This window comes from Patella vulgata, chromosome 7, assembly GCF_932274485.2.
Source record: "Patella vulgata chromosome 7, xgPatVulg1.2, whole genome shotgun sequence".
In the NCBI taxonomy this organism is placed as follows: Eukaryota; Metazoa; Mollusca; class Gastropoda; family Patellidae; genus Patella; species Patella vulgata.
The window spans coordinates 61093152-61237330 of NC_065885.2; the positions used below are offsets into that span (position 1 = coordinate 61093152).

A 144179-nucleotide genomic window follows, 5' to 3' on the forward strand; every position below is an offset into this window, starting at 1 on the left:
AGTATTCTTTCTACATTCTGATTTTCGAACAAGAATTAATATATGAAAGTGGCCACTGCGCATGTATCTGACTCTCAACTTCCCAGACGAGAGTCGCCGTAAAAGCCAGAGCGACAAAAAGGTCACTGAAAAAAGGCGCCGATATCGTTACGTTAAGTTGACAGGCTTGACATGGCGTGCACGTTAAATAATCCTTGACGAGCCACTAGCTAGCGGGGGGGGGGGGGCGTCCACTGGAAAGGGCGCCAAAGGCGTCCATTGGGGAACTGATTCTTTCCCCAACGGGCAAAGGCACCATTGGGTGCGCCGATATTTTCCAGGGGAGACTGCTGTCCCTCTTGCCCCCACCCCTCCATCCCGATTGCTACGGGCCTGCTTGATAGTTGGAATTCGATGAATTTTTTCCCATGGCATCTCACGTGGAATAATTCCGTCGCCATTATAGCTCTGTTGATGCAGGAAAATAGTACGATAAACTCCATTTCAATTACGGGGGTTGGATGGCCGAATGGTTAGCACATGCGCGCTGTATCATAAGGCCTGTCACTGAGTCAACCGAACTGACATGGTTTCGAATCCCCGGTTGTACGTGACAAGGAGTAGGGTCGCCTGTCCAACCTCGTGGGTTTTCTCCAGGTCCTCCGGTTTTCTCCCACTGCTAAAGACCCCTACGCGCAAGCAACTTATTGAAATAAAATTAAACCATATGTTAGTCCCGAAATGACCTAGTTTGTGTCAAGTGGACGTTAAACCCCATCTCTCTCTCTCTCTCTCTCTCTTCTCTCTCTCTCTCTCTCTCTCTCTCTCTCTGTCATTAATGTAGACAATCAACCAGTAGGCTAGCACACAGCAGTGTGTTGTATACTGCTTGCTGATTTCTACATCTTAAATACAAGTATTGATCTGCTCCTACCTGTGTGTGTCACTGGTCGACATAGCTGCGTGATAGAATCTGGGTTACTGGAATACACAACCAGGGAATATACACATAACCACTGGTTAATATACTGTGGTGTATATCTGTATATCTACCAGCGATTATCAATAATATATACCTGGGATTATCTATCTGTACAGGTAAGACATATGTTTATTATATTATCAACAGGTATATTGATATCAGCAGGGTTGTTTTACCTTTTAAGACGAATCCGATAGGTAAATAATATTAATAAGCAAAACGGAAAGCAAGAATTATTCCAGTAAAAATAACGTGGGTGTGATACCATACTAATGTATACCACATACACTGATTGTCGGGTTTCAAAGCTGTGAATTGATTTTAAATTTGCTCATTTAATTATGGTGACCATATATATATATATATATATATATATATAGAGAGAGAGAGAGAGAGAGAGAGAGAGAGAAATGGGGTTTAACGTCCACTCGATACAAACTAGGTCATTTCGGGACTAACACATCGTTCAATTTTATTTCAATAATTGGCTTCTGCGTAGGGGTCTTTAGCAGTGGGGGGAAACCGGAGGACCTGGAGAAAACCCACCAGGTTGGACAGGTGACCACCCTACTCCATGTCACGTGTACAACCGGGGAATCGAAACCACGCCAGTTGACTCAATGAAAGACCTTATGATTCGGGAAGCACGTGCTAACCATTCGACCATCCAAACCCCGGCGACCATATATGTTGCTATGTTTAATTATTGTGACACGATTTAAAGAAAAATCTGGAAGTTCACGATCAAAATGTAAGGGGTTCTTCTAGGCTAAATGGTCTAAAACATTGTCCCCATTACTTATTGGTATGTTATCAACTATGTACACGGTTGGTGCTAAATGATAAGGCCAGCTCAGTTTTTCGTCATTGGTCAAATGTAAACAGTACTAGCGCTAATCCCAACCCTAACCCTAACCCTGGACCTAGCCTCAATGCTTACCCTTACCCTAACCTACAATCCCACCAACAATCACGTGCCCTAACCTTATTTACATCTCAGCGACCTTGACAAAAATTGAGCTGGCCTTAAGAAAATGATTTAGCCCAACGAACACCGTGAGAACGTAATTATGTGTGATAAGTTATAAGAAAAGCCTTCTGAAACGATGTTTGCTATCTCCGTCGGCAATACTGCACTGCATTGTGTAAATTATACCTAAGCCAATTGGAATGTTTCTTTAAACGTCAAGGAATTGTATAAAAACTATTTATAGACTATTACAGTGCATTGCAGGAAGCTAACAAACGTCATTTATGACACGAGACATAAGGGAGGCAATCCAGATTTTAAAATATGAGACAGACCACCATTAAATTTCACCATCTCGTCTATTTATAGCAAATCTTTCTCTGTGTCTTTTGTCCCCTTTTGCATGCCCATTGTACTTGATTTTTTGGTCTGGAATGGACGAAGAGGGTTTGAATTAACATTTTCCGTCAGGTTTTGGTAAATATTCATGATTTTGAGGCGGAATGATTAAGGGATTATCAGGTTGGTTACGGTGATATGTATAGCAACTAGTTACATGTCTTTAGTATGTCTCTTTAAGTTTGTGTATCTCAAAATTTTGGTGGTCAACCTCATACAAATTTTAGTGCAACGACATGAACATGTGTTAGTCTGTTTGTGGGGAAAAGTTGGAGGTGGGCAAAGAGGCCAGAATTAACATTGAAGTCAATGGGTAAATTATTGGTGGTCTGACTCCAAAAGGACCGACGTGTTCGTCTATTTATAGCAATTCTATTCTGCCAATATGTTACTATTCTTCCTTGCTGCATTGACATTTCTGTTGATATTTTGGTCTGGAATCGAATAATTAAAGGGTTGCGTGTACAGTGTCTGTCGAATTCTGAAAGTAAATAGACTGGAATTAAGGAAGTCATTACAAATTTACATCACAGCGTATAAATTCCTTTGAAATTAGGGGAGTTGGATGGCCGAATGGTCACTGAGTTATCTGTCGTGGTTTCGATTCCCCGTTGTACGTGACAAGGAATATTGTCGCCTATCCAACCTCGTGGATTTTCTCCGTGTGCTCTGGATTCCTCCCACGCGCAAGCGAATTATTGAAATAAAATTGAATAATATGTTGGTTCTGAAATGATCTAGTTTGTGTCGAGTGGACGTTAAACCCCATTTATCTCTCTCTCTCTCTCTCTCTCTCTCCCTCTCTCTCCCTCTCTTCCCCTTTGACCTCACATCGAGTTCACGAGGCATTCTCAGATTTGAGTTGAGGATTTTATTTAACTTATGAGAAATAAGTTTGGTCCAGAATCACAAAACTTTTCTCATAGTTTCTTATTGGTGTATTTGAAACATTCAAACAAAATAAGTTTTATAGCGGGCTATATTTTATTTAAGATAATGTGAACAATTTTGTGTAAATCCTTAAACATACATTATGCAAGAGCTAAATCTGTCTATTGCAGGTCTTTTTTTAGGCCTGAAATGTTATCTAAATTATTAATTAGACATTAATTAACTTATCCAGACCATAATCAACTCTAGATGGCATCGCTAGCCTGCGATCTTAAGTGGATTGTGAGCCGATTTACTGCATAACTTTCCTTCTCGATTCAACGATTAAATAGATAATTGAGACTATGCTGTTTATCGTACTGACTTTAATAATGATGACCGAGGCTAGGCAGAAATTTCAATCGCTTAGTTTTCGGTTCATAGTGGATCAATTTGAATGAAATTTTCAGCAAATTGCCTTTACGTTATCTAGTTTTTAACTATTATATTGAGAACTACTAACTCGTTATCGAATCTCCCATAATGTATCTTTAAGTCTGAGAATGAATTGTGATCTCGGGGCCAGGTGTAGTAAAACAATTAAGACGGCCAACTCCGTTCAATATTTTTATCAGATGAGTGTAACGTGTTGGGATCATGTGCTTTTAAAGATTAAGATCATCGGAATGTTCAAAGTATCGTTATAGGCCTATGAATAGCATGGAATTAACATTGAAGTCTACGGGGAGAGAATTACCATAACAACCCGATTAAAATACAGATTTATATTTCGTTTCGTTTTTTTTTTATACTTTCGATGACCTACACTACCACTCGGCAAACCTCGGCAGATTCCGGTACCCTACATCTAACCTCGGCTGTATGATAGTAATTGATATGTACCTACGCCCATACATTTGCGATGCGGCTACCGGTTTACTTTAACAGGAAAACGTGCCGCTTTTACAAAAAAGTCCCAAAATGGCGTCTTTTGTCGAGTGTATATAACTAAACGAGCAAATTCCCCAAACCCAATGCCAAACTTGACGTTTGTTGATATAATACACTCTCCACAGAAATCTCATGGGCGCAGCCATTTTTCATCCGGGACCTTTAAAATAGTTCCAATATGGCGGAATTCGTCATACAGCCGAGATTAGATGCGTAGAATCTGTCGAGGTTTGCCGAGTGCTACACTACATGAAGATCTGGCCGATTGCAGTGATAGGTCACGTCAGAGGTCATACGAGCGGCTTTTGACCTTTTGATGTCAGGCATTGATTAATCTACCAGCGTTGACGTTTCTAGTGGTTTAAGCACAGTACGTCAAGAACTCGCCGTAACAGATCGTGCAGAACGCGGTTTATAAAACAACTCTTCCAGATACTTGTGTAGGAAAGACAAGTAAAACAAAATTTTGAACTATAAAAAACGAAACGAAATAGGATCTGTCTTTTAACCAGATTGGATCTTAAACTCCATTTCATTTCATGTAATGTAATGTGTGATATGTTATAATATGTTTATGAAGTTATTGTAATGTGTGATATGTTATAATATGTTTATGAAGTTATTGTAATGTGTTTTAATCAGATTGAATCCAAAAAGGTAAATGTTAAACTCTTGATATCGTAGATGTTTTAGAAATATTCTTTAATATCTCGCGAGCTTGTTACGAGATGTATCCTGGAGCATTTTTAACGAACCGAAACAGTGTTTAATGGTTTGCATCCATAACACCAGGGAAATGTTTATCCTTTCGGAGAATTTACCTAGAAAATAATGCCCAGTCTAATAAAAATCAGGTCACCCTAAAGGTCCAAGAACGCGCTTAAGGGGTGCGTGTTCTTGTAGATACCTAGTGTTCGTTTCTATTATTAACCATTTGTCTACCTCGTCTGACGTCACCATTTACGATGCATGGCAAAGGTGCTAGTTAGAAGATCACGATCGACCACGTCAGTCATAGTCTCGGTCACCCAGAAACTCCTAGTCTTCAACGTACGGAGAATATTTATCTGGATGATAGAGACTACGTCAGCCAGGGGATATCGTTAGATCAGCATCCAGCGCATGCCAATAAAATCATAAAAAGCGTAAAAGAAATACAAATATAATTCTCGTTGTAATCTCACAGGTGTTCGGAGAACCGATTATTAAACTGGGAAAATGAAACCGGGATAAACGTATAACAGTGTGCTATGAGAAGAGAATTTTGCTCGGGCCGTTATAGCATAATGCAGTGTTATGTGTCGCTGGTTAGTTGTGTAAAGTCAACATGCCAAAACTCCCCACATCCAACGTGTGACGCATACACTCTTCTCTAATATAGATTATTAATTAGACATTAATTGACTTATCCATACCATAATCAACTCTCGATGTCGTCGCTAGGCTGCGATATTTACTGGATTCGAATCGGATTTGCTGCTCAAAGCTCATTGGATGATTTAATCCAAAAATGGATAACCGAGACTATGTATTTTATCGTACCGACTTTAGTAATGATGATCGAGGCTAGGCCTAAAATTCAAAAGCTAACATCTCGATTCAGGGTGGACCACTCTGACTGAAATTTTCTGCAAATACCTTTTACATTATCTAGTTTTTAAGAGTGTATCCGCGAGAAGACCATGCAAAAATCGCAAAAAGTGCTAAGATGGGGGGGTCGAAAGTTTTTGATCAAACTTATGGTATGACACCCCCTAGGGGCAAGAGGTAACATGCTGAAGTGGTTACAGTCTGATGTCGCTCTAAAGGACTGTACAGGAATTATTCATTTTATGGGTAAAATTGCGGTTTTCACATGTGTATTTATCACCTTTTTTAAGCACAGACTGCATTCTATGGTGGAATAGCAACCTTCTAATTTTGACCCTGTCTGATAAAGCGGGTGGTCAACTTCTACCCCAGCACTAATTTGAAAAAAAAATCAGTACATACTAATTTTGTGTGGACTTGTTCTAGGGTACCATATTCACATTGTCCTTATAGTGCAGAAAACGATACACTGTAACTTTTTCTTTCATACTTATTGAAAAGTGCTAAAAATAAGCTTTTGTGATACATTTTTTTGCAAATTTAATTAGAGAAATAAATTTTTTGACTTTTATACGTTTTCATCATATCCATAGCCATTATTTGTACCATGTTGTATTCTATATAAGTGTGTATTTGTATTTATTGTATATTTGGTATTGTCGTATTGTCCCTTTAACATATTTGTTGTATTGTCTCTTTAAGATTTCATTTTCAAACAAGTTACCGAAAATGGCTACAAAATGTTTAATTTCAGAGCATGTTTCCACTATTCATTTTGGGACACATCCACTGATTTCTACAATACAGAAATGTGGAAGCTTAAATATTAACGGCAACGAAGCCTAATTGCGTCGAAGTGGGTGACATAGAACAGTGTAGTAAGGTAGCTACAGCTCTCGGGCACCGTCAGCTGCACCTTCAGAGCCGGATTTAGAATAAGAGAGGCCCTAGGCAAACCCCCTGAACAGGGCCCACGACATGGACCTTGGGGCCCTGGGACAAGCAACTCCGTGAGAGGGTGGGTCGGGGGAAGTCATGCGGTTGGTGGTTCGAATCTCACTTTTAGGGGAATTTTACATTTTCGTTGGATTTTTTTATTTAAAATAATGTCTATTTGAGAGTAATGGATATGTTTGTTAAGATTGAGCACGTCGTGGAAGGTCGTGGACAACTGCAGAAGTCAATTCCCGTTGACGCCAGATGAGCCATGAACGATTACAGGCCTTTGAAAGTATTTTTTTTTTCAAGATATTTTTATAAAACAGATACTAATGTATTTTAGGGCTGGTAGTAAACACCATATGAATGAAAAGGAAAATAAATTGTTAGGTTTTTTTTATCTACTACGGTTAATTATCTCCAAAATAGGGAAATTACAGGTTCATTTCATGGGTTATTGTTTCCTTTACCTAGTTTTTGTCAAGTCGATTCCGGTCATTTTTATTTTTTGTATCAAATGTTGGGAGGTTGCTTGTTCACGTGAGCATAAATTTTTTAAACCCACCCCATGAAAGAAGTAGCTATAGGGCGTCAAACTTTGGGTGACGAAAAATGGGGAATTTAGACAGGCTTTGATACCCAGTCCGTAAACAGATCTCGTTCGCCAGAATCGTCTAAAGTTAATATTGTGGTAACAGCACTGAGTCATCGATAAACTGTGTGAGTTTGGTCTTTCTGCTACGTATAGTAAAGGTGTAAGGACTTGCCAAAGTTGGTATTTGAGAAAAGACAGATTTTGGCAATTTCACCATATGAAAAATGTTTTTTCAATTTTCTCATACAGGAATTGAAAGATTTATCTAATATTGCACATTTATGTGTTTTGGGACTATCCCAACTTATAAACCAAATTTGGTCAAAATCTGTGATTGAAGCCTTAGCACCTTCTGCATGGTTTTCTCGCGGACACGCTCTTAACTATTATAGTGAGAAGTACCAGCTTATTATCTGATCTCCCATAATGTATCTTTAATTCATTTCTAATTTCCGTGGGTTATGTTTGTTAGCAAATTAACACAGTATTCTAGAAATGGTACTGAACTGTTGAAATTGTTAATTTTTTTCGTGTTAAGTTAGTTAGTGCAGAAAAGTAGGACATTGATATTTATGGAATCAGTCATTCACATTTGGGAGCCACGTTGGCTAAGTTGGTAAGACGCTAGCTCGCAAGCCTAGAGGTGGCGTGTTAGATCCCTGCATTGGCCAAGAAAGTTCATCGGGATTTTCCGACGTGGTTTCACCTTGTCAGTGAGGATGGACGGCCTGACAAAGACAGCTGTCTAGTCGTTCGGACGGAAAGAAAAACCGAGGTCCCATGTATACATTGGCGCGCACGTAAAAGATCCCATGGCAGTTGGAATTCGATACAAGAGTAGGCTATAGTGCCGCTAACCCGGGCAAAATGTCCCTCTTACCAAACTGTATGGCGTATGTCTGTCTTCATTAACCCAGTTATGTAGTAGAACATTTACGAAGCGAAACGGAAGAAAGGATAAATATTTAAGGAAGACAACTATATTTACCATTGCTATCAATATATGAACAGAACACCTGCCTCTACCAGGTAACAATAATAAATGTTAAGTATGTATATAGTGTAATTGTAAACTACAACAGGTGTGATAAATATAAAGGTGAGCGTTGTAAACTGTTTGTAGTTTTTATATGATGATTTATATAACTGTACTATATTACTATTAAGTTTCAATATAAACAAATCGCTGTGTAGTTAACAGAATTTCTCACTTGCCCCCTACCACCTCCGGATTTCTAGTAGGACAAAAATAACACGAAACGTATGTTTTTAACCTTTGATAGGAGAGGAGTGACGTTTAGCGGAGAGGGAGAAAAGATGGTTTAACGTCCACTCGAGACAAACTAGGTCATTTCGTGACTAACATATTGTTCAATTTTATTTCTATAATTCGCTTGGGCCTAGGGGTTTTTAGCAGTGGGAGGAAACCGGAGGACCCTGAGAAAACCCACGAGTTTAGACAGGCGACCGTACTCCTTGTCACGTACAACCGGGGAACAAAACCACGCCAGTTGACTCAATGACAGACCTTATGATACAACGCACAGGCGCTAACCATTCGGCTATCCAACCCCTTTGACATTTAGCGCCTGGTTGGCCCAAGTAATACTTTAATTTTTAACAAGATGTTTTGTACAGTTTCATTTTGGTGGTGGTGGGGGTGGGGGTATCTGACATCTCATCTCAATCTGTTTCACAGTGTATTACGAAAGTCGTCTAATATCTCTGTAAAAGATGACTCTCTTCAACACATGACGTCATATCACGCGGCGTCAATCATCGGCTCAATGGCGAGTGCATTGTTTACATAAGACGTTACTGATTCGAGCAGAATGGCGCCTTTTACTCATTTTAATAAGCATTTACAATAAAATAGAAAATAATTTTTACCTACAAATACTTCAAACGTCTTTATTTATTTTTCTAATACATAAAAAAAATGTTTTAGAATTTAATTTGTCGGGGGGAAAAAGTTAATATTTATGGCTTATTAAGTCGCATCGATATCATCCTTATCAGTGATTGTCGAGGCCTAGCGAATATATACTGCGGATCAGTTTGGTCGGGAGTAGAAAGAACAGTATCGTAGAAGTAATGTTATTGTTGAAGTGTTGATGTGTCGATGTACCACATGTTTGCTTGTTGTAGGATTCAAGCTTCTAGTTTATTGATCTGTATAAAAAATATATTCTACGTTAAAAATAATTCATTGTATTTATCCACACAGTCAACAGTTTGCTTTGTTCGTTGTATGGATGATTTGTGTAGTTTCAACATAGGCCATGAGTTCATTATTATTACCATTCATTAACGGATAAATCATAATTTCTGTGACGAATCTGCATACGAAGACAGTATGTGAGAGATTTGATTTTAATTATGTGCAGTGGTAAGTTATTTTAGTTTGACTGTGTGTTTCCCCTTGTAGTGATGCAGGACGGAGGGCCCTGACAAGGACAGCTGTCTAGTCGTTCGGAAGAGACGAAAAACCGAGGTCCCGTGTATACATTTGTGTGCACGTAAAAGTTCCCTTGGTAGTTGGAATTTGATATAAGAGCAGGTTCCGCTGTCCGGGCAAAATTTCTCTCATAGCACACTGTATGGCGTATGCCTGTATTCATTAGCCCAGTCGGGGCAGAACAGTAGGACGTTAAACCCCATTTCATTTCATCTTGTGTTTAATTTCTTGTGCTATTCTGGTTTTTGCTGAATTAGTATACTTTTTTCCATTCTTTTCTTTTGTTTAATGTTTATCTGTTGTGCTGTTCTGTATTTGGTTTATTTTTACCTTTTGTACGGCTCTGTTTTTTGTTTGTTTTGTGTGGGTTTATTTTTGTTTATGTTTAGCTTTTGTGCTATTTTATTTGTATATTTAGTGCTGTTCTGTTTCTTATTTAATTTGTATATGTTGTAGTGTTCTGTTTCGTGTTGTTCTGTTTTTTGTTTTATTTGTGTTTGCTGTGCTCTTCTGTTTCTTGTTTAGTTGGTATTTGTTGACCCCCTCGATGTTTAATAGATAACGCGATCTCCAATCCGACAATGCTTAATAGATAACGCGATCTCCACCCCTCCAATGTTTAATAGATAACGCGATCTCCACCCCCCCAATATTTAATAGATAACGCGATCTCCACCCCGACAATGTTTAATAGATAACGCGAACTCCACTGTTTAATAGATAACGCGAACTCCACCCCTCCAATGTTTAATAGATAACGCGATCTCCACCCCTCCAGTATTTAATAGATAACGCGATCTCCACCCCGACAATGTTTAATAGATAACGCGAACTCCACTGTTTAATAGATAACGCGATCTCCACCCCTCCAATGTTTAATAGATAACGCGATCTCCACCCCTCCAATGTTTAAAAGACACTGTTATATTTAACGCAGTGAACAGCAAAAGTAAGATATTGAGTAAAAACTTGATTCGTGAGATATTGATCAAATGAATTCCAGAAATTCTTTTGGTATCGATCTGACGGACAGGTAAACGTTCGAGTCCAACTATATTTATATACGCATACATAACATATATAACAACAGGTAAAGGGTATAGTGTCGAGTAGAAGCTAAGCTCTCTCTCTCTCTCTCTCTCTCTCTCTCTCTTTCGGTGTAAGGAGAGATAGAGAGAGAGAGAGAGAGAGAGAGAGAGAGAGAGAGAGACATGAGGTTTAACGTCCATTCGACACAAACTAGGTCATTTCGGGACTAACATATGGTTTAATATATTTATTTCAATAAAGCGCTTGCACGTACAGGTCTTTACCAGTGGGAGGAAACCGAAGGACCCGGAGAAACCCCACGAGGTTGGACAGGCGACCCTACTCCTTGTCACGTTCGGTGAATAGGACGTTGGCTCGATCCCTACGTTGACCGAGAAAATTCATCGGTTTTTTCGGCGTGCCCCCCCCCCTTTTCAGTGGTGCGTGGTGCAGGACGGAGGGCCCCTTAAGGGACAACTATAGTCATTCCGTTCGGATGAGACGAAAAACCGAGGTATCGTGTACACATTGGCTTGTACGTAAAACAACCCTTGATAGATGGAATACGAAAAAGTTTAGGCCGTATTACGAGTTATGTACCGTTTTATGGAAAAGGTAATATTTCACCGAGGGCGACCCAAGGCGCTCTGCTAATAAGTCGAACTAAATGAGACGGGTGACGTTCTACAGTAGAAGGAACTGGCGTGGGGCCAGCTCGCCTCGGCTTCTACAGTCAAGAGAACATTAGACTACATTATACGCAGTTATCTCTCTTGGATGTGTTGTCAATCATTACTAGATTAACATACATTACTTGCTCACTGTGAGTATACCGGAGCACCCGGAAATCCTACGCACAAGATAGAAACCACGAGCCACAAAGATAGAAAACACGACTTACAACGATTGGAAACCACGAGCCACAACGATATGAAAACACGACCCACAGAGATAGAAAACACGGCCATTTGCATCGTTGACAAACAAAATCCAAATTTTAACTGGAAGGTATAAGATATATATAAATATGTAAATAATTATTTTACTATGTAAGTAAGAAGGTACTTACTGGGATAAGAATATTAGCTTGTGTATAATATTGTAGACTTCTGCATCATAAGTATGAATACTGTTTGAACTAGGGGATCACGTGGCTAAGTGGGTAAGACGCTAGCTCGCTAGCCTGGAGGTCGGGTGTTCGATCCCTGCATTGGCCGAGAAAGTTCATCCAGATTTTCCGGCGTGGTTCTCCCTTGTCAGTGATGCAGGACGGAGGGGCTGACAAGGAAAGCTGTCTAGTCGTTCGGATGGGACGAAAAACCGAGGCCCCGTGTACACATTGGCGTGCACGTAAAAGATCCCTTGGCAGTTGGAATTCGATATAAGAGTAGGCCGTAGTGCCGCTGTCTGGGCAAAATTTCCCTCATAACACACTGTATGGCGTATGCCCGTCTTCATTAGCCCAGTTTAGGAGCAGAACAGTAGGACGTTAAACCCCATTTCATTTCATTTCATTTCATTTCTGTTTGAACTAATGTATATCAGAGCGAGTACGTGTGATTTAGCTTAGATTTCATCTACAGGCATGGGGGGGGGGGGGGGTCGATGGCTGAATGGTTAGCGTGTGCTCGCTCTATCATAAGGTCTGTCATTAAGTCAACTGGCGTGGTTTCGATTCCCCGGTTGTACGTGACAAGGAGCAGGGTCCCCTGTCCAACCTCGTGGGTTTTCACCGGGTCCTCCGGTTTCCTCCCACTGCTAAAGACCCCTATTCGCAAGCGAATTATTGAAATAAAAATTTTAAAAAAACATATGTTAGTCCCGGAATGACCTAGTTTGTGTCGAGTGGACGTTAAACCCGAGTTTCTCTCTCTCTCTCTGTTTGAACTAATGTATGGAAGAGCGAGTACGTGTGATTTAGCTTTGATTTCATCTATAGGCATTTCATTAATGTGTTTGTTTAACACATGTTAGACTTGCCTTTGTTGTTTATCTCTGAATAGACTTGAATAGTCCATTACATTTTGTATATTAAAAGGCACGACACTGCCCTTATAATCAAGGTGGTGGAGGTGACGAGTGGTCTTCCTCACCCACCCATCCCCGGCTAAATCTATTTGTTAAGGTCAGCTCAATTTCCGTCAAGGTCGCCGAGATGTAAATAACGTTAAGGCACGTGATTGTTGGTGAGATTGTAGGTTAGGGTAAGCATTTGGAATGAATGAATGAATGAAATGGGGTTTAACGTCCTACTGTTCTGCTCCTAACCTGGGCTAATGAAGACGGGCATACGCCATACAGTGTGTTATGAGGGAAATTTTGCCCGGGCAGCGGCGCTACGGCCTACTCTTATATCGAATTCCAACTGCAAAGGGGTCTTTTACGTGCACGCCAATAGGTACACGGGACAGCTGTCCTTGTCAGGCCCTCCGTCCTGCATCACTGACAAAGGGAAACCACGCCGGAAAATCGGGATGAACAGCCGACCTCCGGGCTAGCGAGCAAGCGTCTTACCCACTTAGCCACGTGATCCCGTAAGCATTTGGGCTAGCTCTGTTTACATCTGGTGACTTTTGACCAAACTTGAAGTTGATCTGGCCTTATCAAATAGATCTAACTACCCATCCCCACCTTATGCCGAACTAGCCGCACAATACTAGATCTTTGTACGATCTGGAAAATATATCTTTCCCTGTTTATACCCACAATTCTAACCCTAACCCTTCAGAATAGTTTTACCTACAATCCAGCTTCAATTTGTACGTTTGACATGTGATTTGTAAACCTAACCCGAACCCTAACCCTAGAGAAAGATATTTTCCAGAGCCTCTTAAGCACGTCTGGCACTTCCGGCAAGTTACCCAGGAAACATGAATCTACTATAACACCCTCGGTAGTGCGAATGAACGGCATATTTGACATGTAGCCCGGTATGGTTAAAGATACATTATGGGAGATTCGATAACGCTATAATAGTTAAAAACTTGAAAATGGAAAGGCAATTTGATGAAAATTTCAGTCAAATTGATCCACTATGAACCGAGATTTTAGCGATTGAATATCGGAGATAGCCTCGATCATCATTACTAGAGTCGGTAGGATAAAAAGCATACTCTCGATTATACATTTTTTGATTTAATTATGAATTGAAGTCGAACAGCAAATCGGTACGTAATCCAATAAACATCGCGAACTTGCGATGCCATCGAGAGTTGATTATGGTCTGGATAAGTTAATTAATGTCTAATTAATAATTTAGATGAAATTTCAGGCCTAATGAAAGACCTGCAAAAGGCAGATTTAGCTCTTGCATAATGTATGTTGAATACATGTAATTCGATCTTATTATAAATTGAATGGAAATAGGAATATGTGTAGATTTATTATATTGATCCATGCATGTAATAACAATGGTACAACCTGTTACCACCCTCTTTTGTTACGGTCTTGTGTACATGTCACAGCCTTAAAAGGCGTTCGCCCATTTAGTTAAATGGGAGCAAGTGTGAGGATTTACATGGACGAATGGTTCAGAAGGTTGTCATTTAGTCAAGTGGCGTGGTTTCGATTCCCGTGACAAGGAGTAGGGTCTCCTGTCCGACCTCCTGGGTTTCTCCGGGTCCTCCGGCTGCCTTCCACTGCTAAAGATTCCTACGCACAAGCGAATAATTGAAATAAATCCGAACCATATGTTAGTCGCGAAGTGACATAGTATGTGTCGATTGGACGTTAAACTCTCTCTCTCTCTGAGGGGTTGGGTGGCTAAATGGTTAGCGTGCTCGCGCTGTACCATAAAGTCTGTCATTGAGTCGACTGGCGTGGTTTCGAATTCCCGGTTGTACGTGACAAGGAGTAGGGTCGCCTGTCCAGCCTCGTGGGTTTTCTCCGGGTCCTCCGGTTTCCTCCCACTGCTAAAGACCCCTACGCGCAAGCGAATTATTGAAATAAAATTAAACCATATGTTAGTCCCGGAATGACCTAGTTTGTGTCGAGTGGACGTTAAACCCCATTTCTCTCTCTCTCTCTCTTCTCTCTCTCTCGTATTATGTTTTATATTTAAACAAGGTGTACCCTTTATTATGAGAGCGCGCTAATGTGTAATAATAAAAATCAATGGATAGGTCTTGTTTCAAATATAACATTAACTAGGTCGCCCTTAACTTTTAAATACTAGGAAGGAAACTAGACAAGACGTTTTTAATCATAAAGATAATTTTATTCTTTGTGAAAAGCAAGCAGGAAGGCGAGTAGGCTAGAGGTCTTTAATTGTTAAGATAAGTGTATTCATTGTGAAGAGCAAGGGAGAAGGTGATTAATCAACATATGTTTGGTGATACAGTTAGTATCTTTGTTAAGATATATAGTCAGCTTTAACTCAGTCTGTTGGTTTCTTTGTTCAACAGCTGAATCAGAGTAAGACAATTTATTTCATTAAATATCGTTGATTTTTTGTTTGCTATCAGAGAGAGAGGGATAGAGAGAGAGAGAGAGAGAGAGAGAGGGAGAGGGGGGAGAGAGTTTAACGTCAACTGGACACAAGATAGGTCATTTCGGGGCTAACCTATTTTTCAATTTATTTTAATAATTCGCTTGCGCGTAGTGGTCTTTAGCATTGGGGGGAAACCGGATAATCCGGAGAAAACCCACGATGTTAAATAGACGACTCTACTCCTTGTCACGTACAACCGGGGAATCGAAACCACGCCAGTTGACTCAATGACAGACCTTATGTTCACCCGAGGCCCAAATTCGATGTGGGAGGAGGGGGGGGGGGGTGAATGCGGCGACAAAACGTGATTCGCCCAGGACCCAGGCACAATTCGCTGGTTAATTTGATAATTGGGGATAGAACGCTGCGACGAATCGTGATGGGCAAACATACATACATACATCTTTGTTTTTATATAGATAATTTAAAATAACAATGATCGAGTGGATTGAAACATTTCATTCATTTTTCATTCATGTATATACATGTACATGTACACCTTTACGCATTTGTATTAACTGTGTATATATACAGTAATTACCATTTGTATTAATAGTGTATATATACAGCAAATACCATATGGTTATTCTTCCAGGGTAGGGTTTTTTTCGCCATAAGAGAGAGAGGGAGAGAGAAATGGGGTTTAACGTCCACTCGACACAAACTAGGTCATTTCGGGACTAACATATGGTTTAATTTTATTTCAATAATTCGCTTGCGCGTAGGGGTCTTTAGCAGTGGGAGGAAACCGGAGGACCCGGAGAAAACCCACGAGGCTGGACAGGCGACCCCACTCCTTGTCACGTACAACCGGGGATTCGAAACCATTTCGCCATAAGAAAACATGATATAAGGAATTCCGCGATATTCTCATTTCACGTATATGTAAACATAAACGGTTTATAAGCAAGATAAAGTCCTCGACTTCGGTTATGCTCGGGAAGAAAGACTTCAGAAAAAATCCTCGAAAGAAATACCTCGGCCTCGTGCTTTATCCTACACATAATATTGTTTAAAAAACGTTGTTTTATAGGAGAAGTAGAAACGAAATAAAATGAAATGAAATGGGGTTTAACGTCTTACTGTTCTGCTCCGAACTGGGCCTTTTTTTACGTGCACGCCAATGTGTACACGCGACCTCGGTTTCCGTCCGATCCGAAAGATTAGATAGCTGTCCCTGCCAGGCCCTCTGTCCTGCATCACTGACATGGGGGGAAGCACGCCGAAAAATCTGGATGAACTTTCTCGGACAATGCAGGGATTGAACATCCTACCTCCAGACTAGCGAGCCAGCGCTTTACCCACAAAGAGCCTCAGAAGTAGAAACAATCAATAAAAATGTTCTAAGTTAGGTCAGGCAGGAGAGACGTGTAATTATATTATCTGTTATCTCAATTAATATCAAATCTCATTATTATATTGGACAGTTCCAGTGATAAACTATCGAGAATAGTTTCCTTATAATTAATTAATAAGCAGTAAATGAAATGAAATGAAATGAGGTTTAACGTCTTACTGTTCTGCTCCTAACCTGGGCTAATGAAGACGGGCATACGCCATACAGTGTGCTATGAGGGATATTTTGCCCGGGCATCGGCGCTACGGCCTAAGCAGTAATTGTATTCCATAGAATTGTGACCTGTATACTCTAGTTTTAATTACTAAATGCCATTGAATCATTTTAATTAATAGTAGTCTTTCTGTGTTAAATGGGGAGTGTCTGAGTGAGTAGGAAGCTGGTTCGCTAGTCTGGTGGTTCCGGGTTCGATCCCTGTGTTGGCCGAGAAGGTTCATCGTCAGTGGTGCACGACGGTGGGTCTGACAAGGACAGCTGTCTAGTCGTTCGGATGTGACGAAAAACCGAGTTCCCGCGTACATATTGGCGTGCACGTAAAATATCTCTTGGCAATTGGAATTCGATATTAGAGTAGGCAGTAGCGCTGCTGTCCTGGAAAAACTTCTCGTATGCCCGTCTTCATTAGTATAGTTGGAGCTGAACAGTAGGACGTTAAACCCCATTTTATTTCATTTCTGTGTTGAATGATGACATTGGGAGGAAAGGCCGATAGCGTTTGTGTCACGCTGGTCAGTCGTGTGGTCAAAAGATAGTCAACTACTGTCTGAGTCTTTCTCCAACTAGACAATACGTTTAAAGCAGATCCACTCTAAGGCATGTCTGCCTATTGCGGGTTATTCTTTAGGCATTAAATGTTATCTAAATAATTAAATATACATGAATTAACTAATCCAGACCATAATCAACTCTCGATCTCATCGCTAGTCTGCCATATTTACTGGATTGGAATCCGATCTGCTGCTCAACACTCATTGATGATTGAATCAAAAAAAGGATAATCGAGACTATGGTTTTTTTTTATCGTACCGACTTTAGTAATGATGATTGAAGCTAGGCTTAAAATACAATCGCTAAATTCTCGGTTCAGAGTGGATCAATTTGACTGAAATTTTCAGAGAATTCCCTTTACATTATCTAGTTTTTAACTATCTGATCTTCCATAATGTATCTTTAAGCTCCTTTTAGATACTTGACGTAAGTGGTAAATCGGCCTATTGCAGGTTTTTATTTTAACTATTATTTAGGCATTTATTCACATGACAAGACCATAATCTACTCTCTAGACCGCGAGATTTAAAAAAATAACGTTTTAGTGGATAATAAACCCTTAGTCTCGTTTGTCCAGTCCCATTGCTACGATAATAAACAATCTAAGCTACATCTTCCAACACTCATAACTTCACTCAGAATAAAGTAATTGGAATGCAGTTTTCAATGTATTGATTTTGCATGATGTATTTTTGAGCTACACGTGTATTATGGTCAGACTAGTCAACTCTTTATCTAAATCTTACATAATGTATCTTTAAAAGAAATTGCCCTTAAACACCCACCTGGGATGGAACGGAGACGTTCTTAAGAGAATCATTTACATTTCTAACGCATTTTATTTTTATTATTGACATTACTCCTTGTCACATACAACCGGGGATTCAAAACCACGCCAGTTGAACTCAATGACAGATCTTATGATACAACGAACATGCGCTAACCGTTGCCCCCCCCCCCCCCATCCGCCTCCTGTAATCCCGGGGAACTTTCTCATGCATCACCGGATCAAAATCAGGACCTATTGGTAGGTTATCCAGACGTATAATCACCGAGGTACCGGGGTCGAAATCAGGCCCTACTGGTAGATTATCCTGTCGTTTAATCAACAAGGCCCCGTGGCTCATAATTGATATGTATGCTGCGGTATGATAGACTCGGTTGTCATTTATGCCCTGATTTCTGTCATGCTTCAAAGAGATTTAATTCTTTGATTCGATTTAATTTAGAGATACGGAAAATTGATTACTGTGGTTTAAGAGAAATGCGTGCCCAACATCAATAAAAGTTGTCAGCCATCGGAAAATACCAATAATTGAAAACTGCAATATAGTGTTTACTGCAGGCAAGTTGAGTAATATTTGAGTAAATAAACCAGTGACGTATTATCGATAATCTTGTTTGAGATATAAATTAATGCGAAATGCGTTATTACTAAATAGTTGCATGCTGGCGACTCTGCTAGTAGCTACTGTCAAATCTTTCCAAACTTTTAGACTGGATATCCTGCTCTAAATGGTGTTAGACTTTTTCTTACTTTACCATAGAAATTTATGTGACGTAAGAGAGAGTCTGACGTAGTAGCGTCGAATATCCAGTCTTGCCATACTTTGTGCTACTTGATTTCGCTCCACTGAACTATACGCTGTGCGTGCTTTGATTTTTTCTAAAACACTCAATGTCACTTCTTAAAGTAAACAATGTCTACCTACCAAGTAACTCTGCTAATCCAGGATGAGACGGCCTTACTTTTCATGGATTTTAATTTTAATTTTTTTTTCAGGTTGTGTTTCGAACTCATGTCTAAATAGTTACTCTTTATAATGGATTATTATAACGTCAGTGTTCTGCACGTGCCTAGCTGAAAATCGATATGGGTGCGAACTTTTCTTGTGGATTATTGCCGGCGGATGACTTCAACAATAAACCGTATTACATCATTGAACCTAAAGATGGCAAGGTTGAAGGTAAGAACGAACTAGTTTCATTTGTAATACACGACCGCCACCATGACAACGACAAGTAACACATCCATAAAATAGTTTATAAAGCCTAACAACTGCAACCACAATTTATTTTCTACGGCATCATTCGGAGTAGAAGGGGGTGCTAACCTCTATTCTACTACTAGTACTACTACTACCAGTATGACAACCAAAACACCCATTATTACAACCACGGACACAATCTAGTATATCAACCAAAACACATATTATTATTACAAGCACGTACACGAGGAACCTTCTACTACTAGTACTACTACTACAACTACTACAACACAATCTAGTGTATCAACCAAAACACCCATTATTACTACAAGCACGTACACGAGGAACCTACTACTACTAGTACTACTACTACAACTACTACAACACAATCTAGTATTACAACCAAAACACCCATTATTACTACAATGTACAAGCGCGTACACGAGGAACCTACTACTACTACTAGTACTAGTATTACAACCAGGGGCCTGTTTCACGAAATTCTAACTAAGATAAAATCCAAATTTTAGTAATTTGATTGGATAATATTAGATTGATTTTATTCCGTAGCCAATCAAAATTGAAGTATCTACTAAAATTTAGATTGTATCTTTAGTTAAGATTTCGTGAAACAGGCCCCAGGTCTTATCTAAGGATACCCTGTGAAATCTTGGACTACACATTTAATTAAATATACTTGCACGTATCTTATACATACCGTGTACAAACATTTCATTTATATTATCTAAAACCCTTTTCAAAATACAGAACAACTGTCTAGTGGTTCTGATGGCACAAAAGACCGAGGTCCCGTGTACACATTGGCGTGCACGAACAAGATCCCTTGGCAGTTTTTTACAATAACATTTTGTAACAGTGTTGGATATTAAACTGGGAAATGGATTTTCGGAAATAGCAATTTTTAAATTAATTTCATGGGCGTCGAAGTCTTGTTTTAGGAGCAGTTACCTCCCTTAGACTTTGTTCATGATAATGTAAGAGGCTGGATAATCTAGCCGATGACTGATTATTCTCAAACAACCCGTGTTCGTAGAATATTTGTCTGGGCGATAGAGACTACTTATCCATTAGATTAAGATCTGAAAATAGCAAAAACAATTCGTTGAGATCAAAATATCTAAAACATGTTACTAAAATAATATGTTTATTAAAAAACCGGTGGTTATATGTTTCCCAGATGTCGGAGCAGTCGCGATGAAGGGTGTGTTCTGTTAAAAACACAGTACATGGTTTTTATTTGGTTTATTTATCTTTTAACAGATATTTGATCCATTTCCTTACACTACAGATTTTCACTTTTCCTCCCCTTTTAACGACATTGCCTTTTGTACAAACATTTCAGCACAAACGAAAATAGGATTTAATTTTAATTAAACCAAGAAACTTGATTTAGGCTGAATAAAATTCAACAAAGGTAATATTAAATAAAGATAATGAAATTAAGACGATCGTTTACTCGAATAGTGGAGGGTTGGGTGACCGAATGGTTAGCACGTGTGTGCTGTATCATACGGAATGTCATTGAGTCAACTGGCGTGGTTTCGAATCCCCGGTTGTACGTGACAAGGAGTAGGGTCGCCTGTCCAACCTCGTGGGTTTTCTCCGGGTCCTCCGGTTTCCTCCCACTGCTAAAGACCCCTACGCGCAAGCGAATTATTGATATAAAATTAAAAACCATATGTTAGTCCTGAAATGACCTAGTTTGTGTCGAGTGGACGTTAAACCCCATTTCTCTCTCTTACTCGAATAGCATTTACCAAACAATATTTTGTTTCAAAATAAATTAAACATGCATTGTGCAAGAACTGCCTATTGCAGGTCTTTCTTTAGACCTGAAATGTTATCTAAATTATTCATTAGCCATTGATTAACTTATCCAGACAATAATCAACTCTCGATGTCATCGCTAGCCTACGATATTTACCGGATTAGAATCTGATCTGATGCTCAACGTTAACTGATGATTAAATCAATAAATGGATGATCGAGATTCTGTTTTTTTATCGTACCGACTTTAGTAATGATGATCGAGGCTAGGCCTAAAATTCAATCGCTAATATCTTGGTTCAGAGTCGAGTTATTTGACTGAAATTTTCAGCATATTCACTTTATATTATCTAGATTTTAACTATTATAGTGAGAGCTGTCAACTTTTTATCTAATCATCAATAACGTATCTTTAACCAAACACAGTTTTTATGGGAAACAATCACTAGTTTTATTCTAAAAGCACAACGTTTCAACAAGCATCCTCTTATCGTTACCGTTAATACACAGAAATTATAAACGAAATATCCCGGAAATATTAAATGATGTCATGAATATTTCATAAAAAGTCTGATATCCCGCAGCAACGGTGGCTCTCCAAGTCAGTGGTGCAGAATGAGGGAGGGGGGGGTGGCAAGCGACAGCGTATAGTCGTTCGGATGGGACGGAAGTCCGAAAACCGAGGTCCCGTGTACTCATTGACAGTTTAATTCGATATAAGGGTAGGCCGTAGTGCCGCAGCTCGGGCAAATTTCCCTCATAGCACACTGTATGTTGTATACCCGTCATCAGTAGCCCAGTCGCTACAGAGCATTAAACCCTATTGCATTCTGATATCCTAAAGATGAGGGGAGGTTGGATGGCCGAATGGTTAGCGTGTGCGCGCTGCATCATAAAGTCTGTCATTGAATAGGGTCGCCTGTCTTACCTCGTGGGTTTTCTCCGAGTCCTCCGGTTTCCTCCCACTGCTAAAGACCCCTACGCGCAAGCGAATTATTGAAATAAAATTGAACCATATCTTGGTGCCGAAATGACCTAGTTTGTGTCGAGTGGACCTTAAACCCCGTTCTCTCTCTCCCTCTCTCTCTGAAGATTGGATTTTCTAGCAAGATGGCGTAGGTCAATAAGTCAGAGTTCAAGAATCAACCTTGTATTGATTTTCTCATTGGATGTTAGTCTATTAATGGGGTGACTCTTGGCCAGCTGCACCACAACACGTGGAATATTATAGCATTATTTAATTATAAATCCATGACGACACATGTGTTATATCAGATACTATTATTATACCACATAAAACTAATCTAATTTGTATCTGTAATGATAGCTTAGTCATAGTATAGTGGCATATAAGTGAACTAGTAATAAGACAAGGGAATACAAATTCTGTACGCAATGAATCCTATCCTATGCTGTAATCATGATCATGCAAACGAAAGGTGATTTAAGGTCCTACTTTTCCGCATCAGGCTAATGAAGGAGGCGTACGCTACGCAGTGTACTATACAGTGCATTATCCAGGCCGTTTTGTTCATACAGTGTGCAATGGAGTGCACTATGTAGTGTGCTATGCAGGACGTTTTGTCCATACAGTGTGCGATGTATAGGACGTTTTGTCCATGCAGTGCACATTGCAGGACGTTTTGTCCATACAGTGTCATGTGCAGGACGTTTAGTGCATACAGTGTGCTATGCAGCACTTTTTGTCCATACAGTGTGCTATGCAATGCACAATGCAGAACGTTTGGTCCCTACAGTGTGCAATGCAGAACATTTTGTCCATACATTGTGCTACGCAGTGTCAAATGCAGGACGTTTTGTCCATACAGTGTGCTATGCAGGGTGTTGTGTCTATGCAGTGTGCTATGCAGGACATGTCCATACAGTGGCGCTGCGTTTCCCATTACTCTTCACCCGTTTACAGGAAGACCGGAATCGAACCCCTGACACTGCATAAACCATAGTTTGCTATGAGGGATATTTTGTCCGGACAGCACCTCTATTGTCTACTGTTATTTCCCTTTGCAACTGTCGGGTGATCTTAAACATCCTGTCAATCGTTTTCACAGGACTTGGTTTCTCGTCTTAGTAGCCCCCGGCTTCTGAAATGCGAGACCAAACCATTGCCAAATTTATTTTGATTGGAATTTCAAGGCAACAATATCAACAGTTTCAAATCTCTTTAATTTGTGTTAAAGGTAGTCTAGTCTCTATCACGTAAATTATGATGAACACCGCTACGCTTTGGACACATTCATACTCTTGACAATCTGGTTAAAACACAGATCCTATTTCGTTTCGTTATTTTAAAGTTCAAAATTTCGTTTTATTTGTCTTTACTACACTAGGGTCTGGAAGAGTTGTTATATAACCCACGTTTCTATTGATGTGAGGGATTAGCCAATGAAAGGGCCTGTTACTTCGAATTTTTGGAACTGTGGGTAACCCACTAGAAACATCAACGTTGATTGATTAATCAAATATCTAACGTCAAAGGGTCAAAAGCCGCTCGTATGACCTCTGACGCGACCTCCCGTTACAACTTGTCAGATCTTCATGTAGTAGAGGCCATCGAAAGTATAAAGAAACGAAACGAAATAAGATCTGTATTTTAATCAGATTGTAATCTGGACACATTTTTTACATTGAAACGTGGAAGTTGACCCGCCAATCATGTTTTACTTCAGTAATAATCAATCAGAAAAGCAAACTTATGTTCGACACTTTGTCGCACAGCAAATATATACTTGGTTTTTTTTGTTTTTGTTTTTGTTTTTTGTTTGTTTTTTTTTGTTGTTGTTTTTTTTTAACCGAAAAGTTGTATGTAACAATCGTTCATGAAAAATATATACCCTAAACGATAAAATGTCACTGGCTGTTTACGCCTGCGCCTCGAAACAATATGTTTCCTATTTTGCTATCAATAAGGGTTAGAGCTAAATGATAAGGCCAGCGCAATTTTTCGTCATAGGTCACGAGTTGTAAACAGGGCTAACGCTAATCCCAACCCTAACCCTTGTCCTGGACCTAGCCCCAATGCTTACCCTAATGTTTCCGGCTGTTTTCGAACACGTGCTCACCAACTATGAAGTTCGACTCAACGATCGGGTTTTCCAATTGTTTTCAGTTTGTAGTGTTCAGTCCAGTTCATATCAATGATACGGTTCGACTCAATGATCGGGTCTATATGGAAGTGGGCGTTAACCTTGACCCCAGTTTGTTTTCCCATTGTAAATACTTATTACCTACAACAGCCCGATCTTAACATTCCTAGTATCTACATGTGTTGATATCTGTCTCAAGAACTACTTCAGTATGGCTGAAATGTCAGCCAAGCGTTAAAACTACTTTACATTTTTCATGAGTTCACACAGCTAACAGACTTTTGATCATAAAAATACAATAGAAAATGGTAGGCTTGCGGAGTGTCTCGGTGCCTAAGGCCCTGGTTCAATATCACTAACCACAGGATCTCGGTTCGACTCGGGTGTTTCCGACATGACTTCCCTTTGTCAGTGGTGCAGGACATAGGGCCTGACAAGGACAGCTGTCTAGTCGTTCGGATGGGTCGAAAACCCGAGGTCCCGTGTACACATTGGCAGTTGGAATTCGATATAAGAGTAGGCCATAGCGCCGCTGTCCTGGCAAACTTTGCCTCAGAGCACGTATGGCGTATGCCCGTCTCCATTCGCCCAGTCGGAGCAGAACAGTAGGACGTTAAACCTCATTTCATTTCGTTTCGATTCGGGTGTTGACCGTAATACTTCCTTGCGACTATCCAATCTTGTTTTCAACATGCCAGTGAGGTAGGAAAAATACAGTAACTATGGTGGTTCTAGTGGATTAAAAGTGGAGTCCCGTGTAGACGTTGGCGAACACGTAAGAGAGCGCCTAAGAATTCAAATTCGACGATAAATAGGCGCCTTTGCTGTGCTGCCTAGTTGGGTTTTTTTTTTACTGGATCTTTGGGGTGCTGTGCTGTTCGGGGAAAATCCCCACCTAAACGTATGTCCGTCTTCATCCCCACGTTGATAAATACAAGTAGGACGTTAAATCCCATTTCATAACGGTACGCGATAACCGAGTATTTCTTAAATCGTCTCGTTTTACCAGTGGGTTTCAATCTATTTATTATTAACTTATACAATCGAGACATTTGGGGGGGGGGGGGATCATCGACAAACGATCAAATGTACAATTGGATTATGGTAAAAGGGATTTTAGATCTTTTAAAAAAACAAAACAACGTGTTTATTTAATACATATTTGAACGAGAATTCTAGAACACAATAAGCCAATGGGCGACTCTGTTCCTGGATTTTTAGAACCTAGACACGATTGTGTGAGAGATGAAAATTGTCGCGTAATGTTTGATCTATTTCTGTAAGTTCGCCAATGGATTCGGGCGTCTTTTATTTTTGTTTACATAGATAACGTATTCGATGCCTGGATCACCGAGACGATCTATTCCATGATAATTGATATCGATTCCATTGCAGAGACTGGACACAAGGGGCTATAGGTCATTAACGTTAACCCGAAGAGTACTTTGAGAGGAGGGAGGGTTTATTGATTTCTGGGGATCGATTATTACTAGGAGTTAACTCAGTGTAATCTGTCGATAGAGAGAGAGGTCACATGTTATTTTGGCGCGAGACGGTAAATGTCGTCTGACTGTGTGACGTTTATATGATGGATTTATTAGCTGGTTACGGACTTTATTAGAGGGAAGGAGAAACAACAAATCTTTGAAGAGAGGCAGAAGTAAAGGAATTTATTAGTCGGAAGATCCTCATGGTTTATAATGGTGTTAAAAGGAATCGAGTTTGTTTATCAGATATTGGGTAAGAATTAAACACGATGCGGATTTAGAGTTATTTAAACACGTGACCGTAGTTTACAGTCTTGACGTGACGGGGGATTATATGTTATGTCGGCCATTAGTGTCGAAATTAATTATATGTGTTTTCATATTATATCTTAGAAGTTATTCTTGGTGTCGATTATTATAAGTTCTGTCGGCCATTAGTTATTATTTGTTGAATTAAACGAAACGTGTTTTTGCATCAGGTTTTTAGACTGTATGTTCTGTCGGTCATTAGTGTCGAAATTAATGAGATGTGTCCATATTATATTTTAGACCTAATTCTTATTGTGGATTATGATAAGTTATGTCGGACACCAGTTATGATTGATCAATTTAATGAAACGTGTTTTTGCATCAAGTTTTTAGACTATCTATGTTCTGTCGGTCATTAGTGTTGAAATTAATTAGATGTGTTTTCATATTTATGTCTTAGACATTATTCTTGGTGTGGATTATAACTTATGTCGGACACCAGTTATTATTTGTTGAATTAAACGAAATATGTTTTCTCATCAAGTTTTTAGACCATCTATGTTCTGTCGGTCATTAGTGTTGAAATTAATTATATGTGTTTTCATATTATATTTTAGAAGTTATTCTTGGTGTGGATTATAAGTTCTGTCGGCCATTAGTTATTATTTGTTGAATTAAACGAAACGTATTATCATACATGTATCTTAGAGTTCGTGTTATTTTCTGACGTTCAATAGTTAGTATTTGTTCAATTTAATGAATGAAATGTGTTTTATATTATATTTTATAGTTTGTGCGTTCCTTCGGTCATTAATTATTATTGTTGAATTTAAATAAACGTGTTTTCGTATCGTATAGTTAATTTTAATGTGTATTGTGTATGTTTGGGCATTAGTTATTATAGAGTTTATACTGTATGTGTTCTGATGGTCATAATTAGTTAACGGGGTTGGATGGCCGAATAGTGCGCGCTGTATCTTAAAGTCCACCAGTTTCCTCCCACTGCTAAAGACCCCTACGCGCAAGCGAATTATTGAAATAAAAACGAACCATGTGTTAGTCCCGCAATGACCTAGTTTGTGTCGAGTGGACGTTACCCCCCCCCCCCCTCTCTCTCTCTCTCTCTCTCATAATTAGTTAGTGGTTATTATTATTAATCGTAATATTCAATTTGGTTGTTCATTCATCAGTTATCGTGTAAGAGACGTCATATAATGCAACACTGACAAATAGGAGTATTTAGACATGTTATTTTCTACCCTATAATTCCGAGGTTCATTCATATATTCCGTCTTTTTTAGCTAGGTGGGTAAGATGCAGGCATTTTCCGGCGTGGTTTCCCCTTGTAAGTGTTGCTGGACGGAGAGCCTGACAAGGGCAGCTGTCTAGTCGTTCGAGTGGGAGGAAAAACCAAGGTCCCGTGTACACATTAACGTGCACGTAAAAGATCCCTTAGCAGTTGGAATTCGATATAAGAGTAGGCCTTAGCTCCGCAGTCCAAGCAAAATTCCCCTCATATTACACTGTATGGCGTATGCCCGTCTTCATTAGCCCAGTTCGGAGCAGTAGGACGTTAAACCCCATTTCATTTCATTTTCGTTAGCTCGGTCTTTGCAGAAAAGGGTGGACGTTAAACCTCATTCGATGTGATTCATATAGTTTAAACTGATTTACATTCAACCGTTTCTGTTTTTACTGTAATTTCTAATCAGTTATGTTCGGCGAAATACGCCAGAAGTCTCAATTGAATGGCAATATTTAGCGTCTGGTTATTCCAGTCTACACCGATGATATTTATTGCGCATGCTCTCCAGATAAGAATATAGCGTCACCATTTGACATGACTTTTGGAACATGTCTAGCCGCGTCCTTTGAGTCCCTTGTTCCAAATGGCGCTGAAACGCATTATGGTACATGATTCGTGTACCAATGGTAAAATGTTTATTTTGTCTTGAATATTGGATATCAGAAGCCCATCTTTTCCCTATAAGATCACAAGACCAATGTTGATTTGAATTGACAAATAAATCGTGTTTTCAATGTCGAAAATTTTGGATGATATTGAGTTAGAGACTTAGCTACTTTAAATAAGAGGATTATTTAGTCGGCTAGTTATTATTGAGTATAATTAATTACGTTTACAGAATTATGGGAGAGCGATATTTGGCCTGCCAGTGATTGTTATTATTTGCCTGTCGTATCGTAATGAAAACCACAGGACGAAATTCTAATCTGCTTTTAATTAGAACGGTGGGGGAGATCCATATAATATGGTTTCTGAATTACAGACTGAATTTGACTTTTGTATTGAAATTATGTTGGGGAAAAAACACGGAACGAAATTGTAATCTGCTTTTAATTGCATTGGAGGGGATATCCATATGGCCTCTGAATTTGATTAGTGACCCTACAGAGTTCGGCTATTGTGTGGAGAAATATGTCTCAAAAACGCAATACTTCTGTCGTTGTGAGACAAAAATAGGTTAATTTTTAGGGTTACATTTGCAATATGGAGTAAGAGGATTTTGTCCGGACCGTGGCGTTTCCGCCCGCTCTTCTTCGATTTCCAACAGTCAAGGTTTCGTTATCGCGAGTTTTTATCCCTTCCAAAGGAGTAGACACACTTTCCATGTCAGTTTTATCACAAACTTTGAAAGGTGAAGTCCGGGCTTGAGCCATCCCGAAGGTTTGTCTCCGAACCCGCAACCTTCTAGTTGAGAATCCAGCACTATAGTCATTCGATCACCACAGTCCCGTATCAATTTTGAGGCCTTTTCTGTGAAAAATTACTAATTGAGATACGTTTTCGTATTGTTTAAGTTGTCTGTATTGTATTGTGCAGATGTGGAACTCGCGGTGGCTCAGTGGGTTAGGCCCCGGGTTGGCTCCCGGTGCAGGCCGTTCGTGTGGGCGCTATCGGGACAAAATGTACCCGTCTTCATCAGACCGGTTGGAGCAAAAATGTCGGGCATTAAACTCCATTTCATTTCATTTCTTATTTGGGGATCACGGTGGCTAAATGGGTAAGACGCGGGCTCGGTAGCCTGGAGGTCGGGTGTTCGACCCCTGCATTGGCCGAGAAAGTTCATCCAGCGTGGTTCCCCCTTGTCAGTGATACAGGACGAAGGGCCTGACAAGGACAGCTGTCTAGTCGTTCGGACGGGACGAAAAACAGAGGTCCTGTGTACACATTGGCGTGCACGTAAAAGATCCCTTGGCAGTTGGAATTTGATATAAGAGTAGGCCGTAGTGCCGCTGCCCGGGCAAAATTTCCCTCATAGCACACTGTATGGCGTATGCCTGTCTTTTTTAGCCCAGTATAGGAGCAGAACAGTAGGATGTTAAACCCCGTTTCATTTCATTTCATGCTCTTATCCTTATTTGTCTATTTTTAGTTCCATGTAACATTTCATTGTGTAACGCAATGTGAATAACGTGTGGAATGTTAAACTCGTCTAACGTCTTATCACTGTGCAGGAAATACTGCTGCTTGTTGCTGTGTCTTTTCCCAACAAATTCCTGTACAAATCGATATTTTTATGTGAAATTTGATTTGAGGCCAACTGTTGAAGTGGTAATGGCCATGTTTTATGACTGATCATATCCCCAGTTTTTAAACGTGATTCACTCATCTTCCTAAATGGGTCGATATTTGGTCCCAGTTGGAGACTTTTCTGCGCTAATCAGGCCAATGAAGACGTGCATGCATGTGCCATGTCATTTTTTTCAAGGGTTGCTTCACGTGCACGCTAACGAGCACACGCGTGGACTTGGGTTTTGTGTCCAAACCGAACCTGGGTCTTCCTGGTTAATGACTAATGACCCCCCGCAACAATTTTTCGTTTTTTTGACCTCATCGTGCTCTAAATATTGTGAGAATTCTTTCTCCTATTTCGGTAATGAGTAGGCACAAACGACGCTTTCCACATAAATAACCCATCTTTATTAATTCGATTGGTACAGAAAAAAAGTAGGATATTAAACCCGATTTCTGTTCATTTCGACCCCTAGAACTCCATAGAAATCCTTTAGAACTGGGCGGGGGGGGGGCGAATAGTTAAAGCGTGCGCGCTGGATCAGGCGGTCTGCCATTGAGTCAAGTTGCGTGGTTTCGATTCCCCTCTTGTACGTGAAAAGGAGTAGGGTTGCCTTTCCAACCTTGTGGGTTTTCTCCGGGTGCTCCGGTTTCCTCCCAGTGCTAAAGACCCCTATGCGCAAGCGAATTATTGAAATAAAATTGAACCATATGTCAGTCCCGAAATGACCTAGTTTGTGTCGAGTGAACGTTAAGCCCCATCTCTCTCTCCCCCTCTCTCTCTCTCTCTCTCTCTCTTTCTCTCTAGAACTGTAAACAATTTTGTAACAACAGCAAGTCGTTCAGATGGAACGATAAACCGTGGTCCCGTGTACACATTGGCGTAAAAGATCCCTTGGTAGTTGGAATTTGATATAAGCGTAGGCCGCATCGCCGCTGTCCTTGCACAATTTTCCTCATAACACACTGTATGGCGTATGCCTGTCTTTATTAGCCCAGCCGGGGGCGAACAGTAGGAACTTAAACCCCATTTCAGAGTTCAAAACAAAGACAGATATAATAAGGGGGGGGGGGGTCCAGAAATTTGTGCAGGAGGGGGTTAGCCAGGTTCCTGAGAAAATGATTCCCCCCCCCCCCTGGATCCGCCCCTGATAACACAATGTCATTAGATACATTTTGACGGGATATAAATTTGGCGAGAGGGAAATCCCCACAATATTTAACATAAACATCCCTGAAACAACTGTTGATGTTGACATTACACTGTACAGATTTATCAACATTTGTTTTCTCACGACCTTGTCAGGTGGTTTGGATATCAAGGTAGGGGATTAAAGGATTAATGAGATTATGGGATCAGTGGGGTGTATAGCTGTGGTTTATACCGAGGTCAAATTTATCTGCGATATCAGGTGGAAGAGGACGTTAAACCCGATATCAAGTCACCTCAAATGAGGTCAAATATATGAAATGAAATGGTGCCGATCCTACATTTCATCATCAACCGGGATAATGAAGGTGAAGGTCAGATATAAAATATATTTCAGTTGAATACTAAAGTCTACTGGTACTCGTCGGTGTGCACGTACAGAAACCCTTCAATTCCATAATCAGTAGAGGAATTAATGTACGTGCAAAGTTTCCCGCATACATGTAGTACACTCTATGGAGTAAGCCCGTCTTAATTAGCCCAGTTGGTGCAAGGGGTTGGAAGGCCGAATGGTTAGTGCGTGCGCGCTGTATCTTAAGTTCTGTCATTGAGTCAACTGGCGTGGTTTCGATTCCCCGATTGTAAGTGACAAGGAGTAGGATTGCCTGTCCAACTTTGTGGGTTTTGCCCGGGTCCTCCGGTTTCATCTCTTACCGCAAACGAATTATTGAAATAAAAGTGAACCATATGTTGGTCTCGAAGTGTCATCGAGTGGACGTTAAACCCCATTTCTCTCTTTCTCCAGTTGGTGCAGAAAAGTAGGCCTAGGACGTTAAACCCCGTTTCATTACGTTTCTTTTTTTCCATTTCTTTGTCGCAGCTGAAATAATAAACATTTCGAGAGATATTTTCACAAGAAATTAAAGGATTACTACAGCTTTTACTTGTTACTAAATATAAACAGATGACGTCACAGGATTAACGGATTAATTATAGTGCAAGTAAGGCTAATCTGGGTCGAGATTATTGAACAAAAAAACAACAACATATATTTGTCCCGAAACGAAACGAATTAAACTGGGGATTAACGTCCTACTTTTCTGCCCCACCCGGGTTGTCCAGAAACGACATTGGTAATGTTAAAAGGATTTTGAACAAACACACAGCTTACAATTTTGTCTCATTATATTTAAAGAACCAAAATCGCTAAAATCTGGGATCAAGAAACTGACACAAATGGGTCACAACGCATATAATAATGTAATCTGAATGTACATAAACTGATTTACATTCAATCGTTTCCGTTTCAGTTATATTCGGCCAAATACGCCAGAAGTGTCAATCGAATGGCAATCTCTAGCGTCTGGTTATTCCAGTCTACACCGATAGTATTTAATGCGCATGCTCTCCAGATAAGAATACGGCGTCATCGTTTGGCATGACTTGTGGAATATGTCTAGCCGCGTTCTTGGAGTCCCTTGTTACAAATGGCGCTGAAACGCATTATGGTACATGATTCGTATACCAATTGTAAAATGTTTATTTTGTCTTAAATATTGGATATCAGAAGCCCATCTTTTCCCGGTAAGATCACAACATCAATGTTGACATGAATTGACAAATAATTTGTGTTTTCAATGTCAAAGACTTTGGATGATACTGAGTTAGAGACTTTGATACTTTAAAAGAATTGGTGGATGTTTGCTGGTAGCCATTGTATTAGAAGTATTGGAGACATGTGGAACTAGACGTTAACCTCATTAATTGCTTCATTTTCGTATTTCATACCAATCTGTTTCACAGGAGTATTGGGAAAGGCTTTTAATACATATGTAAAAGATGACTACATTCAACAGGTGACGTCACACTACGTGGCGTCAATCATGGCTCAATGGTACGCGCATTATTTACATAAGATGTTACTGGTCCGGACAGAATGATGCCTTTTACTCATTTTACATAATCCATTTATCCTAAATAGGAAATATTTTTACCTACATATACTCCAAACACCTTTATTTATTTTTCTAATGCTTAAAAAAATGTTCTAGAATTTAATTTGCAGAAGGGGAAAAGTTAATATTGAGGGCTCATTAAGCCGCGCACCGATGTTAACCCTCTCGGTGATTGTAGAGGCCTAGCGAATATTCCCTGCTGTCAGTTTGATTACTTGTCATTTTGGGACTAACATACGGTGGTTTTCATGACTATCAATAAGTGGACAATGTCACAGGGGGGATTTTGTCCTGGCAGTGGTATTTCCGTCAACGCTGTTGTTTTTTTCATGCTACCGCTGAATATGAAGTAGTATATCTTTATTTGTCAGTGTAAATTTTCTCACTGGTGAAAAGGTCGCCATGATTTATAAAGGGAGATCAATTTACATTTTAGAAAAAAACTTAAACTTATTCTAATATCATAGGTCAAAGGTTAAATCGTGAATGGCTGTAAGAGAGAGAGAGAGAGAGAGAAAGAAAGAGAGGGTGGGATTTAACGTCCGCTCGATACAAACTAAGTCATTTCGGGACTAACATATGGTTTAATTTTATTTCAATATTTCGCTTGCGCGTAGGGGTCTTTAGCAGTGGGAGGAAACCGGAGGACCTGAGAAAAAAAAACACGAGGATGGAGTCGACACCACGCCAGCGGACTCAATGACAGACCTTATCATACAACGCGCTAACCATTCGGCATATGGTGGGTATCTAAAATGTTGGAAACAGTTTCTCTGGGTTTTCTGGCGTGGTTTTTCCCTTGTCGGTAGGTTGGGATGGGACGAAAAATCGAGATCCCGTGTACACATTGGCGTGCACGATATAAGAGAAGGCCATAGTGGCGCTGCCCGGGCAAAATCGCTAGTCTGGACGTCGGGTGTTCGATCCCTGCATTGGCCGAGAAAGTTCATCCAGATTTTCCGGCGTGGTTTCCCCTTGTCAGTGATACAGGACGGAGGGCCTGACAAGGACAGCTGTCTAGTCGTTCGGATGGGACGAAAAAACCGAGGTCCTGTGTACATATTGGCGTGCACGTAAAAGACCCCTTGGCAGTTGGAATTCGATATAAGAGTAGGGCGAAGCGCCGCTGCCCGGGCAAAATTTCCCTCATAGCACACTGTATGGTGTATGCCCGTCTTCATTAGCCCAGTATAGGAGCAGAACAGTAGGACGTTAAACCCCATTTCATTTCATTTCATTTATTTGATATTGAACTACGCTGTAGTATATAGCTGTGTATAGATGTACCGAGATGAACTTATTATATCTTATTATATACACCCATGTAATATACATAATAGTGTCGACTCGCTCACACACTCTTCGTAGATTCAGTCATGCGCTATATGATAATAATGAAAATATCAAATCTTCAGTAAACTACCGCATTCAGTTCATAATATTATAAAAACAAATTATTAGTAGACTCGGACATTTAGGTCAAGATAATGAAAATAAACCGTAAGACGTTTATTTTGTTAGTCGAGATTAATAATAGTCCACATTCATTAAAACAATAGACCGCTACAAAATAGCAGTAGCCACAATCATGTAGGTAATAAAATTCAATCGAATACACTTATTATATAGTAGACTCGGTCAATAAAAACAAATTACTAACAAAATAATTACCAGACCATTTCAAATATAAAGCGATAAATAAAACTGCGTAGTCTCTGTCATTTAGTCTTTAATACAATATAATTGGTTTATTTTTTCTAGTAGTCTCGATTAATAATATAAATTACCCCGCAAAAAGTTATCAGACCATCACAAATATGTAGACTAAGTTAACTGGGTCTTGAAGCCGGTGACATGAAATCAGTGTACGCGTGATTGTTATGGATACTTACTGGTAAAAACCTAGACATGAAATCGGTGTAAACGGGAGTTTTATAGATGCTTAATATATCTGCTAAAAGCCTAGAATGTTTGCATTACAGGGTAAGACGTACAGAATTATCTTTATCTCAACTGTCATTCAAGTAATCGTGTAGTTTCGTATTTCTAAACACTGCAACATGTGGGCGAATTGTTATAATTGAATACGTCTTCGAGGTTTTTTTTCTATTGGCCTCTGTTCCTTTCAAGTTATGGTTGAGTTTCGTCTTTTGTAAACATTGTCTCTGTTCCCTGCGTTGTATGGCATGGTCGTATTTTGAAACATTTTTTTTTATTTTAAACTTTTATTCAAGTTATGGTTGAGTTTCGTGTTTCTAAACATTGCCTCTGTTCCCTGCATTGTGTGGTATGGCCGTATTTTGTAATATTTTTATTTTATTTTAAACTGCCATTCAAGTAATGGCTGAGTTTCGTGTTTCTAAACACTGCTACATGTGGATGAAATTGTTACAAATGAATACGTCTTCGAGTTTTTTCAATTGGCCGCTGTTCCCCTACAGTGTATGGCATTTCGTATTTTAGACTTTCATTCATATAATGGTGCAGTTTCGTATTCTAAACAGTGTACCGAGTTTTTTTAATTGGCCTCTGTTCCCTGCAGTGTTTGGTTTGGTCGTATTTCGTATTTCATACGTTCATTCAAGTTATGGTTGAGATTCGTGATTTTAAACAGTGCTCCATGTGGATTAATTTGTTACAACTGGATACGCCTTCGAGGTTTTTTTTTTACCCTGTTCCCTACAGTGTATGGTATATATTATTTCGTATTTTAAAGTTTCATTCAAGTAATGGCTGGGTTTCGTGTTTCTTAGCAGTGCAACATGTGGATGAAATGGTTTAAACGGGATACGCCTTTAAGATTTTAAATTGGCCTCAGTTGCCTACAGTGTATGATATGGCCGTATTTTGTAATATTTTTTATTTTAAATTTCGATTTAATTCAGTTTCTATGGCGTGTTTCTAACCACAGTGCAGCATGTCCTTCAATGTTCCCTTCCGTATAGGATGTTGTATTTTATTTAAACCTGCATTCAGTTAAAGAGAGAGAGAGAGAGAGAGAGAGAGAGAGAGATGGGTTTTAACGTCCACTCGACACAAACTATGTCATTTCGGGGCTAACATATGGTTCATTTTATTTCAATAATTCGCTTGCCACGTACAACCGGGGAATCGAAACCACGCCAGTTGAATCAATGACAGACCTTATGATACAGCACGCACGCTAACCATTCGCCCCCCCCCCTCCATTCAATTAATTAATTAGTTTCTGTCTCTAAATTGTTAATACGCCTTGGATGTTTTAACTGTCCTCTGTTCCCTTCAGTTTATAGTATGGACGTATTTTGTAATATTTTCTATTTTTAACATCCATTCAAATAACGTTTCTATATCGTGTTTCTAAACTTTACAACAACTGGACACGCCTTTAATGTTTTGACTGGCCTCTGTTCCTTTCAGTGTAGGATGTTTTATTTTATTTCAAACTTGCATTCAATTAAAGTTTTTTTGTGTCGTGTTTTATTTCAAACTTGCATTCAATTAAAGTTTCCTGTGTCATGTTTTATTCCAAACTTGTTTTCAATTAAAGTTTTCTGTGTCGTGTCTTTAGACAGTTATACATGTGTTTTGTGGGTGTATGGTCGTATGGGTAGATATAACGTTACGATAGAGTAAACCTTCTACATTAGTTTGACGATACATCCGTGTGCAGACATAATGTTTTAATGAGCTATTGTGGGGAATGTTTTGAACTATGTGAATATTACTGTGTGTTTTGTGAATAGGTGTAGATATAAGATATACATCTCTTGTTAAACATGGAATATAAGATATACACCTCTTATTGTAAATATATATAGGATATAGATCACTTTTTGTTTGGTAAGTAGTCGATAATCCATTCAGTGTCTTGTGTATTCTTATGTAAGGTTATATAGACCTGTGTATACTCTGGTGGTTATAATATAGATGGTAGGGTCATTCTGGTATAGTGGTTCTCACTTGTCAATGATGCAGGACGAAGGGTCTGACAGGGACAGCTGTCTAGTCGTTCGGATGGGACGAAAAACAGAGGTCCCGTGTACACGTTGGCGTGCACGTAAAATATCCCTTGACAGTTGGAATTCGGAATAAGAGTAGGCCGTAGTGCTGCTGCCCGGGCAAAATTTCCCTCAAAGCACACTGTATGGCGTATGCCCGTCTTCATTAGCCCAGTCGGAGCAGAACAGTAGGGCGTTAAACCTCATTTCATTTCATTCTGGTATAATATGATGTCCCCAGGTCCGCAGTCAAGTGAGGGGTGGGTAAGGACACCATGCTAGATATGGAGGGTATCAAACCCTGTAAGATTGGGTGGATATTGGCACCATGTGACTTTGGGCGGGTATTGATACCATGTGATTTAGGGTAGGGTATCTACAACACGTGAATTGGGTGGGTATTGATACCGTGTGAGATTGGGTGAGTATTGACACTATGTGTCTTTGGGTTGGTATTGATACCATGTGACTTAGGGTAGGGTATCTACAACACGTGAAGTGGGTGGGTATTGATACCGTGTGAGATTGGGTGGGTATTGACACCATGTGAGATTGGGTAGGGTATTGGCACGATATGATATTGGGTGAGGTATTTATACCATGTTAGATAGGGTGGGTATTGACACCACGTGAGATTGGGTACGGTATTGACACGATGTGAGATTGTGTGAGGTATTTACACCATGTAATATTGGGTGAGATATTTATACCATGTTAGATAGGGTGGGTATTGGCACCATATGAGATTTAGTGGGTGTTGACACCATATGAGAATTGGTGGATATTGACACCATATGAGAATTGGGTGGGTATTGACACCACGTGCGTTAGGGTGGGTATTGACAACATATGAGATAGGGTGGGGTATTTATACCATATTAGATAGGGTGGATATTGTTAATAATAATAGTTATACAGAACCTATTGTTCGTTGTGTATAACATAACTTGTATAAATAGATCTATGTTCATGTAGGGTTAAATATAGATCTAATATAATGATGATATAATTATCCCTGTAGAGACCTCTGTCGCTCGAATTAATCCGGCAATAACTTAGGACTTTAGTAAATATGTATTTCTAGGAAACTAGATATTTATGTATATGTGGAAGTCGTTTTTTAGGGGGCGGGGGGTCATCGCGGGACATCTTTCTGTTATTTTTTGTATCTTTATCGTTGTGAATACTGATTATGTTGTATATAGGTATTGTTTACTACGTGTTTTGTTAATAGTAGGTAGTCTATATAAGCAGGTATTTTATTATGATATCCGTCCATTATATATTGTATATGAGGAGTATGTGTATGTGGGTATATATGTTTAGTGATAGATCACGGGTCTTACTATTTACTGCCTGTTTTGTTGACAGAAAGTCTGAGAAATGGGGTTTAACGTCCACTCGAAACAAACTAGGTCATTTCGGGACTAATATATGGTTCAATTTTATTTCAATAATTCGCTTGTGCGTAGGGGTCTTTAGCAGTGGGAGGAAGCCGGATCACCCGGAGAAAACCCACGAGGTTAGACAGGCGACCCTACTCCTTGTCACGTACAACCGGGAATCGAAACCACGCCAGTTGATTCAATGACAGACCTTCTGATACACCTAGCCCCCCGAAAGTCCAAGCAGGTAGTTGATTATGAAATGTCTTGTTCTATTTTGCTATTATATATTATATATGTGGGTATATGTCTATTGATAGACCACAGGTCTTGCTATTTACCATCTGTTTTGTTGATAGAAAGTCAAAGCAGGTAGTTGATAATGTATATGTCTGGTTCTATTTTAATATCCGTCTATGCTATAATGTATATATGAGGAGTGTATATATGATAGATCACAGTGACATTAGTCTTACTATAGTATACTAGTATTGTTATAAACTGTAATCACCGGTGTGAAAAGGGTGGTTTTCAAACTCTCTCATAATTGTAACAATAATACAATCTTTTATGAAACATAACTTTTCGACCCGTTTAACCCTAGAAACAATAATACAATCATATTCTTTATGTAACATAACTTTTCGCCCCGTTTAACACTAGAAACTTTACGAACCGTAATAAAGGCCATTAAAGGATATTTTTTAAATACTGTTTTAAACAATACTGTTCAGAATTACAATAATAATAGCATTATTTTCTTCTAAACTTCAGATTTGTTTAAAAATTACTATTGAAAGGAAAACATGTACAAATTTAGAATTTAGCAAATTTACGTCCTGGGAACCCGTCTTCGATATGTTTAAATTAGAATTAATGAAATGGGGTTTAACGTCCTGTTTTTAAGCTGTTTAAATTAGCGATTAACTGTTATTTTAAAAATAGACTTTCCGCCGGATACAAGGAATAGCTGTGGTAACAATTGAATAACGACCAATGAAATGTTGATTAGTAAATGGTTTATAGGATTGTATGGGATGGCCTGGTCGTTATGACGTATACTATTAACACCAGACAATAATTATAGCCAGACTGATTCTAATACAAAAAAAAGTTAATCGAATGTACTAATAAACATTGATTCCTCGAATGGAATGAAATGGGGTTTAGCGTCCTATTTTCTGTACCAGCTTGGGTAATGAAAACCGCAAACGTCATTCAGTGTGCTATGTTGCCCGGGCAACTGCGTTTCGTCTAATCTTCTTCAAATTATAACGGTAAGGGTTTCTCTTGTGTGGACACAATATTTTGTCCCATTCGTACGACTAGACACGAGTACGTGGGTGGATGTACAGTGTGGCTTGCTCTTTCCATCCTGTATCACTGACAAGAGAACACGAGACTAGGTAATCCCGACAAGCTTCTTCTCATACTAAACTTATGCTGTCTGTCTACAGTTAGCTCCGCTTGAGAACAGACACTAAGCTAGTTGACCGACATTTCGACTTTAGTCGAAAACACTAAGTATTTTTCGATCATTTGGAGAAGTATTTATTCTACTTTCATTTTAATAAAATTGTAAAGTTTAATTAGTCTTTTTGTGTACAACAGATGTGAACCGGAGTAGGACCGCATTACAAAACAGTATATTGAATTTTAGATATGGCGGCCATTTAGGACAGAGATCTATTCTCGAAGTAGAGTTGATAATTTTCTGTGTGTAGGCTTATCCTGGGATCTCCAGGTTACTGCACCACTAATTGAACCACAGTGCCTGGCTCCCCTCTGGAGTTGAAAAGACATGAGTGAATTGGCCGTAAATCATTTTCATCACATCTCATGTGATTATTTGCTATGAAACGAAACGTGATCTGTTTTCTTTCTACAAAACTTCTGCAGATTAGGTCAATGTTAGGGTATACAGTTTCTTACAGAGGTCAACAGTGGTTCTCGATCAAGTTTTCAACTATTGTTATTTTTTAACCTTCATACCTTTCGTAATCCTATAATTTTCTTTAGGCATTGTAAACAATACTAATCTCACAGAGGATTATTGGATTAACTCTGTGAATCTAGATTGATCCAAGTTTTGAACGATGTCGTCTCTAACCACCCTGTCAAAGATAGGCTATAGTATAGAAAATCATGGGTAAAAACAGGTGTCCCATTTCCTGTTGGTCGTCTTATTCATTATGTTTTCGTACACGCCTAATCATGTAATAGGAGTAAGACTTCTGATGAGAGAGAGAGAGAGAGAGAGAGAGAGAGAGAGATGAGTGTAACGTCCACTCAACACAAACTAATTCATTTCTGAACTATGGTTCAATTTAATTTAAATAATTCATTTGGACTTTGGAGTCTTTAGCAGTGGGAGGAAACCGGGGGACCTGGAGAAAACCCACGATGTTGGATAGGCGACCCTACTCCTTGTCACGTACAACCGGCGAATCGAAACTACGTTCTCCCCCCCCCCCCGATTCTCATATCTCACGCCATCTGTCCCCTCTCTCCCTTTTCCCCTCTCCATTTTCACCCCCTCTCTCTCTCTCTCTCTCCCTCTCTCTCTCTCTTCCCCTCTCTCTCTCTCTCTCTCTCTCTCTGTGTTTTATCTAAGTTGTATCCTGTCGTTTTTGTAGCCTTGGATATTAAATGAGTCAGAAGTAAGTTAACTGTGTAACACGGGTTTTTCGTCTAATTGTTGCTTGTTGACCTTTACAGATGAGCACAAACCCACCATTAACTATCCAATATCTGTTACAAGTGGTCTGAAACCTGTCTCTCGTTTTAAAAGTCGGCACCACAACTATAATCATATGTTGTTTAAATGGCATTAAGAAATTGACACGCATGAATAAATAAAATACTCAATGCTTTACACAATTAACGACTGGTACGAATACAGGAATGGTTAGGGCGGGAGGTCTCGGAAAGTAAGACGTGGGGAGGTGGGGCGGGGCAAACAGGGGGAATCGGGGATCTTTTGCTGTTTGTCAAACTTATATCTGATGTCAGCTTAACAAATGTGTTAATTTAACGTCAAAAAAACAAACCAAAAAACAAGCCCAAACTAATGTATGCTATTGCGTGTTGTCTTTTTAAAATTGTTATTAGACGTGATAGTATCAGCACATTGTAAAGTTGTCATGCATTAAGTAAAGACTACGGTATGTATAGGTTTTATACATGAGGACGGCGTGTGTAATTATATCGGCCGATAAAATTCCCCGGGATTTGCTCAGTGAGTGCGGTGTAACTGGGCATCAAAACCCTCTAAGTCGAAAATCTTAATCTTTCAGGAATTAAAACTTCATAAGTCGAAAATCTCCACCTATCAGGAATTAAAACCCTATAAGTCGCTGTAATTCGAATCCACCTATCAGGAATTAAAACCCTATAAGTCGCTGTAATGATTCGAATCCACCTATCAGGAATTAAAACCCTGTAAGTCGCTGTAATTCGAAAATCTTCACCTTTCAGGAGCGACAAGAAACTGTACAAGTTTGCTAAAGATATCCATTATATAACCAGTATCGGTATGGAAGATCTAGTTGGCATGTCGGATAACACTTAAAGGCTCAACACCACTCTTGTTGTAACTGAATAATATGTCCCAATCTTTATTCTGGTCAACAAATTGTACTATTTTACAATATTCCAATTAATTGGTCATATAAATTTCATCTTAACACACCTTATTTTAAAAATTGGAAAAATTCAACTAAATGATTTGAAAAGCCTGACGTAAAGTTTTTCAAATGTGACTTGGATTTTAAAATATTTTTGAACCCTCTGGACAAGTAAAATAGGATTTAATGGATAATTTACACAACAGGTAGGATACTAATACATCTAGTACTTAGAATAAGGCTATTTTTATTTTCTGGAGCTGTCAAGCCAGCCAGAGTGTTATTGTCCCTTTAAAGTTACATTATGGGAGATTAGATAAAGAGCTGGCAGTTCTCACTATAATAGTTGAAAACTACATAATGTAAAGGGAATTTGCTGAAAATTTCAGTCAAATTGATTCACTCTGAACCGAGATTTTATCGATTGAATTTTCGGCCTAGCCTTGATTATCATTACTATATTAATTTATAAATGGAAGTCGAACAGCATATCTGAACCTAATCCAATAAATATCGCAGGCTAGCGATGCCACCGAGAATTGATTATGGTCTGGATAAGTTAATTAATGTCTAATTAATAATTTAGATAACATTTCAGGCCTTAAGAAAGACCTGCAATAGGCAGATTTAGCTCTTGCATAATGCATGTTTAATGTATCTTTAGTTTAGAATTCTTCTGTTAAAGGCTCAATATCACTCTTGTTGTAAATGAATAATATGTCCCAATCTTTATTCTAGTCAACAAATTGTACTATTTTACAATATTCCAATTAACTGATGATACAAATTTCATCTTAACACACCTAATATAAAAGATTGGACAAATTCAACTAAATGATTTGAAACGTAAACCTTTTCAAATGAAACTTCGATTTAAAAATATTTTCGAACCCTCTGGACAAGTAAAATAGGATGTAATGGATAATTTACACAACAGGTAGGACACTTAAACATCTAGTACTTAGATAGAGATATTAATTATTTTTATGAGCTTTCAAGCTAGCAAGAGTGTTATTGTCCCTTTAAGGCGTGATAATCTTGCCTCGTTTCACACACTTCCATGCTACTGAGCTACCGAGTTTCAAAGAGAGGCAGTGTCTAGTCGTTCGGATGGGACGAAAAACAGTTGGAATTCGAAATAAAGTAGACCGTAGTGCCACCGTCGGTGCAAATTGTAATAGCACACCGCATGGCGTATGTCCGTCTTCGTTAGTTCGGTAAGCGACAAAAAGTAGGCTGTTAAACACCATTTCATTTAATATCACGTATATATTTGTAGGGCTAATTTTAGTTTTGAAGTGAATAGCCGACGTAGTTTAACGGCATCTCTCTAAGTGGGTAAGGCGCTGGCTCGCTAGCCTGGAGGTCAGGTGTTCAACCCCTGCATTGGCCGAGAAAGTTCATCCAGATTTTCCGGCGTGGTTCCCCCTTGTCAGTGATGCAGGACGGAGGGCCTGACAAGGACAGCTATCTAGTCATTCGGATGAGACGAAAAACCAAGGTCCCGTGTACACATTGGCGTGCACGTAAAAGATCCCTTGACAGTTGGAATTCGATGTAAGAGTAGGCCGTAGTGCCGCTGTCCGGGCAAAATTTCCCTCATAGCACACTGTATGGTGTATGCCCGTCTTCATTAGCCCAGTTCGGAGCAAAACAGTAGGACGTTAAACCCCATTTCATTTCATTTCATTTAACGGCATCTCTAATAATGATAAGGATATCTAACTTAGGGCAGTAAATTAAGACAACTGATTTATATTGACTAAATGGGTAGTTTATTTCCATCCAATCTAAAGGAATCACATCTTTCTAAATGGGTAGTTACGATTGATGGTCGATAAAAAATATTATCCAGTTCAACAATTTCCCTTGATAGTTATTGATCCAATAGAACTGAATTACGACTTTATTTAGTTACCAGTAGTGGTCGGTGTTTTCAATTTGATTAAAATACAGATTTATATTTCGTTTCGTTTTTTATACTTGCGATGGCCTACACTACATGAATATCTGACCAATTGTTTTGAGATGTCGCGTCAGAGGGGATACGAGCGGCTTTTGACCCTATGATGTCAGACATTTGATTAACCAATCAGCATTTAAACCCATTTCTCTCTCTCTCCTCTCCCCCCCCCTCTCTCTCCCCCTCTCTCTCTCCCCCCCTCTCTCTCTCTCTCTCTCTGTAAATCTAGATCATGTCATGGGACATGTCGTGTAACATGTGAAAGCTGTTGTTTAATCAATGTATTTCTCACACTAAATTAAGTTATATTATCACCCGGAGATCACTAGAGTATCTGTAGTGTTTGACACACCACTCCCTATATACAACATCAATCTGCTTCTGGTTTATTTTAAAGTCTGTGATTGCCAGGAATATGAACCACATGTTCCTATGACACTCCTCCCTATACACCCTACCATTATAACTTAGTATATTTCAAATACACACAGCTGGTCGTGTTGTCTAGTTGTAACTCTGAACTTAGAGTGTGGATGTTATAAGGTATTTCAGTTTATTTAATCGTGTTTTCTGCGATTGGCATTGTGGTAATTGTGTCCGTTATACTTACTAATTTAATTTATTTAATTTTGACTGGTAAAATGAAACATTATAGATTCGGTATTATAGATTATTAATCTTAAAAAAACACAATGTAATTGATTTACTACTTCTAAGCATGTATCGTTTGAATACGCCTACGTTACTTGATAAAGTTACTCGTCAGATAATTGAAACGTTGCATAAGATAAGTAATGACCTAGTTTGTGTCGAGTGGACGTTACCCCCCCCCCCTCTCTCTTGGTTTTTGTACATTATTGTAAATAGTTCAATTTTATTTCAATAATTCGCTTCTGGCTAGGGGTCTTGAGCAGTGGAAGGAAACCGAAGGACCTGGAGAAAACCCACGATATTGGACAGGCGACCATACTCCTTGCCACGTACACCCGGAGAATCGAAACCACACTCAATGACAGACCTTATGATACAACGTGTATGCGCTGATTGCTTTCAGTAATATTATTAGTTACTGTTGTCAGCAGATAAAATTAAATAGCCATTATCTGGTTTGATTTTATGAAACGAGCTATGTGTGTAGGACTGTATTGACGACTCGCGATGTTGACGTATTAGGGGCCAAGTTGAAGTAGTGGGGGTCGAGTTGGGCTATGAGAGGGTCATTTGAAGTATGGTGGGGTCAAGTTGAAGTATGACGAGTTATCTGTAAGTATCCTAGTCGTTGACACATTAGCAGAGGAAGTGTATGGTTTCAAGTATTAGGGGCCAAGTTGAAGTGTAAAGGGCCATGTTGAAGTATTAAGGACCAAGTTGAAGTATGAGGAGTTATCTTTAAGTATCAGTCGTTGAAATATAAGATGGTAAAGTGTTTGGTTATCGGGACCAAGTTGATGTATACTCGTATGTCTTTGAGGAGACATGTTGAAGTATTAGGATCCATGTTGAGGTAATGATTGTATCGTTATGTTAGGGACCCTTGGACGTATTGAATGTATTGTTGAAGTGTTAGGGGTCTCGCTGAAGTATTAGATATAACACTGGGGCAATAGGTGTCTCGTTGAAGTGTTGTGGACCCTTTGACGTATTGGGTATGGCGTTGGGGTATGGAGAGTCAAGCGGGAGTAGTAGGGATCACGTTGGAGTATTAGTGATCGCTTTAAATTAACGAAGGTCACTTTGGGCTGTTAGGGACCACGTCGATGTAATAGGGGTCAAGTTGAAGTATAAGGGTGTCACGTTGTGGCAGTAGAGATCACGTTGGAGTATTAGGGGCCATGTTGAAGTATTAGGGAGCTCGTTGAAGTTTTAGGGGCTTTGTTGAAGTATTTGACGTCTAGTGGGCGTGTTAGGGGTCATGTTGAAGTATACGATGTCTAGTTAAAGTATTAGGGGCCATGTTGAAGTATACAATGTCTAGTTGACATATTAGGGGTCATGTTGAAGTAGGGACCATGTTGGCGTATTGGATGTCTATAGTTGAAGTTTTAGGGTCCATGTTGAAGTATACGACGTGTTAAACCACGTTTCTGGGTTATTATAAACTTCGTATATATTTTATGTCTTTTTTTATTTTTATTTCTAGGTCATATATATAAAGTGTCTAAATAAACAGCAGTTGACATTATACTGACGAGTGTTGAGAGATAACATTATCTTAAAACGATATCTCTATTTAAATTAAACTGTCGTCGTTAAGGAGTCAACACAAGGTGGTCAGGCGACCATATGCGACTCCATAGAGCATTGCTTTAAGAAAAACCAAAGCAATAGCCAGGATATAGACGATTTTGAAGTGTGAATGCGTGAATTATTAAATACGGATTAGAACTAACGGGTCGATAATATTAATCCGTGATTATTTAGCGACCACGGATGAAGGACACGGAATATTTAAAGGAAAATCATTTCATTTTTTAAGACTTTATTTCGTTTGGGTTATTGAGGTTTTTGATAACGGAATGATAAAGCACAGTGTATACATTTAGTATGGTATGACTTTATAATTTGAAACTTGATTATGATGTGGATACGTTATATTGGATATGTTACACCGAGAATCAGTTAAAATGAAATCAGATATTTCCACTAATGATATTTGTAACGTGTGTTATTATTGGAGAAGTAAAATAGCGAGATTTTAAAATCTGTCGTATTTAACGGTATTTTATTGTGAAATATATGCAGCTAGTAAATAGCGAGATTTTAAAATCAGCTGAATTTAACGGTATTTTATCATTGTGAAATTTATGCAGCTAGATTTAAAATCAGTCAAATATAACCGTATGTTATCATCGTGAAGCGAGATTTAAATTCTGTCGTATTTAACCGTATTTTATCATCGTGATGCGAGATTCTAAATCCGTCATATCTAAAGACTATGGTGACATTTAAACGGTGCCATATGTTAGGGACACTGTGAGTTATAGTCAGATTTCAAACCTGTCATATATAAAGACTACAGAGAGAGGAGTTAATGGTGCTAGATTCTACCAGCCAAGCGAGGCAACAGAGCGATTTGAAAGTGTTTCGTTAGTGCTAGATTTTACCGACCATGCTAGGCAACAGAGCGATCTGAACGTGTTTCGTTAGTGCTAGATTTTACCGACCATGCGAGCAACAGAACGATTTGAAAGTGTTTTGTAATGGAACATTGAGATTTAGTTAATGATAGATTTTTTACCGGTCATGCGAGGCAACAAAACGATTTGAAATTGTTTTGTAAGGCAACAGTGAGATTTAGATATTGCTAGATTTTACAGGGCATGTGAGTAATATCAATATTTGAAATCCGTCAATAATCTATATTTGAAATCAATGTTGGTTAGGATTATAATGAAACTTAGATTTAACTGACAAATTGAGAAATATCTGGATTTGAAATCCGTCAGATCTAACCGTGGGTTTGTCTATAGTGAGACTGCCCTAAATGTTGTTTGATTTACTGACAATTTGAGAAGTAGGACTATCTGGATTTGAGATCGGTCGGATCTAACCGTGGGTTTGGCTATAGTGAGATTGCCCTAACGGACAATGCGAGTTACATCTGGATTTGAAATCCGTCAGATCTAACCGTGGGTTTGTCTATAGTGAGACTGCTCTAAATGTTATTTGATTTACTGACAATGCGAGTTATATCTGGATTTGAAAGGTGATTATAAAATAATAATACAATATAAAATAAATCTATTGTGTCGTGGTAAACTCGTTCCAGTTGTTAAAACACAATCGTCCGTTTGTTCTGAACAAAACAGACAAAAATAACCCACCAAATTCTGGGAACATTTTACTGGCTATTATCAATCAGAATTCAATAATATTCTCCAGAAAATAAACGCTAATTCAAACGGATTAACTGATTTATATTAAAGGACTACGCCATAAGAAGGATATAAGAAAAAGTTAAAATGTTTTGCGGGTGTGGATTAAGCCAAAGGCGAGGTAAGGATCTTTGTTTTTATAATTACATGTACATAAGAAGAATCGCGGGATGCGGGATAAACTTTGATGCTGTTACCACCACCACCACCCCTTCTCACTTTCTGGATTAATCGTTTTATACAGTATTGTCATTCAATATCAACACTTTAACATAAAACACTAAAACGTTATGGGCTATGATTGATTACTGAATGCAATCGAAATGAAATGATATGAAATGGGGTTTAACGTCCTACTGTTCTGCTCCGAATGGGCTAATGAAGACGGGCATACGCCATACAGTGTGATATGAGGGAATTCCAACTGCCAATTGATCTTTTACGTCACGCCAATGTGTAAACACGGGACCTCGGTTTCTTGTCCCACCCGAAAGACTAGACAGTTGTCTTTGTCAGGCCCTCCGTTCTGCGCCACTGACAAGGGGTAAACCACGTCGGAAAATCCCGATCAAACCCGCGACATCCAGACTAGCGAGCCAGCGTCTTACCCACTTAGCCACCGCGATCCCCAGTTTATTTAAAAGTTAGTGCAGGAGGACCGCACCACACACAAAAACCAAAACCCACAAGACAACCCCCGAGGACATGACACACAAACCACATACACGTTATAGACACAGAGATCAACAAACAACAAACTTCTATATGTCAAGTGAAGTGCATGGATCCTAGGGCTAGACGTAAGCGTCAACTGTGCAGTACAGCCTCGGAGCGGTCATGATCAATTACATTATATGTCACCTAACCAATTCATTAAATATACATAATGCAGGAACTAAATCTGCCTATTGCAGGTATTTCTTCAGTCCTGAAATATCTAAATTATTAAGCATACATTATGCAAGAGCTAAATCTGCCTATTGCAGGTCTTTATTTAGGCCTGAAATGTTATCTAAATTATTAATTGGACATTAATTAACTTATATAGACTATAACCAACCCTCGATGGCATCGCTAGCCTGCGATATTTAGTGGATTATGATTCCATTTGCTGTTTTTTTTTTATCCTACCGACTTCAGTAATGATCAGCGAGGCTAGGCCGAAAATTCAATCGCTAACATCTCGGTTCATAGTGGATCAATTTGACTGAAATTTCCAGCAAATTCCCTTTACAGTATCTAGTTTTTAACTATTATAGTGAGAACTGCCAGCTCTTTATCTAATCTCCCATAATTTATCTTTAAAACACTTTATCGTTTTCCAATATAACTACTGATCGTCATTTGAGGGATGTTGAAAGCGGCCTTGCAAACTACAATATTGTGAAAGTTAAATCTCTAAACGAATACCAGTCCAAAAATACTTCAATTTCGTCCAATATTTACAAAGAGAGAGAGAGAGAGAGAGAGACAGAGAGAGAGAGAGAGAGATGGTATATAACGTCCACTCGACACAAACTAGGTCATTTCGGGAATAACATATGGATTAATTTTATTTCAATAATTCGCGTGCGCATAGGGGTCTTGAGCAGTGGGAGAAAACCCACGAGGTTAGACAGGCGACCCTACTCCTTGTCACGTACAACCGGGGATTCGAAATCAAAGATCTAATGAATTGAAAATTCGGCATTTTCAGCAGACGATATACATAAAACAACGTCAGCTAAATTCTGTTGATGGGCCTCGATTTTATCCGGTTGGATCCGGACAGGACGATTATCGATTGTTGATATTTGGATTTTGTTTTAGTTAAACATACATTATGGCGTCACATTAATAATGATGTCATTGCATTAATCATATTAAACATACATTATGCAAGAGCTAAATTTGCCTATTGCAGGTCTTTCTTTAGGCCTTAAATGTTATATAAATTATTAATTAGACATTTATTAACAAAAAAAGACTATAATCGACTCTCGATGTCATCGGATACTCTGGATTTTAACTAGATTAGAACGGTTCGCCATTTAAAAATTTAATTTATTAATGGGACAGCGAGGCTAAGTCTCAAATACACCAGTGCCCTGGTTACCACAATGCACACATCTTGTCAAAACTTCAAACAGTGATACCGTGGCTCAGAATGAAGTAATTTGAATGAAATTTTCAATATTTTCATGTTACCTTATCTATTTTTTTAGCTATTATAGCAAGAATGGTCAGCTCTTTATCTAAATCTTACATAATGTATCTTTAATTAAATATTAAAAAATTAATTTGCGTGGATTAAACTGGGATCAATTTAATATTTTTAGCGGATCAACATTGTTTTATTAAATTTGAAATTAATAACTCATTTTATCACCAGATGATTAAACAATTTATATTCATATGTCACGTGACGTGACGGACAGATTATATTCAAATTTGAATAGATAGGCTTTATCCGTTGTGAATAGGAAATTTTAATATTACCGACACGAACTGTGTAACGTGACATGTCAATGAATGCATCGTAATTTGAAAAATTATAATTCTAATAATAATAATAATCGTCTTACATAGCGCTGGAATTCCAACCTACTGGCGGCTTAATGGCGCAAATTATTGTGTCATTAAAGTCATTAACAAAATGGCTGTCGGAATACGTCTGTTTTTAATATAATGGTCTCTATATGTTACTTGCAGGCCATTCTCGGTATCCCCAATGGCACCATTCCGTTCTGGGGATACCGCGCATGCTCTCGGTGATGCAAATAACACATCTACTGGTTTGAGCTAGGAGGTCGGGTATGGGTGTGCATACACCGTGATTCGACCCGGAACATTTAGGTTCAGGTTATTAACTGATCGTAGGTTGGATATCGTATTTAGACTAGCTCTATATATTTATTCAGTAAGAGTCCAATATAACAACCATTCAAGGGCACATAACTCTACCAGGCTTATTACCAAGACTGTTACATGATAACACACCATATACTATTTACACAATGGAATATATTGTAAACTAAATCCACACTGACAAAATTCATTAATTGAACTGTTATTCGTTATTATTGGCCTTGCTATATAAAATCGGTGTATTCCAAGAGGTTTGCACAATGAATGACGTCATAAGTTCATATTTTCCCACGGTAAAAATATCAATGAACAATGAATTGAAAGCTGATATTTTACTATTACAGTGCGTGCTTTATGTTCTACTTACTAGGGAATAGTTCAACCGATTAATTCAGTGTACCATGTTGAATTATCTGTGCTGTATTCAATTTATGTAGGGTTTGTTAAGCTGTTATCACTTATTGTCGATTGTAAAAGCCCACACAATGTAATCGCATATAAATAAAGAGAGAGGGAGAGAGAGAGAGAGAGAGAGAGAGAGAGAGGGAGAGAGAGAGAGAGATGGGTTTTAACGTCCACTCGACGCAGAATATGTCATTTCGGGACTAGCATATAAATAAAAAATAAATATAGAATAGATTCGAACCGGTCACGTGGAATCATATTCCCAGGGAAATGAAATGGGGTTTAACGTCCTACTGTTCTGCTCCGACTGGGCTAATGAAGACGGACATACGCCATACAGTGTGCTATGACGGAAATTTTGCCCAGGCAGCGGCACTATGGCCTGCTCTTATATCGAATGTCACGCCAATGTATACACGGGACCTCGTTTTTATTTTTTGCTTTTTTTCGTCACATCCGAACTCCTAAACAGCTGTCCTTGTCAGATTCCCTGTCCCGCATCAATGACAGGGGGAAACCACGTCGGAAAATCTGGATGAACTTTTCTCGGCCAATTCAGGGATCGAACACGCGACCTCCAGGCTAGCGAGCCAGCCCTTTTGTATTAAGGGCTTTTAATATAAAATTAAGCAGTTTTAATTTCAAAAATAAAACCGAGATTAACCCTGTAAGGTACTGCGAACACTTTTGAGTAAATTCTTAACTTAAAGATACATTCCCGCGTACAAACTGGGTGATTTGATGATATATTTGGACTAAAAACACATTCAAACTAATTAATTTATCATAATTGTGCTTCAAATCCTTCTCAAAATATTGCAAAATCGACCAAAAGAGGTCATGTTTGTGTCACGTGACTTACCTCTCTCAGTACCTAGCAACGGGGGCGAAGTCGGTGGAAAATTCATTGCATACACGAGACGATGTTGTCTTTAATCGCTAATTATTTATTACAAATATGGAAGCCTGATTGAATTCTCGGATTACCCACTGCCCAAGTTTTTTTTCCGTGGTTTTTAACTCAGAAACTGATGTACGTCTAACTCTTCATAAAGTTTATCAACATGTACCTCAAGGGGTCTATCTCCGCGTGCGACCTTTGACGTCACGCGTGCAGACACTCCTAATCGTCGGGCTGTAGATTAGGGAAATCCTTACAGTTTTGTCCATGAGTGTTTTACCGGGCATCCAGTATTTTTCTATTAAGATTGGATATTTCTACTTTCCATATATACCAAAATTGCCATACTTTTATTGGAAATAACCACCCGATAAATACTTTTCTGGGAACCTATCTTTAAGTCTGTGAATGCTTTCTTAACTTGGGGCCTGGCCTTCGTCTACACATGATTTAGATGGTAATGTAAATGTTGGCTTGCTCGTTGTTCGTTGTATACGTCCACATATAAAGACATCTCGACTCATTGACATTGAAAACAAACATCCTCAATTATACATCAATATTGACTGGACCAATATTAAGTTCGTTAAAGAGAGAGAGAGAGAGCGAGAGCGGGGGGGGGGGTAACACCGGGTTACAAATATTCACTGAGCCATCGGATATTACCCTCCCCCTCTCTCTCTCTCTCTCTCTCGCTCCCCCTCTCCTTAACGATCTGAATATTGGTCCAGTCAATAGAGAGTGAGAGAGAGAGATAGAGAGGGGCCAACACCGGGTTACAAATATTCACTGAGCCATCGGATATTACCCTACCCCCCCCTCCCCCTCTCCCCCCCCCCCTCTCTCTCTCTCTCTCTCTCACATATTTCTGTTAATACCTCATCCCTTCAGTCTTTACTTGTAGAACCTTTTCATAATTATCCCTCGAACTCCGGAGAAATCGATCCCTTTTACGTCCAATTCCAATTTGTACAAGAGATCCGGGCAACGGATTTTTTCAGGTCACAAATAAAATTGTTTCGAATTTTAAGACCACAATACCTCCCATGAACCTTTGTAACAATATTTAAAATCTTTAAATATAGGCCGTAATCTGAAATGATTATACAAAACAGTGTATTTTGTTTACGATTTTAAGTTTGTTTACGTCTGCCTTATGTTTACCGAGCATGTCTGTGTTTTGTGAGTAGTTTACCAAGTGACGTCATACTTAATAAAAAATTCAAGCCAAAGAAAACTGTCTCTCCGCGTGTAGTTTATACGTAATAAATGGGTGGATTGGGTTAGATCTATTTTACATGAGCACCTGCAGATTTCGTCACGGGGTTTCATTCGGTTAACCAGTTCATTTCCAAAGGTCAAAAATAGTTCGACTGTCCGGGTAGAATAAATGAAATGAAATGAAATGGAGTTTAACGTCTTACTGTTCTCCTCCGACTGGCCTAATGAAGACGGGCATACACCATATAGTGTCCTATGACGGTAATTGTGTCCGAGCAGCGGCACTATGGCCTAATCTTATATCGAATTCCCACTGCCAAGGGATATTTTACGTGCACGCCAATGTGTACACGGGACCTCGGTTTTTCGTCCCATCTGAACGACTAGACAACTGTCCTTATCAGAGCCTCGTTCCTGCCCGTGGGAAACCACGTCGAAAAATTGCGATGACCTTTCTCGGCCAATGCAGGGATCGAACACGCGACCCCCAGGCTAGCGAGTCAGCGTCTTACCCACTTAGCCACCGTGACCCCCTGTAAACAACAAGTCCTAAAAGATGGCCATTCATTTATTGGTATACCATTTCCAGTCATCCACCTGCGCATTATTGCCAGTGGTGTAAGTATGGAATAGGTTTTATTCGGCTAACCAATTCATGTTCATTTCAAACGATCAAAAATAGTTCGCTTGTCCGGGTTTCCTCGTACATTTTTCAGTAGTAAATAACATCTGCTTATGTTTAACACACGTTTAGAAATGGTGTGCAGCATGACTGTATATCTGGTGACACCCAGGACTAGTAACGTCGCAACTCAGTCAGCAGACGGCTGTCCCTCGAGACAGTCTACATTTCCTATTTGCTTTGTTTTGTTTTTGTTTTTGTGACGGATGGAACATGTACCCTATATGTATTGAATACTGAAGCGTTTATTGATTGAATTTAGAGTTTAGACTACTTTTTTATACATTTCACCGATGTGGTTACTTGTATAGTTGAATTTTACTACATATGCTTACATTCGTATTTCGTGTAGCATATAGCAGATCATGACTTATGCTGGCATTACACAATGGGTTCTTTGGGTTGTATTCCTAATTGTTTTCAAATTTGAGTGAAGTCTGTGTCACTATATCAAATTCCAAGGGATCTTTTACGTGCATTCCAATGTATACACAGGACCTCGGTTTTTCGTCTCATCCGAAGGACTAGACAGCTGTCCTTGTCAGGCCCTCCGTCCTGCATCACTGACAAGGGGGAACCACGCCGGAAAATATGGATGAACTTTCTCGGCCAATGCAGGGATCGAACACCCGACCTCCAGGCTACCGAGCCAGCACCTTACCCACTTAGCCACGTGATCCCCATATATGTATGTAATAACAAATGTCTGACGTCATAGGGCCAAAAGCTGCTCTATGACCTCTGACGCGACCTCTCGCTACAACTGGTCAGATATTCATGTAGTAGGGGCTATCAAAAGTATGAAAAAAAACGAAACGAAATATAGATGTGTATTTTAGTCAGATTAGGTCTTTCTTGTCAATGTCTCGTGGGGAATTCCTTTTAAATCAGCGCCAAGTTCACTGGGCTGCTGTGGTTCCCTGATGTCAAGTTCAGGATTGAGACCAACAAAGCTTCTCGAAAAAAACTATTATTGTCCAGTACACCTATTAGCTCATTGTTTGTAAACAACAAGTCCTAATAGATAGCCATAATGACCCCTACAACTAGAATGGAATGCGTCGCCCCCGACAAATGAGAACCGGGATTGAAAAGGTTCTTGTCGCCTAGTCGAGATTCCATTGCCCCCCCCCCCCCCCGCCCAGATAATATTATATACTATTTTGGTTTTGGTTTTTTAAAATGGAACCATATGTTAGTCCCGATATATCCTAGTTTGGGTTGAGTGGACGTTAAACATCATTTCTGTCCCTCTTTGTCTTTGGTTTGATTCATTGTAAATGTATTTAATTCAGATAATTGAATATGGCGGCCATGGTCTCAAGAAAACTGCAAAACAAGCAAACACTTAATGAATCAAATCATTCATTCAGCTCAGTTCTATTGTTTTATTGACTTAACGCACGTTTTATTGATCCACCCCAAACAAGTAAATCAGAGTTACGTGCCCTTATCACATCACTAGTTTAAATGTCAGACTCTGTTGATTTGACCCCGTTGACCTTAGAATACGTTCTTCCTTCCCATCTTACGCGTCTGTTTAATCCGTGTGTTAAAGTTTGTGAAAACAGATTCGACATCCTCGTTATGCGAAGAAGTTGAACAGGACACGACTGTGTATATTTCAATAAGACTTAGTAAGTACTTAGGCAAATAATGTAAATTATTACAAAAACTCGGGATAATTTATACGAAACGAAATACCCGTAAGTATATCTTTATATATTATCAAATAAGATAAACTGTGACAAAAAATGAATGAATGAAATGGGGTTTAACTTCCACGGCGGAAACTACCGAGGAACTTGTGCGGCTAACACCAGGATCCAACAGGGGATTTGCAGGTTATTCACTGAGATAAACATATTAGGAATTGAGTTTGGGGTCGAACTTTATTAAAATGTAAGTTATCAAATTTATGATTAAGTTTAGAAGCGAATAGAACAAAATGTCTTAAAGATAATAACTGAATGATATATATGCTATAGTCTGTGATCATCACTTACCGTAGCCAAGTCTCTAACTCAATATCATCCAAAGTCTTCGACATTGAAAACATGATTTATTTGTCAATTTAAAGTAGCTAAGTCTCTAACTCAATATCATCCAAAGTCTTACACGTTGAAAACACGAATTATTTGTCAATTTAAATCAACATTGATGTTGTGGTCTTGCCGGGAAAAGATGGGCTTCCGATATCCAATATTTCAGACAAAATAAACATTTTACCATTGGTACACGAATCGTGTACCATAATGCGTATCAGCGCCTTTGGTACAAGGGAATCGAAGAACGAGGCTAGACATATTCCACAAGTCATGTCAAACAGTGACGACATATTCTTATTTGTTCGTTCGTTCGTTCCTAGAGTTTTACGTCCACTTCCACCGTGGGTGATATCGTAGACAGGATTTCTTATTTGGAGTGCATGCGCAATAAATACTATCGGTGTAGACTGGAATAACCAGACGCTATAGATTGCCATTCGATTGAGACTTCTGGCGTATTTCGCCGAATATAACTGACTAGAAATTACAATAAAAACAAATATGATTGATTGTAAATCAATTTATATACATTCATATTACATTTATATATGCGTTGCGACCCATTTGTGTCAATTTCTAGGTCTCAAATATTAGCGATTTAGCCCTTTATGAGATTTAGAATCTCTTGCAAACTACAATATTGTGAAAGTTGTATCCGTAAATGTAATATCATTTCAAACACAGTTCCGTTCCGTTCAGTATTTGCAAGGATGTGATCAATCGAAGCATTGTCAACATTCGGTATCCACTGCAGACTAAATAAACAATCCAATACCACCTATAAGAGTTTGGTCAAATCATTCAATCGACCTGGTTTTAATCCGATTTAATCTAAGTTCAGAGATCTTTTTTTAAAAATTTTTCCCTAAATGTTAAAGCGAGAATTTCATATTTTTAAGTTATATTTTTAAAATGTATTAAAATAAAGCCTTAAAATAGATGGTATCTATAAACAGTCCTACCTTGTTAAAGAATAATCCTATTAATTCCATAATTCACTATTGCCAGTTGAGAAATTTGCAAAAATAGCATTTTCAACTTCAAATTCAAACGTTTGAAGATAGCTAATCCATGTTTGGGGGGGGGGGGGATAGAAAAACAAGGGAGGTAATTGTGTTATTATTTCCGGTGTGAATGATTTTATAAGTGTGATAATGAACAGAAGAGTTGAGTATTGCTTACTTTCTTTACGGCCGAGAGAGAGATGGGGTTTAATGTCCACTTGACAAATTTCGGGACTAACATATAGTTCATATTTATTTCAATAATTCCCTTGCGCGTAGGGATCTTAAGCAGTGGGAGAAAACCGGAGGACCCGGAGAAAACCCACGAGGTTGGACAGACGACCCTATACTCCTTGTCACGTTGACCCCATGAAAGTCCTTATGATACAGCGCGCACGCGCTAACCATTCGTCCATTCCCCCCTCCTAAATTCATCAAGATTATTGTTTATAAATGTTGTGCATCTACTTGTAAATGTCATTTAAGTAAATTATGCATGTATCTTTAAAAGTCTATGTAGTATGTGACATTTGGAACACGATTTAAAGTATGGCGGTGATTAGGTCTGGGTATAAATTAGATATGCACGTGACTATATAAGGTTATTACTTTGCAACTGAAAACCTATGTTAATGCGGTATGTGAACTCTGAAATGACAAGTGTTGTCGGGGCTAAATCTATTTGTTAAGGCCAGCTCCATTTTTTTCAAGATCGTTCAGATGTAAATAATGAAATGAAATGGGGTTTAACGTCCCTCTGTTCAGCTCCTATACTAGGCTAATGAAGACGGGCATACGCCATACAGTGTGCTATGAGGGAAATTTTGCCCGGGCAGCGGCACTATCGCCTACTCTTATATCGAATTCCAACTGCCAGGGGATCTTTTACGTGCATCCCAATATATACACGGGACCTTGGTTTTTCGTCTCATCCGAAGGACTAGACAGGTGTCCTTGTCAGATGTAAATAAGGTTAGGGCACGTGATTGTTGGCGAGATTGTAGGTTAGGGTTAGTGTAAGCATTGGGGCTAGGTCCAGGGTTAGGTTTAAGAATTTAGGGGAGAGGATAAGTCTTCACATAAGCACTGACCTAGGATGATGAAAATTTGGTTCGTGATACTTCCTCGTTTTATTTTAAAAAATATATGCAATACATTAGATTAATATACAAAGTTGATTTCGCTGGGGTTTTTTTGGTGTTGGTGGCGCTGATGGTCTTCCTTCGGTGTCGCTTGTGGTATTCTGGTATGTTGGTTTCTGAAGAAAAAAGAATAAATTTGAGGCTCTCGGTTGAAAGCCACATTAGTATGTTTCCTACTAAGTTTTTCACTATCCATGGGGTTATTGCTAGGGATTCTTATAATTAGTTGATTTTATTTACCAAGGGTTAGGGCTAGGGTTTGATAAATCCTTTGCTTTGGGTTAGGCTGAGGGCTGGTGTTATTTAGACTAATTTACTGTGCACTAGGATGTTGTTCAGATTTTTATTTTTAGAATATGCAATTATGAAGATTTTCGGGTGATTTTCTTGGAGATCAGTATAGTGTTTTCTGATGATTTTGGATGCACTTGCTGCTGTTGTCGGTTTTCTACAACGTTCGCGACATCAACCGTTAAACTACCCAATAACACGCGGATTAATATCTAATTTAACTTTAACTTTAAAGTAATGCCAGTGGACTAGTCAAACTAGGAATTGCACTACAGAGAAATTAGAATAAATTGCTAACCATGCTGTTTCTATGACGTCATGAATCATTTTCAAGATGTCCGCCAAGATAACTCGGATTGTGTTTAAATCTTAGGCGTCTATATTATATCGGTCAAGTGACATAGGCGGATTTACGCAATTAGTTCTAATTTACCCTGTTAATGTCCGTGTTACCTCAAAGGATGATACGTTGGCAATCCCTTTGTTCTGCTGGAATTTTGCTGATCGTTTATTTTATATAAAGGCCAAAGGAGTAAAAACGTTCTCAAAGAATCCCCGATTGTATCAATATTGATAATGTAAGAGATTTAAATATATGTAACATATGACACTTCCTGTTATTGGGTATATATAAACACGCACCTGCTATATATATATACATACTGTATTATATGTATATAATAGGATATTAATTGTATATATACATATAATTATAATATATTACCGTTAATGCGTTCAGGGAATATACTATCATATTATCAAGGGTTCTAGAGAATCCTTGGCAGTTGGAATTCGTGATTATACCATCATATCATCATCAAGATTTCAAGAGAACCCTTGGCAGTTGAAATATCCGATAGATTAAAATCTAATGTTACTTATTTCAAAATTAAATGAGATAGAGAGAGAGAGAGAGAGAGAGATGGGGTTTAACATCCACTCATGAGAGAGAGAGGGGGTTTGACGTCCACTCGACACAAACTAGGTCATTTCGGGACAACTATATAGTTCAATTTTATTTCAATAATTCGCTTGCGCATAGGGGCCTTTAGCAGTGGGAGAAAACCCACTAGGTTGGACAGGCGTCCCTACTCCTTGCCATTTACAACCGGGGAATCGAAACCACACCAGTTGACCCAATGACAGACCTTATGATACAACGCGCACGCGCTAACCATTCGCTCCCCCCCCCAATATTTACTAATGGTAAATCCTTATTTCAATGATTCGCTTGCCCCTAGGTTGGACAGGCGCCCCTACTCCCTGTCACGTACAACCGAAACCACGCCAGTTGACTTTAGGTAATATGATATCTGTATACAACATAATATAACTAAGTGGTTATAATTAGTTTATTTAATACGTTCAAATAAGTGTGTTATATTTAAACGAGCTTGCTCTACCCTAGTTAATTGTTAGTCATAAAGATTGTGTTTTATTTAGGGACAGCGACGTTCCGGTCTGTTCTGGTTTGTTGTGGTTTTACGGGGACATATCAGGGTGTAGTTATTTACCGTTTTAATTGAATTTGATTATTTTGTTGACGTTGAAATCCATTGTATAAATTGTTAGATCGTTACAATCATGGAAGAAATAGATTCGGATAAATTTGATATCGATCTGGATTTTGGGATTTATGAGACAATCGCAGATCCATTTGAAGAGAAAGGTAAAGTTATTTCTGTTTTCATGGTTATTTGAGAGGGCTACTAATTATGTACAAGTTTCCATAGAGACAATACCAGAACTTATGGCATGTTTACTTCCGTTCCCACTGAAAAAGATCATTCTAGCAGACAATGGACAATTAGGGCTGCTATACTACTCCTTTCGCGTTTTGTAAACCTGGATCCGCCCCTGAAGCGGGTGTAGCCGCAATTATCCAGGGAATCTTTTGTTTGGTATTTGTTTTGAAAAAATGCCTTGATAATTAATGCTTTTATTGGTAACATAAGAAAGATGTAATATATTGAAATCTAGGGCGATATCACGCTCTGTTATTTCTGTCTGAAACCAGTAGCAAAATATACCGAGGTTAACAAATTAGGTCGGCTCTCAGACAAGAGTCACGTACTAGTCACGTACAACCGAGGAATCGAAACCACGCCAGTTGACTAAATGACAGACCTTATGATACAGCGCGTACGTGCTAACCATTCCCCCCCCCCCCCCGACTCTTGAGACAAACCCAAAAATAGATTGATAGTAATAAATAAAGATATTGGGTTTGACTTTCTGCATCAAGCAGGTAAATGAATTTTCACAACTGAATTCCAACTGCCAAGGGAGGGGGGGAGAGCCACGGTGGTTAAGTGAGGAAGACGCTGGCTCGCTAGTCTGAAGGTCGCGTGTTTGATCCTTGCATTGGCCGAGAAAGTTCATCGTTATTTTCCAACGTGGTTTCCCCCTTGTCAGTGGTGCAGGACGAAGGGCCTGACAAGGACAGCTGTCTATTCATTCGAATGATACGAACAACATTTTGCGTGCACGTAAAAGATTCCTTGGCAGTTGGAATTCGATATAAAGTATGCCATATTGCCGCTGCCCGGGCCGGGCAAAATATCCCTTATAGCACACTGTATGGCGTATACCCGTCTTCATTAGCCCAGTCAGAGCAGAACAGTAAAACGTTAAACCCCATTTCATTTCATTTTTCTGCCAGGGGGGGGGGGGGTACATAGGATCCAGTAAAGCACTGAGCACTATTCCTGCAGTAACCATCATGGCGTACCGACTTGGTTCGTATTATTATTATTATAAGTATTTTATGTACAAGTGTTTACATCCTCGTCTGCTACTTCATACATCTAATTAGTCATAATTAGGAGTCGAGCAAAATAATTAGATAGGGTTGAATTGCCATCTTGGGTTTCTCCAAGGTCCACTTAGTACACCAAGTCGTTTCTAAACTACTGGCTGGTTAGCATCGATTAGGGGGAACCACTGTGGCTCAGTGAGTATGTCGCTAGCTCCCTGGTAAAGAGGGCTTGGCTTTGATTTCCGGTGATGACCGTGAAATTTTCTTGAGGATTTTCCAGCATGATTTCCCCTTGGCATTGGTGAAGAGCGGCGGTTCTGGCTTGGACAGGTGTTAAGCGAGACTAACATATTGTTCAAGGTCCCTTGTAGATTTCGTCATAGGTCACGAGATGTAATAGGGGTTAGGGCACAGGCTAACCCTAACACTAACACACAATCTCGTAACCCGATTTACATCTCGTGACCTATGGCGAAATCTGCAACGGTTGTTAGCTTTTAGCCTTTACCCTCAGTAAGCACGGATAATGATTTTGTATGAAGGGGGACAACTACGCGGTAACTACATGACATATCCACACAGGACACAATTGTTGAAGAGAGAGAGAGAGAGAGAGATCGAGAGAGAGAGAGAAATCGGGTTTAACGTCCACTCGACACAAACTGGGTCATTTCGGGACTAACACATGGTTCAATTTTATTTCAATAATTAGCTTGCGCGTAGGGATCTTTAGCAGTGGGAGGAAACCGGAGGACCCGGAGAAAATAAACGAAGTTGGACAAACGACCCTACTCCTTGTCACGTACAACCGGGGAATCGAAACCACGTTAGTTTACTCAATGACAGACCTTATGATACAGCACGCACGTGCTAACCATTCGGCCATCCAATCCCCCCGATATGACTAGAGACCAGCGAATAAAGAACATTCTAAGTGAAGGGAGGGGCTCTCGGATACTCTGTTTTCTTTTTGATCAATTATTTACAATCTTGATTTGCTATCTGAACATGTACAAACTGGCCATTAACCTCCGATAAACGATCGACATCAAATTGGCCCAACTGTTTCATGTTCGTTAGCCATTAAACAAAGGCATCACGTGCTTAACTCAAGCGTTCTCTAACGTGACAAGACGCCACATCGATTGACAAAGTTATCTCATCCGCGAGAATTCCAGCACAGCCATCTTGGGAAACAATCCGGTCAATAACTTGTTCAATCTAAACCTCGTTACGTGACAGGAGCCTGGTATTGATAGTGCGCGTGCATTGCGTGTTTGATAGAAATTACAAGGTTTAGAAACAATTATAGGTTTTTTTAACTGTCAATCACGTGATCTGAGATTGATATTAACCACACCACACGTGACCTATTAATCTCGACACTGTTAGCTGGAAGCCATATTTGTTCTTGATATTGTTACTTTTAGACATGTCGGTAATTGATCGACTTGAAACCTTTAGAAAAAGATGAAAACATTTTTAAATAAGTGCATTGTAAATGTATTTCTCAAGTAGAAGGCGGCCATTTGCTCGAAAAGCTGTATTTAGACATGTGGCACATTCCTGAAGCAATGGCCGCGTAATTTTATGTAAACATATTTGCAGCTCTATTTAAACAGATATTATTACGCAGTTAGGTATTGGTTGTTTATCGGACTATTGACCAGTCATAATTTGGAACAAAAAAAATGCTTTTATTACAGCAGTGTTTGAGAGGGATTAGGTCTAATCAAACGAAACATTGTGAGGAGTATAGACATATGGGTAATTGATCGACTTGAAGCCCTTTGAAGATGAAATCATTCTTAAATAACTGCATGATATTTTTCAAGTCCTGATCTTACCCCAAGGCGACCATTTGCTCGAAACCCTGTATTTAATTACATACTCTAATCGACACACCCTGTTTAAAATAAATGTACTTGAAATATAGATTTTCTATCCTTCATTGTTTTCGACTTATTATAACATATTAGTTTTATGGATATTTTTGAAATGAAATACCTTGTATCCTTATTAAAAAAATGAAATGAAATGGGGTTTAACGTCCTACTGTTCTGCTCCGACCGGGCTAATGAAGCCTGGCATCCACAATACAGTGTGCTATGAGGGAAATTTTGCCCGGGCAGCGACACGATGGGCGTTATTAATAATTTATCACCCAATTAACACATTCTACAGTAGATATCGCTTGTGTGATAACTTTCATAATCTACTGAATTTGATACGTCAATGAAAAAGGAACTACTTTTTTTTATTAAAAAGGGACTACTTTGTGGACCCAGTAATAGTGTTGGAGAAAATGTCTCAATTACCATAAACAATTACAATAATCCCCATAAACATCCAAGAATTACAGTAACACTGATTCGTTTGTTTATTCAATCAAGGGAACACCGGGTCAATATATGGGACTTTGCAACAGGTGACTTGCTGTCAAAAAAATGATGTATCACTACGCCATAATGTAATCAGGTTCAGTCAAATTATATCTATACCAAAGAGTTATATCTTTATTTGTGCGCGTAAGAAAGGGTTGGGTGATACATAAAATATCCTACTCGAAAGGAATTCTCTATATATCACCGTAAATGGGAAATGTGCTGGTATAATAACATGAATGGTGACTGGGCATTATTAATTATATATCACGATAAATGGAATAAACAGGGAATGGTATAATAACATGTGTTTATATGATTGTCACTGGGCGTTATTAATAATATATCATGGTAAATGGAATAAACGGGAAATGTGATGGTAAAATAACGTGTTTATATGTATGGTGACTGAGCATTATTAATTATATATCACGGTAAATGGAATAAACGGGAAATATGATGGTATAATAACATGTGTTGTGACTGGGTGTTATTAATTATATATCACGGGAAATGTGCTGGTATAAGGTGATATTTAGCTTTTATAGACTATTGGTAATTAGACCCTGGAGGACGAGTCGACCTGTATAGCTACCATTTATAGAACTATGACTCACAATGTGACTTTTATATCAACTAATTCAGATGGGATATTTCACCTACTCTGTCTTCGGCAGATGTAGAAGACTATCCTCCACGAAAGACATTATCGAGTTCATTTTGTTCAAATTCTAGTGGGTTGGATGGCCAAATGGTTAGCGTTTATCGCGCTGTATCATAGGGTCTGTCATTGACTCAACGGGCGTGGTTTCGATTCTCCGGTTGTACGTGACCAGGAGTAGGGTCGCCTGCTCAACCTCGTGGGTTTTCTCCGGGTCCTCCGGTTTCCTCCCACTGCTAAAGACTTATTGAAATAAAATTGAACCATGTGTTAGTCCCGAACTGAACTAGTCTGTGTCGAGTGGACGTTAAACCCCATTTCTCTCTCTTTGTTCAAATTCCCTATCGAAATGCAATGATTGAATAGTTTATGGTTTAAACATTAACTATGTGTTAAACAAAATATCTTAATTTGTAAGAAAGCCATCGCCTCAAGATGAGATATGAAATGAAGTCTACACCAACCGGTATAATAAAGGTGCCAGATGCCACGCAGTGTGTTACATTTGGCCAGACAGCACCGTTGCTGCATATCCCTCATCTTATAGAGAGAGATAGAGACAGGGAGAGAGACAGAGAGGGGGGGGGGGGTTAACGTCCACTCGACACAAAATTGGTCATTTCGGGACTAACATATGGTTTAATTTTATTTCAATAATTCGCTTGCGCGTAAGGGGCTTTAGCAGTGGGAGGAAACGAGGGGGTTTAACGTCCACTCGACACAAACTAGGTCATTTCGGGACGTTAAACTCTCTCTCTCTCTCTCTCTTCTCTCTCTCTCTCTCGCTCACCTACGACAGTCTACTTCCTTTGCCGGGGAGAGAGAGATAGAGAGAGAGCGAGAGAAATGAGTTTAACGTCCACTCGACACAAACTAATTCATTTCGGAACTATGGTTCAATTTAATTTCAATAATTCGCTTGCGCGTAGGGGTTTTTAGCAGTGGAAGGTAACCGGAGGACCCGGAGTAAACTCACGAGATTGGATAGGCGACCCTACTCCTTGTCTTATAGAGGGTTATATGATCTGTATACCAACGAGTATGCGAATGGACCTCGGTTTTTCATACCATCCGAACGACTAGACATTTTATCCTTACCAGAACCTCCGCCCTGCACCTCAGACAATGGGTACACAGGTTGTGTACCTCTCCCAGCCAACTCCGAGATTGGTCTCCCAATCTTCTGGTCAGTGAGCCAGCGATATATTATTCAATAATGGCTCCTGCGATCAAATCACCGCAGAACACACACGATTTTCTTATATAGAATTGACGAATCCAAATATATTATAGAACTTTAACTATTGATTGTAATGCTCGATACAGAAGAGGACATGGCAAACTTGAATTAACATCGACCCATACAGTAGTATTCACGATACATGAATCGTCATCCGTAATCAGGGGCGGCGGATCTACTAGCAAGCTAATCGGATTAAAATACAGATCTGTATTTCGTTTCGGTTTTTTTTTATACTTTCGATGGCCTACACTACATGAAAATCTGACAAAGTTGTACTCGATGATCATGTCAGGGGTCGTACGAGCGGCTTTTGACCCTATGACGTCAGACATTGATTAATGAATCAGTGTTGGCGTTTCTAGTGGTTTACCAACAGTCCCGTGCGTGGCACGCCCAGAAGTCGCCTTAAGTTACGGCCCGTAACAGACCATTTCATTGGCTTGTCCCTCACTTTAACCAAAATACCGGTAACAATTCTTCCAGATCCTAGTGTAGTAAAGACAAAATAGGATCTGTGTTTTAATCAGATTGGATCTGCGGGGTTCCTGGTCCCAGAGGGGCTCCAGAAAGGACTTTAGTCAACGTTGCATACACTTTCTAGGACTACAGTAGTGGAGGGATATTTATGGATGAATAACTACACTATTAAACAACCAATTGTGTTGCTTGTGGTCTTTCCCATCTTCCATTTCTTCATTTAGATTGCAACTATATAGTTGATACTCGATTGAACGTTCCGGAATTAAATTTTCTTAATTCCAAAAATAGTGTTAATCGAGTTAAAAGGAGAATTTCGGAGCACAATACATGTGCCAACTGCATAAAAAGTATCTCAACCAATCATGGCAACTGAAACATATTTGTCACTTAAAATACGTCACGATTTTACACACACCACCTCAGCTGTTGGGATTGACATAACTGTGACAGGACTAAATTCCGTATCACTTGATTGCAAATCGGTCAATTCGAGACGTTCCGGACTGACAATCGAAAACCTTTAGCGGGAATGGATGGCCGAATGGTTACCACGTGTGCGCTGTATCATAAGGTCTGTCATTAAGTCAACTGGCGTGGTTTCGAATCCCCATTTGTACGTGACAAGCAGTAGGGTCGCCTGTCCTACCTCGTGGGTTTTCTCCGGGTCCTCCGGTTTCCTCCCACTGATAAAGACCCCCTACACGTAAGCGAATTATTGAAATAAAATTGAACCATATGTTAGTCCCGAAATGACCTAGTTTGTGTCGAGTGGACGGTAAACTCCATTTCTCTCTTTCTCTCTCTGGTCGTTCGGATGGGACGTAAAACCGAGGTCCGGTGTACACATTGGCGTGCACGTAAAAGATCCCTTGGCAGTTGGAATTCGATGTTATAAGAGTAGCCTAGGCATTAGTGCCGCTGTCCGGGCAAAATTCCCCCCATAGCACACTGTATGACGTATGTCCATCTTCATAAGCCCTGTCGGAGCAGAACAGTAGGACGTTAGACCCCATTTCATTTCATTTTACTGTCCATAACAGCTTAAGCTGCTTTAGACCCAAAAATTGCAGATCCGCCATTGAATGTAATGAAGATCAAGATGACACGAAGACGCTATAGAATGAATAGAATGAAGATCACGTGACATTAGAGTTAAAGAGATTGATTAACCGGTGTAAAGTGGATATATCCCATCTAATACAATGACTCATCATTTCTCTTTGTTATACACTTGATTTAATCACCTGTGTACAGAGAGAAAGAGAGAGAGACCGAGAGAGAGACAGAGAGAGAGAGAGGGGGGAGGGGGAGACCGAGAGAGCGGGGGGGAGAGAGGGGGAGGGAGAGAGAAGAGATAGGGGGAGGTGGAGGAGTGGGTGGACAGAGAGGGTGGACAGAGAGGGAGAGAGAGAGATAATGGGGAGGGAGAGAGGTGGGGGAGAGAGAGAGAGATGGTGGAGAGAGGTGGAGGGGGGAAGAGATAGGGGGAGAGGTTGGATAGAGAGGGGAAAGAAAGAGATGGAGAGGCGGGGAGATGGAATGAGAGGGAGAGATGGGGTGAGAGAGAGAAAGAGAGAGAGGGGGGGGGGTGTTAATAGCTTCAAGGTGCATACATGTATATAGACTCAAGAATCCAAGATTTTCAACTAAGCTGTCACTTTACAAAGACCATACGGCGTGGAGGGGGAAATAGGGGTTTTAATGTCCAATTTTTCTTTACCTAACGAGCTAATGAAGACGGGAATATGTCATGCGATGTGATATAACCATTATCCCCGAGTGCGTCATTTCCGCCTACCCATCATCTATCAATGTTTCGTTGACTTGATGCCATTTCCTTGCTAGGTTCTCCGCCCTGTACCACTAACAAGGGGAAATGGCAACACCTAGTAACTCACGTTTTTCTTATTTTGAGAAAACAGGCGAAAACGTAATGCTAGGTTGTGTCTTGGGTTTCACTGCTTACAAATTCAAAAGATTGGAACATCTAGTACAACAACAGGAAGCACATACCCTAGAAACTACAAATTTGGTCCTAGTTCAATTTTGATAAAAAAAAAAAAGTGAGTTACTAGGTTTTGACTTTTGACGGGAGAGTTGGGTTAACAACCTATCTGAAGGGTGGGCGGGGGTGTGTGGTGTAACCGGAAATTAGGACATTTCATTTGTCGTTTAAATTTAGCATTGATACTGTTTAGTTTTTGAGACACTTGCATGTGAAATAGCTTAAACAGTCAGGCATCAGCAGTGTTATAAGGAGTTAGAGAGAAATGGGGTTTAACGTCCACTCGACACAAACTAGGTCATTTCGGGACTAACATATGGTTTTAATTTTATTTCAATAATTCGCATGCGCGTAGAGGGTTCTTTAGCAGTGGGGGGGGGGGACCAGAGGACCCGGAGAAAACCCACGAGGTTGGACAGGCGACCCTACTCCTTGTCACGTACAACCGGGGGCTCTCTCACTCCCTCTCTCTCGCTCTCTCTCTCTCTCTCTCTAAACACGTGTTTTATGACCGCAGGAACTGTTGTGTCGAGCTGCATAGAACAATCCTGTTCATAATTATTTCCGAAAATTAATGTCATAGCTCTGGTTGATAATAGAAGGAACTGTAACAATAGAAACAGCCAACTCTACTAAAACCATAATAGCTACAAAGATTGTGACACACCTAGTTAAACAACCTTAAAAGATTACACAAACTCCGCCATCATGCGCGCAGCTTGAGTTTGTCACGTTGAAACATGACGTCATCGGTATGAGTCGACAAATGGATTAAGCCCACTAGAAACTTTATATAGAAGATGTTTTTTTGGATAAGACAGGGAAAGATGTTTGTTTGTGGTGATGGATTAACTAGGATTAATTCGATTTGGTGTTTATTGATTTTTGATGAGTGAATGTAAGTTGACAAGTATCTGGTTTTCTTCATCCATTGTGTCTCTCGTCGTTGTATTCAGAGTGTGTATACATGTTTAATACGTCATACTATGAGTTAATATTTTACTTCAGAAAATCTGTGAAAATGAAATGAAATGGGGTTTAACGTCCTACTGTTCTGCTCCGAACTGGATTAATGAAGACGGGCATACGCCATACAGTGTGCTATGACTGAAATTTTGCCCGGACAGCGGCACTCCGGCGTACTCTTATAACGAATTTCAACTGTTAAGGGATCTTTTACGTGCACGCCAATGTGTACACGGGACCTCGGTTTGTCGTCCTATCCGAACAACTAGACAGCTGCCCTTGTCGGGCTCTCAAGTAGAATAACATCGTAGAATAATTTACTGGAAATTCTACGAAGAATAAATCTTACAATTATGAAATTTCCTATATCAACTCTATAGCCGACTTGATCTTTATTACTGTAACTACTCTGTCAAACCTCGTGGGTTTTCTCCGGGTCTTCCGGTTTCCTCCCACTGCTAAAGACCCCTACGCGCAAGGAATTATTGAAATACAATTGAACCATGTGGTGGTCCCGAAATGACTTAGTTTGTGTCGAGTGGACGTTAAACCTCATTTGTCTAGCTAATATCTTAGTGGAGTACCGATTATAAGTTAAGCGTTATGGAGTGATATTTGGTATTCTATAAAAAGTAAGTATACCCTTCTCGTGCACGGCACTTGTCAGTATTTTTACCCGTCTATATAGGTAACAATATGAAATTTTGTATAAAAAATATAGCTTAACTTCAGTTTACTGTAACTGCAGGGCACTTAAACATGCATTATGCAAGAGCTAAATCTGCCTATTTCAGGTCTTTCTTTTAGGCCTGAAATGTTATCTGAATTATTAATTAGGCATTAATTAACGTACCAAGACCATAATCAACCCTCGGTGCCATCGGATGCCTGCGATATGTAGTGAATAATGGACACTTTGTTTATTGTCGAAACAGAGGTAGTAATGACGATCGAGGCTAGCCTAAACTGAATCGCTAATATCTAGGTTCAGAGTTAAGTAATTTGACTGAAATTTTAAGCATATTCTCTTTTCTTTATCTATTTTTTAACTATTATAGCGAGAACTGTCAGCTCTTTATCTAATCTTACATAATGCACCTTTAATATGAGTAGTAGATCGATTAGTATTCTAGATTTGTAGAGAAATTTGGTATTGTTTAGATAGTAAGTATACACTTCTCGTGCACGACACCTGTTACCCGTTCTTGCTATAGGTACACGAAGCAGCATATTGGGTTTTAGAAGTTTCAGAATGTTGCCATTACTATATATTTTACCTATATTTCTAAATGATGTGAAACAATTATTCGCCCCATATATGGCGAGTTATTTTCCTACAGTACTTGAATCGTTTTCAATGAAAGAGGGGGTTTGGGTGGCCGAATGGTTAGCACGTGCGCACTGTATCATAAGGTCTGTCACTGAGTCAACTGGCGAAGTTTCGATTCCCCGGTTGCACGTACGTAATAAGGAGTAGAGTCGCCTGTCCAACCTCGTGGGTTTCCTCCTAGTTCTCCGGTTTCCTTCCACTGCTAAAGACCCCTACGCGCAAGCGATTTATTGAAATAAAATTGAACCATATGTTAGCCCCGAAATGACCTAGTTTGTGTCGAAATGAAAGAATCGTGAGACAAACGTATTTGGTTGAAGGTAGTTTGGGTGGTACTTGTAGGAGTGGTTTTGGCGTATACATAAGTATAAATGGCAATTGGGTTGGGGCGTTGGGGGGAGGCGGGGGGCGGGGGTATTAAGTTTTTAAAGGAATCTTGAACGTTTGCTTGAACGATACAAAAACATTTTGTTTGCCCGCTTGTTATGATGTCGTCTCATTCACTCTTAATGATTGACTTGTCTTGGTGAAAGTCATATATTTGTTGCCAGTTGGGGGAAGGGGGGGGGGAATTAAGTAATTAAAGAAATCTTGAACGTTTGCTTGAACGATACAAAAACATTTTGGTTGCAAGCTTGTTATGATGTCATTTCATTCATTCTTAATGATTGACTTGTCGTGGTGAAAGTGTTCTATTTGTTGTCAGTGACAATGTAAATCTCTGTGGTACTTTCATCTACCCAGAATTCATCTTAAATCGATATCAATCACATTCACTGAGTTGATTTTCTCGATATTCAACCACCTTGATCGCCATATAGCACGCGCTGAAACTCTCTCCTGCTCGCTCGTAGTCCTTGCTATACCAGTAATAGTCATTATATACAATGCTATATGTACATAATGAATTAGGTAGTCGCGATTCTAAGGACATGTAGAATAATCGATGCCAGGGAAGTAAAAGACAGTTCGTTAAAAGTAAAGAATTCCAGGAACCAAGATGAGTGTCTGTTCGATTCTGGTGAACGTAGAGAGATATTTATGTTCCCGACCGTGGGAGAAGGATAGTCAACATTATTCAGACCCATGTGACGTAGAACCTATAAGTTTAGAAATAGGTAGGGAGAGTTATTGTTGTCTTATTGTCTGTTTATTATATTATTTATGACGTGGGTATCTAGGAATCGATACTGCACGTGAATCTATCTGTAATAGCTGACAATATAACTCTTTCAGTATATTTCGCTATAAAAGATGATGTGTGCTTACTAATTCATATTTAGAACACCCGATGTCACTTGTATTATTTTCCGACGTGATTTCCCCTTGTCAGTGGTGCAGAACGGAGGGCCTGACAAGGACGTGATTTCCCCTTGTCAGTGGTGCAGAACGGAGGGCCTGACAAGGACAGCTGTCTAGTCCTTCGGATGAGACTAAAAACCGAGGTCCCATGTATACATTGGAATGCACGTAAAAGATCTCTTGGCAGTTGGAATTCGATATAAGAGTAGGCGATAGTGCCGCTGCCCGGGCAAAATTTCCCTCATAGCTCACTGTATGGCGCATGCCCGTCTTCATTAGCCCAGTATAGGAGCAGAACAGTAGGACGTTAAACCCCATTTCATTTCATTTCATTTCACTTCATATTTAGAACACCTGATGTCACTTGTATTAATTTATGTTGTATTATTATTCATGACGTATGTGTTTAAAGATCGATGCTACAAGCGAATCTAACAAACTGTCCCCGCATTTCGCTATGAAAGATGATGTGTGCTTAATACTTCATTTTAGAACACCCGATGTCACTTGTATGTTATTTATGATATTATTTATGACGTGTTTGTCGAAAGATCGATACCGCACGTGAATCTGTCTGTTATAGCTTCCAATATAAACCTTTCGGTATAACAAACTGTCCCTTCATTTCGCTATGGACGATAATGGGGTTAGTGTAAGGGGTAGGATGTGCTTGGTATTTCATTATTTATGACGTGTGTGTCTAAAGATCGGTACTGCATGATACAGGATGAAAGATGGATACTGCACGTGAATGGTGCAGGATGGAGGGACTGGCAATGACAGTGTCTAGTCGTTCGGATGGGATGAAAAATCGGGGACCCGTGTACACATTGGTGTGCACGTAAAAGATCCCTTGGCAGTTGGAATTCGATATAAGAGTAGGCCGTAGCGCCGCTGTACGGACAAAATTTCCCTCATAGCAGAACTGTATGGCGTATGCTCGTCCTCATTAGCCCAGTCGGTGCAGAACAGTAGGACGTTAAACCCCATTTCATTTCATTTAAATTTAGTTTTAACTTCGTGCAGAGGTTGGTGTGGTTGACTATTATGAGTATGGCGGTTTGCCAACTATTCAGGATGTCATGGAGTTTGATTCTTGAGAGTGTTGTGACGCAGGAAGGTGGATCTACTCTGTTTGGAAAGGCCTGAAAAGTAGGAATTTAAACCCATTTCATTTCCATGGCGGTCAACATTGGGTGATATTAAGGACATGAATATAACGGTAATGTCGGCCATAAGAGCAATAAACCTGTCAAAGGATATCTTATTTACATGATTGATTGTTCGTGTCAATTGTTTGGTAAATAAACACGGGTTCCTTGTAAACCAATATTACCAGGAAAATAGTCTACTAATTGATTCCGATAATCAACCAGGTAAACCAATATCTTATACCAGGAAAATTGATTTAGATAACCCACCATGTAAACCAATATCTTATATAATCAGGAAAATGGTCTAGTAATTGAATTCGATATTACATATATAACTACCATGTAAACCAATATTTTGTATTATATATCTTATTGATATCATAACAACGTCAGGAGTCACGGTGGCTAAGTGGGTACGACGCTGGTTCGCTAGCCTGGAGGTCGGGTGTTCGATCCCTGCATTGGCCGAGAAAGTTCATCTTGGTTTTCCGGCGTGGTTTCCCCGTTGTCAGTGGTGAAGGACGGAGGGTCTGACAAGGACAGCTGTCTAGTCGTTCGGATGGGACGGAAAATCGAGGTCCCTTGTATATATTGATGTGCACGTAAAAGATCCCATGGTAGTTGGAATTCGATATAAGAGTAGGCCATAGTGCCGCTGCCCGGGCAAAATTCCCCTCATGTCACTCTGTATGGCGTATGCTCGTCCTCATTAGCCCAGTCGGAACAGGACAGTAGGACGTTAAACCCCATTTCATTTCATTTGTTAACAACGTGAGGAGTTAAGTTGCTGACAGATCTGGATTTAATTATTACTATACTCGTTCATTGTGAAGGGTTTTGAAGGTTTAATCAGTGCTGGGTTAAAGGGGGCGGGGTGTTGATTGGGCTGCCGCCAGGGGGCCCAATATTAGAAATGGATGTGGTTGACTATTATGAGTATGGCGGTTTGCCAACTAATCAGGATGACCTGGAGTTTGATTCTTTTGCGTGTTATTCTGGATTTCCAGCATGTCGTACCCTTGCCAGTGACGCCGGACGGAGGATCTAGTTGTTTGAAAAGGCCTAAACATTAAGATCAGGTGTATACGTTGGCGTGCACATTAAAGACCCCCCGTCAAGTGAAATTCGATGAAGGATGGTCAGTAAAATTCCCCACATAGCACTGTTGTCATTAACCTGACGAAAATAAGGCACTAAACACTACTTCGTTTCGCTAAATTGTTTGATTGGCATCTAGTAATTGAACTGGAAGACACAGCGTACAATTCTATACAATACAGTTACAGTTTATTACTGATATAGAGAAGACTGATTGTGACCCGGGTGTTCATTTCGCTACTTTAAAAGGCAACAAGGAAAGTAATCAGCATGTTAAATAGTCGATTATTAAAGCCAGTCGTATATTAGCAGTTGGTATAAACTAAAAGAACACGTAAACAATATTAAACTCGGTAGTAGAGAAGACATATCATAATATAGTAATATTAGACATATCACAAAATATTAGACAAGCATAAATTAATATTAGACATATCATAAAAAAAAATAATATTAGACATATAATAAAATATTAGACAATCATAAATTATTAATATTAGACATATAATAAAATATTAATATTAGATCATAAAATATTAATATTAAATCATAAAATATTAATATTAGACAATCAATAATTATTAATATTAGACATATAATAAAATATTAATATTAGACATATAATAAAATATTAGACAATCATAAATTATCAATATTAGACATATCATAAAATATTAATATTAGACATTTAACTCAGTAGTATATTAGACGTATCATAAAATTGATATTAAAGTCGGTGGTATGTTAGACGTATCAACTTGGTAGTATATTAGATATATCATAAAATATCAACTTGGTTATAGTATATAATTAGACATATCATAGAATATGAACTTATAGAATATGAACTTGGTGGTATATTAGAATATCAACTTGGTAGTATATTAGACATAGAATATCAACTTGGTGGTATATTAGACATAGAATATCAACTTGGTGGTATATTAGACATAGAATATGAACTTGGTAGTATTTTAGACATAGAATAAAATATCAACTTGGTGGTATATTAGACATAGAATATGAACTTGGTGGTATATTAGACATAGAATGTGAACTTGGTAGTATATTAGACATAGAATAAAATATCAACTTGGTAGTATATTAGACATAGAATATGAACTTGGTGGTATATTAGACATAGAATATGAACTTGGTAGTATATTAGACATAAAATAAAATATCAACTTGGTGGTATATTAGACATAGAATATGAACTTGGTAGTATATTAGACATGTGAACTTGGTAGTATATCAGCAGTTGGTATTATACATATCATAGACCCAAAATATTTAAGCTGGCTAACATTAATTGACTTAATTAGTAATTATATAAATATGTAAACTATTATAATGATCAGAGAATACCAGGACATAAAGAATGGTTCTGCGTAATTATCAGGGAATGTCAGGCCATAGAGAATGGTTCTGGGTGGAGCAGGTATTATTAATCTAATTTGGTTGCCTGTGATTTAATTGACGATGTTTTTGGTTCCTATAGTTTAGTAAGTGCGCTCTTATTAAAGAGATGTTTATCGGCTGTATCAATATTGGTATGTATATATTGTTGATGTAGGGAGAGAAAAATGGGGTTTAACGTCCACTCGGTACTAACATATGGTTCAATTTTATTTCAATGATTCGCTTGCGCGAAGGGGTCTTTAGCAGTGGGAGGAAACCGGGGGACCTGGGGGAAAACCCACGAGGTCGGACAGGCGACTCTACTTCTTGTCACGTACAACTGGGGAATCGAAACCACGCCAGTTGACTCAATGACAGACCTTATGATACAGCGGGTATGTACTAACCACTCGTCCGTCCCCACCCCCGTTATTATCAATTAACAGGGATGATCTAAACAAAATACAAAAACAGTAGTTTAAAAGTGGTACCAGATGTTTCGAATCAATATAAATAGCCATGAATTATTAACATAGTGTGTTTTATTTAGGAAGTAATTTGTATGAGAAATTTACCTGGAGTTTGCACAGTAATTTATCAGATTCATCAGACAATTAACCACCTGTTTACCACCTGTTTACCTGTTAATCACCTGTTTAATACCTGTTACATACCTTAGACTACAGAAATAACCATATGGAACGGATTAAAATCTCCTAATACCCACACTCTTCATTACATAGTTCGCGGCTTCATTAACCGAGGCGGTGTAGAACTGTAGGACGTTAAACCCCATCTTACTTTATTTCATTCCAATGCTTAGTCAGTGTCCGGGTTGGTGATTAGACTTCGGGATAGAGTTTTGTTTCGTGTTAAAGAAATGTCTGCCCTGCATCTAGAGCGAGCTTCTATTTGTATTTCTTTGGTTGAAAGAGACTGTGAGTATAATTATATAGTTCCAAGGGATTTTCCAGTGTGGTTTTCCAGCTACATCTATTTGTTAAGGCCAGGTCCGGAGTTCACAAAGCATTCTCAGACTTAAGTTAAGAATTTACTCAAAATTGTTTGCCTTATAAATTTGCCATATAATGTATTAATACATCAATAAGAAACTATGTGCAAAGTTTTGTGCTTTTGGATTAAAGATATTTCTCATAAACAATGATTGAAAGTTGAGTAAATTGTTTTAAAACTTAAATTTTGTAATTCTTAAATATTGTAATTCTTAAATTTTGTAATTCTTAAATTTTGTAATTCTTAAATTTTGTAATTCTTTGTGAACTCGGGACCAGGTCAATTTTGTCAAGGTCGCTAATATGTAAATAAGGTTAGGGAACCTGATTGTGTTAGGGAGATTGTAGGTTAGGTTTAAGAATTTGCGGGAGAGGTTAAGTCTCCACATAAGCACTGACCTAGGATGATGAAAAATTAGTTCGTGATATTTCCTAGTTTTATTAAAAATACATACAATACATTAGATTTATATACAAAGGCGATTTCACTGTTTATTGGTGTTGGTGGCGCTGATGGTCTTCCTTGGGTGGTGCTTCTGGTATTCTGGTATTATTGTTTCTGAAGAAAAAAGAAAATAAATTTGAGGTTCTCGGGAGAAAGCCACATTAGTGTGTTTCTTACTACGGATTGGATTGTGTTAGGGAGATTGTAGGTTAGGGTTAGGGCAAGCATTGGGGCTAGGTCCAGGGTTATGGTTTGCGTTGGGGTTAGCGCTATCCCTATTTACATGTCGTGACCCAAGGCAAAAAATTGAGCTGGCCTTAACATTTAGCACTAACCGTAGTTTTCCCTTGCCAGTGATGTAGGGTAGTAGGAAAAACCGCGGTGTCATGCACGTAAAAGATCCCTTGATAGTTGGAATTCGATATAATACGAGTGTCCGAGCAAAGTTTCCCTCATAGCACACTATATGGCGTACGCTCATCTTCATTAGCCCAGTCGGAGTAGAGCAGTAGGACGTTAAACCCAATTTGATTTCTTTCCTGTCCGTATCTGTTATTAATTTAATAAGTTTGTCCCTTGTAATACTTGGCTATATACGGAGTTGTTATTGGACATCAGAGATAAGATCGTCATACTGACTTGTATACATCAGACGATTAGGCAGGTCATACCGTTTTGCCTGGTCATCGTGGATGTTCAATCCTTTCATTCCACTCTAAGATTCAAATCACCGGACACTAAAAATGGGATGGTATGGGGTATAGCTTTCGACTTTTCTACAAAATCCTGGTTTATGCAGTCATGTAGTATGCTATTGGGGAAGTTTGACCCTGCTCTTATTCCAAAACTAAAACCATCGTTTTTCTTCTAACACTATATATTCAATTTAAAGATACATTCCCGCGTACAAATGCTGTGATTTGATAATATATTTGGACTAAAACATATTCAAAGTAACCAATCTATCAAACATTTGCTTCAATTCCCTCTTAAAACTTTGTATTCGCCGAGGATACCTATAAGTAAGCTGTTGTTAGACGCAATGTCCGTCAACTTAGCTTCATTGTGGGAGGGTCCATTTTTCAGAATATATTTATCATTACTTACTGTACATTTACCATACATATTGAGGCCTAAGTAAATTCTTAATTATTTCTGTCAACTTTTTTTTCCGCCGTTTAATTGCAGAGTCTTTTGTACGTTGACACCCCTCAATGTTCCCAAAACCGCCTAACCATTTGATCAAGAAATAACAACCGCTCCCTCACTTAAGCTGGCACACAATAAGCTGGCAGATAACAGTCGGGTCGCCAGTTAGTGATACCCTGACAATTTTTCCCAGTGCTTGCCCCATGGGCGTTTTTCGGGTAATCCAGTATTTTTCTAGTAAGATTGGGTCTCTATACTTCCATATATACCAAATATGACATACTTTTATTGGAAATAACCACCCGATAAATACTTTTCTGGGAAAGTATCTTTAATGTTTACATACAAGATACAACGTGTTTATTATGGGATATGAAAAAAAAGCCAGTGTTTATATAAATTTATCTCTAGTAAGAAATTATACATTCATTTATAAAAACCACCTGTTATATCATTCTATTCATGTTTTTGACATTCAGCCAATTCATTGAATTCCTGTTATTCAGTTACTTACAGATGCGTACAGTTTTTGAAAGACGGTATGCGTCCTCGTTTATGTAATAAAAACAATTTTAACTATTAGCGATTTAGATTCTTTACGTCATGAATTATTCCAGGCAAATATCTACCGGTTAACATTAATTTGTTGTATAATTCAAGTTCATAGAATTCCTTAATTTTCCTTAATTTATTAAAGGGACAATAACACTCTTGCTGGCTTGACAGCTCCAGTAAATAAATATTAGCCTTATTCTAAGTATTAGATGTTTAAGTGTCCTACCTGTTGTGTAAATTATCCATTACATCCTATTTTACTTGTCCAGAGGGTTCAAAAATATTTTTAAATCCAAGTCACATTTGAAAAGCTTTACGTCAGGCTTTTCAAATCATTTAGTTGAAGTTTTCCAATTTTTTTAAATTAGGTGTGTTAAGATGAAATTTGTATCATCAATTAATTGGAATAATGTAAAGTAGTACAATTTGTTGACCAGAATAAAGATTGGGACATATTATTCAGTTACAACAAGAGTGGTATTGAGTCTTTAATATTTAGGAAAATATCCACGAACTAAAATTAATATATTGTACAATATTTCATGGTCATGAAATTTCTGTTATTAAGCCCTGAATATATAGAGAGAAAGAGAGTGCTCTGATATTATTTCCGTCTTAGTCTCTAATTTGCCATAGATAGAATTGTCTCGTTCTTAATCTAGCATATATATAGCGTTCAGTTTGACCGTAACATGTTATCAACAGCGATCTTTCTTACGTCTGGGTGACCAGACATTTAGTAAAGGTCAATTGGTCTGGAATTATCGTTGATTATATCTGTATTATAGTTATTCTGACGTAGGTTTAGTTGGATTGAAGTGTGAATCGGGAGAATTAATATGGCGACTGAGAAAGAGCTTATGGGTATAGTAGGCCCAAGGGCCTCTAAAGACGTCCTCGCCCTAGTTTAGCGGCCATGTTTAGTCTTGAATTGACGTCATGTTTGATGGAATTGTAAAGTGCCACATGCTAAATTTGTGCATAAGGTAGAAAAAATCAGGATATAATCTAGAAACCACAATTTACAATCAGTTTTTTACTGGGCCAGACTCGGGGCCGCCGACTCTTAGCCCGTACCTGTTATTGGGTTAATGAAACAAGCCATTGGCCTATTAATCTGACTCCGCACTAATTAAAGACGGATAAAGTCTGGTCAACTACATCTTCAAGCCTTCACGTATTCACGTCAACTATTCTTAAAGATACATTATGTAAGATTTAGATAAAGAGCTAGCCATTCTTGCTATAATAGTTCGGAAATAGATAATGTAAAATGAATAATTTGAAAATTTCATTCAAATCACTATTGCAAGCGAAGATATTAGCCTTTGAAGGTTTGACAAGACGTGTGCAATAGTTTCAACCACCGTACTGGTTGTTCGAAGCTAAATTTAGCTTAAATCAAAATATGGCTGAGCTGTTCTAGTCTATTTAATATCCGAGAAATTCGATGCCATCGAAAGTTGATTATGGCCTGGATAAGTTAATTAATGTCTAATTAATAATTTAGAAAACATTTCAGGCTTAAAGCAAGACTAGCAATAGGCAGATTTAGCTCTTGCATAATGTATGTTTAAGCACTGTTTAAGCACACAGAATGGTGACAATAGTCGTGGACATATACCGGTATATTCAGTGCAAACATAAATCGATCCACCGTCAAATGCAATTATGATATTAACCTTATTGAGGAAAGGTTGGATGGCCGAATGGTTAACACGTGCGCGCTGTCTCATAAGGTCTGTCATTGAGTCAACTGGCGTGGTTTCGAATCCCCGGTTGTATGTATGTAACAAGGAGTAGGGTCGCCTGTCCAACCTCATGGGTTCCTCGGGTTTTCCGGTTTCCTCCCACTGCTAAAGACCCTTACACGCAAGCGAATTATTGAAATAAAATTGAACCATGTTACTGCCGAAATGACCTAGCTTGGCTAGAGTGGACGTTCACCCCCCCCCCCCTCCCATTCTCTCTCTTTAAATACATTTATAATAACTGCCTTTCGCCTTGTAATAGAGGAAGTCTGTTGCTCTGTAAATCACGTGTTTAAACAATTAAAACAGATGGAGTCATCTCGTTCACACTTCGCGGTAAAAGCCAGTTCGGTCAAATGTTCATATTTTACAAGAGTTTGGGTTAAACTCGGTCAATCGTGGAATGTATGTTGAATTATAAATGACTTTTCACTGTCTATTAGTCAGATCTGTTGGTATTCTGATGGCTACGAATATTGATTAGTCCCCAATACCATCAGTTAACTGTCTCAGATCGTGTGATTGTCCATTTAACGTATGCCAATATTGTTTGTACTATTCTGAGAAATCTGAAATTGTCATTCTGTACACTGAGAGAGAGAGAGAGAGAGAGAGAGAGAGTAACGAACAGTATACGACTCGTTAGTGTTTATTAATAATATTTTATTTTCCTATCGAATCGGATTGGCGACCTGGTTAAACCCATGTTGGCCCATCTCCACTATGTATATACAAAATTTATCTATAACAAAAAAAAACCCCTTGTTGGTTCTCTGGACTCCTCAAACAAAAAATTATTCTAGGAAATGGTAAACATATCCACGTCTCGTTATATAAAGATAAATAACGGAATGGTTTGAACTTAGATTACAAGTCATTAGAGCATTTTTGCCCAGTTAAAGTTACAATTTCTTATTTCTAAGAAAGTCAAAACTTAATTATTTCTATGTATTTTGGTCAATATGTTGTCAACTCACCATTATACGATCATAGGTTATCTTTCTCACACTTCAAAATCTTCACACCGGAATTACCTCCCAATTACCTCCCATGTTTTTCCTATTCCCCACCACGGAATAGCTATCTTCAAACGTTTGAATTTGAAGTTGAAAATGATATTTTTGCCAATTTCTCAACTGGCAATAGTGAATTATAGGATTAATAGGATTATTCTTTAACAATAGATACCATCTATTTTAGGGCTTTATTTTAATACATTTTAAAAATATAACTTTAAAAAATGAGAAATTGTAACTTTAAAAACAATATGAAGTGTTAAAAATGAAAATGTAGTGTACCCTGTCTTGTAAGGGATACCATCCCCGGTCAATAGCAGTACTTCCGCAAGCGGAGTAATATTTATATATGGATTTCAGAAGACGAAAATAAATATTTAGTCTATGTATTAATTGTTCATTACACAGAAGATGGCATATCGACATATAATCTGCAAACAGCATCGATCCAATTATCTGTAGTCGTTTATTATGTCCCTGAAGGCATAGACTAGCGGTTGCCGCAAGTTTGTGCACAAATAGACAATTCGTCTATAAATCGCGGGATTTTATGTGTCTTAATTGACCTCATATAGCTATGTAGTGTTTGACCTTTCGTATATCAGATAGAACCCAATCGATCGGAAGTAGGAATTGCTGATATGGCCGAACAAGGGGAATTAGATGAATGGCGAACACGAATGGCTATCACATCTAGTGAGCTAATATTCTAGACACGTTATGATCAGAATGACTAAATAGCTACTTCTGTAGATTACAGCTAGGGCGAATGGGACTAGTAAATGTCAGAGAGCACCTGCGATCATTTGCTGGGGACAGACATATTTTTTATTGGATTGTATCGCCTAGATTCTGGACTTGATATTATTTAAATCGTCAAGTACATGTAGCTATATTGATATTTGATTTCCGACGCGGTTTCCCCTTGTCAGTGGTGCAGGACGGAGGGCCTGGCAAGGACAGCTGTCTAATCGTTCGGATGATACGAAAAACAGAAGTCCTGTGTATACATTGGCGTGCACGTAAAAGAACCCTTGGCAGTTGGAATTCGTTAAAAGAGTACACCATAGTGCCGCTGCCCGGACAAAATTTCCCTCATAGCACACTGTATGGCGTATGCCCGTCTTCATTAGCCCAGTATAGGAGCAGAAGAGTAGGACGTTAAACCCCATTTCATTTCATTTATTGATATTTGATATAATCCCCACCCCCCAGCCAGCATCACGATAAACAAACAAAAAAATAATTCACACTAAACACACTTTAAACAGATAACCAACAAACAGTGATCCCGTGAGAAAATAATAAAGGTCAAGGCATATTGTATTCTTCTTTTGACCCTATAGAAAAACAACTTGTATTTCACCGTAGTGGCTGTATGTTTCGTTGAAGGGCAACGCATTTTCTTTAATTAATTATGAATTAATTATGTCATTTCAGATCACGGCTCTCCACATCGCAACAACAACCCACCGTGGAAATTCTGGCGAAAATTATCCACGAAACGCAACGACAGGAAGCCATTAGATAAGAGTGACGTCATACATGAACATTGGCGGGATGATGACGCAGCAAGTGAGGTTTTGACGCCATTAAACAGTGATTTACCGGATGTTCTAGACAAGACGGATTTAAAAAGAACGAACAGTCTCAAGCCGCCGCCGAAACCCCCTCGTTTATTTCTGTTTCGGTCTTCTTCAATCAATACGCACCGAAGTTCGTCTTCGAGTGGATCTTTACGTAATTCTATTTTTCAAAGTTTTCATCCCAAGCGAAGTTCTTCCGCGACAGAAGCGAAGTCTGTGAAATGTCCATCTCCTAAAAGAAGTGCATCCGCGGTAGACAGTACAGGAAGCGATATGACGAGCTTAATAAGTTCCCCTTTGACTGACACTAGAAATGTATTAGTGCGCCAGGAAAATGGCCGAATCAAGCCGGTGATTTTACATCCGGGGGATCGCGAGAATAACAACACTGTGCATGGTTTGAGTAACGTGGAAGAGAAGGACGAAAAAATTGATACGAAATATTCACCGGTGTCTTCGTTAAACTCCAGTCAGAATTCTTATTCTAAAATAAAAATTGTCACGCCCGACCTCACCCCGAAAAAGCCCCTTCGTAACCGACGAAAATCCAGTGAAAAGGGCGAAATGACCCGACAGAAATTGATTATGCAAAGTCTTTCAGATTTACTGAATCAGAGATTTGACCCATTTCCACTTTTAGACAAACTTCACGAAGGAAACGTCATCAGTCAGTCTGACCTTCAAGCGTTTCAAGGTCATCCAGACAGACGTCTAATATGTGACAGTATAACTCACATTATTAGTGATGGAGAACTTTCGAAATTTCGCGCTTTTTGTAAGGTAATTCAAAATGCAGACGCCACTGGGGATATCTCCCGTGTTTTGACCGTTATGCAAGAAATCGACCGAATCTGCTACGAGATTCCCGCGAGATATAACGAGGAGATAAGCATAATGGAGGACGAGAAGCGGATATCATTTGAAATCGGATATTTGAACAAGGAAACGGGTGTCTTAAGGCCATTGGTCGAATTAGAGAAGGCGAGAAGTGAGAAGCGCAACAGCAATCGCAGTTCGAAATATTCCGACCAATCAAGTCTCGATTTGGAAAACGAATCATCAACTGAATTTGCAGATTCTTACGCTACTATGGTGAATGTGTTTATTACCGGAATCAGCTTGTGCGCGCGTCGAGCGGATGCTCTAGAGCGCCTTCTAGTGGACACTGATAGTATTTTGGAACTGAAAATCGGGAAAACACAAATGCAAGGGGATGACCTGGCGCTTATTTTTAAGGCTATGAATACAAACACGAGCATCCAAACACTGGATGTCCGACTGAACGGCTTAAACAAACAGGGGATGGAAGCCATGTCGGATATGTTGCGCGAGAACAAACATTTGCTTCATTTGAATATTTCGTCTACGGGCGTCGATCAGTCGGGATGCGAGACATTAGCTAGTGCCATGGCCGTCAATAAGACACTTGTCGAATTGGACATGAGTTTTCTAGACATCGGCGATCCCGCGTGCGACTGTCTCAAGGACATGCTGAAATCCAACTCGACCTTAAAGAAACTTCGACTCCGCAGCAACAACATTACATGGGTCGGTTGCTGTTCTCTCATGGAGGGCGTCAGTCGCAACAGAAGCCTCGCGGAACTTGATCTAAGCAGAAATTTCATTGGTGATAGCGGTGTAGAGGTTCTCAGTCGGTTCATTCCTTTGTCCGCCATTGTGGAGTTATGCCTAGAGAATTGTGGTATTACGTCATCAGGATGTGGAAAATTAGCGGAAATGCTGTCATCCAGTAAGAAACTGAAGCACGTGGATTTAAGTGTTAATTTTATCGCCGATGCCGGTGTTTTGAAATTGGCCAGTCCACTTGAAAGAAGTTCGGTTCTCCAAACTATTGGATTAAATATGTGTGGTGTAACAAATGACGGATTTTCTAAGTTGTTGGACGTTTTAGAAAAGAATACGTCCATAACCCTGTTAAAACTATGCTACAATCGTTTGGGTAGAGAACATACGAATTCCGCGGCTACGTCAGACAATCTACGTTATAGACTTAGAATCGTGACGTCATCTAAGCCGAAACTGAAGATTCTCCTCTGGGGAAATGTGTTTGAAGAATCTTAGAAATTCCAATTTCTGTTGTTGACGTTTTGATTGTTTTTTTATTTGTTTTTGTGCCGTGTTTTGTTAATTATCTTGGGAATTATCTCCCTTGTCTCCTGCATGTGAAGCCATAGAAACCGATCTTGGTTATTTTTTTTTTTTTTTTCATTTTAGATTATGCTTGTCAGTGTTTTATATATAAATTTGAGATATGAACGTTCAATATTCACAAAAGTCTAAACATTGTTAAGAATTATGTTTTATCCTTGGAGGTGTTTTAAAACCATTATTATTTTCTAGGCTGTGGAAATATTGTATTTTTCAAATATGTTGGCTTTTATCAGAGGCTTTTAAAAATAATTAATTAATCCATTTGAAATAGTATATCGTTCAAATATATTCGCTTTTATCAATTGATGTTAAGCGTATTAATTAAGGGAAATACTTATTAGGAAATAGTGGCATAATTAAGAACCCGTATTGCTAAATTTAAAGTGAATTGTTACAGTTTCATATAAATAGCAAGGGGGGTAACTGCTAACGAAGCCAATAAAATGTAGGATGCAGACCACAATTAATTTTCACTATTTTCGTTTGTAGTCCCTTTATCTATAAATAGCAATGGTCAACCTCATACAAATTGTAACACAAAGACATGGTCAGACGTTGCTCTGTCTGTAATAAAAAGCGTTCAGCCCAACAAAATTCGGTACAAAGTTGGAACCGGTCAAAGAGACGGAATTGCCATTGAAGTCTATGGGGAAATTAAGTGTGGCCCGCCTCTATAATGGTCATGGATAGAGTTAGATGTATTTGGGACGTGTGAATAATTTCGTTTCGTCTTTTTGTTAAATTGTTTAACTAGTTTTAAACAACACGCCTCACAATTGCATGGCCGCACATTCAATTTTTAAAAGTTATTTAATTTTCACACTTCCCATAAGATACATTCGCGTTGTTTTATTTCCGATTGGTGGTTAAAAAACGGAGAACGCTAGATCGGAGACGGTCTTACGCATTTTATGACGTCATATGTGGATTATGGGTTAGGGTAAGGGTTAGGCTTGATCCAGTCTACATCTCGAGACTATGACGAAATCTGCAGATCCTAGCCCTTACCCTAACCCTTATCCTAACACACAATCCACTTATGACGTCATAAAATGCGCAGGACGGTCTCCGATCTAGCGTTCTCCCCCATTATATCTTGATTTTATTTTATGTATTATGTGAATAGTCGAGTATTTGCACGACCATTTCTTCTTCATTTTTTTTTTTTTTTTTCTTTTTTTTTTTGCGAATGTCCAGCAACCGATAGACCCACAACTTGTACATTATTGGAACATGTTTAATTTTTCACGACGTTTAACATGTAATTAGTGTTAATGATCTAAGTTTTAACATGTAACTAATGTTAATGATCTAAGTTTTAATATTTAATTAATGTCAATGCCCAAAGTTTTAACATGTAATTAATGATAATGACCTAAGTTTTAACATTTAATTAATGTTAATGATCTAAGTTTTAACATTTAATTACTGTTAATGACCCAAGTTTTAACATTTAATTAATGTTAATGATCTAAGTTTTAGCATGTAATTAATGTTAATGACCCAAGTTTTAACATTTAATTAATGTTAATGACCTAAGTTTTAACATGTAATTAATGATAATGATCTAAGTTTTAACATTTAATTAAGAAAACAAAACCAAAATAAATCGTGTATTCGAAGCTAGAAATGAACCCTAACGTTAACACATTTTAATTTCCTGATTTTAATGTACATTGAAACAATATTACGTTTGGATTTACCCGACTCTCGTGTCACAAAGAACGATTGTGAAATATGTTCACGTCATTCAGACATTTTACAATGTTTTCTGTACAACGGTATTTTAATAAAGCTTAAGCGTTAATCGGACATCTGGCCCCAAGTTCACAAAGCATTCTCAGACTTAAGTTAAGAATTTACTCAACTTTCAATCACTGTTTATGAAAAATATCTTTGATCCAGAAACACAAAACTTTGCACGTAGTTTCTTATTAATGTATTTGATATTTTAAAACAACAAAAGTTTTATAAAGGGCTATATTTTGGTTGAAATAAGGCGAAAAATTTTGAGTAAATTCGTAATTCTGAAAATGCTTTGTGAACTTGGGGCCTGGACATCTAACAAACTTAGGGATTTTTAAAAGTCAAAGACAGCTACCCAACTCACTTTACTCCAATAAACGGACGATTTTACTTATATTGTCGCTGGTTTGTGACGACGATTTGAAGATACAACTTTGTTTTACGTTTTACCAAAGACTGGTTCCATTCTTGTTATATATTTGTTTGTTATTCTATAAGATTTATATTGTTTGTTGTTTTGTATATAGACTATTATCGTTGTTTTATTTTGGGAACCTGTTCACCAATCACATTACCTGTATTGCAATGGTCGGGGTTCAGGTGAACGCAAATGAAATTTAAAGTCTTACTTCTCGTATGTTCAACCTTTTTTGTGGGTCTTCTCAGGGTCTTCCGGTTTCCTCCCACTGCTAAAGACCCCTTTGTTCATGCGAATTATTGAAATAAAATACCATACCCACCGTGCCATCGTGGCTTCCTTTGCATTGTTTGAAGTTCAGGTAAAATTGGTGAACAGGTTCTGAAGCCACTTTTTGTTTTCATTGAGTTTAATATATTTTTAAAATAGTATATGTATCACAACTTTTAAAACTGGAAAGGTGCCACATCGTGCGTCACAATCAGACAAATCGAACGCTTTGATTACATCAACCGACTTTTTGTACGCTTATTTAGAACATTTTGACATAAATCGGAAAAAAGAAAACATGAAAAATAGTTTTTCTTAGTGGTTTACAGATGGTGACTGGTAGTGTGTGTTGCTTTTTGTACAATGCGAGAATCGTAACGAAATTTCCAAAGTAGTCAAGGTGTTAGATATAGTCAGCTAAAGTATTCAATGTGTCAGACGTGATCGGCTAAGTTAGTCAAGGTAGCATGGGAAATATCCCAGTGCCATTGCCTCTTTTGGAAGTGTCAGGTCTTAAGGTTACGTCTCCGATTGTTGCCGATTGCTAGATCAGAAATGAAATGACATGAGGTTCATCATCAGTTAAGACGGGTCCTAAATCAGCCATTGTAAATCAGAAATGAAATGTCACGAGGTTAACCATCAATGAAGACGGGTCCTAAATCAATAATGGTAGTTTATATTGCAGCAGAATTAAGTAGCTATGTCAGAACATAACCCATTTTTTAAAAAAAATGGTATCAGAGGTTCTAGAAACAATAAGCATACCCTGTCTCTTGAATGGCACTCGTTACAACATTTGAATATGGCTTACGCAAGCCGACGCTGATTCACGAGTGCTCTCCCTTGTTCCAGTATATCATTAAGTTTCTTAATATAACTCCCTTGTTCCTATTGTAATGTTGTTGTATTTTATACAATATATGTATGTATATTCTTATCTAGCTATGGTATATTATTATTATTATTATCTTGCCTACATATGTATGAAATAAATTTAATTTAAGTCGATTATATTCTCATTCATTATCAAATTTATTGTTGTGCCAGTGGACAGAGAAAAAGAAATGAAATGAAATGAAATGGGGTTTAACGTCCTACTGTTCTGCTCCTAACCTGGGCTAATGAATACGGGCATACGCCATACAGTGTGCTATGAAGGAAATTTTGCCCGAACAGCGGCACTACGGCCTACTCTTATATCGAATTCCAACTGCCAAGGGATCTTTTACGTGCACGCCAATGTGTACACAGGACCTCGGTTTTTCGTCCCATCCGAGCGACTAGACAGCTTTCCTTGTCAGTCCCTCCATCCTGCATCACTGACAAGGGAGAACCACGCCGGAAAATCTGGATGAACTTTCTCGGCCAATGCAGGGATCGAACACCCGACCTCCAGGCTAGCGAGCTAGCGTCTTACCCACTTAGCCACGTGATCCCCCAGAGAAAAAGAAAGAGACTAAGATTTGGTCCAATTTAATACAATCATTCGTTGGCAAGTAGGAAACCGGGAGACCCGGCCCCGAGTTCACAAAGCATTCTCAGACTTAAGTTAAGAATTTACTCAAAATAGTTAGCCATATTTTAACTAAAATATAGCCCGTTATAAAACTTTTGTTGTTTTAATGCACCAAATACGTCAATAAGAAACTATGTGCAAAGTTTTGTGTTTCTGGATGAAAGATATTTCTCATAAACAGTGATTGAAAGTTGAGTAAATTCTTAACTTAGTCTGAGAATGCTTTGTGAACTCGAGGCCCGGAGAAAACCCACGAGGTTGGACCATATGACACCATCCCTTGCCACTTGACTAAATGGCAGACCTTATGATCTAAAGTGCACCATTCTGCCAATATATTTTGAGCAATGGGGTTTAACGTCCTAGTGTTCTTCTCTGTCTAATCAAGACGGCCATACGCCATACAATGTGCTATGATGGAAATTTTGACCGGACAGCGGCACATTGACCTACTCTTATTCCAAATGTAAAGGGTTCTTTTACGTGCACGCCAATGTGCACATGGGATCTTGTTTTTTTAGTTCCATTCGAACAACTATACGTTGTTCCTTGCCAGGCCCTTCGTCCTGCACCGGGGGGGGGGGGGGATGGTCGAATGTACGCGCTGTGTCATAAGGTCTGTCATTGAGTCAACTGACGTGCCTATCCAACCTCGTGGGTTTCGCCGGGTCCTCCGGTTTCCTCCCACTGCTAAACACCCCTACGCGCTAGCGAATTATTGAAATTAAATTAAACCATGTTAGTCCCGAAATGACCTAGTTTGTGTCGTGTGGACGTTAAACCCCATTTCTCTCTCTCTCATCCTACACCACTGACAAGGGGGAGCCACGCCGGAAAACCCCGATGAACTTTCTCGGCCAACGCAGGGACCTCCATATTAGCGAGCCAACGTTCTACCCACTGAGTCACCGTGGCTCCACACACTACTTGGTAAATTTCCAATCTATTATTAAATGGATTTTTCCTGTCAGTGAGAAAAGGGGCCGGAAAAAAACCGAAGGTTCTTCTTGGAACTTGCCAGGAATTGAGTGACCGAAACAGTCGACTAGATAGAAAACAATGATCTATATAGTGTGGAAATACCGAAGCATGTTTCGTCATTAATGAATTTACATACAGGAATTAAAGATGTTTACAAAACTCGATCTGACGCAAGGTTTTTTTTTGGGGACTTGCCAGGAATGGAGTGACCTAACCGCTCGACTAGATGGAAACCCATGAATCATATAATGTGGAAATACCGAAGCATGTTACGTCATTAATGAATTTACATACTGGAATTAAAGATGTTTACAAAACCCGAGTTGACGCAAGGTTCTTCTTGGGACTTGCCAGGAATGGAGTGACCTAACCGCTCGACTAGATGGGAACCCATGAATCATATAAAGTGGAAAAACCGAAGCATATTTCGTCATTAATAAATTTACATGCTGGAATTAAAGATGTTTACAAAACCTGATCTGACGCAACAGAAATCTCAACGCGGACATTATTTAGCCGGGGGGGGGGGGGGGTGGCTGAATGGTTAGCGTGTGCGCGCTGTATCATAAAGTCTGTCATTGAGTCGACTGGCGTGGTTTCGAATCCCCGGTTGTACGTGACAAGGAGTAGGGTCGCCTGTCCAACCTTGTGGGTTTTCTCCGGGTCCTCCGGTTTCCTCCCACTGCTAAAAACCCCTATGCGCAAGCGAATTATTGAAATAAAATTAAACCATATGTTAGTCCCGAAATGACCTAGTTGTGTCGAGTGGACGTTAAACCCCATTTCTCTCTCTCTCTCTCCCTTGTTTACCAATTACTGACATACTGGCATATTAATTTCTTGACCTGTGTAATAATAGAGCATTATAAACATATTTTCAATTGGCCGTTTGCCAGTGAATTGTTAATGAATTTACATACTGGAGTTCAAGGTGTTTAGCCCTTGTTTACCACTTACTGACACACTGGCATATTAATTTTTTGAACGGTGTAATAATAGAGCATTATAAACATATTTTCAATTGGCCGTTTGCCAGTGAATTGTTATGAAGGGAGAGGCCAAATTATTGGGTCTTTGCTTTAAAGGCATTTTAAGCCAGTGCCCTCAGTATAAAGTAATGGCAATCCTGGCAGCGCATCTTCTCTGCCATTAAACATACATTATGCAAGAGCTAAATCGGCCTATAAATAGACAATTTTCCCTTAATTTTTTTCTCCCCCCTTCCTGCATTTTTGGTTGACATTTTGGTCTAGAATTAGAGAAAATGGATCAAATTTGCAATTTCATAGCAGTTTTGGGTAATACTGATAATATTACAGCGGAGGGATAGGGGGTGTAAAGTGTCTTTCTGCAGAGCAATCATTGTGTCGGAAGTGAGATTTTCACCCCAGTCAACATCAAATCCCCGTAGCAAAAAATCTAAACGGTCAACCCTCTACAAAATTTGATGAGGATATTGCCAAATGTGGTCCCCATTGTGCCTATGAAGATTGGAACCAACGTAATGTTGAGCAAAAAGCTACAGCCTGTGATGTCACAGCCATTTAACATTGAAGTCAATTGGCAAATAATTACTAGTCTGAGACCCTATTGCAGGTCTTTCTTTAGGCCTTAAATGTTATATAAACTATTAATTAGACATTTATTAACATGACAAGACCATAATCAACTTTCGATCCCATCTGATGAGTACGATGTTAAACAGATTTGACCCAAAAATGGATAATTGAGACTTTGTTTATTATCGTAACAACGGTAACAATGATCATCGAGGGCTGCAGTGTTTTCGAAACTAGGTTTTCTCAACTCAGAGTGTAGCAATTTGACTGTAATTTTCAGTATATTCTCTTTACGTTATGTACGTTATGTATTTTTTAACTATCACAGCGGGAACTGCCAGCTCTTTATCTAATCTTCCATAATGCACCTTTAAGTTTATTAAAACTGGTAGAATCGTTCGTCTAACAAGTGGGACTTTATCGGTATTGCAGGGGGTTTGGATGGCCGAATGGTTAGCACGGGTCTGCTGTGTCATAAGGCCTGTCATTGAGTCAACTGGCGTGGTTTCAAATCCCCGGTTGTACGTGACAAGGAGTAGGGTCGCCTGTCCAACCTCGTGGGTTTTCTCCGGGTCCTCCGGTTTCCTCCCACTGCTAAAGACCCCTACGCGCTAGCGAATTATTGAAATAAAATTAAACCATATGTTAGTCCCGAAATGACCTAGTTTGTATCAAGTGGACGTTACCCTCTCTCTCTCTCTCTCTCTCTCTCTCTCTCTCTCTCTCTCGTGGGTATTGCAGTGTGCTATAGGGTACATTTTGTCCAGACAGTGTCATTCTCGCCTATTCTTCATCGAAGACAAACTGCCGTGAATCTCAACGACAAGGACAGCTGTCTAGTCGTGCGGATAGGACGGAATACCGAGGTCCCATGTATACATTGGCGTACACGTAAAAGATAATACCCTATACTGCCGCTGCCCGGGAAAAATTCTCTCAAAGCACACTGTATGGCATATGTCCCTCCTCATTTGCCCAGTCAGAGCCGGGAACTGTTTCACGAAATTTTAACAAAGATAAAATCAAATTTTAGTAATATGATTGGATAATATTTGATTGAATTTAGTGCTTAGCCAATTAAAATTAAAGATTTTATCTTTGGTAAAGATTTCGAGAAACGGGACCCTGAACAGTAGGTCGTTAAACCCCATTTTATTTTATTTCATTAAAACTCAACATATATGCATACTATAAATAACTTATATTGCACTGTCACGTGATAATAACATTTCCTTTGTGGATCGTGGATCGTGTATTAACCCACAAAGACTGACACGGTTAACAATAAACCATATTCAATACACAGGGGAAATATTTATTTACAAATCATTCAACATTTTAATTTAATATAAAGTTAATGCAATATATGGATAATACTTGCAGCGCTTATCCGGGTTCCATAAAAATAGAGCATTTCATTACAATGTAAATATGACACATGGGGACTAGTCACTAATGACTCAGTATTTTGATATTTTCCAAACTATGATTTTAAAAATATACTTTACATAGCTTATCTTAAACATGCATTATGCAAGAGCTAAATCTATCTATTGCAGGTCTTTCGTTGGGCTTGAAATGTTATCTAAATTATTAATTAGACATTAATTAACTTATCCAGTCCATAATCAACTCTCGGTGGCATCGCTAGCCTGCGATGTTTACTGGATTAGGATACCATTTGCTGCTCCACTTTTCATTCTTGATTTAATCATGAAATGGATAATCGAGACTATGTTTTTATCGTACCGAAGGTAGTAATGATGATCGAGGTTAGGCCGTGGTTCAGAGTGGATAAATTTGACTAAAATTTTCAGCAAATTCACTTTACATTATCTAGTTTTTAACTATTATAGTGAGAACTGTCAGCTCTTTATCTAATCTCCCATAATTTATCTTTAATATAAAGACAGGGATATTTGTGCAACATTATTTCTAATTACATAAAAACTTGTTAAATAATAATAACTTGATAAAAGTTATTATCTTGTTAAAAATAACTCTAATTCTAATCCCTGGGGGTTAAAAAATTTCTCAGTTCAAGTCATTTATTACAACACTGGTGGGAAACAACAGACCGCAAGAAGGGAATTTCTTTTAAGGTTTTTAGATTTAGTTTTAAAGCTTAAATGATTTTTTTTATCTATATATGACCAAAACTTAAGACAAAGAAATTTTGATCGCAGACCTGCTAATTTACGAGAAATTTCAGATAGGAAATTTCGACTGAATAATGATTAAATGGGACTACAAAAATTCAACATAGATCCTAGTTACTTAAAGGAGCTAAATCGCTAATACTTGGTACATAGAAATTGACACAAATTGGTCGCAACGTATATAATAATGTAATATGAATGTATATAAACTGATTTATATTAAATCGTTTCTGTTTTTACTGTAATTTCTAATCCGTTATGTTCGGCGAAATACGCCAGAAGTCTCAATTGAATGGTAATCTTTAGCGTCTGGTTATTTCAATCTACACCGATGGTACTTATTGCGCATGCTCTCCAGATAAGAATATAGTGTCACCATTTGACATGACTTGTGGAATATGTCTAGCCTCGTTCTTTGAGTCCCTTGTTCCAAATGGCGCTGAAACGCATTATAGTATACGATTCGTGTACCAATATTAAAATGTTGGGTTTTTTATTGGATATCAGACGCCCATCTTTTCCCTGTATAATCAGAAGACCAATATTGATTTGAATTGACAAATAATTCAGTTAGAGACTTTAACTTTCTGGAAGCGGTTAGTTTTCGCCAATTACCTTTCTTATGGTGTTTTAATTTGGCCAACTCTTGCAAAGAATTAAATGCGTTAGAACTGGAGGCAAAAACTAAAGTGTAACATTTAAAAATAACACTAGTGTTATAGTTTATTTTTTATTTTTCACCAGTTTTAACACTTGGAATTAACATAGTTTAGACACTGGTGTAAACACTAGTGCTAAATGGGAGGCTCAGGTCAAGGCACTAAAAAGAACATCAGTTATACACTAGTACAACACAACCTTAGGACAAGTGTAACTCGGAACTTGAACTGACCCACTGTGTACACGTCATTATTAAACATGCATTATACAAGAGCTAAATCTGCCTATTGCAGGTCTTTCTTTAGCCTGAAATGTTATCTAAATTATTAATTAGACATTTATTAACAAAACAAGACTATAATCAACTCTCGATGGCATCAGATTTCTCCGATATTAAATAGATTAGAACAGTTCAGCCATATTTTGATTTAAGCTAAAAATGGAGGAGCGAGACTTAGCTTCGAACAACCAGTACGGTGGTTGAAATTATTGCACACGTCTTGTCAAACCTTCAAATCTTCGCTAGCAATAGCGTAATTTAAATGAAATTTTCAAGTTATTCATTTTACTTTATCTATTTTCGAACAATTGGCTAGCTCTTTATCTAAATCTTACATAATGTATGTTTAAATGTACTTACAATGTAGTATTAATACAGGGGAAGTATTTACCCGGGGTTTTACATTTTGATATAATGTTACGTTAATACAATACGTTAATACAATTTTCCAGTAAAGCATAATGATACGATAAAGTTTTCCACGCTAACGCCAGACTGCATGCACCAAGAGAAATTTCGACACTACATGAAAATTTCCATAATTACAATACCTCGATCAGGCCTAGTGTTCACAAAGAATTAAAAGAATTAAGTTAAAATTTATTCAACTTTCAATCATTGTTTATAAAGAGAAATATCTTTGATCCAGAATGACAAAACTTTGCACATAGTTTCTTATTAATGTATTTGATACCTTAAAACAACAAAAGTTAAAATAAGGAGTACACGCTTTAGTAAATTTTTAACTCATTATGCAAGAGCTAAATCGGCCAATTGAAGATCTTTCTTTAGGCCTGAAATGTTATCTAAATGATTAATTAGACATTAATTAACTTCTCCAGACCATAATCAACGCTAGCCTGTGATATTTATTGGATTAGAACCCAATCAACGCTGCTTCTGATTAAATTTAAAAAAAATAGATAATCGTACCTACTTTAGTAATGATGATCGAGGGTAGGCCCAAACTTCAATCGCCAAATACTCGGTTCAGGGTTGATCAATTTGATTGGATTTTTCAGCAAATTGCCTTTACAGTATCTAGTTTTTAACTAATACAGTGAGAACTACCAGCTCTTTATCTAATCTCCCATAATGTTTCTTTAAGTCTGAGAATGCTTTGTGTACTCGGGGTCTGAATCGTTAGGCTTATTTTCTACAATATGGCATTCCGGTCGATTTCCGATTTCTCGTTGGGCTGTGAAACACAATTTGTTGTTCTATGAGTCCGGGTGTGTGGGAGGGCGCGTTGCATCATAAGGTCTGTCATTGGGTCAAATCTGGCGTGGTTTCGATCTTCCGGTTGTACGTGACAAGGAGTAGGGTGTCCAGTCGAACCTCGTGGGTTTTCTCTGGGTCCTCCTGTTTCCTCCCACTGATAAAGACCCTTATACGCAATTCAATTATTGAAATATAACTGAACCATATGTTAGTCCCGAAATGGCCTATTTTGTATCGCGTGGACGTTAAACTCTCTCTCTCTCTCTCTCCCTCTCTCTCTCTCTCTCTCTCTCTCTCTTCACATCACAGAAAATATTCCATTAACGATGTCTTTAATCACTGGTGTAATTGCGTCATGTGAACTTTGCCGCGGACTATCATTCAGTATAGCGTTGATCGGTTGAAATTAATCTACATATCTATTGATCAAATCAAAATGTCATTGATAGAATTTACAAAAGTATATCCGGGAATAAGTAAAAGTATTGAGTAATTTCTTGTTACCTGGTAAACACCTAAACTAAAAACACCGTGTCAACAAAACGGTTAGTTTCAAATACTATAAATAGAATATGTTTCAACATCAAAAATGGAAGTGCATGTTGACCCCAACAAGGACGGAAGTGCATGTTGACACCCACAAACGAACGAACATTGTAAACAATTTACAGCTGAGGAATCTATTGGTCGTATATCTTTAACAACATCACTGGTAAGTCGAGTTTGTGTTTTATATTAGAAATGAAATGAAATGAAATGGGGTTTAACGTCCTACTGTTCTGCTCCTAACCTGGGCTAATGAAGACGGGCATACGCCATACAGTGTGCTATGAGGGAAATTTTGCCCGGGCAGCGGCACTATCGCCTACTCTTATATCGAATTCCAACTGCCAGGGGATCTTTAACGTGCTTTCCAATATATACACGGGACCTCGGTTTTTCGTATCATCCGAACGACTAGACAGCTGTCCTTGTCAGGCCCTCCGTCCTGCATCACTGACAAGGGGTTTTATATTAGACTTCGATCTTTTTCTTTTCAATCCCAGAGATAACTTTATCCCTGATGGGGGATGGCCGAATGGTTAGTGCGTGCGCGTTGTATCATAAGGTCTGTCATTGACTCAACTGGCGTGGATTCGATTCCCCGGTTGTACGTGACAAGGAGTAGAGTCGTCTGTCCAACCTCGTGGGTTTTCTCTGGGTTCTCCGGTTTCCCTCCGACTGCTGTAGACCCATACGCGCAAGCGAATTATTGAAATAAGGTTCAACCATATGTTAGTCCCGAAATGACCTAGTTTGTGTCGAGTGGACGTTAAACCCCATTTCTCTTTCTCTCTTATCTCTGGCTCCTAGTCCCCCCCCTCCAACTGGCTACTGATTGGCAGGATTTGTTAGAATGAAATGATGCCGATTTCTCGACAATTAGGCATTGGTTCGTTGCATGAGTTACACGTTAATGATCCTTAGAACATTTTCCACATCTTGACATCAAAAGTCCATTCGAAAACAGCCGATTTGATGATTTACCGGGAACTATTTTTAGCGGACAATGTGAGTGATTCGGCTAAATACGTGAAATTTCTGAAAGAACGTGGGTTAGAGTCGCCATCTTGGATCTTTAGGAAGCGACCGACGGAAGGATACCTCACGTGATATTCAAAATGGCCGACGAGTTTTCCCAGGGACAAACAAAGGGTAAACTTATCTCTGGGATCGAGATTTATTCTTTTAAAGTTCTTTATTTATTCATTTATATATTTTATTTATGTCTTACGCACTGAGTCGCCATGGCTTCCTACTAGAAATTAATGGGTTTTTTTTCAATAGTTTGTTTATTTGTGTTCCAGGTACCCAAATTAAATATGTTTATTAGGATAAATATAGTGCTATTAATGATTTTGGTGACAGTTTATGCTCCTCCTCCAGGCCAAGGCAAAGGTAGTTTATTCATACTACTTTATTTCGTATTTATAGCAAATGCTCTCTGTTTACTATTCTTTACTATTCTTCACTATTCTTTACTACTTTACAACTTTACTATTCTTTACTACTTTACTATTCTTTACTACTCTTTACTACTTTACTACTTTACTATTCTTTACTTTTCTGTACTATTCTTTACTACTTTACTATTCTTTACTACTCTTTACTACTTTACTATTCTTTACTACTTTACTATTCTTTACTTTTCTGTACTATTCTTTACTACTTTACTATTCTTTACTACTTTACTATTCTTTACTACTTTACTATTCTTTACTACTTTACTACTCCTTACTACTTTACTATTCTTTACTATTCTGTACTATCCTTTACTACTTTACTATTCTTTACTATTCTGTACTATCCTTTACTACTTTACTATTCTTTACTTTACTTTACTATTCTTTACTACTTTACTATTCTTTACTTTACTTTACTATTCTTTACTACTTTACTATTCTTTACTACTTTACTATTCTTTACTACTTTACAACTTTACTATTCTTTACTACTTTACTATTCTTTACTACTCTTTACTACTTTACTATTCTTTACTACTTTACTATTCTTTACTACTCTTTACTACTTTACTACTTTACTATTCTTTACTTTTCTGTACTATTCTTTACTACTTTACTATTCTTTACTACTCTTTACTACTTTACTATTCTTTACTACTTTACTATTCTTTACTTTTCTGTACTATTCTTTACTACTTTACTATTCTTTACTACTTTACTATTCTTTACTACTTTACTATTCTTTACTACTTTACTACTCCTTACTACTTTACTATTCTTTACTATTCTGTACTATCCTTTACTACTTTACTATTCTTTACTATTCTGTACTATCCTTTACTACTTTACTATTCTTTACTTTACTTTACTATTCTTTACTACTTTACTATTCTTTACTTTACTTTACTATTCTTTACTACTTTACTATTCTTTACTACTTTACTATTCTTTACTACTTTACAACTTTACTATTCTTTACTACTTTACTATTCTTTACTATTCTTTACTACTTTACTATTCTTTACTACTTTACTATTCTTTACTTTTCTGTACTATTCTTTACTACTTTACTATTCTTTACTACTCTTTACTACTTTACTATTCTTTACTACTTTACTATTCTTTACTTTTCTGTACTATTCTTTACTACTTTACTATTCTTTACTACTTTACTATTCTTTACTACTTTACTACTCCTTACTACTTTACTATTCTTTACTATTCTGTACTATCCTTTACTACTTTACTATTCTTTACTATTCTGTACTATCCTTTACTACTTTACTACTCCTTACTACTTTACTATTCTTTACTTTACTTTACTATTCTTTACTACTTTACTATTCTTTACTTTACTTTACTATTCTTTACTACTTTACTATTCTTTATTTTACTTTACTATTCTTTACTACTTTACTATTCTTTACTATTATTTACTACTTTCTTTACTTCTTTACTAGTTTTTACTACTTCACTATTCTTTACTACTTTATTTACTACTTTACTGTTCTTTACAACTTAGGGGGTTGGGGATCGATGGCCGATTGGTAAGCACGTGCGCGCCGTATCATAAGGCCTGTCATTGAGTCAACTGGCGTGGTTTCGAATCCCCGGTTGTACGTGACAACCTCGTGGGTTTTCTCCTGGTTCTCCGGTTTTCTCCCACTGCTAAAGACCCCTACGCGCAAGCGAATTATTGAAATAAAATTAAACCATATGTTAGTCCCGAAATGACCTAGTTTGTGTCGAGTGGACGTTACCCTCTCTCTCTCTCTCTCTCTCTCTCTCTCTCTTTCTTGCAGACAGTATAAATTTATTTGGACTCTATGTTTTATACTTTCAGTATACGAACACCAAGATATAAATTTAGATACTTTACCTATGGCTCTAGATTGGTTTATTGAAATGTACTGTGTTTGGATAAAATCCCAGCCAAACATGACCTTACCAGATGTTTGTATCACCCTTGAATAAAATGTTTGATTTCAATTATAGGATTTTTGAAAAGAATCTATTGAAATAAATCTTTTGAAGATATAAAAGTATTGAAATATGTGTTTTTGTAAATAAAATGTATTGAAACCCCTATTTTTGTTTTGTATAAACAGAATCCTCTGAAATAACTATTACAGAATTTCAATTATTGAATTTCGTGTTTTGATAAATGAAAGTCAGTGTTTAGTTTAGTTTTAGTAAATCACTAACGGATGACCCGGAACCGGAAGTAGTATTACTCCAAAACCGGAAGCGGTAGTCCATTGCCGCCAGGCCTATGTTAGTCCCCAGTCCGAACTACCCCTATACATCAAATTTCAACCTCGGGACGGCCCTAGTGTAACTACCAACCCTGAACGATTTTCCGGCGTGATTCCCCCTTGTCAGTGATGCAGGACAGAGGGCCTGACAAGGACAGCTGTCTAGTCCTTCGGATGAGACGAAAAACCGAGGTCCCGTGTATACATTGGAATGCACGTAAAAGATCTCTTGGCAGTTGGAATTCGATATAAGAGTAGGCCGTAGCGCCGCTGCCCGGGCAAAATTTCCCTCATAGCACACTGTATGGCGTATGCCCGTCTTCATTAGCCCAGTATAGGAGCAGAACAGTAGGACGTTAAACCCCATTTCATTTCATTTCCTATCTGGCCGATCACCTCTGGTTTGCGGTTGTGGTTTCGATCCCTGGTGTCAACGACGTGAGTTTACTCCGTACTCCAGTTTCCTCCCACAGGAAAGAGTCCCGCGCATGCGCTAAGCATAATGATAAAACATAAATAAATAACACAACTTGTCTGCGATATCATCCTCTGTGGAGGCGGACGCTAAACACTAATACAATAAAAAGAAGAACAAGAGGTAGACATATACGGGTTACCTATGGGAAGCCCACTCTCTCCATTACTTCCGGAAATCTATACGACCACATTTGAAGTGAAAGATCCCCTCCCGCTTCTGGAAAGTACATGTGAAACGGAAGTAAATATCCAAATCAGCGTCAATCGTAGATCTACCCGCACTTAATCAAAAGTCCAACGACGTCAACCCTATCCCCCTGGCAAACACCAAACGAAAAACAGATTATTCGATTCGTATAAATGTACTATTTGCAGGCCATATCTCTTAACCCTAGCTAATTTCGACTTACGACCCGATAAAATTGACGACGACTAAAGCCCGGCCCATACCGCTACGACTACACACAACCCGAAAGGACTCAGCGTCTTGGGTAGTTGTAAAAAAAATCGGGTCGCGTCTGTACTTCACTTGCCTACGACGGTACCAGTCCACACAGGCCCAAGTCTCACTTCCCTCTAGCGTCTCTCTTCTGTCCACAAATCTGCCATCTTGAATTTTTCCGGGGAAACAAGGAGCACATGACCTGCACATTCACATGACTAAATGCTACTCTCTGATTGGCTAAACAACAGTAAGACAAATGATCGTGTCGTGTGAGTCTCCACACAAACACGATGGGTTACGACTACATCCAACTGCATCCGACTACGACTGAACATGCTCAGTCGGGCCAACGGGCCACGACGCGACGGAAATCGATTGAATCGTGGTCGCGGAACTGTCCACACTGCACTGATTATCTAAGACAAGACGTTGCGTTGGGTAGAGTCTGGGCAAGTCGTGGCGGTGTGGGCCGGACTTAACAGAAACATGAGCTTATGTCGCTACGACTGAATTTATCCGCGACTGGATGCAACATGAGCAAACTGTTGATCATAGTCGTAAGCGAGCGCATGGTTAGCACGTGCGCGTTGTATCATAAGGTCTGTCATTGAGTCAACTAGCTTGGTTTCGATTTCCCGGTTGTACGTAACAAGGAATAGGGTCGCCTGTCCAGCCTCGTGGGTTTTCTCCGGGACCTCCGGTTTACTCCCACTGCTAAAGAACCCTACGCGCATGCGAATTATTGAATTAAAATCGAACCATATATTAGTCCCCAAATGACCTAGTTTGTGTCGAATGGACGTTAAACCCTATTTCTCTTCATTCAGGGATTTACCTCGGTTTTTAAATTGTGCCCATATTGTAATTGACGAAAGAATGGTTGTTGAGACGTTACACTTGTAAGGTTAAAAAATATTCAATAAACTGAATCGGATTGAACAACAGGAAAGGGCCTATATAAATTATCTCCCTTTAAATTCAGCACTAGTTTTGTGCGTAATGTATTGCACTTTAACCTGTCTAGCATAGCAATTGGCCACGACGTACTGAATTGGTTCCGGTTATTCCCATGATTCAAGGATGTCTTCAAGGCTACCCACTAGAGGAAATATTCCATTCGCAGTTAAATTAACCATGCTGGTGTTATTAGGTCATACGGAAACTTTATCACTCTTTCATCAGAACGTGTATATATATATATATATATATATATATATATTATATATTATATATATATATATATATATATTGTACACTAGTGTAATTGCGTCATATGAAATTTACCGGAGAATATCAAAAAATAGTAGTGAAATTAATCTTATATTAAGATAGTTACAATTAATCCATACATCTATTGATCAAATCAAAATGTCATTGATAGAATTCATAAAACTATATCCGGGAATAAGTAAAAGTATTGAGTAATTTCTTGTTACCTGGTAAACGCCGAAACTAAAAACACCTTGATGACCGCATCCCTAAAATGGTATAAATACCTCTGAAATGCTCAAATTGTTATAAGACTATATGTTTGAACATTAAAAGACGATCCACAGCTGAAGAGTATACTAGTCCACTGGCAGTTAGAATTTGTATTCTAATATTATTTATCAGAATTCTAGCTTATTTTCTTTGAAGGTATTTTTTTTTATTTTATTTACTTGTATTATATATTAGGTCAAATTTGTGACATTTCAGATCGGTCGGTAGCTTCATATTGAAATCAGTTTTTTATTTATTTAAAATTTGCATTTTTATTTTTTATTTATTAAATTTTTTTTATTGTCATTATTATTCTTTATAGGATTCATTTTAAACCTATCTAGTTTTGGGGTTGTTTTTTTTTTTTGGGGGGGGGGGGGGTCTTTTTTTTTCTTTTTTTTTTTGATTTTGTTTTTTTTTTCTTTTTATTCTTTTTTTTTTCTTTTTTTGTTTTGGTGATTTGTTTTGGGTTGTTCTTTTTTTGCCTTTTGGGGTTTTCGTGGGAAATCAATCTAGTATACCTACATGTATATTGTTTATAATTGTAAATATTTTAAAGTTTAATGTTTCTCACTCGTCAATACAACTTGATATTTACTTGGTTATACTTATTTTAAAACTGGACTAGCACAAGTATCTTCAGCATACGGTGGTCGAATAAGTTCATCAGGATTTTCTGGCGTGGTTTCCCCTTGTCAATTGTGCAGGATGGAGGAAGGCCTGGCAAGGACAACGATCTAGTCGTTCGGATAGGACGTAAAACCGAGGTCGCGTGTACACATTGGCGTTCACGTAAAAGATCCTTTGGCAGTTGGATTTCGATATAAAAGTAGACCGTAGCGCCACTGCCCTGGCAAAATTTCACGAATAGCACACTGTATGGCGTACGCCCGTCTTCATTGGCCCTGTAAGAGCTGAACAGTAGGATGTTAAACCCCATTTCATTTCATTTATAATGTTTTATATCATTTCATTATTTAGGTACGAGAATTAAAGATGGTTCTAAGGATATTGATGTTGTTAATGATTCTGGTGACTGTTTATTCTTTTCCTTCACCAATAAACACAGGTAGATTATAATATTTATTACTTTAAATAAATTGAATTCGTCGCAAATATTTGATGCTTTACTGCTCTCTTGAATTGATAGCAAATATTTACTGCTCTCTGTTATATCGAATTGATAGCAAATATTTACTACTTTGTTTATCTGTGTTAGGTTGTATGAAATTTATAGGAAATATTTACTACTGTACTTGTTTTTATGTTAAATCGAATTTTGTAGAAAATATTTACTACTGTACTTTATTTCTGTTAAATCAAATTAATAGCAAATAATTGCTACTTTACTTTTTTTTCTGTTTAAATCAAATTAATAGCAAATATTTACTACTTTTTCTGTTACGTCGAATTTATAGCAAATATTTAAAACTTTATACTTTGTTCTGTTAAATCGAATTTATAGCAAATATTTACTACTTTACCTTTTTCTGTTAAATCGAATTTATTAAAAATATTTATAAATTTACATCTCTCCGTTTATATCGAAGTCCTAGCAAATATTTACAACTCTATTTATTTCTGTTAAATCGAGTTTATAACAAATATTTACAACTTTACAACCTTTTCTTTCTCCATTTTAATTTTCTATGTTTATACTTTCAGAATACCAACCTCCCAGTACAACAATCTCAGAATACGAAAATTCCAGTGAGCCTAGCCCAGAATACGAACCTCCCAGTGCACCTAGCTCAGAATACGAACCTCCGGATGTACCTAGCTCAGAATACGAACCCCCGAGTGCACCTAGCCCAGAAGAAGAACCACTCCGTGCTCCTAGCTCAGAAGAAGAACCAACCCTTGCACCAAACCCTGAGGATGAACCACTCCGTGAACCCAGCTTAGACGACCAACACCCCTTTGCACCTGCATCAGAATCCGCTCTCGATTGGCTGATTAAGATGTTCTGTACATTTTTAAAATCCCAACGAAATAACCCCTTACCAGATGTATGCATCACAATAATGACCGACTCTTGAACAAAATATTCAGTTATACATTAATTTTTTTGTTAAGTCATTGTAATTTATGGATTTTTTGTTGTAAATAAAGTTCAGTTTTAATAAAACATTAATCATTTATTAACCACCCCACCCCAAACACATCTAGTGAAAACCCTATATTAGATTATAAAACAACTATTGTAACTTGTGAGGTATTTGGTCTTAATTTATCACAAAAAGAACTATTTCAGGTTAACAGTCACTATACTGAAAGACTCTTGTCAATAAAACTATATAAACATACATTATGCAAGAGCTAAATCTGCCAATTGCAGGTCTTTCTTTAAACCTGAAATGTTATCTAAATTATTAATTAGACATTAATTAACCTCTCCAGACCATAATCAACTCTAGATGGCATCCAGACCATAATCAATATTCGATTTCATCCCTAGGCTGCGATATTTACTGGATTATAATCCGATCTGCTGCTCAACGCTCATTCATGATTAAATCAAAGACTGGATAATTGAAACTATGGTTTTTTATCGTACCGACTTTAGGAATGATGATCGAGACTAGACCCAAAATTCAATCGCTAAATTCACGGTTCAAAGATGAACTATTTGACTGAAATATCCAGCAAATTCCCTTTACATTATCTAGATTTTAACTATTAAAGTGACAACTGCCAACTCTTTATCTAATCTCCCATAATATGTCTCTAAGATTTACAAGAATTGTAATTCTGGTTTTGTAAATATATTTCAGTTTTGATGATCATATTGTAAATAAAATAAATATAAAATTCAGTTTCAGATTAATAATCATTGTAATTTATACTTTTAAACAAGTCTATTGTAAATAAAACAATTTAATTTAGTATTGTAATTCGTGTTTTGTAAATATAATTCAGTTTTAATAAACCATGTAGCAGAAAGTGATAGGACAAACAACCGAGAGAACTGTCATGATCTGGATCCAATGTCAGCCTGTGCACAAGCAGTTGATGACTGTGGTATGCATAACAAGGACGGGGTTGGATGGCCGAATGGTTAGCAGGTGCGCGTTGTATCATAAGGCCTGTCATTGAGTCAACTAGCATAGTTTCGATTCCCCGGTTGTACGTGACAAGGAGTAGGGTCGCTTGTCAAACCTCGTGGGTTATCTCCGGTTTCCTCCCACTGATAAAGACAACCACGCGCAAGAACCATGTGTTCATCCCCTAATGAGATAGTTTGTGTCGAGTGGACGTTAAACCCATCATCGACGCCGGGTCTTGCATCTTCGGCATCTTGCCATTCAGCACCAGAATGAAAGGCGAATGAGGATGATTACTCTATTGGCCGCGATCTGCTATACATCAACATGTATGTACTATGCACTTCACTCTCCACTATGTACTAGCAAAAATACATTTCATATTCGATAGTCAGGACAGACAAGTATGACATTAATCCCCGTCTCATTTCAATTCATTTTTTTTTTAAAACAATATTTTTATGCAGGATGTCTGAATGGGATTGGGGGACAGGCTTAGCCTGTGTAAAACCTCTCTCCCTAAATCAAAGAGGTGTTTATACTGAATACGATTTGGTATATAATTTCATTTATAGATAATGATTTGTATAACTCCAGAAGAGGTACTTCGAGTACACAACCAACACATGGAAAATTCTCCATCTGTAAGTGGGGGGTTGGATGGCCGAATGGTTCGCACGCGCGCGCTGTGTCATACGGTCTGTCATTGAGTCAACTGGCGGGGTTTCGATTCCCGGGCTGTACGTGACAAGGAGTAGGGTCGCCTGTCCAACCTCGTGGGTTTTCTCCGGGTCCTCCGGTTTCCTCCCACTGCTAAAGACCCCTACGCGCAAGCGAATTTTTGAAATAAAATTAAACCATATGTTAGTCCCGAAATGACCTAGTTTGTGTCGAGTGGACGTTAAACCCCATCTCATTCTCTCTCTCTCTCTCTCTCTCTCTCTCTCCACGTGTAAGTTCAACCATAGCTTTCGAAATGACAAAGATTAGTCATCATGTAACCAAGACAAACATTGACTCATCTTATATTTAGTTATAAATATCATTGATGCTACATTATTAATAAAAGCTGAATAAAATATTCATAATTGAATATTGCCTTTTGAACCTTTCCATTGAATGTTTTAAATATTTGAGCCGCCATCATAATTCTTTATTTGTAGGGGTTGCCATCTTGATCCGGGTTCGATGCTTGACTAGGTTTTAATAACAGGTATTTATTTTTATAGAACAAAACGCCATTCAAATTCAACATCCGGAATGTGTTGTGAAATCCATTCCTTACAACACCTGAATCATTAAGTCATTTCATGTTCATTTTTTTAATTTAATAATTTCTAAATTATGCAATCCATCGCGTTCTTAAAATACATAAGCTTATATTTACTGTTTTGGAAATGAAATGACTAATACGAAATGGAATGAAATGAAATGAGGTTTAACATTCTACTGTTCTGCTCCGAACTGGGCTAATGAAGACATGCATACGCCATACAATGTGTTATGAGGAAAATTTTGCCCAGGTAGCGGCACTACAGCCTACTCTATATCGAATTCCAACTGTCAAGGGATCTTTTACGTGCATGCCAATATATACGTGGGATCTCGTTTTTTCGTCTCATCCGAACAACTAGACAGCTGGCCTAGTCAGGGCCTTCGTCCTGTACCACTGACAAGGAGGAACCACGTCGGAAAATCCCGATGAACCTTTTCGGCCAATGCAGGGATCGAACACCCAATCTCCAGGCTAGCGAGCCAGCGTCTTAGCCACTTAGCCATCGTGGCTCCAAATGACTAATACGCCATGTAGTGTGCTATGCGAGAAATTTTGTCTGGGTAGCGTGACAAGGAGTAGGGTCGCATGTCCTGTCCAACCTCGTGGGTTTTCTCCGGGTCCATCGGTTTCTTCCCACTGCTAAAGACCCCTAAGCGTAAACGAATTATTAAAATAAAATTGAGCCATGTGTTAGTCCCGAAATGACCTAGTTTGTGTCGAGTGGACGTTAAACCCCATCTCTTTCTCTCATTATGCAATTTTATCTGTTTTTTTAGATATTGTGAATGATCTGCCTTAATACAACTCTGATGTTTTATCAATGAACAAAATAGTGGGTCGAACTGACATACAGAATAATATAAGTTATTAATAATAAGAAGGGGATTTCCAAACTTTACCGGTTTTTCATCACGTGTCAATGGATAATAGATATTACCGGATATAGGATATCAATACCATCAATGTGTTCTGGTAAAATGAATAAAATGAAAATTTCTTTCAAATTGAATCACATATTAGTCCTAGTTTTTGTCGAGTGGACGTTACTCCCCCTCCCTCTCTCTCTTGCGCGCGCAATAGTATTTAAATGATTTTGAAGATTTAAAAGGATCAATATTGTTTTGTAAAGGCTACTATTTATTGTATATATTTTTGCCTTTCAATTGGGAATATCGCTGCTTTAAAACCCAATAGTGTACAGGAGGTCAAAGGTCAAATCGTGTACATGAGGTCAAAGTTTAAATCGTTTTGTTCATTCTAGGTTACTAATACTTATTTATAGCCTGGTTAACAAAGGCAATTATATATTTATAGCCTGGGTAACAAAGGCTATTATATATTTGCGTCCTACTTGGCAAACCTATCATAAACTTATTTTTAAATCTTAAATAGCTCTTAGCTTTTTTTGAATAGATTTAATTTATAAAAGAAATGTGAATTACAATACGGTATTATTTGTGTATGACAAAACATTTAACAAAAACAGCTACCCTTTCATTTTACATGTGTATAATAGTTTAAAAATTGATACCTTGAAAATGAATACATTGAAAATTTCATTCAAATTACTTTATTCGGGGTGTTGATTTAACAAGATGGAGGGTAGACCGTCTCGATTATCAAGTGTTAACATAATAAACAAAGTCTCGATTGTCCAGTTGAAAGTTGAATTATTTACACGTGCGTACATGTATATTCGAATCCATTTCACATTCAAGCCACCCCGTGGTCTAGATAGTCAATTATGGGCTTGGCATGTGAATAATTGTTTATGAAAATAACTTACATAACATTTGAACCCATACAGGCCTTATTTATGATTATTTAGCTCTTGCATAATGCATCTTGAACATTTGACAAGAGCCACGACGACCATTTGATGTGTGTAAAATACAAACAATAAATGTAGTCCCAAATTCACAAAGCATTCCCAGACTTACGTTAAGAATTTACTCAAAATTGTTCACCTTATTTTAAATAAAATTGTTGTTTTAATGTAACAAATACATCAATAAGAAACTATGTGCACCGTAATGTGTTTCTGGATCAAAGATATTTCTCATAAACAGTGATTGAAAATTGAGTAAATTTTTAACTGCTGGGAATGCTTTGTGAACTGGTAGGGTTTTTTAGCAGTTGGAGGAAACCGGAGGACCCGATAAAACCCAAGAGGTTAGGTAGACAACCCGATTCCTTGTCACGTTGGCAAAATTTTCACGACTTAAAATGTTAATGACGCAGCCATAATCATAAAATAATTAAGAAACAGTAAAATAGCGGTAAACGTAAACAAAGGGGAGATAACCGAACTGTTACCCTTTTCATTGCTGACCAATCATAGGTCTCCCTGTTCACTCTGGCCTGTCAAATGATTTACAATGGCGATGGTTCCTACAACTTTCCTGACCAAGAGATATGCACAACCGTCAACACACAAGTCATTTACGTTTTCTTCCAATATGAGAGACCATGATAAACACAAGGGCGTCCTTTTCAAGCTCGGAAATGAAGTCATCACCAAAAAGTAAAGTTTACAGAGGTCTTCGGGGCCGGAAACCAAACTGATTACGATTTGCCCTCCACTTCCACCACAGGTGTCATAGAGATCAGGGATAAAATTGATATGCATCATCGTTCTACTAAAGCCAGTCCAGGAAGTCATCAGGTTTTGAGATGTAGACCTGAAATGTTAAATTTGGATGAGAATGAGAATTCTGGGGCGAATACTATCCCGGGAAACAGATCATTGACATCCAGAAAATGGTTAAAATGTGGAATTCTGTCATTCAGTTAAATGCCAAGGGGAGAAGACAGGTCTGTGCAGTACCAAATTTCCAGCCCATTACTATTAGTGAGCAGAAGTGGGGATCAGGTTGAATGTACTTCGTAAAGTGTATGAAATGCATATTTATCTCACCTGTTTTGCTTCTTTTTTTTAATACTTGTGTTGAGGTCAGTCATTCCACTCTATGGAACATTACCCTGGCACCTGAAATGATATAAAGCTGGGAATAAATATGCAATAAAAAACAGTGAGAAAATAAGAAAGAAAAAAAATGGTTTCAAATGGAAATAGAAATAAACCAGCGAACATCCCCGTCACTGGCCCTCCAACAAGAAACCAGTTAACAGTCAGTAAAAAAGTAAACCTTGAGTGTCACATAAGTCGAAGCCAATCTCAAAGATAGACACCGTGTTTTGAGGTTCGGTCTAAATATTAAGGCCAACTGCAGATTTGGTCAAAAGTCACACGGGCGCGAATTTTGGAGTGTACATGTTAGGTCTAAATATTAAGGCCAACTTACTGCAGACTTGGTTCAAGATCACAACATGTAAATAGGGTTGTGGGTACATGATTTTTTGACAAGATTGTGGGTTAGGGCTAGTGTCAGGACTATTTCTTGGCTTTTAGGCCAAGGGCACATGCTTGTTGACGAGATTGATTCTTGGTTAGGGTTGGGTCTTGGGTTAGGGTTAGGGTCAGTCCTGTTTACATCGCGGGACCTTAGACCAAATCTGCAGTTGAGTTGGCCTTAATATTTACCCCTAACCATGTTTTAACATCATAGTGAACGAAATGTTCACATTTACACTCCAAATTCACACTCAGCCAACGGATACCTCCAATAATGGCTATTTTGATACCAAATAGTCAAAAAACTTACTGCTGGGCAATTAAAAGGCAGTATTCTTACCTTTTCTGAGACTTCCCATTCAAAAATTCTGGAAATAAGTGGCCGAGAAAATATCTTCCTTCCAAGCCTGCCGGACTCAGCTCTCAGACTAGTAATTATTTGCCCATTGACTTCACTATTAAATGGCTGTAACATCACAGGCTGCAGCTTTTTGCTCAACATGCGTTGGTTCCAATGGGGACCACGTTTGGCAATATCCTCATCATGACTTTGTAGTCGGTTGACCGTTTAGATTTTTTGCTACGGGGATTTGAAGTTGACTGGTGTGAAAATCTCACTTCCGACACAATGATTGTTCTGCAGAAAGACACTTTACACCCCCTATCCCTCCACTGTAATATCATCAGTATTACCCAAAACAGCTATGAAATTGTAAATTTGATCCCTTTTCTCCAATTCTACACCAAAAAGTCAACCCAAAAATGCAGGAAGAGGAGGGAGAAAAATTAAGGGAAAAATTGTCTATTAATAACTCGCACTACATTATACCTCGCACTCTCACTACCATGGGCGTCACACATGGGGGGACCCTCCCAATTGTTTTTCTGGGGGAGGGTCTGAATATACTTGGACCCCCTCCCCCACAAAAAAATTTACATAGTAGGCCCAAACTCCTATTTATTTACAACAATTATTAGGATTAGTTAAGATTCCATCTGTATAAAACCTATACATATCCCAATATGGTTTACATTGCTAAAATAAAACACATAGAGAATCATCAAGTAAATGTGTTCCATAAAAATTGTGTCTAGTTAGCCTGTCAGTAATATTTTGTTAATTTTTTCTGCCACTTATCAGAGTGAATCGCATGTAGGTTCCCAAAAACATTATCGCCTAAACCAAATATTTATCGCCCACTCAGCCAGCCACGAAACCATAACGCTTGGCACGCGGTGTCTGGGCCAATCAGCAAACGAGTTGTGTAGACAGCATGGCCACATGGTGTTTGTTTATATTTTTTAGGGGTTTTAAAAAAGGGTTAGGGTTGCGGACCTCATGAAATAAGGGGAAATAATTACTAGTCTTAGTCCTATATACCTCACATGTTTCTGCTGCAGTTTAAACAAATCTGTTGTTATCTAATAAACAAACATATATACAATGCCTTGGCCAAAGATTACGAAAATCTATGCATTTTCAGATGAGCTGTTTGGCATTCTGCAAACACTATAATACATCAGAAAACTGCGGAATTTCAGACAGAAATTTAAAAGCACATGAATTTTGAATTAAACAGAACATTTCTATTTTTGAACATCAATGCATTTTGTAAAAAGATGAGATAAATTCAACATAAATCAAACACAACACGAAAATACTTTAAAACAGTAATCATGATGCAATATTAGACTTTTTAACACTTTCATCGAAAACCACACAGTTTTTCTCTGTTAACGTAGTTTCAAGTGCCAAATTGTGGTCAAATCTAAGATGTTGAAACATGCAGTGCCTATCAATTTTAAAATATCTCCTATATAGCTGTATTTCCATAGGATAAGTAAGTTGAAATAATCTGATGTCGGCTTAAAGAGTGGGTATCTTGGTCTAGCATGGATGCAAGGAGACGACTTCTAATGGAGTGGAGTGTCCTTTGGTCTAGCCTGGTACTTTACATACGTTCTTGTTCCTGATTTAAATAGGCCTACAGGATTAACAAAGATATTGTTACAAGGGTAAGTGGATGAATAGTAAGAATAGTGAAAATAAAATGAGAAGACCAGCGAAAATGAAATAAAAATAATAAGTGTTATTAAAGTCCCTGGGCGTCTTTTGTGAACCAATTTGCAAACTACAACATCGTGAATATCAGTCCAACGCTGGTTCAGTATTTATAAAGAAATAATGAATTGAAGACTATATTATTGTCTGGATATTGTCAACACAAACTAGATGGAATCCAAGCCGGGAGATTGCCTACCGTTAATATTTTGATTTCTAAATTAAATGATAAATAATTAATTTGAGTAAATTGTAGCATGGATTTAGTCGTGGAAAATTTGCGAATTTTGCCTAAAATGTAAATGACGCAGCCATACTTTAATATTTATTCATAAAGTAATTAAGAAACAGTAAAATGGCGTAAATGTTAAAAGAAGGGGAGATAACCGAGCTGTTACTGTATAAATCATCGGTGGGATATGCCAATGCCAATCCCATGTCCCAACTATTTATCATTCTTCTCTGGGCATCACGGAGCTGAGAACAATGTAAATGGTAAGTTTTTAAAACCTTACATGGGTTTATCACTGTAAACTTGCCAAGATTTCTAAAAGCCCAGATCGACATGTTTTCGACGCCATAATGTTGCGCCATTACCGCTAGGTGTTTCCGTATCGCCGTAGGAAATTCTCCTGTTGGTACAAAAATATACGTATCATGGGAGCTCTTATAAGCATTACATGTATTGCTTTTTGAATCTGTGCGCATGTCACAGTATTTTTCTAGTCGGCCATGTCGACTGAGGATATACATTAACTTGTTCGAAGCCATTCGTTTTTTATTGATTAATTCAAATCCTTCTCCAAAATAAACATCCGCTGAGGTATACGACACTAGTTTTCCCCGCAGATTATCATAAGCGAAATCAAAGATGACCGTCTGATTACGCGGATCGCTAACAAGATTAAAAGATAATTTTTTTTTATTTGTTTGGATGTTGGTTTTGACAAAGTCCACAACGTCTTGTTCGTTATACAGGAAGTAAACTCGAGTCACGCATTTATGGTTCAGATTTCTCTGTAGCCCGGTTAACAATTCTGACATCCGTTCTTGAATTTGAAGAGAGTTAGCTCCCTTATAACTGAAAGAGCTCGCATCTTTATACGTCAATAGAGGCAGTGTACAAATCAGATGAATCTTGGGAAGGGTTTTATTTCCATAGCTAACTTCATAATCTTTAAGTCCTGGCCATTCTTGAATTATTGAAGCACCGAATACAAAACGTGATGTATACTCAGGCAATTTGATTTTTGTTTTCGTCCTATTAATCGCTATAACGATGCAAATGAGAACAATCATTAAAACAGCCAGAACCTTTAGTTTCGTATTCGAAGCAACCTGAAAAAAAAGAAAATATGTAAGGTATACAAGAAAGACATTTCCCTAGAAAGCTAAGTGATTTTTTTATTGAATTGACAAGGTTTATTCTGTCTCCTGGATGGTCCAGTGGTTTCGGGGCTAGCTCAATAACCACGTATCCCCGGTTCGATCCCGTTGTAGACCAAGAATGTCCCTAGGGAGTGTCCATCCTGGTGTCCTCTAACCAGTGGTGCAGGGCGGAGGGCCTGACAAGGCAAAGGCATCTAGTCGTGCAGGTGGGAAGCGAAACCGACGTTCAGTCATGTACTGATTGGTGTGCACGTAAAAGAACCCCTGGAAGTTGGAATTCAGTGAAGATTTCACCACAAAGCCGCTGCCAGGACAATAACTCCCTCGTAGAACACCACGTGGCGTATGCTCGTCTTCATTAGCCCTGTAGTGGAAAATAGTACGAGGTTAAATCCAATTTCATGTCATCTCTTGTTAATGCTCCCCGGATGTACGTGACAAGGGTCGCCTGTCCAACCTCGTGGGTTTTCTCCGGTCCTCCAGTTTCCTCCCACTGCTAAAGACCGTTACGCGTAAGCGAATTAATGAAATAGTCCCGAAATGACCTAGTTTGTGTCGAATGAACCCCACCTCTCTCTCTCTCTCTTGTTAATGCTATCAGTATTACATACTCAAAGCCATTAAAAAGGCAATGCTTAATTCGTGAAATATTTCTGGTAAACATTTTCTTGGGCTTTCCTATCTAATGGCACATGGGTGAAACGTGTGATGGGTCTCTTTTTGTGGAATTCTTGGTTCGAAACACTCGGTAATGAACTTTGTTCGTGCAAACGCAACACTTGTCTTTTTTCACGATTTTAAGCTGTCCCATGTCACACATTTTGCACGTGCTTTCCCTGCACAGATCAAAATTAATTTCAACATTCATCACTTCGGAAAAATGCCACACAAGAAAACAGGAACAGAGCAATTGGCATGCTGGAACAGGGGGCTTCACAGGTAGCCGTCGCCAGACACTTTAATGTCCACCCCTCGACCATTGCTCGCCTCAGACAACGCTTCCACACCACTGGAAGAGTTGCCGATCGACCCCGACCTGGAGCGCCACCTGTAACAACCGCTGCTCAAGATCGCCACATCCGACTACAGCTACTATAACTTTTGGGTTACGCTGCCATCGACCTTATCGACTTGCCAGACAGCAATGGACCGCAAATCAGGGGTTTCTACACAACACACCACAACGCAAGCCGTGCCACCACGAACTGTTGTAGAGTTGGCACAGGCACTCCAAAACCATTCGCAAACAATCCCACAGCGTGTTGTGAGACATCTATATTGCCGTCACCCCTCTGTGTGTGTGTGTGTGTGTCGCATACAGGCCACAATTCTTAAGTGATTATCTTCGGATAATAAGGTAATTCTTAAGTAACCTTCGTTTAAATATTATAAATAATTTACTTTGCTTGTTAATTTATATTTCATTCTAAAGGAAACTGACTTTCTTAGCACAACGATGAGACGATAAATAATAAGAGAGACGATGACTAATAAACACAATGCAGTCTGATAAATTCTATGAATACAATATAAGCTGATAATATAATCTGATAATATAATCTGATAATATAGTCTGATAATATAAGCTGATAATATAGTCTGATAATCTCATAATATAGTCTGATAATATAAGCTGATAATCTGATAATATAAGCTGATAATCTCATAATATAGTCTGATAATCTCATAATATAGTCTGGTAATATAAGCTGATAATATAGTCTGATAATCTCATAATATAGTCTGATAATATAAGCTGATAATCTGATAATATAGTCTGATAATCTGATAATATAGTCTGATAATCTGATAATATAGTCTGATAATATAAGCTGATAATATAGTCTGATAATCTCATAATATAGTCTGATAATATAAGCTGATAATCTGATAATATAAGCTGATAATCTCATAATATAGTCTGATAATCTCATAATATAGTCTGGTAATATAAGCTGATAATATAGTCTGATAATCTCATAATATAGTCTGATAATATAAGCTGATAATCTGATAATATAGTCTGATAATCTGATAATATAGTCTGATAATCTGATAATATAGTCTGATAATATAAGCTGATAATCTCATAATATAGTCTGATAATATAATAAAACACAATGCATGATACGACGACGCATGACGCGTGATGTAATATAATAAATTAAGCTATTTCACAAACATATGTAAATTGTAGCCCGGGGGCAGGCAGATGTCTGCTTAAAGCGCGGGCCTCTTGGTCTAGTTTTGTAGGATGAAGGCGGGGGGACGACTTCTACTGAAGTGTCTCTTGGTCTAGTCTGGTAGCACGGAGACGACATCTACTGGAGTGTCTCTTGGTAGCACGGAGGCAGGGAGACGACTTCTAATGGAATAGGTCGCTTGGTCTAGCCTGGTCTAGGCAGGGAGACGACTTCTTATGGAGTAGGTAGCTTGGCCTAGCCTGGTAGCGCGGAGGCAGAGAGACGACATCTTGGTCTAGCCTGGTAGACAAGGGGCAGAAAGACGACCTCTTGGTCTAGCCTGTTATTTATGCACCTGTATGATTGTGTGTTTACTTAACATACGTTCTTGTTCCTGATTTAAATAGGCCTACGGGATTAACAAAGATATTGTTACAAGGGTAAGTTGATGAATAGTAAGAATAATGAAATTAAAATGAGAAGACCAGCGAAAATGAAATAAAAATAATAGGTGTTAATAAAGTCCCTGGGCGTCTTTTGAGAACCAATTTGCAAACTACAACATCGTGAATATCAGTCCAACGCTGGTTCAGTATTTATAAAGAAATAATGAATTGAAGACTATATTATTGTCTGGATATTGTCAACACAAGCTAGACTGAATCCATCCCGGGAGATTACCTATCGTTAATATTTTGATTTCTTAATTAAATGATCAATAATTAATTTGAGTAAATTGTAGCATGGATTTAGTCGTGGGAAAATTTGCGAATTTTGCCTAAAAATTTTAATGACGCAGCTATACTTTAATATTTAATCATAAAGTAATTAAGAAACAGTAAAATGGCGTAAATGTTAAAAGAAGGGGCGATAACCGAGCTGTTACTGTATAAATCATCGGTGGGATATGCCAATGCCAATCCCATGTCCCAACTATTTATCATTCTTCTCTGGGCATCACGGAGCTGAGAACAATGTAAATGGTACGTTTTTAAAACCTTACATGGGTTTATGACCGTAAACTTGCCAAGATTTCTAAAAGCCCAGATCGACATGTTTTCGACGCCATAATGTTGCGCCATTACCGCTAGGTGTTTCCGTATCGCCGTAGGAAATTCTCCTGTTGGTACAAAAATATACGTATCATGGGAGCCCTTATAAGCATCACATGCATTGGTTTGTGAATCTGTGCGCATGTCACAGTATTTTTCTTGTCGGCCATGTCGACTGAGGATATACATCAACTTGTTCGAAACCATCCGTTGTTTATTGATTAATTCAAATCCTTCTCCAAAATAAACATCCGCCGAGGTATACGACACTAGTTTTCCCCGCAGATTATCATAAGCGAAATCAAAGATGACCGTCTGATTACGCGGATCGCTAACAAGATTAAAAGATAATTTTTTTTTATTCGTTTGGATGTTGGTTTTGACAAAGTCCACAACGTCTTGTTCGTTATACAGGAAGTAGACTCGAGTCACGCATTTATGGTTCAGATTTCTCTGTAGCCCGGTTAACAATTCTGACATCCGTTCTTGAATTTGAAGAGATTTAGCTCCCTTATAACTGAAAGAGCTCACATCTTTATACGTCAATAGAGGCAGTGTACAAATCAGATGAATCTTGGGAAGGGTTTTATTTCCATAGCTAACTTCATAATCTTTAAGTCCTGGCCATTCTTGAATTATTGAAGCACTGGATACAAAACGTGATCTATACTCAGGCAATTTGATTTTTGTTTTCGTCCTATTAATCGCTATAACGATGCAAATGAAAACAATCATTAAAACAGCCAGAACCTTTAGTTTCGTATTCGAAGCAACCTGAAAAAAAAATAGAAAATATGTAAGGTATACAAGAAAGACATTGTCCTAGAAAGCTAAGTGGTTTTTTTTTTTATTGAATTGACAAGGTTTATTCTGTCTCCTGGATGGTCCAGTGGTTTCGGGGCTAGCTCAATAACCACGTATCCCCGGTTCGATCCCGTTGTAGACCAAGAAAGTCCCTAGGGAGTGTCCATCCTGGTGTCCTCTAACCAGTGGTGCAGGACGGAGGGCCTGACAAGGCAAAGGCATCTAGTCGTGCAGGTGGGAAGCGAAACCGACGTTCAGTCATGTACTGATTGGTGTGCACGTAAAAGAACCCCTGGAAGTTGGAATTCAGTGAAGATTTCACCAAAAAGCCGCTGCCAGGACAATAACTCCCTCGTAGAACACAACGTGGCGTATGCTTGTCTTCATTAGCCCTGTAGTGGAAAATAGTACGAGGTTAAATCCAATTTCATGTCATCTCTTGTTAATGCTCCCCGGATGTACGTGACAAGGGTCGCCTGTCCAACCTCGTGGGTTTTCTCCGGTCCTCCAGTTTCCTCCTACTGCTAAAGAACCATACGCGTAAGCGAATTAATGAAATAGTCCCGAAATGACCTAGTTTGTGTCGAATGAACCCCATCTCTCTCTCTCTCTCTTTTGGTAATGCTATCAGTATTATATACTCAAAGCCATTAAAAAGGCAATGCTTAATTCGTGAAATATTTCTGGTAAACATTTTCTTGGGCTTTCCTATCTTATGGCACATGGGTGAAACGTGTGATGGGTCTCTTTTTGTGGAATTCTTGGTTCGAAACACTCGGTAATGAACTTTGTTCGTGCAAACGCAACACTTGTCTTTTTTCACGATTTTAAGCTGTCCCATGTCACACATTTTGCACGTGCATTCCCTGTACAGATCAAAATTAATTTCAACATTCATCACTTCGGAAAAATGCCACACAAGAAAACAGGAACAGAGCTATTGGCATGCTGGATCAGGGGGCTGCACAGGTAGCCGTCGCCAGACACTTTAATGTCCACCCTCGACCATTGCTCGCCTCAGACAACGCTTCCACACCACTGGAAAAGTTGCCGATCGACCCCGACCTGGAGCGCCACCTGTAACAACCGCTGCTCAAGATCGCCACTTCCGACTACAGCTACTATAACTTTTGAGTTACGCTGCCATTGACCTTATCGACTTGCCAGACAGCAATGGACCGCAAATCAGGGGTATCTACACAACACACCACAACGCAAGCCGTGCCACCACGAACTGTTGTAGAGTTGGCACAGGCAATTCAAAACCATTCGCAAACAATCCCACAGCTAGGATGACCCATGTACTCACAGAAATACAGTCCACCGCTGATAGTTCGAGACTACCACTGAAGCGTGCACATTCGCCGTGCCGAGACCAACTTTCTGACAGTATGATACTATAAATAGCCATGGCACGTGCAATTCTCTACAAATCTATCAACTAATACAGCCGTAAAAAATTTATTGTTGACGATTTTGAATAGCAGTTAAATTAAGCTTCTTGGTTATTACAGCAGATTTAGAAATTACGTTCGTTTCATTTTTGAAATCGCTTTATCATTAACTGTACGGTTAAGAGCGGCATCTTTTGGTTTAGTACAAATAATATCTCTGAATCACTCGGGTTAGGCAGGAACATGATACTAGCAGTAGTTTCATTTTACTTTTACAAGCTTCTTAAAACGATTGTTGAGCTACCTAACGTGCTTATTTCTAAATTCAATTTCTTGTTCTAGCTTTCTGTTACGTTTCGTAAAAAAGTAGTCTTGATTATCCCGACCTGTCAATCAGACGTAGAATGGTCGATAGACTGGTTAAGCGAGACTAATTTCAAAACAAGGGCACGTAACCTATCTTTTACTCAAAAGTGTCTGGATGTTATGGACGACTCTTGGAACCAGTTTTCAGTCTATTATTTATACATGATTAATGGTCATAGCTTATTAAGTACAACATGATCGTTTATTTAGTGACTATAATTGTGTGAAACTGATTTGAGGCTTGGCATATATATAAATATTGTGGCGTAATTGTCGAGATATATGGAGATATTTATTTATGGTGGGTCACCCTACCACAGCGTGTAGTGAGACATCTATATTGCCGTCACCCCTGTCTCTGTGTGTGTGTCGCATACAGGCCACAATTCTTAAGTGATCATCTTGAAACTTTACATACTTATTCCTTATACCCTAAGAATGATCCCTATTGTTTTTGGTGCATGCCCGACCCCAGGGGCAGAGTCACGCCCATTTTCTCTATTTGTTTGTTTGTCGTCCACAGGCCGCATTTCTTAACGTATCATCTTTACATACTTATTCTTTGTACCCCAAGGAACACCCCTATCGTTCGGGGTGCATGCCCAACCCCCAGGGGCAGAGCCACGACACTTTTCTTTTTGTGTGTGTGTCGCGTACAGGCCACAATTCTTAATCGATCGTCTTGAAAAATTTTCATATGAATTCCTTATACCCTAAGGATGATCCCTATTGTTTTTGGTGCATGCCCGACCCCCTGGGACAGAGCGACGTTCAGTGTTTGTGTGTCTTGTGTTTTGCCTTCAGGCCGCAGTTCTTAACAGATCCTTTTGAAACTTTGCATACCTATTCCTAATACCCTAAGGATGCCCCCCTATAGTTTTTTGGGGTTTTTTTTGTGATTGCCCAATCCCCAGCGACAGAGTCACACCTATTTTTTCTTTGTGTCTCTGTGTGTTGCCTACAGGCCAGGATTCTTGTTAGTTTTTATCGGTAAATACTTTATACAGGTTGCAATAATTAACAGATTTTGTTCAAATTGAGCATATCAATTATTTCAATAACAGGGTGGTACCTATTTATATTGTTCCATATCCAACCCCGCAGGGGCAGATCCCAGTTGTTGTACTTATCGTCTACAGGCTGCAATTCTGAATGGATCATCTTGGAAATTTGCATATTTATTCCTTATACCTGTAAAGACAGCAATTATTTATTTTAGTGCATGCCCCGACCCCCTCGGTCAGTGTCACACCCACTTTTTTGTTAATATTTTGTCTGTAAATTTGGCAAAACAAACCCAACGCCTAGCCTTCTTTGCCTCTTGCCATATTACAGACATTTCATATTTTATTCTCTTCATTTTAAAAAGTACCATATGTGACAATATTAGTTCTTTTATCAGGTTCGGATGACAAGACTAGTTTCAGCTTCTATTAATACTTTTATTCTGCTTCTGACATATTATGTACAAACATCGTAATGTTAAAGACACCCAGGACTAAATTACATTAGTTGGCCGTTGTCCGGTCTTAACTCCAAACCTGCCTGGCCTGGAGTTAACTACCAGACGTCGCCTAGCCTCCGCCTGCTCTCATGCCCTGCCTGGACTTCTCTCTATTTGTTTCTTAATCTGGGTTTATAAACCCTTTCAAACAAAGGATCTTATTAGGCATCTGGCTAATGTATCATATCAAGTTTACATTCGATACATGCTAATCAGACAAAGAAAGTTTAAATAAAACATGGCAGCAAGTTAACGTTTACATAATCATTACATAATCACATAGACCAAGAACTTCAGGCATGTCGATAACGAACAGGTGTCAAGTTGGCAGGAAGCGTCTTTAACATCAGATAATCTGATTATGTAACATACCTTCCCTTTTTTTTGAATAAAGTTATGAATTATATGAAATAACTTTGAAAGATTATTACAAAATTAAATATAAATGGAGTCGATGGTAACTACCCTAATTAATATATAAACAAAAATACGAAAAATAACAATACGCTGATTAAAAGTTATATAAACAAAAAAGAAAATGCAAATGGCAAAAGCATAAAACACTGGTTGAAAAGTAATAAGATACTGGTTGAAAAGTTCATACATATATACTATAGTGTTCATACAGGCGAGACATTGAAATCACATAATTATGTCGCAAATAATTTTACTGTTCACACACACGTGTTCCTGGAATCGTATATATAATGAAAAATATTCGAATTCGCACACACGCGAGTTATTTGGAATCACTAATAATTATAACAAAAAAAACCCACTGTAACTATTCTAATGTTCGCACACACTCGAGAAGCGCGAAATACAATCCTTGAAGTCAACTGTAGGGAGATACAAATTCATTTTTTTTCTTCCTTCACTCCGTCGTCTTCTTATTGTATAAGTTTCCCGTAATGGCAAGGGGTCAGTGTCTTCCGGTAGTCTTATCTTTCCCATACCGCCTGGCCGGAACGGTGCGACATGTGCTATGAAGAGTATTATAACTGCCACCCATGCGAAAGTTTTATCATCTGTTTATCATATCATGGAGTGAACTTAATTAATAGTTAATCCAATTAGCAAGTGGAACAGACTTTAATTAGCTATCTAACGATATTTACATTATTATTTACATGGATAGAATTGAAATTAGGATGTCATATTGTTTTGTTTTTTTCTGAACACATTTTACCAATCTTCAATAAGATATTTTGAAAGAACTTATCAAAATTAATAACGGTTTATCTCTATAATTGTTAAACACAACACAAAACAAGACAATACGTTCGCTCCTAATTCTGAGCACGACCCTCTCCTGGGGTTAAACCAATGCCACCTGACTGGGGTTTCACATAAACCTTTTCCCGTAACATATCGGGACCTCCCAATCTATATTATTGGGGTATCACAAAATAAAAATAATAAAAAATCTCTCCCGTACATATCGGGTCATCCCATTAACTTTTGGGGTACTACGTTAAACACGAATAAAATCTTTCCCGTAAATATCGGGCCATCCCATTAACACTTGGGGTAATATACACGTATAGACAAAACAAATAAAAAACCTTAGAGATAAACGCGGTAATATTGTGTGAATGTTATTGGGTTAAATTTCAAATTACGATACTGTTAACCCAATTCTAGTTAAACAATCACAAAACATTTTACTTGACCCATTGTAAAACAAACAATATATATACAATTTTGTTTTAGTCATTTTCCTACAAATAGATAAGGACTGTTCCACTACTAGCTTGGACGTTATATTAAATTAAGTAACTACACCATGATATTTAATAAAGCGTGATGATAAACTGCTGATTTCCCAGTTAAATTATAATACATTATAACACAATGTCATTATTAACCGGCCAAGGTAGGATTAGAAAAAGACTTTCCCGTGTAGACTAATATCTGTGGCCTGTGGTCTTCTAGTGGTGGACTTCAAACGTTGCTCTGGTCAGCGGCGCCAATTAATATGTGACAATATTAGTTCTTTTATCAGGTTCGGATGACAAGACTAGTTTCAGCTTCTATTAATACTTTTATTCTGCTTCTAACATATTATGTACAAACATCGTAATGTTAAAGACACCCAGGACTAAATTACATTAGTTGGCCGTTGTCCGGTCTTAACTCCAAACCTGCCTGGCCTGGAGTTAACTACCAGACGTCGCCTAGCCTCCGCCTGCTCTCATGCCCTGCCTGGACCTTTCTCTCTATTTGTTGATGAGTTAGTTGTATTTTACGTCCGCTTCCACCGAAGTGATATCGCAGACAATCACGTGTTATATATATTTTTTTTAGTCGTCGAATGTGCTATTGTTGCTGATTATACTGTGGATATTAATATCAAAACTTATGTCGCGAGGTGTTGACGTAGAGGGATGGTAGCTGCATTCTTGTATTTCAATATTACTTTCGTTTATCTTTAATGGAGGGGGTCTTGGTTTAGAAAATTCAAAGTCTGATTTTTCTGATGTTGATCTGGCTCCATCCTCTCTTCTTCTTTTTGGAGCTTTTGGTTCGACTGGTGGAGACTGGGTTACTGGTGGTTTATTTTCTGGAACTGTTGGCTTGCTGTTTTGTACTGTCTTTACTGTGGTTGGTGGGACTGTTGGGACTATTGGAGCTGTCTTCTTTTTCTTGTCTTTTTCAGGGGCCCGGAGAGGGCATTCTCTTCGTGAACGGCCAAACTTCTCGCATCTGAAGCATGGAGAAGGTTGGCCTGGTGTTACTACTCGTACTTTGGCATCTCCGTAATGTGCTTTTAATACTATTACTTGGGGTATATCTTTGAATTTCTTGTTCTGGATCTCTATTTCCACTTCTTTTATTCTTTTGTAGACATGGGTGCCTGGGAGTTGTTGGTCTTGGAAGGTTCTCCCATGTCCGATGTCACCCATAATTTCTAGGAAGTAATCATCGGAGTATGATACAGGGAAGTCGTAGACTGTAAGGGTGACTACTTTAGTAAAACGTTTGTGGAACTGATATGTTATCCCCATGTGCGTGTGTTTCCCTTTATCGAGGAGTTTACTTTTTACTTCTTTCGTTCTTACATGGATGTGCCACTCGTCTTCTTTTAGGTAGATTGTTAATATGTCTTCCCACTTGCCGAGTAGGTCGATCAGGCACTTCAAGATTCCCCTGTCGGTTAATCTCTCCGTGCTGCTGACCGCCACGTGGTATGATATGCGGCTTGTCTCTTCTTCTGGCACTTGGTAGGTTTTTACTATCGGGTCCATGGTGAATGGGTAACTGGAAGACTGGAAAAACTGGAAGACTGGATAACTGGAACACTGGATAACTGGGATACTGGATCACTGGATCTTATTAGGCATCTGGCTAATGTATCATATCAAGTTTACATTCGATACATGCTAATCAGACAAAGAAAGTTTAAATAAAACATGGCAGCAAGTTAACGTTTACATAATCATTACATAATCACATAGACCAAGAACTTCAGGCATGTCGATAACGAACAGGTGTCAAGTTGGCAGGAAGCGTCTTTAACATCAGATAATCTGATTATGTAACACATATCAATCAAAGCAGGAATGTGGACGTCTATCGCAACGTTAGCGATGCTTTTGTTGAAAGTTTGGGCTCATTCCACTTTTCAGATTACCTAGTAACTTTAGTAACGTATTGTATCGGCTCTGCTCTCTACTACCGTAAACGAAAAATCGTGATGTACATGAGAATAACACATAGAATATTTAAAATATTTTATAATGGTCAATATAATATGTTATTCTATTTTATAGATTTTATGTAATAATTGTTCATATATGTTCAATAAAAAAACGTTAGTGACCATGTACAGCACGAATTGTCGTTTAGGGTAAAATTCAATTCCTGAAATTGGAATATGGTTGAGCGTGAGTTTGATAATGGCGACCAATTCAAATGAAAGTTGTTTTTGTTTTTGTATTGCACAATTCTACATGAAAATAGTGTTGGATTTTTATAAATTTGTGTCGGATGTGGCAAGAAATGATTCCTTTTGGCGATCAAAGAAGACTCACGGTGAAAAATAGACGGTAAGGATCCCAAAATAGCCTTAGAACCGAGAGGTATAGAGCAGCTAACGTAACTAAAGTAACTACAGATTACCTTACCCCGCCAAAGATGGTCACGACCAATCGAATTATTATTTGCCGCTGTTATTTTGATTGAACACACTATAATTATATTCAACATAATTGCGTCGCATTCCAGACAGCAATATTTAAATTATTTTAGTTTGTATTGCAATGATCAGCGAATCGAATTCATCGGGAAATTTTAGTTGGTGCTTGATTTAAAACAGATTAAAATAGTGAAATGAGGTTTAACGTCCTACTGTTCTGTTCCGAATTGGACTAATGAAGACGGGCATACGCCATGCAGTGTACTATGAGGGAAATTTTGCCCGTACAGCGGCACTACGGCCTACTCTTATGTCGAATTTCAACTGCCAAGGGATATTTTACGTGCACGCCAATGTGTAAACGGGACCTCGGTTTTTCGTACCATCCGAACGACTAGACAACTGTCCTTGTCAGGCTCTCCGTCCTGTATCACTGACAAGGGAGAACCACGCTGGAAAATCTGGATGAACTTTCTCGGGATCGAACAATGAATGAGTATTTATAACCATATTAAATATAATGGAAATATTTCTCTGTGTTTCTTTGTACGGTATTCAGACAACTCATCCCAAAGACAACTTTTTCTAAGGCGTATGCTTTAGAACATAAGGTTTGTCATTGAGTCAAGTGACAAGGTTTCGATTCCCAGCTTGTACGTGGCAAGGAGTAGGATCGCCTTCAGCCTCGTTGGTTTTCTCTGGGTACTCCGGTTTCATGCCACCTCTAAAGACCACTATAATCCAGCATCTGACTATGGTTCTGTCGGAAAGTTTGAGTATGGAGAATTTTTTTGAAGAAATGTTTACTAGGTGCCGAAGTAAGTATTTTGAACTTGGGTGGGCACTCGCCACGTCGTAGGTTATTCCACAATGACGTCATCAAATATGGCCGCCGACATTATATCAATTTTATCTTACCCGCTCTAGTTTTCCGTCAATTTCTATGAAATAAAGGCCAGAATGAAGCTGTTTATTTGAATTTATTTGAAGAATATATTTTTGGTAATTTTTTTTTATTAATTTTCAAGAAAACACATACCACATTTTTAAGCGAAAATGTTTAAAAAGTTCAAAAATATAAGAAAATTAACACATTTACAGTGCTTCAACAATAAGAATACTTTAATATCACTCAAAAAAGAAGTTTTGTCTTTTTATATAAAGAACTATCTATGCATACTAATTAATGATGTCAAGCATAGTTACCGCAAGATGTGATGTCACAATACATAGTTACCACAAGATGAAGTATCTTCTGAACGTGAAGAAATATACCGAGCGGAATCTCTCACACGAATTCAAAATGAAATTAGCAAACATATACCTAGCGTCAATAAAACCTATATATATATATATATATATATATCTATATATATATATATATATCGTGATACATCACGATAATGGTATTCAAACCAGCTGTGGTATCAAAATGTTTTTTATTTCACAGAATCAAGAAATCAATAAACTAATAGATTGCAAAATTTCATAAGCCGCCTATGTTGTATTGTATTCAGGACGCCTATTGCACACAAAATATTATTTTATAGTCAAGTGGACCTTTCATATAAACATCTATCTGCATAATAAGTTTATGAAAATATGCATTTAAACAACATTTAGATATTATCTACCACCTGTTGCACGTTCCTCTCAAACTAACAATAAATTGTTTATTAGAATTTTTTCTATTAAACGGAAACGTGCTTGTCGCTGTAAAATACTCGATCAATATACCAATTGTTAATTTATAAGATAATTTGAGGCCTACACCATTTAACACCATATCGTTCTGCATGAAATGACAATAAATTGCTTTTCGGATAAAACGGAAACATACTTTTCTTTCGTTGTTGTAGCTGTAAAATAATATACTAATAATTATTTTATATAGCGTATTTCTACTGACGATTAAAGTAATCAAGTACTGCAGAAATTTGCAACACATTTTAACTTTCCATCATTCCCCTCCCTTTTTCAGGGCTCCCAAAACTACGATTTTTTTATTGTACCATTGTAATTAATTTTGAAGTATTGTCACTTAAAAATTGGGTATTGAGTTTTCGTGAAAAATTAATAAAACTTTAATAAATATATTTTCCACTTTAATTCACACAGACAGCTTCATTCTGGCTTTTATTTCATAGACATTGAAAGAAAACTATAGCAGGTAGGGTAAAATTGAAATAACATCGGCGGCCATCTTTGATGACGTCATAGGGGAATAACCTACCACGTGGTAAGTGACCAGCCAAGTCCAAAATACTGACTAAGTTACCCACTAAACATTTCTTCAAAGAAATTCTCCCTACTCAAACTTTCCTACAGAACCATAGTCAGATCCAGGACTACTGTGTGTGAGAGAGAGAGAGAGAGAGAGAGAGAGAGAAATGGGGTATAAAGTCCACTCGACACAAACTATGTCATTTCGGGACTAACATATGGTTTAATTTTATTTCTATAATTCGCTTGCGCGTAGGGGTCTTTAGCAGTGGGTGGAAACCGGAGGACCCGGAGAAAACCCACGAGGTTGGACAGGCGACCCTACTCGTTGTCACGTACAACCGGGGATTCTAAACCACGCCAGTTGATTCAATGACAGGCCTTGTGATACAGCGCGCACGTGCTAACCATTCGGCCATCCACCCCGCTAAAACAATAGAGAAAATAAATATGTCATTATATTTTACAAATAAACTTACTGTGGGCTTGAGAACTTTTAATCCAGGTATGTACGAACAAGCCATTTTAACGACTGTATTCTCATCCAGTTGCGACGGGCATAAAATCAATAAGGCCAGATATAATTTCAGTATGTTTTGCACAACTAACCATATCTTGTTTTATGGCTGTTTTAATCTATGTATTAATTAAGCATGTGTATTTTATCAGGGGCGGATTAGGGCCGGGAACCGGCCCGGGCTCCCGTGTCGGAGCGGCCCCTTTTACAGACCGCGGAGCCCGGACGGGGGGTCCGTGGGGCTCTCCCCCTTGCCCGGCTCCCGTGTCGGAGCGGCCCCTTTTACTGACCGCGGAGCCCGGACGGGAGGTCCGTGGGACTCTCTCCCTTGAAAATTTTGAAAAATGAACCCCAAATATGCGATTTGGTGGCATATCTGATTATAATCTCTCTCAAATAATATATCTCATAAATTGATTAATTTAGGCCAAAACCCCGACCTGCAAGTAATTTACAACCATCAACCTGTGAAATTATCATATCGTCATATTATTAATTAACGTATTATCGTTGTATCGTCAAGAGTCAAGAGAATTTAACTGGTTAGAAAATGGGACTAGTTGAGAAAACTTTGACCATTTGATTAACCAGTTAGGAATATTGAATAAGTAGGAATATTTTCATTGAAAAATGTCCCATTTTTGTTGCCGGGAGCGCTTGTTGATTCTTCCTGTGATGGAAGACCACGAGACACATTGGTACAGAGTGACGAAAGTGAAATTCATGAAAGCTGCTTTTTGAATTTTGGATTTGTTGTTCCAGGTAAATTATTTTACCTTGACTTGAACATATTGATTAATGAACATAGCATTAGTTCAGATAATGAATATTCGAGTATAAGGCCACACAAATTTAATTATGCGAATTGCGTTAACCTCGACAGACAAGCTATCATCAAATTTTGCTGAGGCCTTAAAATTGATTTTTTTTTTTGAGATACGAACCATCGGCAGACGTTTCTGGCGTATCCCCACAAACAGGGTGCAGGTGACTTAATAATTAGTAAATTTGCGGGCGACAGTGTCGGGTGAATCCGATGAAATTTTCGGATGAAATTCGGAATCCCCATTGCAGCACACCCGGCCTAGAAAGTCTATTATACCAGCACATTCTAGACTCCAGTGAGGGCGTGGCGGCCCGTTAAAGCCACCGGCCACATACAACATGATCATCATCGCCCCATGGCCGGTCCAATACCCCCCCCCCTCCATATAATGTTCAGCAGAAAAAAGTTTTTTCAGACGAATTGGACAAAATTATTTTTTTCATTTTTTTGTCCGATCGTCCGATGGCCCAATCCGCCCCTGTATTGTATCTATATGTGTATTTTATCGAGGTATTTTATGTATGCCATGCATTGTGTGTATGTCTATTTTATATGCGTATTGCATTTATGTATATATGTATATTTCAAATGTGTATTTTATATGTGTATTACCTGTATGTTTGTGTATTCAAATGTGTATTACCTGCACGTATGTGTATTTCATCAAATCTGTATTACCTGTATATATGTATTGTGTGTATTACCCCTATATGTATGTATTGTATGTATTACCTGTATAGATGTATACCTTATATGTGTATTACCTGTATATATGTATTGTGTGTATTACCCCTATATATGTATATGTATGTGTTTATACCTTATATGTGCATCACCTGTATGTAAGTGTATTTTATTTATGTATCACCTGCATGTATAATTAGCTCCAAGATTGTGACAAACTAATTCTGTATCGTAAGTACATCGGGTACTTCTTTAAATGTCAATCATATTTTTTATCAATGGATGTTTGTATCCGTGCACTTAATAAAATTAATTTGAACAGAGAGAGAGGGGGGGGGGGGGTAACGGCTTACTTTTCTGCTCCAACTGGGATAATTAAGACGGTCATCCACGCAATACTTCAGCTATTTTGAGACCAACACATGTCTATGATCACGTGTATTTCTTTTTACATAGATGCAAACAATAATAGAAAAGAAATGAAATGAAATGAAATGGGGTTTAACGTCCTACTGTTCTGCTCCTAACCTTGGCTAATGAAGACGGGCATACGCCATACAGTGTGCTATGAGGGAAATTTTGCCCGGACAGCGGCACTACGGCCTACTCTTTTACGTGCACGCCAATGTGTACACGGGACCTCCGTTTTTCGTCCCATCCGAACGACTAGACAGCTTTCCTTGTTAGCCCCTCCGTCCTGCATCACTGACAAGGGAGAACCACGCCGGAAAATCTGGATGAACTTTCTCGGCCAATGCAGGGATCGAACACCCGACCTCCAGGCTAGCGAGCTAGCGTCTTACCCACTTAGCCACGCAAACAATAATGGAATGGAAGTGATTATCTTTGAACCTCGGTGAGTGGGGGGGGGGGGGTAACGTCCACTTGATACAAACTAGGTCTAATCGGGACTAATATGTGGTTCAATTTTATTTCAATAACTCACTTGCGCGTATAATAGAAATAGGGTTTAACGTCCACCCAACGAAAACGAGGTTTTGTCGGGACTAACATGTGATACGATTTTATTTCAATCATTCGTTTGCGTGTAGTGGTCTTTAATAGTGGGAGGGAACCAGCGGACCGAGAAAAACCCCACGAGGTTAGATAGGTGACTCTAGTATACGTATGGGGTCAAAACTGCACCACTTGACTCAATGACAGACCTTGTACGTGACAAGTAGGGTCACTTGTCCAACCTCGTGGGTTTTCTCCGGGCATACGATACAGTGTGCTATGAGGGAAATTTTGTCTGGGCAGCGGCACTATGGTCTACTCTCATATCGAATTCCAGCTGCCAAAGCATCTTATACGTTTACGCCAATGTGTACACGGGACCTCAGTTTTTGGTCCCATCCGAACGACTATACCGCTGTCCTTGTCAGGCCCTCCATCCTGCACCACTGACAAGGGGGTGGGGGGGGGGCATGTCGGAAAATTCCGACGGATCATAATGGATCCTTCACATAATGTTTATACATTAGCCCTATACCAAAATGGATCCTACACATAATGTTTATACATTAGTCCTACATCATAATGGATCCTTCACATAATGTTTATACATTAGCCCTATACCAAAATGGATCCTACACATAATGTTTATACATTAGTCCTACATCATAATGGATCCTTCACATAATGTTTATACATTAGTCCTACATCATAATGGATCCTTCACATAATGTTTATACATTAGTCCTACATCATAATGGATCCTGCACATAATGTTTATACATTAGCCCTGCATAGCCCCACATCATAATAGATCCTTCACATAATGGCTATACATTAGCCCTATATCCAAATAGATCCTACACATAATGTTTGTACATTAGCCCTATACCCAAATGGATCCTGCACATAATGTTTATACATCAGCCCTATTTTCAAATGGATCCTGCACATTATGGTTCTACAGACATAAATTCTACATAAAATAACAGCAGGTGCGTTCGGTCCATATCAACACATTTATCACAGTTCTCTTAAAATAAATTCTTTAAAACATAAATTAATAACAATAAAACGCACTACCAGAACACTTCCCCTTGGCGTTACTTCTTCAGGAAACCATATACAAACTTCAATAGCTTCTGATAAATTCATTGTATTAGGATGGGGAAATGCCCCAAGGAGATCAAATTTACTCATAGTTTTCAGTGTTCGACATCTTCAAAAGAAGGCTTGATCTCGCTTTAACTACGTACATCTTATCAAGGCCTTCACGTAATACCCTGCATATTTCGGCGCTAATTTCGATTGGGTACAAACCCAGCTTGTGAGCCCATCAGATTCCTCGATCGTCGCGAATACCAAGTCTCGCGCTTTCAAGCTAAAATGTCTACCTGTGAGAATCGAGTTGCAAAGTTCAAAATTCACTCATTGACAAGGTTTCCATGGAGGTCACGATGTCACAACCTCTGATTGGACGCTACTGCTCACGTGTCTGTAGATAACATAAGTTCGGGAATTGTCGGTCAGACGAACTCGGCACCTAAACACTATTCCGCAAATAAAACTGATACCAAACCCAGAGAGAGGGATAGTGGAGTAAGGGGAGGCCACGATAAGACGGGTCTGGCACCTAAACACTAACCCCAAAACAATGACATCTACCAATCCAGAAGCAGACGAGATCATCTACCAAACGATATGTTTTATATTAAATAAAGGGAAGAACTTCCCACTAAACCAAATCCATGGCCTAAGGCCAAATGGAAAGATTGCAAAATCATATTCTGCGATATCACTTATGTGGAAGCAGACGTTAAACCCCAAGAACGAACGAACGAGTAAACTATACTAGCAACGTCTAGATGTTGTAAAACTCGCAGTCGTTGCTTCAGAAACATGCGGGTTCGAGTGCTGGTGGTGTGGCTTGTTGGTCCCAATATATGACATGGTTATTTATGTTTGTTTCATTTGTATTTTTCTTGGGAGTTAGGGGAGGGGGCGGGGGTCGATGATGGCTCGGTGTTCATTGACCAGGAGCACCCGGGTTCGATCCCTTTGTCGGCCGAGAAATCCTCGGGCCTGTCCAGGCTGGTCTCCCCAGTGGTGGTGAGAAAGAGAGAGAGAGAGAGAGAGGGCGAGAGAGATGGGTTTAACATCCACTCGACACAAACTAGGTCATTTCGGGACTAATACATGGTTCAATTTTATTTCAATAATTCGCTTGCCCGTAGGGGTCTTTTGCAGTGGAAGGAAACCGGAGGACCCGGAGAAAACCCAAGAGGTTGGACAGGCGACCCTATTGCTTGTCACGTACAACCGGGGAATTGAAACCACGCCAGTTGACTCAATAACAAACCTTATGATATAGCACGCACGTGCTAACCATTCGGCCATCCAACTCCCCTATAATCGTTCAGATTATGATGAATAATCCAGGCTCCGAAGTCCGAACAGACATTAGTATACACGTACAAGAATCCTTGGCAGTTCGAAATGAAAGTGTCCAGGCAAAAGTTCACCCATAGTCTACTACATAGCCGGCTTCATTAACGGGAGCCACGGTGGCTCAACGAGTAGGACGTTGGCTTGCTAACCTAGAAATTCCGCGTTCGATCCCTGCCTTGACCGAAAAAGTTCAACTGGATTTTCCGGTGTGGTTCCCCTTTGGAGAGAGAGAGAAATGGGGTTTAACGTCCACTCGACACAAACTAGGACCCGGAGAAAACCCACGAGGTTAGACAGGCGACCCTACTCCTTGTCACGTACAACCGGGGATCCGAAACCACGCCAGTTGACTCAATGACAGGCTTAATGATAAGCGCGCACGTGCTAACCACTAAGCTATCCACCCCCCCCCCCCCCCCCCGTTCCCCATTGGCATTGGTGCAGTGCAGATAGCCTGGCAAGGGACAGCGTATAGTCATCGTATGGGACAATAAAGCGAGGTCCCGTGTACACATTGGCGTGCACTTAAAATAACCCTTAACAATAAGAATCGGCCATAGCAAAGCTAACCTCATAGCACACTGTATGGCGTGTTCTCGTCTTCATTTGCCCAGTCAAGGGTGGTTGGATGGTCGAATGATTAGCACGTGCGTGCTGTATCATAAGGCCTGTCATTGAGTCAACTGGCGTCGTTTCGAATCCCCGGTTGTACGTGACAAGGAGTAGGTTCGCCTGTCCAACCTCGTGGGTTTTCTCTGGGTCATCCGGTTTCCTTCCACTGCTAAAGACTCCTACGCGCAAGCGAATGATTGAAATAAAATTGAAACATGTATTAGTCCCGAAATGACCTAGTTTGTGTCGAGTGGACGTTAAACACTCTCTCTCTCTTCATTAGCCCAGTCAAGAGCCGAAGGACGTTCAACCCCGCAAAATCAGTGCAAATCGAGTAAAGTTTTTATCGTAAATTAGGTCAAACATATGTCATACCATAATAAAACTGTCATAACGAAGTCAAAGTTCTTGATAATATAACTTCTGTCTGACATAATTTTAAATTTTTACATTTGGAAATATACATGTACATATATTTTTGTCTTATATAATTTATCATATGCCTGACGCAATATACCCCAGTTGGTGCTTACGTACCATTAAAGGGACGATAACACTCTTGCTGGCTTCAAAGCTCCAGAAAATAAATAATATCTCTATCTAAGTACTAGATGTTTAAGTGTCCTACCTGTTGTGTAAATTATCCATTACATCCTATTTTACTTGTCCAGAGGGTTCGAAAATATTTTTAAATCGAATTTTCATTTGAAAAGGTTTACGTTAGACGTTTCAAACCATTATGTTGAATTTTTCAAATTTTTTAAATAAGGTGTGTTAAGATGAAATTTGTATCATCAATTAATTGAAATATTCTAAAATAGTACAATTTGTTGACCAGAATAAAGATTGGGGCATATTATTCATTTACAACAAGAGTGGTATTGAGCCTTTAAACAATTTTTCATTTAATTTCCAGACGTAAATTGTCAACTATTGCCATGAAATATTATTTAGTCATTTCATTTAGATGCGCAGACGCAAACACGCTTGACTTTCCCCGAGGCGTAATACCGGTTTATCAATCGGTCTATGGAAAACCGAATAGACCACAATTCAAAATTATCATTTCTTTATTTGAAATTCTTAAACCTAAACCTTTTAAGAGGTGTAGATGGTAAATTGGATCCAAGTTCAGCTCTTATAAAAATGGTTAAGGTTAGGGTTGGGGTTAGTATTAGTAAAATGCTCATTTATATAAAGCGGGCATTTTGGAGTCCGGAAAAACGCCCGAACCTCCCCAACCGCACACTGATCCGCAGTGAATATTCGTTAGGCCGCGACATTCACTGATAAGGATGACATCGATGCGACTTTATGAGCCACAAATATTAACATTTTCCCTCCGACAAATTAAATTCTAAAACATTTTTTGTATGTATTAGACAAATAAATAAAGACGTTTGGAGTATTTGTAGGTAAAAATTATTTCCTATTTTAATGTAAATGGGTATTAAAATGAGTAAAAGGCGCCATTCTGCTCAAATCAGTAACGTCTTATGTAAACAATGCACGCGTTATTGAGCCAATGATTGACGCCGCGCAATATGACGTCATGTGTTATAGCCAGTCATCTTTTACAGAGATGCTAGAAGACTTTCGTAATACTCTGTGAAACAGATTGCCCCAACCGGCGTACAATTAGCACCCCCCACCCCCAATGGTTAATCCAGAACTGTCTGTGTTGGACTAGGACCGTCCTTGGGATTATCCATACTAGTTCCTCCTTGTCAGTGGTGCAAGACGAGAAATCCACCAAGGAAAGGCGTCTAGTCGTTTGGATGGGACGAAAACCGAAGTCCCTTGTATACCACTAGTAGGAAGTTAAAGATCTGCCCCGAGTTCACAAAGCGTTCTCAGACTTAAGTTAAGATTTTACTCAACTTTCAATCACTGTTTATGAGAAATATCTTTGATCCAGAAACACAAAACTTTGCACACAGTTTTTTATTGTTGTATTTAATGCATGAAAACAACAAAAGTTTTATAAAAGGCTATAATTATTGTAGTTAAAATAAGGCGAACAATTTTGAGTAAATTCTTAACTTAAGCCTGAGAATGCTTTGTGAACTCGGGGTCATATTGTATTTGGAATTAGAAATAAAGAGTAGGTCATAGCACTGCTGCCTTGGTAAAAAAAAAGACTCTTGGCACAATGCGTGACGTATGCCTGTCTTCATTATCCCGGTTGGTGAAGAACAGCGAGACGTTAAACCCCATTTCATTTCAGGGGGTATCATACGGTCTGTCATTGAGTCAACGGGTGGGGGTTCGATTCCCGGGTTGTACGTGACAAGGAGTAGGGTCGCCAGTTCAACCTCGTGGGTTCTCTCCGGGTCCTCCGGTTTCCTCCCACTACTAGGCGAATTACTGAAATAAAATTGAACCAAGTGTTAGTCCCGAAATGACCTAGTTTGTGTCGAGTGGACGTTAACCTCTCATTTCATTTCATTACAAATGACGATCAACAAATTTAAAGGGGCATTAGGTAAGATTAGATAAAGAGCTGACAGTTATCACTATAATAGTTAAAAACTAGATAATGTAAAAGGAATATACTGAAATTTTTAGTCAAATTGCTCCACTCTGAACCGACATCTCGATCATCATTACTAAAGTAGGTACGATAAAAAAAACATAGTCTCGATTATCCATTTTTGGATTTAATTATCAATGACCGTTGAGCAGCAGATCGGATTCTAATTCCATGAAAATCCGACATAAGATCTTTTCGTGTTAATAAAATGTCTAATTAATAGTTTATATAACATTTCAGACCTAAAGAAGGGTCTGCAACTGGCATATTTGGCTCTTGCATAATGTATGTTTAACAATTATATAATTAATTAAAGATACATTATGTAAGATTTAGATAAAGAACTAACCATTCTTGCTATAATAGTTCGAAAGTAGATGATGTAAAATGAATAATTTGAAAATTTAATTCAAATTACTCTATTGCAAGCGAAGATATTGGCCTTTGAAGGTTTGACCGACGTGTGCAATAATTTCAACCACCGTACTGGTTGATCGAAGCTAAGTCTCTGTCCTCTATATTTGATTAAATCAAAGTATCGCTGAACCATTCTAATCTATTTAATATCGGAGAAATCTGATGCCATTGAGAGTTGATTAAAGTCTGGATCAGTTAATTAATGTCTAATTAATACTTTAGAAAACATTTCAGGCCTAAAGAAAGGCCTGCAATAGGCAGATTTAGCTCTTGCATAATGCATGTTTAATAAATCATGTATTATTAACAAAATGAAATATAGGATGAGAAAACGAAATAATAATTTTAACCATTAGATTTAGAATTGTGGCCCCGTCATCTCCCCATACCGCACTTGTCACTGTCAAAGTTTTACACGAATTGGGTCTTGTGACTTGGTTTATTTGGTCGCGTGACTCCCTGGAGAGGGCATGGTGGCACTATAACATCGTACATTGACTGGAGGTAACTATGACCTCTTAGTAACAGCGAGTTGTCCCAATGTATCCTGTCTGAGGTAAGCCATAGTTTATAGATCCTTTGTTATATCAAGATGATTATTCCGCTAGTGTGTGATCTATGATATCAAGATGTGGAAGGTTTTCCCTTGTACAAGTATTTGTATCCTCCGTGCTCTGGAATAGCTATGTTTTGCACATACGAAAAAGCATTTGTTTGAATTGAAATGGTCATTTATTTGCCGCATAAATTACATAAACCAATCATTGAATATTAACAAATACCCGGCAAAATAAATAACAAAAAAGTTCCAACAGGGAAATGAAATATACTAAAACGTAAAATATATTAATAATATCAAAATGGTTCAAGAGAGAGAGAAATGAGGGTTAACGTCCACTCGACACAAACTAGGTCATTTCGGGACTAACATATGGTTTAATTTTATTTCAATAATTCGCTTGCGCGTAGGGGTCTCTAGCAGTGTGGGGAAACCGGAAAACCTGGAGAAAACCCACGAGGTTGGACAGGCGACCCTACTGCTTGTCACGTACAACCGGGGATTCGAAACCACGCCAGTTGACTTAATGACAGGCCTTATGATACAGCGGGCACGTGCTAACCATTCGGCCATCCAACACCCCAAAATGGTTCAATATAGAACCAATACAATTTAAACATGCATTAACTGTCCCCTTGTGCAAAAGATGGGGTATCTACTGCGGCCACAAAAATGTTGATATTCATATCATGCACACTATCTGTAAAGTCCTATCAATATCAGTGCTATTAAAAATATAAATTATTTTTATAAAAAGGCATAATAAAATGGACGATTTTAAAAACATGGTGATGGTGTCCATGATAATGAGTTTACAGCCTATTTCAGGCCCTATGGTCACAAAGCATTCTCAGACTTAATAATTTACTCAAAATTGTTTGCCTTATTTTAACTGAATTATAGCCCTTTATAAAACTTTGTTGTTTTAATGTATCAAAGGCTGGACATATCTGTGCACGGAACCGATAGCCCCGTAACATTATATATTAAATTCCAACTTCTTTTCTGTGTGAACTGTTCTACCATCATGTTGCACTTAGAAAATTATTCACTTCCGTACTACATAATAAATTAATAATATTTTACGAAAACATGAACACTATAATATTTTTAACTATTATATTTTAAATAAAACATAGAATATTTTCAATGAAACCATGCTGAATATTCAAATATTATATTTTAAATGAAACCATGCTGAATATTGAAAGGGATAATTCAACTACGGATGATATGTTTTCATCACATTGTTAGATGAAAAGTTCATCCAGATTTTCCGGCGTGGTTCCCCCTTGTTTCGTTTAACCTCGTTATGTCGAAGTTCGCGGAGACATGAACCTTTATTCGAGAAGAAAATAGTTCGAGTAAAGCATTGTGTAACCATCGTGGAATTGGACGAAAAGTAGGTGAACACGTCGCTATCCAGGTAAAATTACCCACACAGTACATTCCATGGTGTATGTAACTCTTAATATTACCGGTTGATGCACTACAGTAGAACGACTGTCTACTCGTCCGGGTAGGACGAAAAACCGAGCTCCCGTGTACACATTGGCGTGCACGTAAAAGATCCCTTGACAGTTGGAATTCGATATAAGAGCAGGCCGTAGTGCCGCTGCCCGGGCAAAATTTCCCTCATAGCACACTGTATGGCATATGTCCCTCTCCTTTAGCCCAGTCGGAGCAGAACAGTAGGACGTTAAACCTTAGTTCATTTCATTTATTTCCGTTTCTGTGTAAAACGAGAGTTGGGTAAGGTGAACAGCTGCCCCCCCCCCCCGTTTGTTGAATATATACGTGAATGATTTAAAAATCTTTTCAATTCACACTAATTTATGAGCGTTTTCTATTGACGCCCCTCGTCTTTGGAACGCCACACCTTTAAACATCCGTAATTGGGGGTGGGGGTGGATGGCTGAATGGTTAGCGCGTGCGCGCGCTGTATCATAAAGTCTGTCATTGAGTCGACTGGCGTGGTTTCGAATCCCCGGTTGTACGTGACAAGGAGTAGGGTCGCCTGTCCAACCTCGTGGGTATTCTCCGGGTCCTCCGGTTTCCCCCCCACTGCTAAAGACCCCTACGCGCAAGCGAATTATAGAAATAAAATTAAACCATATGTTAGTCCCGAAATGACATAGTTTGTGTCGAGTGGACTTTATACCCCATTTCTCTCTCTCTCTCTCTCTCTCTCACACATGTTCTGTGATATTTTATTGTTTTTCTTTTTTATGTTGTACCACCTATTGAGATCTATGTTGAAGGAATTGGCGGTAAATAATAAATATTATTATTATTTATTATATTCAATATACTAATTTTATTAAAGGCTGTTTTGACAAAGCTGCGTCCGTTTTGAGTAAACAGTTATTCCACTTTGACAAAACAGTGTGTCCGTTTTGGCAAAACACAATTAGGACGTTTAGGTTTAAAAAATGTTCGTCTATACTACATGTGTATAACCCTTTTAATATACCATCTTGAACTTTCGCTGACCTTCTTTTCGATGGGTCGCGATTGCATCAAGATCTGGAAATTACCTGTTGTTGGTATTATATCGTTGAAGTCTCATTAAGACTGATTAATACTTGAAAATCGAGACTCGGGATTTGGTAGCCTCGTACATTGACAAGCATGAAAGACACCGGTATGTCTTGGATACGGCTTTTAATTGGACACATGTATGGTTTGCATACGACTATGTTTTGTATTGGACACAGGTATATTTTAGTTTGGACACAGGTATGTGTTTGACGCCGGCATGTTTTGAATACCTGTATGTTTTAGATTTGATACAGCGACAGTCGGTGAATAATCACCGGATTGGATTAATTACACAAACAGCAACAAACAATACAAGGCTATTTAATGGCGGTAATAATACAGAGAGAACCGGAAGAACACAACATCACGTGGTTAACTGACCACAGGGACTTGTAAGATAAATAACATAGGAGTTCGTACTAAGCCTAGTACTAATGACTATGGCGCAGGTATATTTTGGTTCAACTAGGTTGTAATTTTGAAGTTACAGTCTTGTGTGTATCTGAAAGAGTTAGATTTAAAAATGTGCTCGTGACTTGAAGTCTCAGTTGGTCCACCACCTCATTTTTTTATTATCTATTTATCTACCGGTCGAGAGGGGTGGGGAAAGGGGAAGAGGGGTGGGGATAGGGGGAGACGGATAGGCATAGGGATATTCCGAGAATAGATAATAACGATGACAGTAAAATGCATGTAACCGCCAAGCGTTCTTTTACGTGCACACCAATGTGTACATGGATAGAACTGGGGTTTTCGTCCCAATCTAACAACTAGACACAAATGACATAAATATGTTCATTTGATTAACAGCGTAAATCATATTTAAATTATTAGACTATTATCCCAAATGTAATATTTTACGTTTTGTGCATATATAGTTGACAACGTGTACATTGTGTGAATACGGTTAGGAGGTATCTGTCTGAATAGAAATGCAAAAGGGGTTTAACGTCCTACTGCTCTGCTCCGAGTGGGCTAATGCCGACGGAGGGTTGGGTGGCCGAATGGTTAGCGCGTGCGCGTTGTATTATAAGGTCTTGAGTCAACTGGCGTGAAAAGGAGTAGGGTCGCATGTCCAAACACGTGGGCTTCCTCTCACTGCTAAAGTCCCATACGCGAAAGCGAATTATTGAAATAAAAGTGAACCACATGTTAGTCCCGAAATGACCTAATTTGTGTCGCGTGGACGTTAAACTCCATTTCTCTTTCTCTCTCGCTAATGACGAAAGCAGTCTGAATAGACAATAATTATAGTGCCAAAAGTAACGACTTAACCTAATCGGGGTTGTTCTTTCTTTTTCAAACACGAGAACCAGAAAGAGAGTAAAGTGAAGGGGGGGGGGTGACTAAATGAAATGAAATAGGTTTTAAACGTCCTACTTTTCTCCAATAAAGTCGGACATACATTATGTAATGTGCTATGGGGAGATTTTGCCAGGACAACACTGTGTCCGCCTGCTCTTCGTCCAATTCCCACTGCCGATTCGTTTGTTTTTTTTTTGCACCATTCAAACGACTAGTCAAGGTTTCTTACCAGCCCCCCCCCCCTTCCCCGATGTTACACCGTTGAGAAGCAGCAGCTTGGTTGGAAAATCAACAACAGGATCGAACCCGAGAATATTGAGCCAATGCCTTCCTCACTGAACCACTGTGGCTCCAGTGCGGAAACGACCAAGTACTTACGATCTCCTACATATATCTGTGCAATCTGTTTCACAGAGATTTTTTAATATCTCTGTTACATATGACTGTTTCGACACGTGACGTCACATCACGCGGCGTCCATCATTGGCTCAATAGCGCGTGCATTGTTTACATAAGACGTCACGGATTCGGGCTAAATGGTGAATTTTACTTATTTTAATACCCATTTACACTAAATAGGAAATGATTTTACCTACAAACAATTCAAACAACTTTATTTATTTTTCTAATAAATGAAAAAAATGTTTCAGAATTTAATTTGTCGAAAGAAAAAAGTTAATATTTTGTAGTCATTAAGTCGCATCGATGTCATCCTTACGTAGCGGCCAAGCGAATATTCACTGCGGATCAGTGTGATATCTGTGTTGTATTTTGAATGAGTGACTTTAACTTGTTAATTAAGTACAACACATAGCTTGCATTCACTAATCAAGTGCAGCCACTTCCTGTCATGTGTTACTGCTATGATGTCACAATAAAGTTGTCTTCACACATAATATGAATGAGAGAGTTGGTCTCTTCTTCATCCATTGGAAACGCTAACAATGTTTGCCATCCATGCAAAAGTATAACAAACTGATCATGGAGTTAGCATCAAAAGAACCAGTTAGTAGGACCAGACGAGATGACGTTATAAATTAAATCTCCTGATGCGAGCCTACGAACAACAAAAAGAGAGAAAATTGGGTTTAAATTCCACTCGACACAAGCTAAGTCATTTTGGGACTAACAAGCGGTTCAATTTTATTTCAATAATTTGCTTGCGCGTAACGGTCTCTAGCAGTCGGAGGAAATCTGAAGAGAAAGCACAAGCGGTAATACCTGTCAATTACAATGTATGTGGAGAGGGCATCGGTAAGTTTTCGTAACTTTTGTCCCAATCCTTTTGTACTTTATTTATGTTCTATAGTACAATAAACTATGTTTAAACAAACAAAATACCCCCGTCAGACCGGGGTGGCGTCCTTACTGCGCGGCTACGGCGATGGAAATTGGTTTTAGAGCGCGTCAAGATCGCCATAAGCGTAGTAGAAACGCCAGCTATCGCGCTATGGTCTCCATGGTCGCCAATGACCGCCGAGTCACGGCGTTTGTTTTTAGCATGTTCACAACAAACGTCAAGGTTCTACGATCTGAACTGGAAAACTATGAGAATGCAAATTTTTTTCAAGTTTGTAATTTTTTTTTACATTTTCTTGTGTTGTGTTCACGTTTGCCGGCGACCTTGTGCATTTTCTGGTCGCCGTACGGTCGCAGCTGCGCAGTAAGGACGCCACGTCGGTCTGGCGGGGACATAATTTAATCGTAACCACGCCACCTGACTCAATGACGCGTTAACCCTTTCGTGTAATAAATTGTTCTAACATACTTTATTTTAGAAGCATGCAGTTAATCAAATTGATTATAACTGTCATAGCTACGTGACAATGTGCACAATGTGCTACTGCGCTGTCTTTAATGACACCAGTGTATATACTATGTCCTTCTGGAATTTGGAGGTTTGGGTGGGCGTGCACGTTACATCATAACGACCTAGTACTGGTAGATAAGTGGCGTTGGCGTGCGCGTTGTATCATAAGGTCTGTCATTGAGTCAACTGGCGTGGTTTCGATTCCTAGGTTGTAGGGTGGCCTGTCCAACCTCGTGGATTTTTCAAATAAAAATTGAACCATATTTAGTCCCGTTACCCCCCCCCCTCTCTCCCTCTTTCTCTCTCTCTCTCTCTCGGAGTATATACTTTTACTCTTAGATCGCATTTTGAACGCGATACCTGTAAAAATAATCCGTTCAACCCGATTTCATTTCCGAAAGACTAAAGTGTCATTGTACAATCACATGTATTGATATTTCAAATCACTTGCCGAGATCAAGTGTTGATTTAATCATTTACAATGAATTAAAAACAGTTATAGAAATAACACAGTGTTCAATAAAACATTCAACAAACCTGCGCGAGGGAGCCACGGTGGCTAAGTGGGTAGGACGCTAGCTCGCTAATCTGGAGATCGGGTGTCCAATCCCTGCATTTACCGAGAACGTTCATCGGAATTGTCCGACGTGGTTTCCCCTTTTCAGTGGTACAGGAAGGATGGGACAAAAACGAGATCCCGTGTATACATTGGCGTGCACGTAAAAGACCCCTTAAAAATTGGAATTTGATATAAGTAGGCCATAGTGCCGATGCCCACATATCACACTGTATGGCGTATGCCTGTCTTCATTAGCCCAGTCAGATCAGAAGAGTAGGACGTTAAACCAAATTCCATTTCATTTCTATATTACCTAAAGTAAACGCGGACGTTAAACATTATTTACTACGTACATCCTCTGATAAACGCCTGGAGTTCACATAAAAGATTTATAGCCTAAGAATAAACAATGATGTATAACGTACTACAAGACAAACCGGTGGAAAATCACAGGAATCTTTCTCGACCAACACCGAGATATTGAGCCAGCGCCTTTAACGCTGAGCCACCATTTGGACGCATCCCCGGATCACCCAGCTAATCACCGAGCCACTACCTAAGATTTAGGGATTTTTCCATAACTGATAACAAAAACGTGGTATATTTACATTGTGTTAAACCCCTGTTACCCCTTCGTTCTGTTTTTACTCGAGTTGTGAACAGTTCTAATATAGGCCACCGTTACAAGGTCAAGTCATATGGAATTATATAACGACTGTTAACGGGGACATAGAGCGAGGCGTGGGGAGGTGAATCGTTATGGTATAAGTTACGATACTTATCACGTAGGCTTGTGTGTGCATGTATGGCTGCTTGGGTTAGATTTTCTACTGTGGATAGGAATTATGAACGTTGATTCTGTTCAGTGTAGGTTGATATCCGGGTGTATGGAAGTTTATTATATATGTAGTGGATACTAAGAAAGATTGGTACGTATATATATATATACTTACATACTTACAAATATACTATATTCTCTCTTAAGTAAAAACCTGATGTATTAAGACTACTTTATACAATAATACAATAGGGTTTAATGTATCGTCAACGCAATGCTTCGGCTATTTTGGGACTAACAGGTGTCTATGGGCATGTGCATTTTTTTTTACTAAGTGAACATGATTCTCAGGTTACCATTGCTCGGTTTATTTTTAGGAATGCAATCGAGGTTTAATTTAAAATTTATATACTCCATGTGTTGTGTCCCTTGATGACAGTAGCCTATTAGCTTGACGATATGGTAATAATTAGTAATAACTTGAATTGTTACAGAAACTAATAAACTATTATATAACATTATAAACCTATACTTCTAGATATATAAATTATTCGGCGATGACGTTGTTGAAGAGTATCGAGTCAATAAACAGAGAGGGAGGGGGGGGGGGGGGAGAGAGAGAGAGAGAGAGAGAGGGGGAGAGAGAGAGAGAGAGGGGGGTTTAACGCCTACTCGACACATACTAGGTCATTTCGAGACTAACATATTGTTTAATTTTATTTCAATAATTCGCTTGCGCGTAGGGGTCTTTATCAGTGGGAGGAAACCAGAGGACCCGGAGAAACCTACGAGGTTGGACAGGCGACCCTACTCCTTGTCACGTACAACCGGGGATTCTAAACCACGGCAGTTGACTCAATGACAGGCCTTATGATACAGCGCGCACGTGCTAACCATTCG

At 38.6% G+C, this 144179-nt stretch overlaps 3 protein-coding genes and 2 long non-coding RNA genes across 13 annotated transcripts in view; 4 read left to right on the forward strand and 1 right to left on the reverse strand.

Annotated features, from left to right (window-relative positions):
- The first annotated feature begins 995 nt into the window (after window positions 1-995).
- Window positions 996-87916, forward strand: LOC126827522 (uncharacterized). Of its 6 annotated transcripts, none has more exons than XM_050556960.2 (3): window positions 996-1077; window positions 19160-19343; window positions 82154-87916. In XM_050556960.2, exons 2-3 carry the CDS (start codon window positions 19250-19252, stop codon window positions 84379-84381), a joined length of 2322 nt encoding a protein of 773 aa, XP_050412917.2. In that variant the 5' UTR covers window positions 996-1077; window positions 19160-19249; the 3' UTR covers window positions 84382-87916. The 6 variants fall into 6 exon arrangements, 5 of the variants coding, with proteins under 5 accessions (XP_050412917.2, XP_050412915.2, XP_050412919.2 ...); XM_050556958.2 differs by lacking the exon at window positions 996-1077 and adding an exon at window positions 15077-15175; XM_050556962.2 differs by lacking the exons at window positions 996-1077; window positions 19160-19343 and adding an exon at window positions 47238-47582.
- A 7934-nt stretch (window positions 87917-95850) lies between these two features.
- Window positions 95851-99256, forward strand: LOC126827633 (uncharacterized). The gene is made up of 3 exons (XR_007682809.2): window positions 95851-95996; window positions 97132-97222; window positions 99131-99256. It is a non-coding gene; the product is annotated as an uncharacterized LOC126827633 (long non-coding RNA).
- Window positions 99257-101993: 2737 nt separating this feature from the next.
- Window positions 101994-103901, forward strand: LOC126827646 (uncharacterized). Its single transcript, XR_008788681.1, has 3 exons — window positions 101994-102102; window positions 102928-103015; window positions 103612-103901. It is a non-coding gene; the product is annotated as an uncharacterized LOC126827646 (long non-coding RNA).
- Window positions 103902-114992: 11091 nt separating this feature from the next.
- LOC126827565 (uncharacterized) lies at window positions 114993-127271 on the reverse strand. 3 transcript variants are annotated; one of them, XM_056102098.1, is made up of 2 exons: window positions 127216-127271; window positions 114993-117081 (listed from the first exon to the last, which is right to left on the reverse strand). In XM_056102098.1, the coding sequence occupies exons 1-2, from the start codon at window positions 127258-127260 to the stop codon at window positions 116062-116064; spliced, it is 1065 nt and encodes a 354-aa protein (XP_055958073.1). In that variant the 5' UTR covers window positions 127261-127271; the 3' UTR covers window positions 114993-116061. The 3 variants fall into 3 exon arrangements, with proteins under 3 accessions (XP_055958073.1, XP_050413003.2, XP_055958074.1); XM_050557046.2 differs by lacking the exon at window positions 127216-127271 and adding an exon at window positions 125720-125805; XM_056102099.1 differs by lacking the exon at window positions 127216-127271 and adding an exon at window positions 119944-120054.
- An 8882-nt stretch (window positions 127272-136153) lies between these two features.
- Window positions 136154-144179, forward strand: part of LOC126827526 (uncharacterized) — a 17279-nt gene continuing 9253 nt past the window's right edge. Inside the window, exon 1 of one of the 2 annotated variants that reach the window (XM_050556970.2) lies at window positions 136154-136283. The gene's annotated coding sequence lies outside the window, so the exon portion shown is untranslated. Of the gene's footprint in view, window positions 136284-143282; window positions 143431-144179 lie in introns of those variants that run through there. The other variant, XM_050556971.2, reaches the window with a different exon arrangement.

Coding starts and splice junctions, on each gene's coding strand:
- LOC126827522 (XM_050556957.2), top strand. CDS start 70,830: ATGAGTGTCTGTTCGATTCTGGTGAACGTAGAGAGATATTTATGTTCC. Junction 70,948..82,153: donor ACCTATAAGTTTAGAAATAG/GTAGGGAGAGTT, acceptor ATGTCATTTCAG/ATCACGGCTCTCCACATCGC.
- LOC126827565 (XM_056102098.1), bottom strand. CDS start 127,260: ATGGCTTGTTCGTACATACCTGGATTAAAAGTTCTCAAGCCCACA. Junction 117,082..127,215: donor TAAAAGTTCTCAAGCCCACA/GTAAGTTTATTT, acceptor TTTTTTTTTCAG/GTTGCTTCGAATACGAAACT.